This window comes from Pseudophryne corroboree, chromosome 8, assembly GCF_028390025.1.
Source record: "Pseudophryne corroboree isolate aPseCor3 chromosome 8, aPseCor3.hap2, whole genome shotgun sequence".
Lineage (NCBI taxonomy): Eukaryota > Metazoa > Chordata > Amphibia > Anura > Myobatrachidae > Pseudophryne > Pseudophryne corroboree.
The window spans coordinates 62,566,418-62,710,596 of record NC_086451.1 but is presented as its reverse complement, the minus strand read 5'-3'; the positions used below and the strand labels follow the sequence as shown (position 1 = coordinate 62,710,596).

At 48.0% G+C, this 144,179-nt stretch overlaps 1 protein-coding gene across 2 annotated transcripts; it reads left to right on the top strand.

The window, feature by feature from the left end:
* Positions 1 to 62,398: 62,398 nt before the first annotated feature.
* Positions 62,399 to 134,515, top strand: MIGA2 (mitoguardin 2). 2 transcript variants are annotated; one of them, XM_063936487.1, is made up of 16 exons: positions 62,399 to 62,622; positions 63,356 to 63,583; positions 74,155 to 74,365; positions 101,055 to 101,176; positions 103,485 to 103,602; positions 106,357 to 106,487; positions 106,665 to 106,776; positions 109,213 to 109,313; positions 110,373 to 110,488; positions 125,706 to 125,778; positions 125,874 to 125,960; positions 126,038 to 126,136; positions 127,944 to 128,078; positions 130,527 to 130,580; positions 131,295 to 131,411; positions 134,009 to 134,515. In XM_063936487.1, the coding sequence occupies exons 2-16, from the start codon at positions 63,488 to 63,490 to the stop codon at positions 134,207 to 134,209; spliced, it is 1,773 nt and encodes a 590-aa protein (XP_063792557.1). In that variant the 5' UTR covers positions 62,399 to 62,622; positions 63,356 to 63,487; the 3' UTR covers positions 134,210 to 134,515. The 2 variants fall into 2 exon arrangements, with proteins under 2 accessions (XP_063792557.1, XP_063792556.1); XM_063936486.1 differs by having other exon boundaries at positions 62,399 to 62,674.
* Positions 134,516 to 144,179: the final 9,664 nt, after the last annotated feature.

Genomic DNA, 144,179 nt, shown 5'->3' with positions numbered 1-144,179 from the left:
ATTACCTAATAAATATATTATCTACCTGTCCGGCTGCAGTACTAGTGATATTATATATACATACATATATATATATTGATTTCATCTCATTATCAATCATCCAGTCTATATTAGCAGCAGACACAGTACATTAGTCCACGGCTGTAGCTACCTCTGTGTCGGCACTCGGCAGTCCATCCATAATTGTATACCACCTACCCGTGGTTTTTTTTTTTTCTTTCTTCTTTGTACATACTACTATAGTATAGTAGCTTACTGTAGCAGTCTGCGGTGCTGCTGAGCTGACAGTGTCCAGCAGGTCCGTCATCAGTCATCATTACCTAATAAATATATTATCTACCTGTCCGGCTGCAGTACTAGTGATATTATATATACATACATATATATATATTGATTTCATCTCATTATCAATCATCCAGTCTATATTAGCAGCAGACACAGTACGTTAGTCCACGGCTGTAGCTACCTCTGTGTCGGCACTCGGCAGTCCATCCATAATTGTATACCACCTACCCGTGGTTTTTTTTTTTTCTTTCTTCTTTGTACATACTACTATAGTATAGTAGCTTACTGTAGCAGTCTGCGGTGCTGCTGAGCTGACAGTGTCCAGCAGGTCCGTCATCAGTCATCATTACCTAATAAATATATTATCTACCTGTCCGGCTGCAGTACTAGTGATATTATATATACATACATATATATATATTGATTTCATCTCATTATCATCCAGTCTATATTAGCAGCAGACACAGTAGGGTAGTCCACGGCTGTAGCTACCTCTGTGTCGGCACTCGGCAGTCCATCCATAAGTATACTAGTATCCATCCATCTCCATTGTTTACCTGAGGTGCCTTTTAGTTGTGCCTATTAAAATATGGAGAACAAAAATGTTGAGGTTCCAAAATTAGGGAAAGATCAAGATCCACTTCCACCTCGTGCTGAAGCTGCTGCCACTAGTCATGGCCGAGACGATGAAATGCCAGCAACGTCGTCTGCCAAGGCCGATGCCCAATGTCATAGTACAGAGCATGTCAAATCCAAAACACCAAATATCAGTAAAAAAAGGACTCCAAAACCTAAAATAAAATTGTCGGAGGAGAAGCGTAAACTTGCCAATATGCCATTTACCACACGGAGTGGCAAGGAACGGCTGAGGCCCTGGCCTATGTTCATGGCTAGTGGTTCAGCTTCACATGAGGATGGAAGCACTCAGCCTCTCGCTAGAAAACTGAAAAGACTCAAGCTGGCAAAAGCACCGCAAAGAACTGTGCGTTCTTCGAAATCCCAAATCCACAAGGAGAGTCCAATTGTGTCGGTTGCGATGCCTGACCTTCCCAACACTGGACGTGAAGAGCATGCGCCTTCCACCATTTGCACGCCCCCTGCAAGTGCTGGAAGGAGCACCCGCAGTCCAGTTCCTGATAGTCAGATTGAAGATGTCAGTGTTGAAGTACACCAGGATGAGGAGGATATGGGTGTTGCTGGCGCTGGGGAGGAAATTGACCAGGAGGATTCTGATGGTGAGGTGGTTTGTTTAAGTCAGGCACCCGGGGAGACACCTGTTGTCCGTGGGAGGAATAGGGCCATTGACATGCCTGGTCAAAATACAAAAAAAATCAGCTCTTCGGTGTGGAAGTATTTCACCAGAAATGCGGACAACATTTGTCAAGCCGTGTGTTGCCTTTGTCAAGCTGTAATAAGTAGGGGTAAGGACGTTAACCACCTCGGAACATCCTCCCTTATACGTCACCTGCAGCGCATTCATAATAAGTCAGTGACAAGTTCAAAAACTTTGGGTGACAGCGGAAGCAGTCCACTGACCAGTAAATCCCTTCCTCTTGTAACCAAGCTCACGCAAACCACCCCACCAACTCCCTCAGTGTCAATTTCCTCCTTACCCAGGAATGCCAATAGTCCTGCAGGCCATGTCACTGGCAATTCTGACGAGTCCTCTCCTGCCTGGGATTCCTCCGATGCATCCTTGAGTGTAATGCCTACTGCTGCTGGCGCTGCTGTTGTTGCTGCTGGGAGTCGATCGTCATCCCAGAGGGGAAGTCGGAAGACCACTTGTACTACTTCCAGTAAGCAATTGACTGTCCAACAGTCCTTTGCGAGGAAGATGAAATATCACAGCAGTCATCCTGCTGCAAAGCGGATAACTGAGGCCTTGACAACTATGTTGGTGTTAGACGTGCGTCCGGTATCCGCCGTTAGTTCACAGGGAACTAGACAATTTATTGAGGCAGTGTGCCCCCGTTACCAAATACCATCTAGGTTCCACTTCTCTAGGCAGGCGATACCGAGAATGTACACGGACGTCAGAAAAAGACTCACCAGTGTCCTAAAAAATGCAGTTGTACCCAATGTCCACTTAACCACGGACATGTGGACAAGTGGAGCAGGGCAGGGTCAGGACTATATGACTGTGACAGCCCACTGGGTAGATGTATGGACTCCCGCCGCAAGAACAGCAGCGGCGGCACCAGTAGCAGCATCTCGCAAACGCCAACTCTTTCCTAGGCAGGCTACGCTTTGTATCACCGCTTTCCAGAATACGCACACAGCTGAAAACCTCTTACGGCAACTGAGGATGATCATCGCGGAATGGCTTACCCCAATTGGACTCTCCTGTGGATTTGTGGCATCGGACAACGCCAGCAATATTGTGTGTGCATTAAATATGGGCAAATTCCAGCACGTTCCATGTTTTGCACATACCTTGAATTTGGTGGTGCAGAATTTTTTAAAAAACGACAGGGGCGTGCAAGAGATGCTGTCGGTGGCCAGAAGAATTGCGGGACACTTTCGGCGTACAGGCACCACGTACAGAAGACTGGAGCACCACCAAAAACTACTGAACCTGCCCTGCCATCATCTGAAGCAAGAAGTGGTAACGAGGTGGAATTCAACCCTCTATATGCTTCAGAGGTTGGAGGAGCAGCAAAAGGCCATTCAAGCCTATACAATTGAGCACGATATAGGAGGTGGAATGCACCTGTCTCAAGCGCAGTGGAGAATGATTTCAACGTTGTGCAAGGTTCTGATGCCCTTTGAACTTGCCACACGTGAAGTCAGTTCAGACACTGCCAGCCTGAGTCAGGTCATTCCCCTCATCAGGCTTTTGCAGAAGAAGCTGGAGACATTGAAGGAGGAGCTAACACGGAGCGATTCCGCTAGGCATGTGGGACTTGTGGATGGAGCCCTTAATTCGCTTAACAAGGATTCACGGGTGGTCAATCTGTTGAAATCAGAGCACTACATTTTGGCCACCGTGCTCGATCCTAGATTTAAAGCCTACCTTGGATCTCTCTTTCCGGCAGACACAAGTCTGCTGGGGTTCAAAGACCTGCTGGTGACAAAATTGTCAAGTCAAGCGGAACGCGACCTGTCAACATCTCCTCCTTCACATTCTCCCGCAACTGGGGGTGCGAGGAAAAGGCTCAGAATTCCGAGCCCACCCGCTGGCGGTGATGCAGGGCAGTCTGGAGCGACTGCTGATGCTGACATCTGGTCCGGACTGAAGGACCTGACAACGATTACGGACATGTCGTCTACTGTCACTGCATATGATTCTCTCACCATTGAAAGAATGGTGGAGGATTATATGAGTGACCGCATCCAAGTAGGCACGTCACACAGTCCGTACTTATACTGGCAGGAAAAAGAGGCAATTTGGAGGCCCTTGCACAAACTGGCTTTATTCTACCTAAGTTGCCCTCCCACAAGTGTGTACTCCGAAAGAGTGTTTAGTGACGCCGCTCACCTTGTCAGCAATCGGCGTACGAGGTTACATCCAGAAAATGTGGAGAAGATGATGTTCATTAAAATGAACTATAATCAATTCCTCCGTGGAGACATTGACCAGCAGCAATTGCCTCCACAAAGTACACAGGGAGCTGAGATGGTGGATTCCAGTGGGGACGAATTGATAATCTGTGAGGAGGGGGATGTACACGGTGATATATCGGAGGATGATGATGAGGTGGACATCTTGCCTCTGTAGAGCCAGTTTGTGCAAGGAGAGATTAATTGCTTCTTTTTTGGTGGGGGTCCAAACCAACCCGTCATTTCAGTCACAGTCGTGTGGCAGACCCTGTCACTGAAATTATGGGTTGGTTAAAGTGTGCATGTCCTGTTTATACAACATAAGGGTGGGTGGGTGGGAGGGCCCAAGGACAATTCCATCTTGCACCTCTTTTTTCTTTAATTTTTCTTTGCGTCATGTGCTGTTTGTGGAATGTTTTTTGGAAGGGCCATCCTGCGTGACACTGCAGTGCCACTACTAGATGGGCCCGGTGTTTGTGTCGGCCACTAGGGTCGCTTATCTTACTCACACAGCTACCTCATTGCGCCTCTTTTTTTCTTTGCGTCATGTGCTGTTTGGGGAGGGTTTTTTGGAAGGGCCATCCTGCGTGACACTGCAGTGCCACTCCTAGATGGGCACGGTGTTTGTGTCGGCCACTAGGGTCGCTTATCTTACTCACACAGCTACCTCATTGCGCCTCTTTTTTTCTTTGCGTCATGTGCTGTTTGGGGAGGGTTTTTTGGAAGGGCCATCCTGCGTGACACTGCAGTGCCACTCCTAGATGGGCCCGGTGTTTGTGTCGGCCACTAGGGTCGCTTATCTTACTCACACAGCTACCTCATTGCGCCTCTTTTTTTCTTTGCGTCATGTGCTGTTTGGGGAGGGTTTTTTGGAAGGGCCATCCTGCGTGACACTGCAGTGCCACTCCTAGATGGGCCCGGTGTTTGTGTCGGCCACTAGGGTCGCTTATCTTACTCACACAGCTACCTCATTGCGCCTCTTTTTTTCTTTGCGTCATGTGCTGTTTGGGGAGTGTTTTTTGGAAGGGCCATCCTGCGTGACACTGCAGTGCCACTCCTAGATGGGCACGGTGTTTGTGTCGGCCACTAGGGTCGCTTATCTTACTCACACAGCTACCTCATTGCGCCTCTTTTTTTCTTTGCGTCATGTGCTGTTTGGGGAGGGTTTTTTGGAAGGGCCATCCTGCGTGACACTGCAGTGCCACTCCTAGATGGGCACGGTGTTTGTGTCGGCCACTAGGGTCGCTTATCTTACTCACACAGCTACCTCATTGCGCCTCTTTTTTTCTTTGCGTCATGTGCTGTTTGGGGAGGGTTTTTTGGAAGGGCCATCCTGCGTGACACTGCAGTGCCACTCCTAGATGGGCACGGTGTTTGTGTCGGCCACTAGGGTCGCTTATCTTACTCACACAGCTACCTCATTGCGCCTCTTTTTTTCTTTGCGTCATGTGCTGTTTGGGGAGGGTTTTTTGGAAGGGCCATCCTGCGTGACACTGCAGTGCCACTCCTAGATGGGCCCGGTGTTTGTGTCGGCCACTAGGGTCGCTTATCTTACTCACACAGCTACCTCATTGCGCCTCTTTTTTTCTTTGCGTCATGTGCTGTTTGGGGAGGGTTTTTTGGAAGGGCCATCCTGCGTGACACTGCAGTGCCACTCCTAGATGGGCACGGTGTTTGTGTCGGCCACTAGGGTCGCTTATGTTACTCACACAGCTACCTCATTGCGCCTCTTTTTTTCTTTGCGTCATGTGCTGTTTGGGGAGGGTTTTTTGGAAGGGCCATCCTGCGTGACACTGCAGTGCCACTCCTAGATGGGCCCGGTGTTTGTGTCGGCCACTAGGGTCGCTTATCTTACTCACACAGCTACCTCATTGCGCCTCTTTTTTTCTTTGCGTCATGTGCTGTTTGGGGAGGGCTTTTTGGAAGGGCCATCCTGCGTGACACTGCAGTGCCACTCCTAGATGGGCACGGTGTTTGTGTCGGCCACTAGGGTCGCTTATCTTACTCACACAGCTACCTCATTGCGCCTCTTTTTTTCTTTGCGTCATGTGCTGTTTGGGGAGTGTTTTTTGGAAGGGCCATCCTGCGTGACACTGCAGTGCCACTCCTAGATGGGCCCGGTGTTTGTGTCGGCCACTAGGGTCGCTTATCTTACTCACACAGCTACCTCATTGCGCCTCTTTTTTTCTTTGCGTCATGTGCTGTTTGGGGAGGGTTTTTTGGAAGGGCCATCCTGCGTGACACTGCAGTGCCACTCCTAGATGGGCCCGGTGTTTGTGTCGGCCACTAGGGTCGCTTATCTTACTCACACAGCTACCTCATTGCGCCTCTTTTTTTCTTTGCGTCATGTGCTGTTTGGGGAGTGTTTTTTGGAAGGGCCATCCTGCGTGACACTGCAGTGCCACTCCTAGATGGGCACGGTGTTTGTGTCGGCCACTAGGGTCGCTTAGCTTAGTCATCCAGCGACCTAGGTGCAAATTTTAGGACTAAAAATAATATTGTGAGGTGTGAGGTATTCAGAATAGACTGAAAATGAGTGGAAATTATGGTTTTTGAGGTTAATAATACTTTGGGATCAAAATGACCCCCAAATTCTATGATTTAAGCTGTTTTTTAGTGTTTTTTAAAAAAAAACACCCGAATCCAAAACACACCCGAATCCGACAAAAAAAATTCGGTGAGGTTTTGCCAAAACGCGGTCGAACCCAAAACACGGCCGCGGAACCGAACCCAAAACCAAAACACAAAACCCGAAAAATTTCAAGTGCACATCTCTAGTATAAATACCTCCTACTTCCTAGTTAAGTGGGCAGGATGGGGATATAATACCAGATTCGCGGGTCCATAAGAAGGGGGTGAGTATAAATTTACCTGAACAGTGTCATTTTAGCCTTTCCCAAGAGACCCGCGATTTGCTGCATTTTGTCATGATGGGAACGGAGGCTAATGACGTGGAGAGTCCGGCACAGCTTGCACAAGCTGGGTATAAATACAATTAGGAACTTGGAAGAAGGAAGAAATGATAATAATGATATTTATATAGCACTTTTCTCCCAATAGGATACATGTGCATTTAAAAAACACAAGATACAAAATGAACCTAACAGGAAAGAGAACTAAGAAACTGGGTTGTACAGTCATTTGTTAAAGAACAAATGTATATTAGTGAAATGTGTGAGGAAACAGGAAAGTCTTGAGTATGTCTCTGAAGAATTAGAGATTAAGGGACCTTTCGCACTGTGCGGGGAAGCGAGTTCCATAGAGTCGGAGCCGCAATGCTGAAAGCTTGACCCCCAAATGACTTATGGGAGATTCTAGGTAGTCCTTCATATACAGATTGCAGTAAGTGAGCAGGGCAGTAAGGAATCAGTAGGCACTTGAAGCCTGGAATAATATATATATATATCTCCTATATATTTGCCCAAGTCTGTGACTCTGTGCCCGTAACGCTGGGCGGAGTCACAGGCACAGATCTGGCCAGGAAGAGTCCCCTCCCTCTCTCCGCCCAGTCCCCTCCCCATCTCCGCCCAGTCCCCTGTCTCCCTTCTCCTCGTACACTCTCTCTGGTGACACCGCAGCCGCTGACTGTGAGCGGAACTCACACTACCCGCCTCACAGACTAGCGGCTGCTGCAGAGTTCAGGGGGACATGCTGAGCACTGGCAGCTGCTCTCGCTCCGTCTCCCACCCGCGGCATCCACCCGTCACTTACCCGCGGTCGCGGGTGAAAAGGGGGCGTGGCTTCGCGGAAGGGGGCGTGACTTCGCGTCCCGACCCCCGTTTTCGGCACAACTCGCCCCCCCCTCCCACCCGCGGCAACCACCCGCATCTGCCTCCCACCCGCGGCTTCCACCCGTCACTTACCCGCAGTCGCGGGTGAAAAGGGGGCGTGGCTTCGCGGAAGGGGGCGTGGCTTCGCGTCCCGACCCCCCCCCCCCGTTTTCGGCACATTGTGGGTCGGGGCATACGGCCTTCACCTGGACACTGCTGAATCTGCAGTGCTGGCTTCTGCACTGTGACAGGAGCCGGCACTTTGGTGTCACCCCTCAGAGGGTAACACCCGGGTGCGGCCCGCACCCACGTTGTGGCGCCACTGCTCCCGCCCCCACCCGTAGCACAAACACCCGCCGCATCCACCCACCACCCGCGGCACTCCCGTCCCCTCCCCCACCCAAAGCACAAACACCCGCGCCACCCACCCGCGGAACTCCCGCCCCCTCCCCCACCGGTAGCACCAACACCCGAGGCAAACCAACCGCATTCGCCCCCCACCAGCGGCACTCCCACCCGCAGCACCAACACCCGCGACACCCACCGCATCCACCCACCACCCGTGGCACTCCACCCCCACCCGCAGCACCAACACCCGCACCACCCGTGGCACTCTGCCCCCTCCCCCACCCCCAGCACCAACACCCGCTGGCCCCCCCTACAGCACCCAACGCATCCCCCACATCCGCTCCCACCCGCGGCACTCACGCCCCCACCCGTAGCTCCCACACCTGCAGCACCCCCCGCCCCTCCCCCACCCGCTGCAACCCTGCCCCTCCCCCATACCCACCTCTCCCCCCTGCTGCACCCTTCACCCAACCCGCACCACCACCGCAACTGTCCCATCCTGCACCCACCCCTCCTGCACCCACCCCTCCCCCACCCGCACCACCTCCCCAACCCTCGGAACCCCAGCTGCTGCCTCCCACCACCCAACTGCACCACCACTGCTCCAGCCCCTGCCCCCCCTCCGCACCTGTCCCCCACCCACAGCACCTCCCCCACCCCCATCATCTACAGACACCTCCCCCACCCCCAGCACTTCTACAAACCATCACCCAACCTCCCCCTCTGCAACCCCAACTCCCCCTACATCGCCCCTCCCCCACACACAGCACCTCCAGACCCCCTCCTTCATCCACAGCCTCCTGCACCTGCCCCTCCACCACCAGCATCTACAGACCCCATCCACACCCCCTCCCGCCCCCCCCCCCAACCCACCCGCAGCATCCTCACACCCGCCCCTTCCCCACCGCCGCACCCCTCCCCTGCCCCTCCCCTACCCGCCGCAGCTGCACCAACCGCCCTACCCCAACTGCGGTATCCCTGCACCGGCACCCTCCCCCACCCACTGCAGCAGCACACCTGGCCCACTACAACCGCCGTAACCCCACACCCACCACTCACTCATCCACAGCGCCCACGGACCCCCTCCCCCATCCGTGCCATCCCCGCACCCGCCCCTCCCCTAGCTACCGCACATCCACATCACCTACCCCATCCAGATCACGTACCCCACCCGCAACACCCCCGCCACTCCCACAACCACAGCACCTACCCGCTCGCATTATCTACAGGCACCCTCCACATCTGCGGACCTCCCACACCTGCCCCTTCCCCACCCGCAACACCTCTGGACCACCACCCGAACCACCTCCGGACTCCCTCCCCCATCCACAGCTCCCCCGCATCCACCCCTCCCCCATCCACAACATCTACATCCCCCATCCGTGCCATCCCACACCTCCCCCACCCACAGCACTTCTGAAACCCATCACCTAAGCTCACCCCCCCTGCACCTCCAAACGCACACCCCTACATCGCCCCTCCCACACACACATCACCTCCATACCCCCTCCTTCATCCACAGTCCCCCTCCCCCACCCCTCCCCCACCAACAGCAACTACACTCCCCATCCGCGCCCCCTCTACACCTCCCCCTCCCCCACCCACAGGACCTCTGCACCCTTTACGCCATCCATGCCCCTGCACCCACCCCTCCGCCACCCACAACACCTCTGGACCCCCTCCCACACCCAACCCTCCACCACACGTAGCACCTCGAATCACCATCCACAGCCGCTACAAGTGATTCCCATGGATAGGAACCTCACTGAACCCACCCCCTTTCCAAACCCCCCAAACTTTTGTGAGTATAGTTGCTACCAATGGACATTGGATTAATTAGAAACACTAATACTGTGGCCATTATCTGTATAAGCAACACTGCTACCTGTGCCCATTGTGTATAAGTGGCGCTGCTACCTGTGCACACTATGTGTATAAGCGGCTCTGCTACCTGTGGTCACTGTGTGTATAAGCGGCTTTGCTACCTGTGGGTATTGTGTTTATACGCCGCTCTGCTACCTGTGGGTATTGTGTGTACACGTGGCTCTGCTACCTGTGCCCATTGTGTGTATAAGCACCTCTGCTACCTGTGGGCACTGTGTATAAGCGCCTCTGCTACCTGGGGGTATTGTGTGTATAAGCGGCTCAGCTAGCTGTGGGCACTGTGTGTATAAGCATCTCTGCTCCCTGTGGGTATTGTGTGTATAAGCGGTTCTGCTACCTGTGGGTAATGTGTGTACATGTGGCTCTGCTACCTGTGCCCATTGTGTGTATAAGCCCCTCTGCTACCTGTGGTCACTGTGTGTATAAGCGCCTCTGCCCCTGTGGGTATTGTGTGTATAAGCGGTTCTGCTACCTGTGGGTAATGTGTGTATAAGTGGCTCTGCTACCTGTGGGTATTGTGTGTATAAGCGGTTCTGCTACCTGTGGGTATTGTGTGTATAAGCGGCTCTGCTACCTGTGGGCATTGTGTGTATAAGCGGCTCTGCTACCTGTGGCCACTGTGTGTATAAGCGCCTCTGCTACCTGTGGGTATTGTGTGTATAAGCGGCTCTGCTACCTGTGGCCATTGTGTGTATAAGTGGCTCTGCTACCTGTGGGTATTGTGTGTATAAGCGCCTCTGCTACCTGTGGGCACTGTGTGTATAAGCCCCTCTGCTACCTGTGGGCACTGTGTGTATAAGCGCCTCTGCCCCCTGTGGGTATTGTGTGTATAAGCGGCTCTGCTACCTGTGGGCACTGTGTGTATAAGCGCCTCTGCCCCTGTGGGTATTGTGTGTATAAGCGGTTCTGCTACCTGTGGGTATTGTGTGTATAAGCGGTTCTGCTACCTGTGGGTATTGTGTGTATAAGCGGCTCTGCTATCTGTGGGCACTGTGTGTATAAGCGCCTCTGCCCCCTGTGGGTATTGTGTGTATAAGCGGTTCTGCTACCTGTGGGTATTGTGTGTATAAGCGGTTCTGCTACCTGTGAGTATTGTGTGTATAAGCGGCTCTGCTATCTGTGGGCACTGTGTGTATAAGCGCCTCTGCCCCCTGTGGGTATTGTGTGTATAAGCGGCTCTGCTACCTGTGGCCACTGTGTGTATAAGCGGCTCTGCTACCTGTGGCCATTGTGTGTATAAGCAGTTCTGCTACCTGTGGGTATTGAGTGTATAAGCGGCTCTGCTACCTGTGGCCATTGTGTGTATAAGCGGCTCTGCTACCTGTGGCCACAGCACCTTCGTATCTTATCTACAGTGCATTGCTGTTACTCATCTGGTACTTCATAATGCAGACACTAGCAATATATACTACACTCTACACTATGTTATTCATTGTGCCCTGCGGCCACTCTGCACGCCCTCACAAAGGCCTATGCCCCCTTGACAATCGCACGCCCTCCCCCCTTACAATATTTACCCACTGCCATAAAAAAAAAACAGGTAATACTCCATATAATAACAATTATAGCACAGCTGAAGCCCGTGCAGGGGATAATGAATCGTAGCCCCTTGCAACGGTATTTTCTGTCTGACACCTTCCCTCTCTTTATCCTCTCCCTACCACCCTGCCTCTCCCTATCCTTTACCGATCGCACAGCGTTTCTGTACATTCCCTTTCTCTCCCCCTACGCCTCTCTATCTTATCTCAACCGGAACCCATTTCTGTATGCCCTCTATACTGCCCTGCGTTTCTGATTCTGTTATCTACCGCCCTGCGTATGTTCAAAGGCGTGTAGAGGTTAACGGGGCGTAGCCCCTAACGACGGTGTGAAGAGCGCCCGTAGGGGCGCGATGAATCACCTAGTATATATATATATATATATATATATATATATACAGTTGTGCTCATAAGTTTACATACCCTAGCAGAATTTGTGATTTTCTGGCCATTTGTCAGAGAATATGAATGATAACTCACAAACTTTTCTTTCACTCATGGTTAGTGTGTTTACTCTTTTTAAATCATAATGACAACAGAAACTACCCAAATTACCCTGATCAAAAGTTTACATACCCTGGAGATTTTGGCCTGATAACATGCACACAAGTTGACACAAACGGGGTGTGAATGGTTACTAAAGGTAACCATCCTCACCTGTGATCTGTTTGCTTGTAATCAGTGTGTGTATAAAAGGTCAGTGAGTTCTGGACTCCTGAAAGACCCTTGCATCTTTCATCCAGTGCTGCACTGACGTGTCTGGATTCTGAGTCATGGGGAAAGTAAAAGAATTGTCAAAGGATCTGCGAGAAAAAGGTAGTTGAACTGTATAAAACAGGAAAAGGGATATAAAAATATATCCAAGCAATTGAGAATGCCAATCAGCAGTGTTCAAACTCTAATTAATAAGTGGAAAATTAGGGATTCTGTGGAAACCAAATCACGGTCAGGTAGACCAACAAAACATTCAGCCACAACTGCCAGGAAAATTGTTCGGGATGCAAAGAAAAATCCACAAATAACTTCAGCTGAAATACAGGACTCTCTGAAATAAGTGGTGTGGTTGTTTCAAGATGCACAATAAGGAGGCATTTGAAGAAAAATGGGCTGCATGGTCGATTCGCCAGAAGAAAGCCATTACTACGCAAATGCCACAAAGCATCCCGCTTACAATACTCCAAACAGCACAGAGACAAGACTCAAAACTTCTGGAACAAAGTCATTTGGAGTGATGAGACCAAAATTGAACTTTTTGGCCACAACCATAAACGTTACATTTGGAGAGGAGTCAACAAGGCCTATGATGAAAGGTACACTATTCCTACTGTGAAACACGGAGGTGGGTCGCTGATCTTTTGGGGATGTGTGAGCTACACAGGCACTGGAAACTTGGTCAAAATTGATGGCAAGATGAATGCAGCATGTTATCAGAAAATACTGGAGGAAAATTTGCACTCATCAGCCCGGAAGCTGCGCATGGGACATACTTGGACGTTACAACATGACAATGATCCAAAACACAAGGCCAAGTCGACCGGTAATTGGCTACAGCAGAATAAAGTGAAGGTTCTAGAGTGGCCACCTCAGTCTCCTGACCTCAATATCATTGAGCCACTCTGGGGTGATCTCAAACGTGCAGTTCGTGCAAGACAGCCCAAGAATTTACAGGAACTGGAGGCTTTTTGCCAAGAAGAATGGGCAGCTTTACCATCTGAGAAAATAAAGAGCCTCATCCACAACTACCACAAAAGACTTCATGCTGTCATTGATGTTAAAGGGGGCAATACACGGTATTAAGGACTGGGGTATGTAAACTTTTGATCAGGGTCATTTGGGTAGTTTCTGTTGTCATTATGATTTAAAAAGAGTAAACTTAGTTGTTTGACAATAAATGGCTACACCCAACCACTAACCATGAGTGAAAGAAAAGTTTGTGAGTTATCATTCATATTCTCTGACAAATGGACAGAAATTCACAAATTCTGCTAGGGTATGTAAACTTATGAGAACAACTGTGTATATATATATATATATATATATATATGTATCCCAAGATCCGGCACTCCACAAGATCAAATTTGTAGCTTTACCGGGTGCCCTCCAGAGAACATTTCGTATGGCGTGTCTCATATAAACTCCCAACGGCGGCACTCCGGACAGGTGAAATAATTCTATTTGAAATTATTTCACCTGTCTGGAGTGCCGCCGTTGGGAGTTTATATATATATATATATATATAAAATGGTCAGGGGGTGATATTCGGCGCGCAGAAAACCTTCCTCCAGTAGTTTATATAGTTTGTAGTATATTTGTTCTATTCAGAGCACTTCCCCTGTGTTTTCCGGGGTGGCTGCTTATTTTTCCAAACAACCCGCTGTTCAAACAGGTCTTCATAGATTCTAGAAAACAAAGTGAAAAAGGCTCCTCCTAGTGCAATATTGATAGTACAATCAACCTCCACCAATATGAAACACCCTAAAAGTTGGAGGTGTACCGTAATCAGTGGTCTTAGAACCACCTTTATGCAGCGTTTAGAGATCCGAATTCTCCCCGGTTCTGACAGTTATCTCCCGGATGTAAAAGTCACTTAGGTATCCAAAGCCTCAACTCGCATAGTCACCCAAATGCAAAAGGACCATAGTGTAATAAAATTTATAAACATTTATATGACAATACACAAAAAAGTAAATAGTTGCCCGCACCATAAAAAAAATTAAAACAGCTTATCTGATAACAAGTATCTCAGTCCATCTGTCTGTCACTCAACGCGTTTCGTCCGTTGCTTACTGCAGGACTTCCTCAGGAGTGTATACAGAATAACCCACTAGGGCAGGGGTGGCCAACCTGTGGCTCTTGAGCCTCATGTGGCTCTTTATTTCTTTAAATGTGGCTCCCCACACTTGAAGTCACATTACCACAGCAGATCTGGTAACCACTGCACTCCAGAAAGACACGCAGAAGCACTACGAGGGCTGTGGACTGAGGAAGCCAGAAACTAGAGATAAAACAACCACCGTCAAACAGAGGATCCTTAAGCCCCTTTCACATCGCCAATGCAGGATCCCCCGCGGGAATTAGAAACGGTCCTTCCCGGGTGGGATCCGGCACTGGACCCTAACAGGTGGCTTCCCGACCCGGCAATTTGCTGGGTCGGTTGCCATAGCTGCAGGGGTGGGGGCGGCAGCGGGGGTGGTGGCGGCGTTGGGAGATGAGCTCATCTCCGTGCCGCCGCTCCCTATGTAGTAAACGGGTCCCATCGACCCAGGAACCCGTTTACGCTGCCACTGACCCGGTATTCAACCCAGGAATAACACTGCTTATAACTCGGGTTGAATTATCGGGTCAGCCGACCCAGGAATATGACCATGGCCCATGCACACCGCACACCAACCCGTGTTGAACTTGCATATTGCCGTGTCGATACCGGGATATTTGTGCGGTGAGAAAGGAGTAGTAAGGAGCTGCTACAATGGCATGAGTTGGGGGGGGGGGGGGGGGGTGGCTCTGAAGTGACACATGAGGGTTCTAGCAGGAGTGACACATGGGAGAGCTGGATGAAGTGACATAGGAGGGTGCTAGCAGGAGTGACACGTGGGGGAGCTGACTGGAGTGACACAGCAGGGTGCTGGCTGAAGTGACACATGGGAGAGCTGAAGTGTACTATGTGAATCGTCTTTCATTATATTTTATATGGTTCTGGCTTTTTCAATTGTTTTATGCGGAAGTGACTTCTTCAGTGTATTTTATGTTGGATCTGACTTTTTCAATGTATTTTATACCAGGACGTGGCCTAGCGGGCACAAGGTCACACCCCATTTTTGCATGCTCGCCTTCGGCTCTTTGACGTACCTAACAAGATTTTTTGGCTCTTTGACTCTGACTGGTTGGCCACCCCTGCACTAGGGCCTCTATTTATACCCCTCTTAATGGGGAAAATTGCTTCTATTGCTCAAGAAATTACCGGAAGTGACGTCACTTCCGGTCCCGAGTGTAAACATACCAACCAATACAATATTACACTTATAATATCATTTATATATTAGATTGCCTCCACAGAAGCACATTGAGGTGCTGGCTTCTAGAATATCACATTGCTGAGTGGCGTCCCCGCTCCCGTTGCTCGCGACCGCCGGAAGTCGCAAGCAGGCCGGGCAGCACTTCCGCCCTCAGCTCATCCAGCGTCACACGTGTCCACAGAGCATGCGCAGGATTAAGCCAGTCACAGTGCCGCCCGTCCTCGCAGCTCTTGTGTGCGCCCACTGTAAGTGATGTGATAATTCTTTGTCCACGCATCACAGCGCCATTTTAAAGGAGCACTATTACTTTACTGGAACCACTTATTTTTAACAATAACACCAATATCGATTCTGGGTGAATAAGGTAAAAATAGAATTGTAACACATGAATAAGTATAATTACTATCATACTATCAAGAATTTTATGCGTAAATAAATAGAAAGAAAGACTAGGAATATCGGTAAGAATTTTTTGGGATGATGATGCAGATGCCAGTATTAAATATAAATCATAAAATCAATTATATATATATATATATATATATATATATATATATATAAAGAAAACAATAGATACAGTGCTGGTTATTTAGCATGGAACACAGGATTTTTATATGAATATGTAAGTGGAATCACAAGTCACTATGTAAGTGTTCAAAGCACTAGATCCTCCTTGGATAATTCAGGATCGCTGCTCCCCTTAATCAGTCCGAACTCCCACGAAGATAGATATCTGTCAATAAAACATATAGAGGGGGCGCTCCATAGTGCATAAACTTTTTTTATTTTAAAAACAAACACGAAGGTGCTTTAAAACAAATGTAGCTATTACACTCGTACCGGAAGGCAACCAGGGTGGGCTGGTTACCACATGATTCCACAAAAAACCCAAACGGAACTGGAACAAGGATTGAACCAAATCGTGATAGAATCCACCACCCGCCGGCGGCAATTTCCCCTGGAGCTTACGGGCAGGATTACACACGTCCGTAACAACTTGCTCAGTCAGCCGCAGGGATTTCGATGCGTCACTCGACTCCGCCTTAACGCGTTTCGTCATCGACTTCGTCAGAAGGCTGGAGTCTGTGACGCTAGGATCAGTATTTATCAATCCTCATCAAAATTACATCAATCCTTAAACCCATACACCTGTACGGCTATTTGAAAGTTCAAGCCTGAGATCCTCTATCGCATACAAACAGCAAGGATACATATAACAAAATTAGACGTGCTTACAAAAATATATATTAAAACAAAAAGAAAAGGATGTATATTAAAAAACAATTAATCTTATACCGTGGCGGCAGACCACAAGAACCATAACGGCAAACCACAAATAGCCGTGCAGTTTACAAACTCATAAGCGCTTAGCATACAATGCGTGTATACACTCTTTTAATGTGCATACAATTAAAATGGACATATTAATCACATGCATAAGTAATTGAGACAGAAATAATTAAAACTGAAAAAAGGAACAAGATATCTACAGATACAGGTGTAATAGACATTTTCAGACCTAAAGGAGGTGGCAGTAATGAACGTATTCGGAACATACTAATAGATTTTAAAGGTAACAACACTATTTCAGAAAAGGTGTGACTTCAAACCCTTCATTTAAACCATCTGGTCTTAAAGTTTTAAGGGTCAGTATCCAGAAAGTTTCCCTTCTTTCCAATTCACTGTCCCTGTCACCACCTCTTTTATTCAGAACCACATGTTCTATTCCTTTAAATCTTAATTTAGTGGGATCACTGCAATGATGTTCCTTGAAATGACGTGGTACACTGTGATTAAGTATTTGGTTTTTAATGTTTCTTGTATGTTCTAGAATACGGATCTTCAACATTCTTTTTGTTTTCCCTATGTACCTATATCCACAGGGACATAGGAGCTGTGCGTTCCAATACTCAAAGCGTTCCTTCTCTAAGCGTCTTGAAAATGAACAGTTAAAAAATCAGTTCCTGCATTGGACTGAACTTAACCATCTTCCTTTTTCTTCTCATCCTCAGGTATGTTCATATCTCCCCATGTAATCTGGCTATTGCTATCTGCACCTATGCAAAACATCCATATTCCAAATGTATGTTCATATCTCCCCATGTAATCTGGCTATTGCTATCTGCACCTATGCAAAACATCCATATTCCAAATGTATGTTCATATCTCCCCATGTAATCTGGCTATTGCTATCTGCACCTATGCAAAACATCCATATTCCAAATGTATGTTCATATCTCCCCATGTAATCTGGCTATTGCTATCTGCACCTATGCAAAACATCCATATTCCAAATGTATGTTCAAATCATTTGTTAGACAGTTTTGTGATTTTTGCTTTTGTTTGTAATGTAAAATACCTGCGTTTCAAAGCTTGGTCAGTGCTGCATATTTAATTAAGGCTCACTGGGCTGGTGTTTGTTTAGTCAATCACTGTGTAATGTAACACCTTTGATTAGTGGAACATTTGCCTCAGCTGTAGTTGGGTCAATTTCCCATAGTATATCTGTAACTTCAACCATGCACAGCTGTGCATGTCAGCTGTGCGTTCCAATACTCAAAGCGTTCCTTCTCTAAGCGTCTTGAAAATGAACAGTTAAAAAAACAGTTAAACAAAGATTAAACAGCATCAAGAAAGAAATCTGGAACATTATGTGGCCTCTCCTCACCTCTGCCATGAGAACACCAGGACCAATGCCTACTACTTATGTGTCCAAGAACATCATGACTGCCCCCGGGACTACCCCTCAAGCTCAGCAGGGAACTGAGGGACGTGCGCATCAGGACCAGACTTTGCTGGGTCAGTTCCATTGGACATTAGTGTGCACCCCACATTCTCACACCCACCCGCACTGCTCTCATGAGACCAGGACATTTATCTTTTTCACAAAATAATGTTAGTACAGTTTTTTTCCTGCAAATGTGTCTTTCTCTTCTCTTTCTTCTTACAGGGTACTTTCCCCCCACTGTGTGCTATTCCCGTAATGTGTACCTCCATTGGTTGCACACCCTGCCAGCAGTAACCTATGCAGTGCGCCCCACATGGCTGCCTCGGATGGTTCCCCTGTGGGCGGGGTGTGCTTCATTTGGATCTTTCCATGCAGGGTATAGCATACTCCTACACACGTGTCAGTTCTCCCATACATGCATTTGGCCCCTGTATGGCTCCTCTCCCACTGTGTAACCGTGTAGTGCGCCCAACATGGCTGCCTTATCTGGTGCGCTTGTGGATGGGATGAAAAATGCGTGGACCTGATGTTTTTATTGGAACCCTACTCTGAACTTAAGGACTCTGCAATCTCCCCATTTTGTGTTCTCTTCTAGGGGTGGACTATTCCACCGTGGGTAATCCTACGCAGTGCGCCTAAGATGGCTGCCGCACCTGGTGCCTTGTGATGGTGGAATACACAACCCCTGGAGGTTATTACTCAAAATGCCTACACCAATCATGCACCAATCATTCTTTCTGTGTCTTTGTCTGTGTGGTTTATCTTTTGATGTAATGCTTAAATCTTCTGTATTATGTGCATTGTGTGAGTTCTAGTTGGCGCCGCGGATGGCTGCCTCGGTGCTGCTCTGCCAAGCAGCCTTAGTTTTTAGTCTTAAATGTATAATATGTCTACTGTACAGTTGCATATGTGCAGTATGAACTCATATGTGTAATGTTTGTAATGTATGCTACGTTTTTTTCCTCCATGTTGCTGCTTGGCGATGCATTGTACCACAAAGAATTCCTAGTGTACGTGAGTACACCTGGCCAATAAAGCTGATTCTGATTCTGATTCTGATATACTACATAGGTGGAATTGCAATTAATAAAACTGTTGATCTTATATTTTCTTGTGTCATTTTTTCCCCCAAAATCAGTTTTCTCCTTATCTAACAATTTACAGACTTTACAACTTCCACAAGCAAAACACCCTTTAATATCATCCAGAAAATGCTTATCCTTTTTGTCCCTAATTGGTTCCAACCTACTACGTGACACCATAGATTTAATATTCCTTGCTTTTCTAAAGAATACCTCGGGATGTTCGGTAAATGTTCTGCTAACACTGGGTCTAGTTGTAATATATGCCAGTTCTTCTTAAGTATAGCTTTAATAGTTCCAGCCTCATTATTATAATCTGTAACAAGAGGACATATTCCCTTATTCCTTTCATGTTGGTGAATAGTCTTATGTTTGTAAACCAATAAATCCTTCCTTTCCCTATCCCTCGCCCGCATTTTTGACTGTTCAATAAGACCAACAGGGTAGCCACGTTCTCTGAACCTGTCAGTGTATATAGTGGCTTGTTCATCAAATCTATCCATACTTGCACAATTGCGCCTGAGCCTTGTAAACTGTGAAAAAGGAATTTCTGGAAATAGTGATTAAGAGTGCAGATAAGGGGGGAGGTATAGCTATATTGGATAGATCTTATTATATTGAAGAGGCTTATAACCTCTTGGGTGACACTGTCTCATATTGTAAACTTAGTGGAGATCCCACCCTAGAATTCGTGAGTGAATTAAAATCTATTTTAGATAATGGGATCAACAACAAATGTATATCACAGGAGGAATATAATTATCTATTAAATAAACACCCTAAAATTGCCACCTTCTATCATATACCCAAGCTGCATAAAAACTCCCTCAGACCCCCAGGGCGCCCGATTATAGCGGGCATAGGATCCCTCACTGCGCATGTGTCAGAATTCGTAGACGTATATATTAAGAAATATGTTCCAAATCTTCCATCCCATCTACGAGACTCCACTCATGTTCTTCAAATTCTTGAAAACGTTAAATGGGAGAATAATTACATGTGGTGTACGATAGACGTACAGTCTTTATATACCGCTATTCCACATATAAAAGGAATTGAAGCTGTACGGAAAGTACTTTTAAATGACCCTGAATTGAATGTCCCGTTAATTGAGTTCATCTGTCAGTGTTTACATTTTTTACTAGTAAGGAATTATTTCACCTTTCTTGATGACTGGTATATCCAGTCATGCGGGACGGCGATGGGCACGATTTGCGCACCCAGCCTGGCAAATATTTATATGGGTGAATGGGAAAGTACTGCTTTGGAACAATATAATGAACATATTGTCTTGTTCAAAAGATTTATCGATGATATTTTGATAATATGGAGTGGTGATTTAGAACAGCTTGAGAGGTTCATTGAGGCTATTAACATTAATGAATACAATTTAAAGTTTTCACACATTGTGGATAAACAGAGAATAGAATACCTGGACCTTGTTCTTGACAGTTCAGAAGCAGGAGAAACCGGAAAAATCAACACATATACCTTCTTTAAGAAGGTTGATTGTAATAGTTACCTTGACTTCTCCAGCTGTCACTTACCTAGTTGGAAAAGGAATATTCCTTTTTCACAGTTTACAAGGCTCAGGCGCAATTGTGCAAGTATGGATAGATTTGATGAACAAGCCACTATATACACTGACAGGTTCAGAGAACGTGGCTACCCTGTTGGTCTTATTGAACAGTCAAAAATGCGGGCGAGGGATAGGGAAAGGAAGGATTTATTGGTTTACAAAGATAAGACTATTCACCAACATGAAAGGAATAAGGGAATATATCCTCTTGTTACAGATTATAATAATGAGGCTGGAGCTATTAAAGCTATACTTAAGAAGAACTGGCATATATTACAACTAGACCCAGTGTTAGCGGAACATTTACCGAAGCATTCCGAGGTATTCTTTAGAAAAGCAAGGAATATTAAATCAATGGTGTCACGTAGTAGGTTGGAACCAATTAGGGACAAAAAGGATAAGCATTTTCTGGATGATATTAAAGGGTGTTTTGCTTGTGGAAGTTGTAAAGTCTGTAAATTGTTAATACGGAGAAAACTGATTTTGGGGGGAAAAATGACACAAGAAAATATAAGATCAACAGTTTTATTAATTGCAATTCCACCTATGTAGTATATATGCTCCTATGTCCCTGTGGATATAGGTACATAGGGAAAACAAAAAGAATGTTGAAGATCCGTATTCTAGAACATACAAGAAACATTAAAAACCAAATACTTAATCACAGTGTACCACGTCATTTCAAGGAACATCATTGCAGTGATCCCACTAAATTAAGATTTAAAGGAATAGAACATGTGGTTCTGAATAAAAGAGGTGGTGACAGGGACAGTGAATTGGAAAGAAGGGAAACTTTCTGGATACTGACCCTTAAAACTTTAAGACCAGATGGTTTAAATGAAGGGTTTGAAGTCACACCTTTTCTGAAATAGTGTTGTTACCTTTAAAATCTATTAGTATGTTCCGAATACGTTCATTACTGCCACCTCCTTTAGGTCTGAAAATGTCTATTACACCTGTATCTGTAGATATCTTGTTCCTTTTTTCAGTTTTAATTATTTCTGTCTCAATTACTTATGCATGTGATTAATATGTCCATTTTAATTGTATGCACATTAAAAGAGTGTATACACGCATTGTATGCTAAGCGCTTATGAGTTTGTAAACTGCACGGCTATTTGTGGTTTGCCGTTATGGTTCTTGTGGTCTGCCGCCACGGTATAAGATTAATTGTTTTTTTAATATACATCCTTTTCTTTTTGTTTTAATATATATTTTTGTAAGCACGTCTAATTTTGTTATATGTATCCTTGCTGTTTGTATGCGATAGAGGATCTCAGGCTTGAACTTTCAAATAGCCGTACAGGTGTATGGGTTTAAGGATTGATGTAATTTTGATGAGGATTGATAAATACTGATCCTAGCGTCACAGACTCCAGCCTTCTGACGAAGTCGATGACGAAACGCGTTAAGGCGGAGTCGAGTGACGCATCGAAATCCCTGCGGCTGACTGAGCAAGTTGTTACGGACGTGTGTAATCCTGCCCGTAAGCTCCAGGGGAAATTGCCGCCGGCGGGTGGTGGATTCTATCACGATTTGGTTCAATCCTTGTTCCAGTTCCGTTTGGGTTTTTTGTGGAATCATGTGGTAACCAGCCCACCCTGGTTGCCTTCCGGTACGAGTGTAATAGCTACATTTGTTTTAAAGCACCTTCGTGTTTGTTTTTAAAATAAAAAAAGTTTATGCACTATGGAGCGCCCCTCTATATGTTTTATTGACAGAGATATATATATATATATATATATATATATATATATATATGTTAAAGGTTGTTAAAAAAACATATATATAAATATAAGATATAATATGTATAAAAAATGTATAAAAAATATATAATATATACAACAAATATTAAAAAATATATATAAAAATATATTATAAAGGGGGCGTGGCCTGGCTGCAGAGACGGGTGGACGTGTGGAGCTGGAGCTCCTGTACTGGTCCTATATATTAGCCCCGTTTGTGCCCCCTAGGTGACTCACGGCCCTCCACTCCCCCTATTGTGGCCCCCCTGCTCTGGCCTGTGGGGTCTGCGGAGCCGGCAGACACCTCCTGTGTCTGTGCGGGTTGCGGCCTGCGGGTCAGAGTGAAGCCGGGGCCTCCGCTGCTCTCTGGATCCGGGACGCAGCTGCTACTTACAGACCCCGTGCGGCTGTGTTTACCTGGTCTGCCGGGCTGTCGCCAGCTATCCGGGTCCTTCGGGCTCCCCTGGTCCTCCCTCGACTTCCTCCCTGCCCGGAGAGACGTCTCAGCTGCCTTCTACCTCCGAGACCTCCGGCCTGCTCTACAACTGGAAGCCGGGTCCCGACGCCGCACGCCAGCTTGGAGGTGAGATCCAGGAGTGCTGTACAGCCGTGGTGCTTGCCAGCGGCCTGTACACTCCCGCCCGCTCTCCTTATCTGCCTCACCAAACGAGCCCTCAGGTGCCTCTGCCCGGCGCTAATCCCCCATTCCTCCGGCGGCCTGTGGCCCTCCAGCACTCATGCAGCCCGGGATCCCACGCAGGCGGTCCCCTTGCTGCGTCCCTCCGGAGCCCGTGTCACAACCTGGCTGAGGGCCCAGACACCTCCATTGGCCCTACATATATTTTTCCCCGCTCGCAGGCTCCTCCCTCTCCTTTTGCCCGTGAAGGCCCCCCTTGCTGCTGAGTCCTGACAGCCATTTCCTGCTGCCTGATCCTGGCACCGCCCTGGTCACTGGCTGGTCCGTGTCTGGGCCCATCTCTGCCGACTCTGGATAGGGGTGGATTGCCTGGGAGCAGTATCCCATTTCCTGCAACCTCTGCCCATGGCTGTCTGGCTCCCTCCTGGGGCCACGTGGACCCTTCTTTCTACCAAAGCTCCCCGGCCTTGTCTCACCCACGCTGCTTTGCTGACCACGTCATGACACTTCCCTAAAACTCCCGCCCTACCCCCCCTGGTCCTGAGCTATACTGCTGGAGTGCCTTCTCTACCCTCCATTTTGCCAACTGCCCCCATCTCCGTCTGTCCATGATGCCCAGAGGTGGTAAAAAATCGCAGGGATCTGACCTCACACCATTCCTTACTAAAAAAAAGCACCCCAGCCAAGAGCAGGTCCGATGCTTCTGAACGCTCCCATGGCCTCTCCGACTCCAACCCTGAAGACGACGATCTCACACTCCTTACCCGCAGTGACTTTCTCTCCCTCCTTAAGGAGGTGCGGGATGTTAAGACCTCTGTCCAGGCTCTCCACTCCCTAAAGTCCGATTTTGCGGAAATTGGCTCCGGAACTGATCAACTTGAACGGCGGGTGGAGGAGGTGGTGACGTTCCAACAATCGGTCGAGACCGACTTCCATCAGCTCCGCCAAGATGTTGCCCAATTGCGGGAGGAGCATGAAGATCAGGACAATAGGCCAAGGAGAAATAACCTGAGGATTCGGGGTATCCCTGAAGAGATTGAAGTGGCCCATCTTGATCTTTACCTTAAGCGCCTCTTTAACCACCTATCACCTGACACCCCTGAAGACCATCTTCTTCTGGACCGAGCACATCGAGATTACTTCACTGCGAAAGAGGCCATTATGAGAGAAGCCCGATGAGTGGGGTCTGTGTCCTTTCAGAATGTCTCCCTACAGATCTTCCAAGACTTATCCCTGTTTACTCTGGCCAAACGTAGGGACTTTAAACCCATCACTTCTCTGCTCTCCCAACATAATGTCAAGTATCGCTGGGGTTTCCCCTTCCACATACTGGTATGGCATCAAGGAAAGCTGCTCACGGCTAGAAACCCATCCGAGGCCCAAGCTAGGTATTCACACCGATGAACAGGACTTTTCTACTACACGCCTACCTTCGCGGACACAGCAGCAGCCATCTCCGCCTCCCCATTCGGAGTGGTTTACGGTTCCAGCTTCTGCGGCTTCTCCGGATCCACCTCCAGTTCCCTGATTGAACTTCAAGTTTTCTGATTTGTTATCTTGTATCTTTGTTTGTGTCGACCTTTACTGGTCGTACTCCCTAGCCGGGGAGCTGTTTCCCTTTAGATTTACCATGTTCTGATTTCCCGATCTCTTAGTCGGTTTTCAACTGTTGTGTTGTTACCCTTTGTTACACTGTGACAATCTGTTTTTTCCATGTTCTGTTTTTTTCTTCTTCGATTTCTCTCTGGAGCTGCTGCTCCATCTGCACTTTGTTCCTGTTTTCTCTCTAGCGCTTTCCCTCAGGTCTTTCCAGGGGAGTCTGCTTCCTACCCATTGCTACATGATCTATGATGCATCGTCTGGATGCCTTGCTGCACCCCCTTGGGGCTTATAGCCCTTTTGCTGACCTAGGTGCCTCCCCGAAACCTAGTATCCCTTCCCCCTGTCAGCAACACCGGTCCTGGCCTCTACCGCCAGATGACCAACTACCCTCCCCTCCATTCCGTTTTTTTTTTCCTTCCTCCCTTCTTCCTGACCGCGCTGTCTTACGCCTTGTTTCTCTCTTATCTACTTCTCTACCTCCTTATGCTACTTTCAGGGCTCTACACTCTTTCTATCCTGCCTACCTCTTTACTGTTTGCCCATGGGTCTCCGGGTACTTTCTTTTAATGTGAAGGGCCTGAATAGCCCCCAAAAAAGAGGTAAGCTTTTTACGTCTCTTAAACTCCATAAGGGCGATTTGGTCTTTCTCCAGGAGACTCATTTCCTACATAACTCCCACCCTACGCTGCAATGTAAACCATACCCTGATTCTTTCCATGCTTGTGATCATTCGGCCAAAAAACGGGGGGTCGCGATCTTGTTTGCCCGTCACCTCACCTTTGAGCTTCTGGATTCCCACGCCGATAAGGATGGCCGGTTTCTTGTTTTGGTGGGGAAACTTAACAATATATTATGCACTCTAGCTAACATTTACGCCCCTAACCAACATCAAGAGTTATTTTTTGCCAAACTGGATACCCTCCTTACTCAAGTCCGACAAGGGGACCTCATACTCGCAGGGGATTTTAACTCTGTTTTAAACCCAACTATAGACCGCTCTCCCTCTCTGCCCTCTGCCTCCCCGTCGGACTCTCTCCGCTCTAGGTCCCTCCTCCGTCTCATGCGATCCCAGCTACTCTATGACTCCTGGAGGATAAAAGATCCCTCCGCGCGTGACTATACCTTTTATTCCTCACCTCATAATTCCTACTCCCGCATCGATATGGTCCTGCTCAGCCATGAACTTGCCCTGAATCTCCACGCTGCCCATATTCACCCATTAATCTGGTCTGACCATGCCCATATCTCCTGCGACCTCTCGGGCCTACTCTCTCGCCCCCGTCCCATGACATGGCTTCTTAACGACTCCCTCCTTCACAACCCAGAGATACGCTCTCATCTTCGGGACAAGCTCTCCGACTATTTTGCCTTGAACGACTCCCCAGACATTTCTAGGCCCACTCTCTGGCTGGCACACAAGGCAGTTCTTTGTGGGCACATCATTAGTCTCTCACCCAGTTTAACAAACTCTCTATTAAACTCCACACCCATGAGACCCAGCATAAGGCGTCCTCTGACCAGGCTATTTTGTCTGAACTCCGTACAGTCAAAGCGGAACTCGATCTCCTTCTCTCCAGAAGGGTGGCTTAACGTCTTAAATGGCTTTGCCAGTTTCTTTTATGAGAAGGGGGATAAAGCAGACAAAATCCTGGCGGCACGACTCCGCTCTGCGAGAGCCAAAACTAATATTATCTCTATTAGGGACCCCCACAATCAGTTAGTTCATGACCCTGCCGCCATTAGGGCTGCCATCCAATCCTACTATGATGACCTGTACAACCTCTCATCCCCCTCGCCTCCTTCATCCTCTCCGTCCCACTCTGAGCTGGTCTCTCATTTCCTCTTTACTTCCAACCTGCCTAGATTGCCTCAGGACGCCATGGATCATCTTAACAGTGAGATATCGGTGGAAGAAATTGGCCAGACTATACTCATGCAAAAAAACGGTAAATCCCCTGGCCCGGATGGGTTTACAGCTCTTTACTACAAAAAAAAACCCCGATCTTCTCTCCCTTCACCTTCAGTCCCTGTTTAATAGGATTATCCATGGCAAGTCTTTTCCTCCTGAGATGTTAGAGGCTAGAATTGTGGTGATCCCTAAGGAAGGCAAGGACACCCTTAACTGTGCTAGTTACCGACCTATCTCCCTCCTGAACTTGGACTTGAAAATTTTTGCTAATATCCTGGCCAACCGCCTTAACCCATATCTCCATTCCCTTGTCCACTATGACCAAGTGGGGTTTATTCCGGGCCACCAGGCGAGGGATAACACCAGACGTGCTATCGATCTTATACATATCTCGAACTCCAGGGGGTCCCCTGCTATCATGCTCTCCTTAGATGCTGATAAAGCTTTCGATCGGATCTCCTGGAGTTTTCTGAGAGCTGCCCTGGAGGCCTATGGCTTGTCTGGTGTCTTTCTCACTGGTGTTCTGGCACTATACTCCACCCCCTCCGCCACAGTCTTAATGAACGGCGTCCCATCTTCCCCGGTCCGCATATCAAATGGTACACGTCAGGAATGCCCCCTATCACCATTAATATTCGCCCTGATTATTGAGCCGCTCGCCTCTCAAATTAGAGCTCACCAGGGTATACATGGTATACAAGTAGGCCGTACTGACCTTAAAATCTCCCACTTCGCTGATGACATTCTACTTTCCCTGACTCAGCCCCTTATCTCACTCCCAAATTTATTTTCAGTCCTGCATTCTTATAGCCTTATATCAGGCTACAAGATTAATTATTCCAAATCGGAGGCTATGCTGCTTCCTGTCCCTCACCGGGAAGCTGATTCCCTCCGCACCAACTTCAATTTTAAATGGCAGCCTACAAAGATCAAATATTTGGGGATTTATCTGACCTCCCGCTATGACTCTCTCTTCCATGAAAATTTTCCACCTCTTCTCACCAAAACACAAGCTGACCTGATGTCCTGGAACAGTCTCTTCATTTCGTGGCTGGGTAGGATCATAGCGGTTAAAATGAGCATAGTCCCCAAATGGCTCTATCTTTTTCAGACTCTCCCTGTGGCTGTCCCGGCCTCCTTCCTTTGTAATATCCAGCGAGCCCTCGTTCATTTTATCTGGAATCACAGGCCCCTCATGCATCGCTGCCAACACTCTGAAAAGACTGACCTCTGCTGGCGGTAGGGGTCTTCCTGATATCAAACGCTATTACCTAGCCTCCCATTTCTCCCATATTGTCACCTCTTTTGCTCCTCCTGGGTCCGTATCCTGGTTGGATATCGAATCAGCCTATGTCAACCTTCCGGACCTGACCCCCCTTACCCTTGACCCCTATCTGGCAGAACCCTATGTTTTCTCCTGGATTCTCGATTACGAGGTTCCATGCATGGACACTGCTGGGCTTTAAATTCCCGATTGATTTTACCGATCGAGGTCATTGGTTGCCCCTATCTGATCTCCAACTTAGGACCCCTTCGCACACACTTAATCCCTTTCAATTCCTACAAAATCGTCACTTTTTAGGTTCCTTGACCTCCCCTGCTCTGCTGCGTGACCTTACCCCCTTTGAAAGTCTATGTAAAAACTCCCACCTCTCCAAAGGCTTAATTTCCCAACTTTACTCCCTCCTATTAGATTCTTCCCTTCCCTCTTCCTGGTCCCACAAACTCACTTGGGAGCGTGATCTTGGGTCTCCCCCGGAGAGCGAGGACTGGGAGGACATGAGACTGGGGATAGCTAAGTGCTCTATTGCTACTGCTTTCAAAGAGACGGCTTACAAGATTTACTACCGTTGGTACTATACCCCTGATAGACTCAATAAACTCTTTCCATCTTCCTCCCCTAACTGCTGGAGGAACTGCGGATGTAGAGGCACTATGCTTCATATATGGTGGACCTGCCCAATCATTGTTTCCTTCTGGAATCTAGTCCATTCCCTCCTGAATTCCCTTCTGGAATCTCCCGTGCTGAAAGACCCCTGGATCTTTTTACTGTGTTACCCTCCCCCGATGCTTGATAAATTCTCCCAAAAACTGACTACACACATTCTAACTGCGGCGAAATCGCTGATTGCTCTCAATTGGAAAAATCCCTCTTCCCCCTCTCTCCCGTCCCTTAAAGCCAAAATCTGGCATATTGCATTAATGGAGAGGATTACATATTATCTCCATGATCGGGGTCACGTTTTTGAGCAGGTTTGGGCCCCCTGGCTCATTGCTGAACGTAGACCGCCACCTCCCCCCTCTTATTCTTAGCTTCATCCGCAGACCCGTGGGCATCGGCTATCACTTCTCCTCCATCTTTTCTTTTTTTTTCCTTCTCTTCTTTACCCTTCTTTCTTAAACTAACTGTTTTCGAAATACATACTGTGCTTTGATTACACCATGGTTCTCCCCTCCCCCCACCCCCCCTTCCTTCTCCCCCTACCCCCCACATTTGATACTTTGTTGCCAATGTTTAATTTTTGATTGTTCTTGTTCTTTATTCTAAAACTGTGGTTTTTGCTGGACGTTGGTTTTCTTGACCGCTTGTCCTTTTTCTTATTGTATTGTTTAGCCACTCTGTTTAAACATATGAAAATAAAGAATTTAAAAAAAATAAGATTTTACACTTACCGGTAAATCTATTTCTCGTAGTCCGTAGAGGATACTGGGACTCCGTAAGGACCATGGGGAATAGACGGGCTCCGCAGGAGACATGGGCACTTTAAGAAAGACTTTAGACTCTGGGTGTGCACTGGCTCCTCCCTCTATGCCCCTCCTCCAGACCTCAGTTAGGGAAACTGTGCCCAGAGGAGATGGACAGGATTTTTGTTAATCCAAGGGCAAGATTCATACCAGCCACACCAATCACACCGTATAACTTGTGATAAACTACCCAGTTAACAGTATGAACAAACAACATAGTCTCGGTCCAAACCGATGAACTATAATATAACCCTTATGTAAGCAATAACTATTATACAAGTCTTGCAGAAGAAGTCCGCACTTGGGACGGGCGCCCAGCATCCTCTACGGACTACGAGAAATAGATTTACCGGTAAGTGTAAAATCTTATTTTCTCTAACGTCCTAGAGGATGCTGGGACTCCGTAAGGACCGTGGGGATTATACCAAAGCTCCCAAACGGGCGGGAGAGTGCGGATGACTCTGCAGCACCGATTGAGCAAACAGGAGGTCCTCCTCAGCCAGGGTATCATACTTATAGAACTTTGCAAAAGTGTTTGACCCCGACCAAGTAGCAGCTCGGCACAGCTGTAGTGCCGAGACCCCTCGGGCAGCCGCCCAAGACGAGCCCACCTTCCTAGTAGAATGGGTCTTAACCGATTTTGGTAACGGCGATCCTGCCGTAGAATGCGCCTGCTGAATCGTGTTACAGATCCAGCGAGCAATAGTCTGCTTTGAAGCAGGGCCGCCAACCTTGTTGGCTGCATACAGGACAAACAGTGCTTCTGTTTTTCTGATCCTAGCTGTTCTGGCCACGTAAATTTTCAAATCCCTGACCACGTCAAGGGACTCGGAATCCTCCAAGTCACGTGTAGCCACAGGCACGACAATAGGTTGGTTCATATGAAAGGATGAGACCACTTTAGGTAGGAATTGAGGACGGGTCCGCAACTCCGCTCTATCCATATGGAAAACCAGATATTTCAACTCCACTGTTTTAAGTGGTTCAAACCAATGTGACTTAAGGAAACTTAACACCACGTTAAGGTCCCAAGGCGCCACCGGAGGTACAAAAGGAGGCTGAATATGCAGTACTCCCTTCACAAAAGTCTGTACTTCAGGTAAAGAGGCCAATTCCTTTTGAAAGAAAATGGATAAGGCCGAAATCTGAACTTTAATGGAGCCTAATTTTAGTCCCAAATTCACTCCAGTTTGTAGGAAGTGAAAAAAACGGCCTAGATGGAATTCTTCCGTAGGAGCATTCCTGGCCTCACACCAAGAAACATATTTTCACCATATTCGGTGATAATGTTTAGACGTCACGTCCTTCCTAGCCTTTATTAGCGTAGGAATGACCTCATCCGGAATACCTTTTTCCGCTAGGATCCAGCGTTCAACCGCCATGCCGTCAAACTCAGCCGCGGTATGTCTTGGAACAGACAGGGACCTTGTTGTAACAGGTCCTGCCTTAGAGGAAGAGGCCACGGATCTTCTGTGAGCATTTCTTGCAGATCCGGATACCAGGTCCTTCGTGGACAATATGGAACAATGAGAATTGTTCTCACTACTCTTTTGCTTATTATCCTCAACACCTTGGGTATGAGAGGAAGAGGAGGAAACACATATACCGACTGGAACACCCACGGTGTCACTAGAGCGTCCACAGCTACCGCCTGAGGGTCTCTTGACCTGGCGCAATACCTTTGTAGCTTTTTGTTGAGACGGGATGCCATCATGTCTATTTGAGGTAGTCCCCACCGACTTGCAATGTGCGCGAAGACTTCCTGATGAAGTCCCCACTCTCCCGGATGCAGATCGTGTCTGCTGAGGAAGTCTGCTTCCCAGTTGTCCACTACCGGAATGAACACTGCTGACAGAGCGCTTACATGATTCTCCGCCCAGCAAAGAATTCTGGTCGCTTCCGCCATTGCCACTCTGCTCCTTGTGCCGCCTTGGCGGTTTACATGAGCCACTGCGGTGATGTTGTCTGACTGGATCAGAACTGGTCGATTGCGAAGTAAGATCTCCGCTTGACGTAGGGCGTTTTATATGGCCCTTAGTTCCAGGATGTTGATGTGAAGACAAGTCTCTTGACCAAAGTCCTTGGAAATTTCTTCCCTGTGTGACTGCTCCCCAACCTCGGAGGCTCGCGTCCGTGGTCACCAGGATCCAGTCCTGAATGCCGAACCTGCGGCCTTCCAGGAGGTGAGCACTGTGCAGCTACCACAGGAGAGATATCCTTGCTCTGGGAGACAGGGTGATCCTTTGATGCATTTGTAAATGAGACCCGGACCACTTGTCCAGTAGGTCCCATTGAAAAGTCCTCGCATGGAACCTGCCGAAGGGGATGGCCTCGTACGATGCCACCATCTTCCCCAGGACACAGGTGCAGTGAAGCACTGAAACCTTTTTTGGCTTTAATAGGTTCCTGACCAGAGCTATGAGCTCCTGAGCCTTTTCCATCGGAAGAAAAACCTTTTTCTGTTCAGTGTCCAGAATCAGGCCCAAAAAGGTCAGACGCGTTGTTGTAGGAACCAGCTGGGACTTCGGAATATTGAGAATCCAGCCGTGCTGTTGCAACGTCCTCACTGACAGTGACACGCTGTCCAGTAACTTCTCTCGAGATCTCGCCTTTATGAGGAGATCGTCCAAGTATGGGATAATTGTGACACCCTGCTTGCGCAGGAGCACCATCATATCCGCCATTACCTTGGTGAAAATTCTCGGGGCTGTGGAAAACCCAAACGGCAACGTCTGAAATTGGTAATGACAGTCCTGTACCGCAAATCTCAGGAACGCCTGGTGAGGAAGAAAAATCGGAGCATGAAGGTAAGCATCCTTTATGTCCAGGGAAACCATCCAATCCCCCCCCCCCCCCTCCAGGCTGGCGATGACCGCTCTGAGCGATTCCATCTTGAACTTGAACTTTTTCAAGTACAGGTTCAGGGATTTCAGATTCAAAATGGGTCTGACCGAACCGTCCGGTTTCGGAACCACAAACAGGGTTGAGTAATACCCCTTTCCTTGCTGGAGAAGAGGAACCTTGACTATCACCTGTTGCAGGTACAATTTTTGAATTGCAGTTAACACTAACTCCCTTTCTGATGGAGAAGCTGGCAGAGCCGATTTGAAAAACCGGCGAGGAGGCATCTCTTCGAATTCCAGCCTGTATCCCTGACAAACAATCTCTTTTGCCCAGGGATCCACCTGTGAGTGAACCCAGACGTGGCTGAAAAATCGAAGACGTGCCCCCACTTGATCTGGCCCCCCCAGGGAAGTCCCAGCGTCATGCGGTGGATTTTGCAGACGTAGGGGGGGACTTCTGCTCCTGGGAACTAGCTGTGTGCAGCTTTTTTCCCTTGCCTTTACCTCTGGCAAGAAAGGATGATCCCCGTACCTTTTTGCTTTTATTTGAACGAAAGGACTGCATTTGGTAATGAGGTGCCTTCTTAGTATGTTGTGGGGGAACATAAGGTAAAAAATTCGATTTACCAGCCGTAGCAGTAGAGACAAGGTCCGAGAGGCCTTCTCCAAACAACTCCTCCCCCTTGTAAGGCAACGACTCCATATGCCGCTTTGAGTCGGCATCCCCCGTCCGCTGTCAGGTCCACAAGAGTCGCCTAGCAGAAATAGACATAGCATTTACTCTGGAGCTTAGTAAACAAATGTCTCTTTGAGCATCCCTCATATATAACGCAGCATCCTTGATATGCTCTAGGGTCATTAGAATGGTATCCTTATCTAGGGTCTCAATCTCCGTAGACAAGGAATCTGTCCATGCTGCGATAGCACTACAAACCCAGGCCGATGCCATAGCCGGCCTAACAATAGTACCAGAATGTGTGTAAATGTACTTCATGGTAACTTTCTGCTTACGATCCGCAGGATCCTTGAGGGTAGCAGTATCCTGGGAAGGCAGTGCCACCTTCTTGGATAAGCGTGTCAACGCCTTGTCTACTTTAGGCGAAGATTCCCATCGTATCCTGTCCTTTTGTGGGAAGGGATACGCCATAAGAATCCTTTTGGGAACTTGTAGTCTCCTGTCTGGAGATTCCCAAGCCTTTTCGCACAATTCGCTTAGCTCAAATGAGGACGGAAAGGTGATCTCAGGCTTATTCTCTTTATACATGTGTACCCTCGTGTCAGGGACAGGGGGTTCCTCAGTAATATGCAAAACCTCTTTAATAGCAATGATCATGTAACGAATACCTTTAGCCACTTTTGGCTGTAATTTTGCATCCTCATAGTCGACACTGGAATCTGAATCCGTGTCGGTATCTGTGTCAGTGATCTGGGATAATGTGCGTTTCTGAGACCAAGAAGGTCCCGGTGCCACTGGGACAGGCATGGTCTGACTACCTGACTGATCCCTAGCCTCAGCCTTGTCTAATCTCTTATACAATAAATTTACATTAGCATTCAAGACATTCCACATATCCATCCAGTCCGGTGTCGGCGTTGCCGACGGCGACCTGACAATCATGCACTCCCCTCCTCCTTAGGCGAGCCTTCATCGTCAAACATGTCGACACACGCGTACCGTCACACTCCACACACACAGGGAAACTCTTTTCTGAAGACAGGTTCCCCTTTAGGCCCTTTGGAGAGACAGAGAGAGAGTATGCCAGCACACACCCCAGCGCTATATGACCCCAGAGAAAAACACAGAATGTTTACCCAGTAGTGCTGCTGTAATGTATAATCGCCAATTATATGGCCCCCCCCCCCTCTACTTTAAAACTCTCTTTCACCGTGTGTCAAGCAGGGGAGAGTCCGGGAGCTTCCTCTCAGCGGTGCTGTGGAGAGAAAATGGCGCTGGTGAGTGCTGAGGGAGAAGCCCCGCCCCCTCGGCGGCGGGCTTCTGTCCCGCTCAAACTTAATAAAATATGGCGGGGGCTCTTTTATATGCATGTACAGTGCCCACCTGTACATGTATATAGTAATTTGCCATAGGAGAGGTATTCTATTGCTGCCCAGGGCGCCCCCCCTGCGCCCTGCACCCTTACAGTGACCGGAGTGTGTGAGGTGTATGGGAGCAATGACGCACAGCTGCAGTGCTGTGTGTTACCTCAGTGAAGCACCCGAGGGCTTCTGCCGCCTCAGTAGTCTTCTTTCTTCGTTTCTTCCGGCTCTGTGAGGAGAACGGCGGCACGGCTCTGGGATGAACGCCCAGGACGAACCTGTGTTCCACTCCCTCTGGAGCTAATCGTGTCCAGTAGCCGAGAAGCAGAGTCTATCATTTAAGTAGGTCTGCTCCTCTCTCCTCAGTCCCTCGATGCAGGGAGTCTGTTGCCAGCAGAGCTCCCTGAAAATAAGTAAAAAACCTAACAAAATGCTTTCTTAGCAGGAAACTCAGGAGAGCTCCCTGCAGTGCACCCATCTTCCTCTGGGCACAGTCTAAAACTGAGGTCTGGAGGAGGGGCATAGAGGGAGGAGCCAGTGCACACCCAGAGTCTAAAGCAGAGGTTCTCAAACTCGGTCCTCGGGAGCCCACACAGTGCATGTTTTGCAGGTAACCCAGCAGGTGCACAGGTGTATTAATTACTTGCTGACACATTTTAAAAGGTCCACAGGTGGAGCTAATTATTTCACTTGCGATTCTGTGAGGTGACCTGCAAAACATGCACTGTGTGGGCCCCCGAGGACCGAGTTTGAGAACCTCTGATCTAAAGTCTTTCTTAAAGTGTCCATGTCTCCTACGGAGCCCGTCTATTCCCCATGGTCCGTACGGAGTCCCAGCATCCTCTAGGACGTTAGAGAAATATATATATATATATATTCTAAAGATGCCATTAAACTCTCAAAAGAACGGAGCAATCTCATAATTGTCATTAAGTCCTCTAGGGGCCAATGTTTTCAGTTCATATATCCCAAACATTTCTCTTTGGGAAAGTTTTTTCTCCCTATCTCCACCTCTTGGCCCTAGTTTAACGTTCTCCAGAATCCTCACTGTTAGTTCTTTCACCTCAGAACCATGGAAAGTTTTAAAATGCCTTGGAATAATATGATGTTCCTGTTTGTTCTTTATGCTCCTAATATGTTCTTGAATCCGAATTTTTAATGGGCGTTTAGTTGTCCCTATATTTTTCAGTTTGCAGGGACACTCTATCATATAGATGACCCAAGGTGTATTGCACGTCGTTCGGTCTTTTTGTTGTATACGATTTTGATCCTTCTGAATTGGTAAAGGTTTTTGATCGGGGCTGGACAAACTGACAAACTTAACAATGTTGACATTTAAAAAGACCTTTCATGTCCCACTGGGTCTTCACCTCTGATCTTATTGATGGTATCATACTGGGTGCCAAGTGGTCTTTCAGGCTTTTGGCTTTCTTAAAAACCACATTGGGCTTTTCTGGTAAAATAGTGTTTAAAACCGTGTCCATCTTCAATATTCCCCAATGTTTATTTAAAATTACACAAATTCGTTTTTCCTGGCAATTAAACCGTGTGATGAAATTAAAACCTTGTTCCTTTGAAGTTGTATTTTTATATGTTAAAAGAAAATTCCGATCTATAGCATGCATTCTGTTATTTGCTTCTTCAACCAGATCCTTGGGATAACCTCTTTCCAGGAATCTTTCACCATATAATGTAACTTGTTCCTCACAATCCTCCATCTTGCTGTAGTTTCTTTTTATTCGACAGAATTGACAGTACGGTATATTTGTCTTCCATTTCATTGCGTGGTTACTTTTAAAATGTACGTAAGAGTTACTATCGACTTTTTTTCATATAATTCTTCGTAATAACATCATTACCTTCAGCCATTAGAACCAAGTCCAGATATTCAATCTCTATATCATCTGTTTTATGTGTAAAGGATAAGTTATAATCATTTCTTTCAATATGTGTCATAAAATCATAAAAGGTTTCCACAGTACCATTCCAGATTAAAAGTATGTCATCGATATATCTCTTATACAAAATTATATTCTCCAAATAGGGATTATTGGTGTAGACATATGTTAGGGTCTCCTGCCCTGTGCTGCCACGTCGTCATGGCAACCGGGAGACAAGTGCTAGTGGTGTAACCTGAGCGCAGCTGATACTCCGGTTCGGGTCTTTTGCTGTGCAGTGGTTATAGGCTCTGTGCACGGCAGGGGATCCGGTGCTGGTTTTTGTGCTCACAGTCTGTGAGGTCTGAGTGGGGCGTGGACAGCACCTGCTTTATAAGGCCTCTTTTCAGGGTAAGCAGATGCTGCTGAATCTTTGTTGGTTAGTCAGTTCATGAAAGTTAGCCAGTACTGTGTAGCTTTGTATTTGTTTGTTGCTTACTGCAAATAGGCCTGGGGATTTGGTATTACACTCTGCCAATCCAGACCTAGCAGTAAGACTGGAGTCAGTCGTTTAGCTTGCTGGGGTTCTGTTACTACTCTGTGAACTTAGCAAGTTTGCGGCTGTATTCTAAGACTTGCCTGTCTAATCCTGTCTCACTGTGCTAGGTGTCAGGGGTCAGTTTAGTGGCAGTAAGCTAAAACCTGTGCACTGCAAGTGAGAATTAGGATTGTGGAGATTCTCCTTGTGTCTATCATTCCATCTCTGACCAAGGAGTTTACTGCCACACCCGTTGGTAACCCTTTAGGGTTTTGCTGTTGCCCTTAGCAACAGCATTTCGGGTTCTCTACGTATTAAAACACAACATCTTGCTTTTCCATCTGAGCAGTTCTAATACAAGGGAGATACCCAGTTCCTTAGCCTCTGGGCTTCTCTGTTCACTTTGTGTGTATTTTGTTACCCTATCACCTTCTGTGTACATTATGTCATATCCCCCAGTTTGTCTGTGAGTCCATCTGTTTTGCATAACAGTTCAAACACCAGTACATTCCTGCAGACACTGGAGTGCATAACAGTTCTGACACCAGTACTTTCCTGCAGGCACTGGTGTGCATAACAACATATTTCTGTTCCCAGCTTCCCATATGCAAATTGGCGAAGCTGGGTGTGAAAACCGTACCCATCGTGGTTCCGCAAGTCTGAAGGTAAAAATCTTCTAAAAATTTAAAATAATTATGGGGGTCATTCCGAGTTGTTCGCTCTGTATTTTTCTTCGCATCGCAGCGATTTTCCGCTAACTGCGCATGCGCAATGTTCGCACTGCGACTGCGCCAAGTAAATTTGCTATGCAGTTAGGTATTTTACTCATGGCATTACGAGGTTTTTTCTTCGTTCTGGTGATCGCAGTGTGATTGACAGGAAGTGGGTGTTTCTGGGCGGAAACAGGCCGTTTTATGGGAGTGTGTGAAAAAACGCTACCGTTTCTGGGAAAAACGCAGGAGTGGCTGGAGAAACGGAGGAGTGTCTGGGCGAACGCTGGGTGTGTTTATGACGTCAAACCAGGAACGACAAGCACTGAACTGATCGCAGATGCCGAGTAAGTTTGAAGCTACTCAGAAACTGCTAAGAAGTGTCTTTTCGCAATTTTGCTAATCTTTCGTTCGCAATTTTGATAAGCTAAGATTCACTCCCAGTAGGCGGCGGCTTAGCATGTGCAAAGCTGCTAAAAGCAGCTTGCGAGCGAACAACTCGGAATGACCACCTATGTTTCAGTATAAAATTGATTACGGTGCAGAACAAATCTTTATGTTTAGCATCAAGGTCAGCATCATCATTTAAAAATTCCAAGCATGGATTAATCCCTTTTTTGTGATTTATAGATGTGTATAATGACTGAACGTCGATTGTTACCCATAGGTAACCTGGTTTCCATTCATATTCCCTTAGGGTTTGTAATAACGATGTTGTATCCTTTATGTACGATTTTAGATTAGGAACATATTTCTTTAGGAACACCTCAACATATTCTGAGATGTTTGCCGTAAGTGAATTGATTCCTGCCACAATGGGTCTTCTGGGAGGATTCACCAGGCATTTGTGTATCTTTGGCAGGAAGTAAAAGATTGGTATAGTAGGATAATTAATCATTAAAAATTGATATTCTTCTTTCAACAGGACCTCATCATATAATGCCTTTACCAAGATAGGTCTTAATTCGTCCACAAAATCCTGTGTGGGATCTTTTGGTAACTTTAGGTAAGAGGTGGTGTCACCCAGTAATCGGTATGCTTCGGTTTCATAGTCTTTACGATTTATTACTACTAGCCCTCCTCCTTTGTCCGCTTGGCGTATTACTATTTCCTTATTATCTTTTACATTTTTTAAGGCTTTCTTCTTAAAATTAGTGAGATTCTTCCCAGATCCTGGTTCAAGTTGTTCCAGGTCCTTTTTTACCAATTCATAGAATAAATCTATTTGATTGCTCTTGGATTCAAGAGGATAAAACTTTGACGGGGGTTTTAATCCTGATTTTGAGGTACTTTGTCCATTATCATTTTGTCCCAGAGTTTTTTTTGTGAAAATGTCTATTAAGAGTGAGTTTTCTCACATACTTATTTAAATCCATAAAAACCTCAAAGTCATCCATCTGGGATACAGGTGCAAAGGAGAGTCCCTTCGTTAAAAGTGTATTCTCTACCGGTGTCAATCTGTATTCAGATAAATAAAAAATTCCTTTTTCCCCCATTGCAGGTACTTTTACTGTCTCATGTTTCTTCTTCTTTTGTACTCGCTTAAGGCCCCCTCTTCTTCCTCTTTGAGTCTTCTTTTTAGAGGAGAGGTCCTCCTTACTACCTCCTGGATCTGTCGGTCTCCTCGAGTTCTCTGTCCTGAGGCTACTGGCAATAAAAAATTGTCCACATCAGTTTCGGAGTTCAATCTTCCCAGTGCCGAGTATCTGTTCTTTGTCAAATTTTGACAAATGTCTCCTCTCCTTGGTCCTCCCAGTTGTGACCTGAATACACTTTTAACGAAGGGACTCTCCTTTGCCCCTGTATCCCAGATGGATGACTTTGAGTTTTTTATGGATTTAAATAAGTATGTGAGAAAACTCACTCTTAATAGACATTTTCAGAAAACAACTCTGGGACAAAATGATAATGGACAAAGTACTTCAAAATCAGGATTAAACCCCCGTCAAAGCTTTATCCTCTTGAATCCAAGAGCGGTCAAATAGATTTATTCTATGAATTGGTAAAAAAGGACCTGGAACAACTTGAACCAGGATCTGGGAAGAATCTCAATAATTTTAAGAAGAAAGCCTATCTTGGTAGAGGCATTATATGATGAGGTCCTGTTGAAAGAAGAATATACATTTCTAATGATTAATTAGCCTACTATACCATCTTTTACTTCCTGCCAAAGATACACAAATGCCTGGTGAATCCTCCCGGAAGACCCATTGTGGCAGGAATCAATTCACTTACGGCAAACATCAGTCATTATACACATCTATAAATCATGAAAAAGTGATCAATTCTTGCTTGGAATTTTTAAATAATGATGCTGACCTTGATGCTAAACATAAAGATTTAATATGCACCTTAATCAATTTTATACTGAAACATAATTATTTTAAATTTTTAGAAGATTTTTACCTTCAGACTTGCGGAACTGCGATGGGTACGGTTTTCGCACCCAGCTTCGCCAATTTGCATATGGGAAGCTGGGAACAGAAATATGTCAACACCAATAATCCCTATTTGGAGAATATAATTTTGTATAAGAGATATATTGATGACATACTTTTAATCTGGAATGGTACTGTGGAAACCTTTTATGATTTTATGACACATATTGAGAGAAATGATTATAACTTATCTTTTACCCATAAAACGGATGATATAGAGATCGCATATCTGGACTTGGTTCTAATGGCTGAAGGTAATGATGTTATTATGAAGAATTATGTGAAAACAGTCGATAGTAACTCTTACGTATATTTTAAAAGTAACCACGCAATGAAATGGAAGACAAATATACCGTACTGTCAATTCTGTCGAATAAAAAGAAACTGTAGTTAGATGGAGGATTGTGAGGAACAAGTTACATTATATGGTGAAAGATTCCTGGAAAGAGGTTATCCCAAGGATCTGGTTGAGGAAAGCAAAAAAACAGAACGCATGCTACAGATCGGAATGTTCTTTTTACATATAAAAATCAAACTTCAAAGGAACAAGGTTTTAATTTCATCACATGGTTCAATTGCCAGGAAAAACAAATTCGTGCAATTTTAAATAAACATTGGGGAATATTGAAGATGGACACGGTTTTAAACACTGTTTTACCAGAAAAGCCCAATGTGGTTTTTAAGAAAGCCAAAAACCTGAAAGACCACTTGGCACCCAGTATGATATCATCAATAAGAACAGAGGTGAAGACCCAGTGGGACATGAAAGGTCTTTTTAAATGTCAACATTGTAATGTTTGTCAGTTTGTCCACCCCCGATCAAAAACCTTTATCAATTCAGAAGGATCAAAATCGTATACAACAAAAGACCGAACGACGTGCAATACACCTTGGGTCATCTTTATGATAGAGTTTCCCTGCAAACTGAAATATATAGGGAAAACTAAACACCCATTAAAAATTTGGATTCAAGAATATATTAGGAGCATAAAGAACAAACATGAACATCATATTATTCCAAGGCATTTTAAAACTTTCCATGGTTCTGAGGTGAAAGAACTAACAGTGAGGACTCTGGAGAACGTTAAACTAGGGCCAAGAGGTGGAGACAGGGAGAAAAAACTTTCCCAAAGAGAAATGTTTTGGATATATGAACTGAAAACATTGGCCCCTAGAGGACTTAATGACAATTATGAGATTGCGCCGTTCCTTTGAGAGTTTAATGGCATCTTTATAATATATTTTAATATATATATTTTTAAATATTTTTCGTATATATTATATATTTTTTATACTTTTTTTATACATATTATATCTTATATTTTATATATTTTTTCATGTATATGTGTATGTTTTTTAACAACCTTTAACATATATACATATGTAATTGATTTTATGATTTATATTTAATACTGGCATCTGCATCATCATCCCAAAAAATTCTTACCAATATTCCTAGTCTTTCTTTCTATTTATTTACTCATAAAATTCTTGATAGCATGATAGTAATTATACTTATTCATGTGTTACAATTCTTTTTTTAATCTTATTTACCCAGAATCGATATTGGTGTTATTGTTAAAAACAAGTGGTTCCAGTAAAGTAATTGTGCTCCTTTAAAATGGCGCCGTGATGCGTGGACAAAGAATTATCACATCACTTACAGCGGGCGCACACAAGAGCTGCGAGGACGGGCGGCACTGTGACCAGCTTGATCCTGCGCATGCTCTGTGGACGCGCCTGACGCTGGATGAGCTGAGGGCGGAAGTGCTGCCCGGCCTGCTCACGACTTCCGGCAGTCGCAGGCAACGGGAGCGGGGACGCCACTCAGCAATGTGGTATTCTAGAAGCCAGCACCTCGATGCGCTTCTGTTGGGGCAATCTAATATATAAATGATATTATAAGTGTAATATTGTGTTGGTTGGTATGTGTACACTCGGGACCGGAAGTGACGTCACTTCCGGTAATTTCTAGAGCAACAGAAGCAATTTTCCCCATTAATAGGGGTATAAATAGAAGCCCTAGTGGGTTATTCTGTATACACTCCTGAGGAAGTCCTGCAGTAAGCAACGGACGAAACAGGTTGAGTGACAGACCGATGGACTGAGATACTTGTTATCAGATAAGCTGTTTTAATTTTTTTTATGGTAAGGGCAACTATTTACTTTTTTGTGTAATGTCAAATAAATGTTTATAAATTTTATTACACTATGGTCCTTTTGCTTCTCATCTTTTGCATTTGAGTGACTATGCGAGTTGAGGCTTTGGATACCTAAGTGAATTTTACATCCTGGAGATAACTATCAGAATCGGGGAGAATTCGGATCTCTAAACGCTGTATAAAGGTAGTTCTAAGACTACTTATTACGGTACACCTCCAACTTTTAGGGTGTTTCATATTGGTGGAGGTTGATTGTACTATCAATATTGCACTAGGAGGCGCCTTTTTCACTTTGTTTTATATATATATATATATATATATAAAATGCATGTAGCCCAGCTCTCCTATACTGCAGCATATACCTTGTCCAGGTGCCCACACAGTCTGCAATACATGACCACAGCTCAATACAGAAAGTCCAAAATGCAGCACTCCAAGATCAAATAAACTCACATAGTGACACCAGTGTAAGTCAACGTTTCATGGATTGTGCTCCATTTCCTCAGGAATCCAGGATACAATATAAACAACTTGTGCTCAACTTAAAAACACTCCACCTTGTGTCACGGGCGTACCGGCTGGGTCCCGCTGCTCCCGTATCCGGTGCCGCCTGTATGACGTCAACGCTGCAGGGGATAGGACACAGTGCGTGTTCCACAGTCCGGAAGTACCACCCCCATCACCGTGAAAACAAATAATAATACAATAAAAATACTAGCAGCATAAGTGCTTGAGTACACTTGTGAATGTATGAAATGATATAACATTGCTGGGATAACAGCTATATATCAGTCACAGAATACTAATGACTATAGTCAGTATAATTCTATATATTAAATAGTGGGGCATAATAATAGTATACCAGGTGTCACAACTGAGGGCTGGTGTTGGTAGCAGGAAGCCTCAGTTGTAGGGGCTGACGGGTACCTGAACTTAGGAGGTGCGATGGGACTCCTAGACATTCGCAGAAACAGTAGTATTAAAGCCCGAAGGCGTGACCACGACAACAGGAAGTGCCTTTAAGGGTGTTTATTAAATAATAAAAGTCATAGAAAGTACAACCAAACAATAACTGTCTAAGAGAGACTCTCTGAGTTCCTACTGGTTTGAGACCAGTAACCGGAGCATTAGTTTGTAATGCCTTGTGATGCTTAGAGCGCAGGTAAAGCATTAAGTGATGCTGGGGGTCGCAGGTGAAGCATTAAGTGATGCTGGGGATCGCAGGTAAAGCACTCAAATTATGCTGGGGATCGCAGGTGAAACATTAAGTGATGCTGGGGATCGCAGGTGAAGCATTAAGTGATGCTGGGGATCACAGGAATATCACTCCACTAAAATAGAGAGATACTGATGGTAGTGGAAACAGAGAACCGCTGGAGAGTGGCTGCTGGAAGCCGGAGTACACACTCTGCTAATACTGGGTGCAGAAGCAATAGAGACAGGTTGCACCACAGAGCATAACCCCAGGAGAGTTGGAGCTGCACCGCAGAGGGTAGTCACAGGGGAGTCAGGCTGTACCGCAGAGAACTTTCACAGGAGAGTCTTTAGTGAAGCTGCAAACTGGAATCTCTGGAGAGACAATTGAAGCACCTACAATTTCCTGGGTTAACAGGGATTGGCTGACAATTATGCACAGGCAGCAGCAGCGCTGCGGATTGGTGAGGAGAGCAACATGTGATACTATCCAACATGGCTGCGCCCATGACCGAGTTTGAAGGGGAAAAGATGATCTTGAGGAACCATGTGCCAAACGGTAATGGCGGCGGAGGCCACAGCAGCAGAGGCTCCACGCACTCCCACACACGCACAGCAGTCACAGGGATGGCGGCAGCGGCCGCAGCACACGGAGGACGCCCCACTCAGCATCCATGAGGTGAGACCACGGGTGCGGTGGTGACGGCCGCGATGGGACTGAGAGCGCCATACCACAGTTAAGTGAGCACACTAAGAAGGCCGCTGAGCCAGTGCTGCGGTCAATACCAAAAGAGTTGTAAGGAAAACATAGTTATAACCCAGCCCTGGCATGCTGAGCCAATCTCAGGAGAAACCTGACTGGTAGGAAATGGCGTTCAGTTACCCGGATCGTGACACCAGGTACTTATGTTAGATATATTGAATAACATGGGACCATTAATATTCAACATCTATAAGTTAAATGAACCAATTTAAGCCTAGTTGTTCGTTAAGGCCTTTAGGGGACAATGGGATCTATTCATGAAGCAGTCAAAAGTGTAGCAAAGTGAGCCAGTGGAGAAGTTGCCCATGGCAACCAATCAACATAGAAGTAACATTTATAATTTGCATACTATACAATTGTACGGAGCAGCTTATTGGTTGCCATGGGCAACTTCTCCACTGGCTCACTTCTCCAACCTTTTCACTGCTTCATGAATAGACCCCAATGTCTCTAAACGATAGATCCATTCCGATTCCCTTCTCTGAAGTTTTAGTGATCGATTACCTCCTCTCAGGGAGGCTGGTATATGATCAATCATACGGTATCTCAAGGATACTAATGTATGTCTGGTCTTTAAGAAATGTCGGGCGATCGATTGGTAACTTTTGCCTGTGGCTTTAATTGAAGACCTATGGGCCGCCATCCTTTCTCTGAAGGTGCGCTCAGTCTTTCCTATGTGAGAAAGGCCACATGGGCACAGAATTTGATACACCACTAATTTAGGCAGGCATGTTAGTCTATGTCTTATGGTGTATTGCCTTCCAGAATGTGGGTGGTAAAATTTATCACCAGGGACCATGTAACTACAAGTTGTGCAGTTACATTTTATACAACCTTTCTTAACATGAAAGAAATTGTTTTTTTTTTAACATCATCATAACCCGTAATGTCTGTTTTAACTAATATATCACGGTAGTTCCGACTATGTATAGCATGCCATCAGCATAGGGGTATATTCAGTAAGATTCGGATCTATTTCGACATGCATTTGTCGGAATGGATCCGACAACCCCTATTCAATAGAGTGGCCAAATCCGACTGTCGGATTTGAGCCTAATCCGACTGTCGGATTTGGTCGGTGTCCGTGCGGCTGTCAGCAGCTCCCTGTGTGTGAGAACACAAGGAGCTGCTGGAGCCGCACATCACGGCCGCCCAGTGCCACGCTGCAGGGAGAGAGGTGCCTGGCCGGGGGACGGCCGTCAAGATACCTCTCATCCCCGCTCCCCGTAGCCTGCCGCACCGCTCCCCGTCTCCTCACCTCAATCCGACTTTTTTTAAAAGTCGGATTGAGATTGTCGGAAAGGGGGCCAAAACCTGTCGGATTTGGCCCCGTTTCCGACAAAGCACGCGGATCGGCGACAATTCACCCACGTGTTTTCCGACAAGTCGGGAATTCCTGAGTTGTCGGAAAAAAAATTAACTTTTTGAATAGGTCGGAACAAGACGGCAGCTTCCGACAGCTATTGAATACACCCCTTAGTCTTCTCCAATTTAAGTTCCTTATCAGTTTGTATGATGGGCCATTATTTTTTAGAAGTTTTATTAATTACCGGGCTAACCTCATTATACTCCATAACCCATGGTACTATAGGGTCAGTACTCTGTTGGTCTTTAACCTTTAGTAGTATATTTCTATCCAAATGCAGTACTTTCTCTTTGGATTGGATTAATGCTTTTAATGGGTAGCCTCTCATTTGAAATTTCAATATAAGGTCGTCCATCTGTCTGACAGCTTTAATGGGGTCTGATGTAATCAGGGGTTAAAGTGTGCGGGAACGAGGTGGAACTGAGTTCCACCACCTGTAATGGTAGGGGGAACTAGTTCCACCATGTCCATTGCCCTGCACAGTAATTCCAACAGAAAAGCCCACCCCATCATCTGCGTCAATCGATGATACAGGCGCCGGCGGCACTAGTGTTACTGATGAGCTGCAGCCACCTACTCCTTCCTCAGGTCCTGGTGCCTCCATGGTCCTCCTCCATGAGTTCCACCACCTCACCAGGACTACTTTAAGCCCTGGATGTAATCCTTCTGATGTGTAGTAGCTGGGAATAGGGTAATCCCCTTTTAAGGGGCTTAGGGTCAGGGCCGGATTGGCCATTGAAGTTACCGGGACGTTCCCCGGGAGGCCGGCCGGGCTCCGGGGCCGAATGCTGCATGTGGCCACGCCCCCAGGAGCATGTGACAGGCATAGGCAGCCCGTCGGGACCTGTCACAGGGCACAGCTAGGAAGAGGTCTGCGCTTCTGCAGCCACAAGAATAGGCTGTTCTCTTGCGACTCGAGACAGAGCTTCTCCAGTCCCCTGCTAGTAGCCGCCCAGACAGAAGAGCGCAGTGACACATGGCCATGCAGTGAGTGGCCTCTCTTTCTCTTTTTCTTGTAACTCCGATCCTGGCTCTCCCCTCTCCACCGTGGGTCTCCTCTCTTGTTCTCTTCACTCCAGTTTCCACAGCACCAAACGCTCTGCAACAGTTACTCCCTCCAGTTCCCCCCACAGCTCCAAACTTCCTCCTCATCCACGGCACACACGAACTCCTCCTCCTCTCCCACACCTGTCCACTCTCCCATCACAGCTCCCCCCGCCACCTCAATCGTGGCACATTCAACCCCCCCCCCACTACCCTCACCTGTCCTCTCCTATCACAGATCCAACCCCACCATTTGCAGCACCTGCGACCCCCCCCCCACCCCATTCGCGGCACTCGTGACCAACCCCCCGGCTCCTCCCCCCACAGGCTACCCTCACCTGTCCTCTCCTGTCACAGCTCCAACCACCCTATTTGCGGTGCCCAACCCCCTCCCTCCCACAGGCTACTCCAACCTGTCCTCTCTCTCCTGTCACAGCTCCAACCCCCCCCAATTGCAGCACCTGTGACCCCCCCCACCACATTCGCGGCACTCGTGACCACCCCCCGGCCCCTCCCCCCCACAGGCTACCCTCACCTGCCCTCTCACTCCTGTCACAGCCCAAAGCCCCCCATTTGCGGCACCCACAACCCCCCCCCCCCCGCTACCCCCCCCCCCGCCCCACAGGCTACTCTAACCTGTCCTCTCTCCCATCACAGCTCCAATCCCCCTATTTGCGAAACCTGTGACCCCCCCCCCCACCCATTAGCGGCATCTGGGACCACCCCCACACGCTTTCCCCCCCCACAGGCTACCCTCACCTGTCCTCTCCCATAACAGCTCCAACCCCCCCATTTACAGCACCTGTGACCCAACCCCACCCCATTTGTGGCACCCACGACCCCCCCTCCCCAGGCTACCATCAACTATCCTCTCTCCCATTACAGCTCCAACCCCCCCATTTGCGGCACCCGCCTCCCTCCCACCCCCCACAGGCGACCCTCACCTGTCCTCTCTCCCATCACAGTTCCAACCCCCATTTGCGGCACTCACTACCCCCCCCTCCCCCCATTTGTGGCACCTGCGATCCCTCTGCCCCCACAGGCTATCCTCACCTGTCATCTTTCCCATCACAGCTCCATACTCCCCCCATTCGCGGCACCCACGACCCCTCCTCCCCACAAGGTTACCCTCTCAAGATAAATTAATTAAATTAAAGAAATTAGTAAAAGATTATAAATTAGTAAGACCATTCATTTTAAAAAATGCTTCCCCAATATACAATCAGAGTGCAAAATAAATTTAAGATGTCATTTAATAGTGCACTGTAGATTCCAATTAATTATACCTAATGTCCATTCCTTTCTTTATCACAGATAGAGGGCCTAATTCAGAGATGATCGCTGATGTAGCACTCTGAAGCCCTTTACACTGGCCCTCATTCCGAGTTGATCGCTCGGTAATTTTCATCGCATCGCAGTGAAATTCCGCTTAGTACGCATGCGCAATATTCGCACTGCGACTGCGCCAAGTAATTTAACAATGAAGATAGTATTTTTACTCACGGCTTTTTCTTCGCTCCGGCGATCGTAGTGTGATTGACAGGAAATGGGTGTTACTGGGCGGAAACACAGCGTTTTATGGGCGTGTGGATCAAAACGCTACCGTTTCCGGAAAAAACGCAGGAGTGGCCGGAGAAACGGAGGAGTGTCTGGGCGAACGCTGGGTGTGTTTGTGACGTCAAACCAGGAACGACAAGCACTGAACTGATCGCAGATGCCGAGTAAGTCTGAAGCTACTCTGAAACTGCTACGAGGTGTGTAATCGCAATATTGCGAATACATCGTTCGCAATTTTAAGAAGCTAAGATTCACTCCCAGTAGGCGGCGGCTTAGCGTGTGTAACTCTGCTAAAATCGCCTTGCGAGCGATCAACTCAGAATGAGGGCCACAGTACGCACTGCACATGTGCAGCCAGTGAGATCATTCCTCTCACAGCTTCACCCCACCCCACCCCCAATCCACAGCACTTCCAAACCCCCCCCCCCCCTCCCCCACACACACACATACAGGTTGCTCTCCTACTCCCCCCTCATATGCATGGCACCCCAACCTCTCTCTACCCACCCACAGGTTTCCCTTCTACTGCTGTGTTCGTGTTGAATCGAATTTGGATTTAATCAACAGCCTGGTACACTTAAAAATCACAGTGTTAATTAAAAACACAAAAATTTTTTAAATGCTATTCCTTATTCCTAGAGGGAATGCATTTAGTACACGCTGGTTTATGTGATATCTGTGTGAAGGCTATGTGCAACAGGTAGAGGGAGACGGAATGGTGATGAGATTTAGCAAACCAAAAAAGCAAGCAACTGGGCAAAACCATGTGCACTGCAGGGGGGCAGATGTAACATGTGCAGAGAGAGTTAGATTTGGGTGGGGTGTGTTCTAACTGATATCTAAACTGCAGTGTAAACATAAAGCAGACAGTATTTACCCTGCACAGAAACAATATAACCCACCCAAATCTAACTCTCTCTGCACATGTTACATCTGCCACACATGGATTTGTCCAGTTGCTTGCTTTTTTGGTTTGCTAACAAACCTGAATAACCCCCTTTATGAGGTTTATGCAGTAAGGCTGAAGAAACCCACTTAGACATCAGTCAGAGGGGGTTTCTGGCATTCGGGGAAAGGGGTCCCATGTGAAAACATGGGTTCCCTTTCAGTGCGAGGTCGGGTATCCGTTTTTTTATTTTTACAAGTACGTGGATTACAAAAGGATTATCCGAGGAGCCCTCTACACTGGATTTGGTGAGTAGGATTTTTTCAACAGGTACACCATGGATTCTACTGGAGAAGAGGACCGACCCTCGTGTGAACATAGGTAAGTATGTGTATATGGTGGTGTGTATGTATGCATTAAAGTTATACTTTCAAGGTGTGTGTGTGTTGTCTTTATTGGGGTATTTTTTTAGTAGTAGTACTACAGGTACCAGCGGGCCCGGTTTTCCGCCGCATGCTGGTACTTGTGGTTCTCCAAGTACCAGCTTGCGGGGGAGGCTTGCTGGGACTTGTAGTACTGCTACTAAAAACAATATTCATTACTTTCAACAAAGGCTATCAGCCTCCCATCCGCAGCCCATTGGATGGGGGGGACAGCCTCGGGCTTCACCCCTGGCCCTTGGGTGGCTGGGGGGGGACCCCTTGATTGAAGGGGTCCCCACTCCCCCAGGGTACCCCGGCCAGGGGTGACTAGTTGGATATTTGATGCCACGGCCGCAAGGCACTGTATAAAAGTGACCCCCGGCTGTGGCATTATCTGTCCAGCTAGTGGAGCCCGGTGCTGGTTTCAAAAATACGGGGGACCCCTACGCTTTTTGTCCCCCGTATTTTTGGAACCAGGACCAGGCGCAGAGCCCGGTGCTGGTTGCTTAAATATGGGGGAACCCCTGTCAATTTTTTCCCCATATTTTTGCAACCAGGGCCGGCTCAAAGAGCCCGAGGCTGGTTTGGCTTAGGAGGGGGGACCCCACGCAATTTTTTTTTTTAAGTTTAAACATTTTTTTTTTTTTTTACAAGGTGCACAATGAAGCCCTGCACGGATCTCTCAGATCCGGCCGAGATTCATTGTATTAAAGTCGTCAGTGTTTTACAAGTCACTCACGTAAAACACTGCCAAAAAAAACGAATGACATCGACATCGGAAAACCCGAAAATGCAGAATACGGCAGCTTAGTAAATTAGTCGTAATCAATTCAAAAAGTTGCATATTTACACTTTCGATGTCATTCGTGATTGAACTTTGACCTCAAACGGAAAAATACGAATCTTAGTAAATTTACCCCTATGTGTTTTCGTCTAGGATATGTTTGACATCTGATCTCACGAGAACTCGGGAACCTTCGCGACACCTCACACCCCTCTAGTTATGGCCCCGTGTACTAATCCTGCTTACTTTGGCGTTGGTTCCGCCTACCATTGATTTGGTGCCGCCCACATGAGGCCACTTCAAGAAATTTTTCCAGGGCCACTTTTAGTTCCCAATCCGGCCCTGCTTAGGGTGATAACTGCTATTGTGTAATAAGTTATTACGATCGGATGGTTTAGAGTATAAAGAAGTTTTCAATTTTCCTTCATTAACAGAAATTTCGACATCCAGAAAAGTAATACTGGTATTACTAATATTATAAGTACATTTTACAGGGTGTGTTTTACTGTTATGCGATATCATAAGATCTATAAATGATTGCTTAGAACCTGTCCACAGTATCAGCAAATCATCTATATATTGCGTAAAATATATACTAGGTGATTCATTGCACCCTATGGGCGCTCTTCACACCATCGTAGGGGGCTATACCCCCTTAACCCTTGCACACCCTTGTGTGGCATGCAATATTTATATTATATGGAGTATTACCTCCAATCATAACTGTGTGAGTGGTTAAATATTGCATGGACAAAGGGCGTGCGATGGTTAAGGGGTCGAAGCCCCTTGCAACAACGTGAACAGCGCACGCAGGGCCTGATAAATCACCTAGTAGTTGCTGTGGTTGGCGGAGTGGCGGGTGTGGGGGAGACGCGGATGGGTTCCGGGGATGCCGCAGGTGGGGGTGGGGCAGTTGCGGGGGTGCTGCAGGTAGGGGAGGGGCTGGTGCGGTGGTGCTGTGGGTGGGGGAGGGTGCTGGAGTGCTGCGGGTGGGGGAGGGTGTCTGGAGCCACTGTGAGTGGTGGAGGAAGGGCTAAGGGCTGCTGGGAGCTGTAGTTTATTCAGTGTGTCTACTTCCCTGTAATGCAGCGCATTGAGACACCGGCGCTAACAATAGTGACTGGCTGGCAGAACTGACTGACATGCTGAATCAATGTAAAAAGTGAGAGTGCAGTGTAGTGTTAGTGACACTGCATACCCACTGCAGTGCACAGCACTGTCACCTTTTAATTCAGCGTCCAGACATTACCCTCACCCACTCTATCCGTTACATTAGCCATCTTGGGGGCTCCAGGCCGGCAGCCTAGGTGCTGTGTTGCGGAGTCAGGGCCTCTGGGGATCTGGGCATGGCTGTGGCGGGGAGGCACTTCTGTGACATCACGCGCAGAGGAGGCTTCGGGGCACAGAGAGTATGCGGCGCAGGGAGGGCTACGAAAGGCTTCCGCTGCGCCGCTTTCATATACATCTATGCTGGTGGCCGCAGCAGCTTTTGTTGCACCTGCGCCGCGGCTAGGGAGTGAGGATTGTTGATGCCAGAGGGGGTAGACGGACTGGCAGCAGGACATAGGACGCTGCAGTAAAAGGATTTTTTCCCCTATCTACAGCGCAGAGACTTGCTGCAGATGCAGTGGCATACCCTCCAGATGCAGTGGCATACCCTCCACTTTTTTTATGGTCTGTACCTGTGGCCGGAGAGACTAACCAGCCACACATGTAATGGCGGCCGCAGCACTGAAGGGTTAACCCCTAGTGCCCGGAGCCATTAGGAGGACAATGGGCGCTTTGCGACACTTTTAAACTGTGCACTGGCGCTAGTCGCCATCTTTAAATGTATTGTGGGTGCTAGGCACCGGGTATTTAAAATATGTTTAATAATGTGTCATATGTTATATCGCTGCGCAGTGCGCAGTTGGAGAATGATGAACGTATGGACAGGAGCACCCTGTGGCCTATTTGAGCAGAAAGCTGCTACCGCGGGAGGTGGGGTATGCCACAATTGAAAAGGAGTGTTTGGCTATTGTTTGGGCTGTGAAGAAGCTTCAGCCCTATTTGTATGGCCGCCATTTTACGGTAGTAACGGACCACAATCCATTACGGTGGCTCCAGCACACCACGGGGGAAAACGGCAGACTGTTGCGGTGGAGCCTTGCTCTTCAGGTTTATGACTTTCATATTATCCACAAGCAAGGCAAGGCTCATAGCAATGCAGATGGACTGTCACGTCAGGAGGAGCGTGAACCCCCAAAGAACTCCCGGTAACCCCATTAAGGACTGCGGGACCAGGGACCAAATCGTTGGGACATGGGTCCCTGGTTGACCCGCTTGAATGGGGGGGGGGGGGGGAGAGTGGCTGGAGAGACCCCCCCACGTGGACAATGGCGGCCGCAGCACTGAAGGGGTTAACCCTCAGTGCCCGGCGCCATATTAAGGGACCCTGGACGCTTGGCGCCACTTTTAAAATGTATTGGGCGCTAGGTGCCGTGTGATTTAATAATGTATTTTAATTATGTGCCGTGGTCCCGAACCTCTCCGGCGACCGCGGCAGTGAGGGAGCCCCCCGGCGCGCTGACCTGTGTGTGCGCGCCGGGGGAGAGGAGAGCCGCTGTGTGTGCGCTGAGGTCTGGGAGCTACGCTCCCGGCACCTCAGCGCTACGGAGGGAGAGCCGCTGCAGGCGGGATAGCCGCTCCCACTGCAGTGCTCTCTGTGTGTGCCGCCACTGGGGTCTGGGAGCTCTGCTCTCGGCGCCTCAGCGCATCGGAGGTGGCCAGCCGCAGCAGCCGGGACGAACGTCCCGGGCTACTGGGCGGCAAGGGGGGTGCGCCGCAGCCCGGCTCCCCGCCGGACGCTACGGCGAGGCCACAGATCTCAGCGCCGCATACAGGGGACCGGGCTAGCCGGCCCCCTGCGCGGCGAAGGCACCAGAGCGCGCTGCTCATGGGGACCGGGCTAGCTGGCTCCCTAGCGGCGGGGGTGAGCAGGATGGTGAGTGCTGGGGTCCGGGAGCTACGCTCCCGGCACCTCAGCGCTGCCAAAGACACCGAGCCACGGCGGCCGGGACAAGTGTCCCGGGCCGCCGGGCTTTAGATCAGGGGGGTGCGCCGCACCGTGCGGCGAGGCCACAAAAGCTGAGCGCTGGGCACAGTATTCAAAAACCAAAACATTGTTTTAAAATGTAATAAAATGTATATTGTGATGTGAGGCACTGCAGTGCCTAGGTATGTGGAACCTGTGCAGGGCACAGGCTCAGTGTATATTTAAAGGGGAATGTACAGTGTATTTTAAATGTGATGTATTTAAAGGTAAAATGCACTTACTTGGTTGTGGGTCCCAGGAGGGGGGAATCCATGGCTGTGCAGGCTGATGGATTCTCCCAGACCTTTTCCCCAAAAACGGAATACTTTCCCTTCTAGCCTCACAGTTGAAAGTGGCATTGGAAGAGAGAGGAGAAGCGCAGCTTTGAAACAAGCTGAGTGGTTTTCTAGAGCTCCATGGAGATCACCCGTAGTGGTCAGGAAACCCTGACCGGGGATCTAGACTGCCCAGCTCTGGAGCCCGAATCCAGGCTGCAGACAGTGGGTTCTCCCTGTCCCCCCACTACTTTTGTGGCCTCGCCGTTCTAAAGCCCGGCGGCCCGGGACACTTGTCCCGGCCGCCGTGGCTCTGTGTCTTTGGCAGCGCTGAGGTGCCGGGAGCGTAGCTCCCACCCCAGCACTCACCATTCTGCTCACCCCCACCGCTAGGGAGCCAGCTAGCCCGGTCCCCCATGAGCGGCGCGCTCTGGTGCCCTCGCTGCGCAGGGGTCCGGCTAGCCCTGAACCCCTGTATGTGGCGCTGAGATCTGTGGCCTCGCCGCAGTGTCTAGCGGGGAGCCGGGCTGCGGCGCACTCCCCTTGCTGCCCAGCAGTTCGTCCCAGCTGCTGCGGCTGGCCACCTCCGATGGGCTGAGGCGCCAGGAGCAGAGCTCCCGGACCCCAGTGGCGGCACACACAGAGAGCACTGCAGCGGGAGCGGCTCTCCCGCCTGCAGCGACTCTCCCTCCGTAGCGCTGAGGTGTCGGGAGCGTAGCTCCCAGACCTCAGCGCACACACAGCGGCTCTCCACTCCCCCGGCGCGTATACACAGATCAGCGCGCCGGGGGGCTCCCTCACTGCCGCGGTCGCCGGAGAGGTTCGGGACCACGGCACATAATTAAAATACATTATTAAATCACACGGTGCCTAGCGCCCAATACGTTTTAAAAGTGGCGCCAAGCGCCCAGGGTCCCTTAATATTGGGCCGGGCACTGAGGGTTAACCCCTTCAGTGCTGCGGCCGCCATTGTCCATGTGGGGGGGTGTCTCCGGCCACACTCCTCCCCCCCCCATTCAAGCGGGTCAACCAGGGACCCATGTCCCAACGATTTGGTCCCTAGTCCCGCAGTCCTTAATGGGGTTACCGGGAGTTCTCTGGGGGTTCACGCTCCTCCTGACGTGACAGTCCACCCGCATTGCTATGAGCCTTGCCTTGCTTGTGGATAATATGAAAGTCATAAACCTGAAGAGCAAGGCTCCACCGCAACAGTCTGCCGTTTTCCCCCGTGGTGTGCTGGAGCCACCGTAATGGATTGTGGTCCGTTACCACCGTAAAATGGTGGCCATACAAATAGGGCTGAAGCTTCTTCACAGCCCAAACAATAGCCAAACACTCCTTTTCAATTGTGGCATACCCCACCTCCCGCGGTAGCAGCTTTCTGCTCAAATAGGCCACAGGGTGCTCCTGTCCATACGTTCATCATTCTCCAACTGCGCAGCGATATAACATATGACACATTATTAAACATATTTTAAATACCCGGTGCCTAGCACCCACAATACATTTAAAGATGGCGACTAGCGCCAGTGCACAGTTTAAAAGTGGCGCCAAGCGCCCATTGTCCTCCTAATGGCGCCGGGCACTAGGGGTTAACCCCTTCAGTGCTGCGGCCGCCATTACATGTGTGGCTGGTTAGTCTCTCTGGCCACACTCCTCCCCCCCAATTCAAGCGGGAAAACCAGCGAGTCATGTTCCAACGATATGGCTCCTGGTGCCGCAGTCTGTTGGGTTGAAGGGGACGCTACCTGGGGGGCGTAGGCTCCGGCCTAGACAATTCATCCATAGTGCAGTGGGCCTCTCTTTGTGGGTGCACAATGTTCAAATAGTCCACCTGAAGTCCAAGTTCAAGGCTCCACCACAAAAGTCTGTCCAATTTCTCCAAGGTAGGTTGCAGCCACCTAACAGGTGGGTGGTAAATCACCACGGTGGGGGGCCAGTTACACACAAGTGCCACCCAAGGTGTCCCAATCGCGGCATACCCCACCTCCCACCATAGCAGTATTCTGCTCAAACAGGCCACAGGGTGCTCCTGCCCATATGGCTCTTTCTGGCTCATTACTGCTCCCAGTCCGTGCTGTGGCGTAGTAGTTCGTAAAACACAGTCCTGGTCACGAATGTGCGCCATCAGCACTGGAGCGGGTACCAGAGCCTCCTTCAATGACTGGAATGCCAACTCGCAAGCGGGTGCATAGTCCACTGACTTGGGAATGCCCTTCCTAGCCATCTCTGTAAAGGGGTTCACTACAGGACTAAAGTCATTGACAATGTGTCCGTAGGGCCTTACAGGTTCTAAGGTCAGTACCTGTCTGGGTGATGTGGGCCGCGGATAGTCTCTGGTCGCCTCTGCCTTGGGCCTACACCTGTCTCCTCCCACACGGTGCCCCAGGCACTGCACCTCTGTCTCTCCTATCTGGCAACTGTCTGTCCTAACTGTCAGACCTGCCCTCCAATCCTCCTCCGTCGACCTATGACTCGGGAAACCTACCCTGTCACCTAGGCCTGCTCCTTCCTCCTCGTCCGCTACCTGTGCCACAGTGATGGCGGCCAGACCACCAGCCTCTGGATCCTGTGTGGCATCCACTACAGGGAGGCTGCGTGACTTCCCCGATCTACTGCGCACAGGCAGGGGACCTGCTATGTCCACAGCAACTCACTGTAAAGGTTCTCCTATGGGCAGAGGCCCAGAGACAACACAACCGCTGGAGTGCCCCAGCTGCCAACGCATGGCACCAGCCTTACAATTGGTCTGGGCGTCATCCGACATTCCAGACCAGGGTAAGCTCTGTGACAGGCACTTCAGGGTACGGTCTGTCTCCGGGTTACTGTCCAAAGGGGTTTCGCTGGCAACCGACACCGGTTGCACAGGAAAGTTCCCTGAGGGGACCAGTTGGACACGTTCCCTATCCGGTCTATCCCCTCCCACTTTCCTGTCTACCCTGTACCTTAACCCTTCCCGCCAGGTCAAACTTCCTGCCCCATCCCTGTCAAGGCCGCTGCCAGAGTGGCGCCTCATGCCTTTCAGGGATGGGTCAGAGAGTTGAGCCTGCCTAAACTCCTGCCTGCGGCCCTCAATCTCTCCTAAATTGGTACACACTACAGGGGGATCTAGGTGGGGACTACTAGGGTTAGTTTGGTAGGGGTCAGTCATGGAAAAGTCAGTGTGGTTTCTCATACTCACCGCCGGAGTTGGCAAACCACATGGGTCAGGAGCATCATTGGGCACCCCCATAGGATCAAATGAGCTGGACCCAACATCCTCTGCGTTGCTAGGGGACGTAGGCATACCAGAGGCAAAAGGCATGCAGGGTCGATGTGCTGATCTAGCCGCTGTAATCTTTTCCTCTGGGCTGGTTGGTGCTGTGGTTGGCTGTGCTGGCAGTTGTCTAGCAGCTGTAGTCTTTTCCTCTGGGCTGGGTTGTGCTGGAGTAGCTGATGTCAACGATGGTTGTGGAACTTGACTCCGGGGAATGGCGCCAGCAAACGTGGTGACGATCCCACCACCCAGATCATTTCCTAGGACCACATCAGTTGGGAGACCATCCATGACGGCAACTTCTCGCAACTCTGGTCCAGCTCCCCAGTCCAGGTAGACTCTTGCCATGTGAACCTCTTTCTCCATTCCATCTGCCAGGGTGACCTTGGCAGTGCGACCCTGCAATACTGCAGCAGGATCTATAAGGTGGGGGCTCACCACAGTGATTGAGGCCCCAGAGTCTCTTAGGCCTTCCTCCTGCAGGGGTCCCACGTGGACCGGCTGAAGGTGCCTCCACATGTTGTGTAGGGGCTGTTTGGCCATGCAGGTGACTCTCTCCACAGAGTGCACCTGTCTCTCACCACACTCCATCGGACTGACTGGAGGGGGAACCGTCTCTGTAGGCTCATCTCCACTCGTCAAACAAGCGATCCGGGCTCCAGCACTCGGATTTGGGGCACGAGTCTGGGGTGCATGGGATGCAGGACAGTTCATCCTCAGATGTCCGATTTTCCCACAGCCGTAGCACTTCTTGCTTGCTTTGGGGGGCGATGAGCTGAAGAGGGGTGTCCCCCTGATGGTACAGTCTTTTGGAGCTGGCTGCTGGCTGGGCGCCCCTGTGGCCGAATTGCCACATACTTGTCGGCTAACTGGGCAGCCATCTTTAAGCTGGGTGGCTCCCGGTCTAGCACCCACTCCTTCACTTCTGGGGTGCACCTGCGGTAGAACTGCTCCCTGCAGATCAGGTCGATCAGTGCGTCCCATGTAGTGGCTTCAGAATCCTTCACCCACTTCACCACGTACTGCCGCAGCTGGGTGGCGAACTGCTCATGGGTGCTGCTAAGATTCTTGGGCAAGTCTCTGAACTTCTTCCTGTACGACTCTGGAGTGATGAAGAATCGCTGGAGGAGGGCCTTCGCGACTTCGTCGTAATCCCCACAGTCCTCCGTGGCCACTCCTCAATAGGCCTCCAAGGCCTCTCCATGCAGAGTGGGCACAAGGTGTCTCACCCACTCCGACTTGGGTAAATCGTGTAGTTTACAAGTCCTTTCAAAAACTTGTAAATGTCCATCAATGTCCCCATCACTGTCTGCAAACTTGGCAAACTGAATGCGTCCCGATCTGTGTACAGCAGCTGACAAAGGCTCCTGGGGTACCACGGCCTGTGGTGCCCACTCCGCATGCCACATCCGAATGACAAGCATGCATTCTTGCTCCGTTGCCCTTTCCCCCAATTCCGCTAGCCGATCTGCTTGGGTATCTGGGCCGCCCCCCCATGGACGTTGGAATCCTGGCCCTGCTAGGGATTGCTGGGAAACATGGCTGCTGCTAGAAGGGGCGGGGCTTGTGGGTCTCACCGGTTCCGTACGAAGGTGGTGGGCCGTCCTCTGCGATGCTGACGCCATCAGTGCTTTCCACCTCCGCCCGATGGGACTCCTCCAAGCTCATGAGCGCCGCCTTCATGACACTTCTGGACGCGTTGAAAGGGATATCCACACCCTTCTCCTGGCACATGATCTCCAGATCGCCCTTAGACGTTCCACTGAAGTCCGTCATCTTGTGCGTTCTCCTGCGCTGCAGTTACTCCTCTCCTGAGTAACTCGGCTTCTCCAATCGGGTGACCGAAAAGCCGCCTGGGATGATCCCACCGCTATGCCACCAATTTCTGTGACCGGACGATCTGGTACGAAAGCACTCACCGCTTTCGCGTCCCGTCCCCAGTGCACAGAATGGAAGGTTAGGTCACACGGGACCTGGCCACATAGGGGATTCCCGCTTACCATCAGTAACCGCCTGTTACTGACTCCACCCACTGCGACTTGGGCGGGTTTATGCTGCCACCACCAAACTCCTTACCTGCCATGGCATTTGGAACCACGGTTCTGCTCTGTATGTGCCGACACACTGCCTTACCACACCTGTGTGGTATTGACGAATCCCCACTAGTCCTCTACCTGTAGCTGGCGGAAGGCGGAACTTGGAGACGCTGATTCACCCTAGACAGCCGGTGAACGGGGCTATGTTTTGCATAGGCCTGCAGGTCACAAGATGACGCAATCTTCTTGAGGCAGATGATGTTTTAATGCCAACAAATAGTTCTAAAGAGAACTCTTCCCTATTGCTAGGGGAAACAGCATACAGCAAGATGTTCACAGCAGAAAGTAGTTGGTATAATACACTTTTCATGGGGCAACTGCCCTCCTTTTATCCTACTCCAATACACACTACCACAGGGGGTAAGCCCGCCCTGTGGTTTACAACCAATCAGTGTTTACCCATGGGCTGTGCATGCCTTGGTCACATGCACAGCTACCATTGTCCTCTATGGACAGTGGGGAGTGGTCACTCTCCTTTGACTGTCCCATCCTGGAGGATCAGGATACGCCCCGGTGCCGTTCAGTCTAGGCTGGGGGAAGTTTTCCCGCCTAAACTGACTTCCAGAAACCTGCCCGGGACCTAGCCCACTGTCTGCAGCCTGGATTCGGGCTCCAGAGCTGGGCAGCCTAGATCCCCGGTCAGGGTTTCCTGGCCACTACGGGTGATCTCCATGGAGCTCCAGAAAACCACTCAGCTTGTTTCAAAGCTGAGCTTCTCCTCTCTCTTCCAATGCCACTTTCAACTGTGAGGCTGGAAGGGAAAGTATTCCGTTTGGGGGGAAAAGGTCTGGGAGAATCCATCAGCCTGCACAGTCATGGATTCCCCCCTCCTGGGACACACAACCAAGTAAGTGCATTTTACCTTTAAATACATCACATTTAAAATACACTGAACATTCCCCTTTAAATATACACTGAGCCTGTGCCCTGCACAGGCTCCACATACCTAGGCACTGCAGTGCCTCACATCACAATATACATTTTATTACATTTTAAAACAATGTTTTGGTTTTTGAATACTGTGCCCAGCGCTCAGCGCTGGGCTCCCCTAGCCCTGCAGCCTGGCTGCTAGGGCTCTCTCAGTGCTGGAGGTATGGGGCTGGCTTCCCCCATCCTCCAACCTGCCTGCCTGCCCCTGGAGTCCAGGGAGCTGGTTCTCCCTGTCCCCCCAGTGTGGCACTACTTTTGTGGCCTCGCCGCACGGTGCGGCGCACCCCCCTGATCTAAAGCCCGGCGGCCCGGGACACTTGTCCCGGCCCCCGTGGCTCTGTGTCTTTGGCAGCGCTGAGGTGCCGAGAGCGTAGCTCCCGGACCCCAGCACTCACCATCCTGCTCACCCCCACCGCTAGGGAGCCAGCTAGCCCGGTCCCCTATGAGCGGCGCGCTCTGGTGCCCTTGCCGCGCAGGGGGCCGGCTAGCCCAGTCCCCTGTATGCGGCGCTGAGATCTGTGGCCTCGCCGTAGCGTCCGGCGGGGAGCCGGGCTGCGGCGCACCCCCCTTGCCGCCCAGCAGCCCGGGACGAGCTGGCCACCTCCGATGGGCTGAGGCGCCGGGAGCAGAGCTCCCGTACCCCAATGGCGGCACACGCAGAGAGCACTGCAGCGGGAGCGGCTCTCCCATCTGCAGCGGCTCTCCCTCCGTAGTGCTAAGGTGCTGGGAGCGTAGCTCCCGGACCTCAGCGCACACACAGTGTCTCTCCTCTCCCCCGGCGCGCACACACAGATCAGCGCGCCGGGGGGCTCCCTCACTGCCGCGGTCGCCGGAGAGGTCCGGGACCGGGGCACATAATTAAAATACATTATTAAATCACACGGCGCCTTGCGCCCAATACATTTTAAAAGTGGCGCCAAGCGCCCAGGGTCCCTTAATATGGCGCCGGGCACTGAGGGTTAACCCCTTCAGTGCTGCGGCCACCATTGTCCACATGGGGGGGTCTCTCCGGCCACAGTACCGATTTATGGCTCTCCAAACTCCCATTGACAGTATAGGAAAAGGGGCGTGGCAATGCCACTTTACTTGTGGCCACGCCGTCTTTTCAATTTTGTAGCGATTTTATGTATAAATTGTTGGAGGCTAGGATGCTGCAGATGCAGTCGGCCTATTTTGGGGTGTGGAGCTGGAGCTGCAGCTCTATCAGTCCCATTGCAAATCCTGCTCTGTGAACACACATTAGCCAAAGGGCAGAGCCTCCCATTGGATGTAAGCTGTTTGGGAAGGCGTTTCTCGCCCAATCAGCTGTGGACTGGGTGTGATAGACCTGCCACTAACCCAATGAGAGTTCCTAGACACGTCCAGCGTTAGAGATACAGGCACAGAGTCACAGATTTGGGCTATTATGTAGGAGATTTTCCGCGATATGTGGGTCAGAAAAGAAAATGTCCTTTTTAACAGTGAACATAAAAATATTAACATACGATGGGTCCACTGAGGACCCCATCGCACAACCGACTTGTATATAGAACTTGCCATTAAAAAGATTATTTCAAGTAAGGATTGTATGTAATAATTCTTTATTCTATTATAAACCTCTTAACGGCTGCAATGCCCATATCATGTGGAATAATAGTGTATAAATTACACACATCTATACTGCACAACCATATATTACTAGGGACATTCACAATAATTTGTAACTTTCCCAATAAAGAGGATGTATCAAGAAGATAATTGGGATGTTGCTGAATACAAGGTTGCAGTAACGTGTCTAAATATACATAGATGGATTGATACAACAAGTTCACTGCTGCTATGATTGGTCTTCCCGGTGGTCGGGTTATGTTCTTATGAATTTTAGGTGTGGTTTAAAATACCGGAACTACCGGGAACTCAGGGATCAATGCTTCTGCTAATTTATCTGTAATTATCTCCTCCTTAACTGCAGTTCCATTTTCAATACAAGGGTCGGATCCTTCGGGAGAACACGGTAAGTAGAGGTATCGTTCAGTTGATTGTAAGCCTCCTTTGTAGTCTACAAGATTTTGTATAACTAATGCTCCACCTTTATCTGCAGGGCGGAATATAAGCGCTTTGTTCAAGGACAAATTCTTTAAAGCCCCACGTTCTTCAAATGTAAGGTTAGAGAATGAGGTATGTAACTCATTAGAATTGTCCTTGGTTTGTTGCTAGAATTGTCCTTGGTTTGTTTGGTTACAAAAAGTTTTAACTGAAGGGTTACTGGAAGGGGGATCAAAAGTCGAATGCGGCTGTAGTTTCTTGACCACTGCAGGAATTTATTCAGTGCTTGGCTTTGTAACTCTTTTTTTTTTTAGAAAAATGTATTTGAACTTCAATTGTCTGTGCAGCCTGTGTTGTTCAATTTCCCATATCCTTCTGTAACCGGGTGTGGATCATTAGATCGACAGTGTCTAGGTCGACAATGTTTAGGTCAACCACTATAGGTCGACCTTTTGACCTGTTGACCTAGCACATGTCGACATTCCAACCCTGTCGACCTAGTAACTGTCGACCTATAGTGGTCGACCTAAACATTGTCGACCTAGACAGTGTCGATCTTCAGACCGGATCCCCTGTAACCATTCCCCAAAATCACATCACATCACAGTTCTTGAGCTTCTGTCTCTTTAAATGCGAACACGCCCCTTTTATGTGACGTTAGCCTAACAATGAGGAAGGGCAGCGACCAGGAAGCGTCTTCTGATCGCCCAGCGCAACCACCCATGTGTGAGGGACGCGGATGCCTCGCTTGCTGTACGGATTGGACATCACTGTGACAGGGGCGGGTCATTCTGCATTGGATTGGTTGTGCGAGATGTCCCTGTGACTGTAGGGTTCGGCTGCGCTGTATTGGAGGAGACGCTGCCCTTCTGGAGCCTGGAAGCACTGAGTGCGGATTGGAGCTGCTGTTTTGCTTCTATCCATCCAGCTAATGCCAGGTGCCCTGCTGCTACTCACGTCAAATGTCCAGTGCTGAGTCTCACATAAGAGGTGCACATAGAATGACATTTATATGTATTATTATAGTAGCAGGAAGAGGCTGTAAGTGTTATCTCCTCTTCTTCTCAATCTCTCTACTTTAGACCTACAGTAAGTGGTCTATTTACTAAACCTTGGCGAGAGCTAAAATACCAGCCAACCAGCTCCTGCCATTTTTTTTCCAAACAGTCTGTAACATTGCAGTTAATAGCCGATTGTCTGGTACTTTATCTCTCTCCAAGGCTTAGTAAATAGACCTCTGATTCTGTTATTGTATATTTACGGTTTGTTATTAATGATTGTGAGCTAGCTGTGTACAGATTGTTTATTTGTAGTGCTCCATAGCATGCATGCTGTCCGTGGACAAATGGTACCGGAACCCTATATTTACTGTTTACAGAATAGTGTGTATAGGCATTGATCGTGATGGTGATTAATGCACAGTGTTGCCCAAATCTGCACTAAATCTATTACTCTCAATCAGCAGGTAGCGTTCATTTGTTTTGTGTAAGTTAGTCAATTAAAACTAATAACTCTGCCATGGTGTTGTTATATATTTGCACCTTTTGAATTATTTCAGTAAAAATCTTTTAATCTGAGAGCATGTGTTCTTTCAAGAATTTGCCAACTAAGTAGCAGATTAATGTGCGGTTTGTTGTTGAAATAGTTCTGAATGCATTTACTAATTTTCAGGAGCTGATAGGTTGATGCAGGTGTCCCATCATCCAATCATGTACCTTGCGTCTGATCCGGAACAGATGGATTTGATGTCTGCACTGGAATAGATTATTTTTCTTGTGTCTGCGCTCTGCCTATCTAATCAGTATGGCATTCCAGAGAGCGGAGGGCATGTCCATTATCCAGGCTTTGGCTATGACCGTGGCAGAAATACCCGTATTCTTGTACACAACCTTTGGACAGGTAAACACAACCTGTTATCAGTATCACTGATGTATCTGTTATTGGAGCTTGCTATAGTGATCAGCTATTATGTCTGTGTCTTGTTATAGGCCCTACACACTGGCCGATTTTCTGAAAGATATGAACGATCTCGTTCATAAATGAACGAGAACTCGTTCATATCTTTCAGTGTGGAGACTCCAGCGATGAACGATGCGCGGCCCCGCGCTCGTTCATCGCTGGTCTCCCGTCGGCTGTGCATGCAGGCCAATATGGACGATCTCGTCCATATTTGCCTGCACTTCAATGCAGCCGCGTGACGGGGGGAGTGAAGAAACTTCACTCCCCCCGTCACTGCCCCCCCCGCCGCCGGGTCGCTCGTCGGCCGTATCGGCCGTCGGGCACCTCGGCGGCGCATCGTAAAATGTGTAGGGCCCTTAGAGAAAATGATAAACCTGTTTATCTTCACAAATTCCATAGCAGAGTCTCGTCCTCTGGAGAAATTGGTAACAGGACTTGTAAATATTAGGCACTTCCATAGAAAGAATGTAGCGTATGTTATGCAGTTATTACTGTCAGTCGTTGTAGATGGTTTGGAACTAGACCTTGAGTAAAATCTCAGTATGTTGACGCGAACAAATTGTGAGGATGCACTTTCCTGCAGGATAGAGCCACTGTTCTGGACAAAGGTTAGGCGATTGGGGAGTGATGGCTGCATTCTCTGTCACACTGTTGGGGTTGAGATTATTTAAGTAGTGCCTTTTCTGAACTTTAATGGCTGCCTTAGAGGCTGGTGTGCAACAAAAGGACTTGATCTCAATTGCAGAAGACTAGGGGGGTCATTCCGAGTTGATCGCTCACTAGCTATTTTTTGCAGCGCTGCGAACAGATAGTCGCCGCCTATAGGGGAGTGTATTTTTGCTTTGCAAGTGTACGATCGCATGTGCATCCGAGCACTACAAAAAAGTTTTGTGCAGTTTCTGAGTATCTCAGAACTTACTCAGCCGCTGCGATCACTTCAGCCTGTCCAGTCCCGGACGTCAGACACCCGCTCTGCAAACGCTTCGACACACCTGCGTTTTTCCAACCACTCCCAGAAAACGGTCAGTTGACACCCACAAATGCCCTCTTCCTGTCGATCTCCTTGTGATTGGCTGTGTGAATGGATTCTTCGTAAAATCCATCACCCAGCAACGATCCGCTTTGTACCCGTATGATGCACCTTCGCATTGCGGTGCATGCGCAGTTCTGACCTGATCGCAGCGCAGCGAAAAATCCTAGCGTGCGATCATGTTGGAATGACCCCTTAGGGCTTGTCCTATATAGGAGTGCTCCTAAAGTTGAACTTTGAAGTGACATCTCACTGGTTTCACCATGCATGTTTTCAGGTGCAGCTGTTCCAAGGGTCTAATAAAGGAAATGCACATTTGTAATGTGCTTAACATCCACATTGGTGCACCTATGTATAAGCAGTGTGGATCTGCATTTAATTTTTGTTCATAAACTGTATGGTCACGCCAAACCTGGACAAAGAGCCCAAGGAGGCTCGAAACGCGTTGACGTGTGGCTACCAGTGACGACCAGTGACTGCCTGGTTTTAAGGTTTGGGACCCAGCGGTGTGTAATACCACTGCAATGGTATCCGTTCAGATGGTCGACAATGTTAAGGTGTTATTCCCGAAGCATGGCGAGCGAAGCGGTGCACTAACTGGGGTCCCCCGTCACTTTACACAGAAAACGACACAAAACAACAACTCATGTCGGCATTTTCTTGTGTCGACCATTTGTCCACGTTGACCAATAGTGGTCGACCTAATGAGTGTCGACCTTAACATTGTCGACCATTCATACCGGAACCGCAATGGTATCCGTTCAGATGGTTAACAATGTTAAGGTCGACACTCATTAGGTCGACCACTATTGGTCGACATTGACATTGTCAACATGGACAAATTGTCGAAACAGGAAAGGTCGACACTTTTTGCTTTTTTGGAGCTTTTTCATACTTTACGATCCACATGGACTACGATTGGGAACGGTAACCTGTGGCGAGCGCAGCTAGGCACCTTGCCCGAAGCATGGCGAGTGAATGCGGTGCACTAATTGGGGTTACGCGTCACTTTACGCAGAAAACGACACACAAAAAACAACAACAAAGCTCATGTAGACCTTTTCATGTGTCGACCTTTCACGTGTCGACAATTGTCATGTGTCAACCATTTGTCTATGTCGACCATGTCAATGTCAACCAATAGTGGTCGACCTAATGAGTGTCAACCTTAACATTGTCGACCATTCATACCGGAACCCACTGCAATACCACCTGTGGCTCCAATACCAGTAACAGGGTAAGATCTCTTCTGGTTCCTATATTTCTGCATTCTGCAAAGGATTTTGACATATTCGCAACAGAAATCACATCCGTTTGACTTTAGATGCATGCCATGTGCTAAGGAGATCCTGAGATGCATGCCATTTAAGGATAAACCTGTTGGTTCTCAAACATCCTTTGTTTTTATCTGTTTTTTTACTGTGTTTATTACTGTGTTTTATTGTGACTCATATGTACTTTATTAAATACTCTGGGGTATATTCAATTAAAGTCGGATCCATTCCGACATGCATTGGTCAGAATGTATCCGACAAGGGCTATTCAATGAACGGCCAAATCCGACAGGATTTGGCCATTCCTGACCATCTCAATCCAACTTTAAAAAAAGTCGGATAGAGATGAGGGAGAGGAGGAGACGGGGAGACCAGCGGGGAGACAGGGGAGAGCAGCGTAGTGCCGTAGCAGGAGGATGTGGCACCGCCGCCAGACCTCACAGCTGCGTCCACCCGCTACAGCAAGCGGGACCTCGCTTGCTGGAGCCGGGTGGATGTTGCCGTGAGCGGCAGCGGTGCCCCAACCTCCTGCTACGCTGCTGTAGCCACTGCTCTCCCCGCGGCTCTCCCCGTCTCCTCCTTTCAGCTCCCTCATCTCAATCCGACTTTTTTTAAAGTTGGATTGAGATGTTTGTAAAGGGGGCCAAAACCTGTCGGATTTGGCCCCGTTTCCGACAGAAGCACATGGATCGGCTGCTATTCCGCCGAGCCACGTGCTTTCCGACAAGTCGGAATTCCGGTATAATTTTGGGGTGTATTGAATAGGTCGGAACCCCTTCCGACCTAAAAAAGTTGAAAACTGCTGTTTTTCCGACAGACGGCAGCTTTCAGCTGCAATTGGAAATACCCCTTTGTCTTTTTGGGAAACACTCAGTGTTATACATACAGCATTTCCTTCTCACTATACACTTTTTTGGTCCTGGGAAGACCAAAGAGAGAGGAGCACATCATTGAATGGAGTTATGTAGTTTTCACACAGAAAGGCAAATTCTTGGGTGAAGAAGTTCTGCCCGGTAATTTGCCAATTAACACAGGTCCTTTTTCTGTGCGAAAGGGTCAACCCGGCTTGAAATTCCCAGGACTTCGACCCAGGAATTTACCAGGGCTGGAGACCTAGGAATTGCGACCCGAGTTAACCCTTTCACACAGACAAAATACCTGTTTTGGTCCGTAAATTATGGGGTAGAAATTCTTGACCCGGTAATTTGCTTTGTTTGTGTGAAAGAGGGGTCAGTGTACAGAGGAAAAAAGTAGCAGGTGCACTATCTCACACTAGCTCAACCTGTAATAACCAGAGGCGTTTAGCATATTCCTGGCCAGGGCTATGAGCTTACCCACCGCGCCAAGGTAACCTCTCATTGGGTAAGTCCCTAGCACTAACTACAGGGGTTCAGTGTTAGGGACTTACCCAATGAGAGGCTACCTTGGTGCGGTGGGTAAGCTCATAGCCCTGGCCAGGAATATGCTAAATGCCTCTGGTTATTACAGGTTGACCTAGTGTGAGATAGTGCACCTGCTACTTTTTTCCTCCGTACACTGTATTAAGTCTCATGCAGAGTAGCACCTCATTACCTAATTATGGTGTGCAAATTAGGACCCCCTTCCCTTTGAAAGGGGGTCAGGCAGAGAGTGGCAAAACTACCTGGCACTGAAATGCCGGGTATCAGCCGGGATTTTCAGACATTTCTGCCAAAATTTGTATTATTAGTGACTGATTCAGAGGTGGATGCAAATGTCACCACGAAAATCTGCAAAAGCCGCAGGAGGAATGTTGTGTAAAAGGACGCCCACTGCCGGCTTCCCTGATCCGCTGGCTGCGTCCATAACCGCAGCATCGCATCAACATCGCGACCATCGGTCACCGCATTGGACCTCTGAGTAACCTTCACTCAGGATGTCCGGCAAAACTAGTGGCTAATGAAACTGACACAGCCACTGGCCCTGAAAATGGGGCCGATGCGCATCTGTTTTCTGGAACGCTGATTCAGCCCCGAAATGCCTACAGCCTGTCGCTAACTGCACTGTGACTGGAGCTGCAGCACAATCATTAGACATGTGCGCTGCGGCTCCGGCACATGCGCAGTCCCAAAAACATCAGTAAAATGTGACCGAATCGGGTATGTATCCAAGGTTGAACCAGTCCCTTAGTACCTTACTAACTGATTCGGTGGTTCAACTCCTTTACTATTAATAGTATTCTTATTATTATTATTATTATTATTATTATTATTATTATTGATGACTTTTTTGGTATGTAGCACCTACATGTTACAAAGTCAAAGAATATTTAATTGCTTACATAAGTCCCTGCTCCAGAGGAGCTAACTGTTTAATTTCTTTGCCAAACCAACACTCTGATTAATTTCTAAAGAAGCCAAGTACCCTACCATTGTGTATTTGTAGTATGGGTGGAAACCAGAACACCCGGAAAAGCCACGTTAACACAGGTCGTACATACAAACGTCACAGAGATAGTGCTGTGGTCAGAGTAGAACCCAAGATTGAAATTCCTCTAACGTCCTAAGTGGATGCTGGGGACTCCGTAAGGACCATGGGGAATAGCGGCTCCGCAGGAGACTGGGCACAAAAGTAAAGCTTTAGAACTACCTGGTGTGCACTGGCTCCTCCCCCTATGACCCTCCTCCAAGCCTCAGTTAGATTTTTGTGCCCGAACGAGAAGGGTGCACACTAGGTGGCTCTCCTGAGCTGCTTAGTGAAAAGTTTAGTTTTAGGTTTTTTATTTTCAGTGAGACCTGCTGGCAACAGGCTCACTGCATCGAGGGACTAAGGGGAGAAGAAGCGAACTCACCTGCGTGCAGAGTGGATTGGGCTTCTTAGGCTACTGGACATTAGCTCCAGAGGGACGATCACAGGCCCAGCCATGGATGGGTCCCAGAGCCGCGCCGCCGGCCCCCTTACAGAGCCAGAAGACAGAAGAGGTCCGGGAAATCGGCGGCAGAAGACGTCCTGTCTTCAATAAGGTAGCGCACAGCACCGCAGCTGTGCGCCATTGCTCTCAGCACACTTCACACTCCGGTCACTGAGGGTGCAGGGCGCTGGGGGGGGGCGCCCTGAGACGCAATAAAAACACCTTAGATGGCGAAAAATACATCACATATAGCTCCTGGGCTATATGGATGAATTTAACCCCTGCCAGAATACACAAAAAAACGGGAGATAAGGCCGCCGAGAAGGGGGCGGAGCCTATCTCCTCAGCACACTGGCGCCATTTTCCCTCACAGCTCCGTTGGAGGGAAGCTCCCTGGCTCTCCCCTGCAGTCACTACACTACAGAAAGGGTTAAAAAAGAGAGGGGGGCACTAATTACGCGCAGTATTAAAAAAAAAAGCAGCTATAAGGGGAAAAACACTTATATAAGGTTATCCCTGTATATATATAGCGCTCTGGTGTGTGCTGGCAAACTCTCCCTCTGTCTCCCCAAAGGGCTAGTGGGGTCCTGTCCTCTATCAGAGCATTCCCTGTGTGTGTGCTGTGTGTCGGTACGTTTGTGTCGACATGCATGAGGAGAAAAATGATGTGGAGACGGAGCAGATTGCCTGTAATAGTGATGTCACCCCCTAGGGGGTCGACACCTGAGTGGATGAACTGTTGGAAGGAATTACGTGACAGTGTCAGCTCTGTATAAAAGACAGTGGTTGACATGAGACAGCCGGCTACTCAGCTTGTGCCTGTCCAGACGTCTCATAGGCCGTCAGGGGCTCTAAAGCGCCCGTTACCTCAGATGGCAGATATAGACGCCGACACGGATACTGACTCCAGTGTCGACGGTGAAGAGACAAATGTGACTTCCAGTAGGGCCACACGTTACATGATTGAGGCAATGAAAAATGTTTTACACATTTCTGATAATACGAGTACTACCAAAAAGGGGTATTATGTTCGGTGAGGAAAAACTACCTGTAGTTTTCCTGAATCTGAGAAATTAAATGAGGTGTGTGATGATGCGTGGGTTTCCCCCGATAACAACTGATAATTTCTAAAATGTTATTGGCATTATATCCTTTCCAGCCAGAGGTTAGGGTGCGTTGGGAAACACCCCCTAGGGTGGATAAAGCGCTCACACGCTTGTAAGAACAAGGGCTCTACCTTCTCCTGAGATGGCCGCCCTTAAGGATCCTGCTGATAGAAAGCAGGAGGGTATCCTAAAATGTATTTACACACATACTGGTGTTATACTGCGACCAGCAATCGCCTCAGCCTGGATGTGCAGTGCTGGGTTGGCGTGGTCGGATTCCCTGACTGAAAATATTGATACCCTAGATAGGGACAGTATATTATTGCCTATAGAGCATTTAAAAGATGCATTTCTATATATGCGTGATGCACAGCGGAATATTTGCCGACTGGCATCAAGTATAAGTGCGTTGTCCATTTCTGCCAGTAGAGGGTTATGGACACGACAGTGGTCAGGTGATGCGGATTCCAAACGGCATTTGGAAGTATTGCCTTATTAAGGGGAGGAGTTATTTGGGGTCGGTCTTTCAGACCTGGTGGCCACGGCAACAGCTGGGAAATCCACGTTTGTACCCCAGGTCGCCTCTCAACTTAAGAAGACGCCGTATTATCAGGCGCAGTCTTTTCGTGGGCAAGCGGGCAAAAGGTTCCTCATTTCTACCCCGTGACAGAGGGAGAGGAAAAAGGCTGCAGAAATCAGCCAGTTCCCAGGAACAGAAGCCCTCTCCCGCCTCTGCCAAGCCCTCAGTATGACGCTGGGGCTTTACAAGCAGAATCAGGCACGGTGGGGGCCCGTCTCAATGAATTTCAGCGCGTAGTGGGCTCACTCGCAAGTAGACCCCTGGATCCTTCAGGTGATATCTCAGGGGTACAAATTGGAATTCGAGACGTCTCCCCCTCGCCGTTTCCTAAAGTCGGCTTTACCGATGTCTCCTTCTGACAGGGAGGCAGTTTTGGAAGCCATTCACAAGCTGTATTCCCAGCAGGTGATAATCAAGGTACCCCTCCTGCAACAGGGAACGGGGTATTATTCCACACTGTTGTGGTACCGAAGCCGGACGGCTCGGTGAGACCGATTCTAAATCTAAAATCTTGAACACTTACATACGGAGGTTCAAATTCAAGATTGAGTCACTCAGAGCAGTGATTGCGAACCTGGAAGAAGGGGACTACATGATGTCTCGGGACATCAAGGATGCTTACCTTCATGTCTCAATTTACCCTTCTCACCAAGGGTACCTCAGGTTTATGGTACAGAACTGTCACTATCAGTTTCAGACGCTGCCGTATGGATGGTCCACGGCACCCCGGGTCTTTACCAAGGTAATGGCCGAAATGATGATACTCCTTCGAAGGAAGGGAATTTTAGTTATCCCTTACTTGGACGATTCCCTGATAAGGGTAAGATCCAGGGAACAGTTGGAGGTCGGTGTAGCACTATCTCAGGTAGTGTTGCGGCAGCACGATTGGATTCTCAATATTCCAAAATCGCAGCTGATTCCGACGACTTGTCGTCTGTTCCTAGGGATGATCCTGGACACAGTCCAGAAAAAGGTGTTTCTCCCGGAGGAGAAAGTCAGGGAGTTATCCGAGCTAGTCGGGAACCTCCTATAACCGAGCCAAGTCTCAGTACATCAATGAAAGGGTTCTGGGAAAAATGGTGGCTTCCTACGAAGCAATCCCATTCGGCAGATTCCACGCAAGAACTTTCCAGTGGGACCTGCTGGACAAATGGTCCTGGTCGCATCTTCAGATGCATCAGCGGATAACCCTGTCACCAAGCACAAGGGTGTCTCTCCTGTGGTGGTTGCAGAGTGCTCATCTTCTAGAGGGCCGCACATTCAGGACTGGGTCCTGGTGACCACGGATGCCAACCTGCGAGGCTGGGGAGCAGTCACACAGGGAAGGAATTTCCAGAGCTTATGGTCAAGCCTGGAGACATCACTTCACATAAATATCCTGAAGCTAAGGGCCATTTACAATGCTCTAAGCTCAGCAAGACCTCTGCTTCAAGGTCACCCGGAGTTGATCCATTCGGACAACATCACGGCAGTCACCCACGTAAACAGACAGGGTGACACAAGAAGCAGGGGGGGCAATGGCAGAAGCTGCAAGGATTCTTCGCTGGGCGGAAAATCATGTGATAGCACTGTCAGCAGTATTCATTCCGGGAGTGGACAACTGGGAAGCAGACTTCCTCAGCAGACACGACCTCCACCCGGGAGAGTGGGGACTTCACCCAGAAGTCTTCTACATGTTTATAAAACTCGACAAGTATTGCGCCAGGTCAAGGGACCCTCAGGCAATAGCGGTGGACGCTCTGGTAACACAGTGGGTGTACCAGTCAGTGTATGTGTTCCCTCCTCTGCCTCTCATACCCAAGGTACTGAGAATTATAAGATGGAGAGGAGTAAGCACTATATTCGTGGCTCCGGATTGGCCAAGAAGGACTTGGTAACCGGAACTTCAAGAGATGCTCACGGAGGATCCGTGGCCTCTACCTCTAAGAAGGGACCTGCTCCAGCAAGGACCCTGTCTGTTCCAAGACTTACCGCGGCTGCGTTTGACAGCATGGCGGTTGAACGCCGGATCCTGAAGGAGAAAGGCATTCCGGATGAAGTCATTCCTATCCTGATCAAAGCCAGGAAAGATATAACCGCAAAACATTATCACCGCATTTGGCGAAAATATGTTGCGTGGTGCGAGGCCAGTAAGGCCCCGACGGAGGAATTTTTCAACTAGGTCGATTCCTACATTTCCTGCAAACAGGAGTGTCTATGGGCCTGAAATGGGAGTCCATTAAGGTTAAAATTTCGGCCCTGTCAATTTTCTTCCAAAAAGAACTAGCTTCAGTCCCTGAAGTTCAGACGTTTGTGAAAGGGGTACTGTATATACAGCCTCCTTTTGTGCCTCCAGTGGCACCTTGGGATCTAAATGTAGTTTTTGGGTTCCAAAAGTCACATTGGTTTGAACCACTTAAATATGTGGACTTAAAATATCTCACATGGAAAGTGGTCATGCTGTTGGCCCTGGCCTGGGCCAGGTGCGTGTCAGAATTGGCGGCTTTATCCTGTAAAAGCCCTCATCTGATTTTCCATTTGGACAGGGCGGAATTGAGGACTTGTCCTCAGTTTCTCCCTAAGGTGGTTTTCAGCGTTTCACCTGAATAAACCTATTGTGGTGCCTGCGGCTACTAGGGACTTGGAGGACTCCAAGTTGCTAGACGTTGTCAGAGCCCTGGAAATATAGGTTTCCAGGACGGCTGGAGTCAGAAAATCTGACTCGTTGTTTATTCTGTATGTACCCAACAAGCTGGGTGCTCCTGCTTCTAAGCAGACTATTGCTCGTTGGATTTGTAGTACAATTCAGCTTGCACATTCTGTGGCAGGCCTGCCACAGCCTAAATCTGTAAAAGCCCATTCCACAAGGAAGGTGGGCTCATCTTGGGCGGCTGCCCGAGGGGTCTCGGCTTTACAACTTTGCCGAGCAGCTACTTGGTCAGGGGCAAATACGTTTGCAAAATTCTACAAATTTGATACCCTGGCTGAGGAGGACCTGGAGTTCTCTCATTCGGTGCTGCAGAGTCATCCGCACTCTCCCGCCCGTTTGGGAGCTTTGGTATAATCCCCATGGTCCTTACGGAGTCCCCAGCATCCACTTAGGACGTTAGAGAAAATAAGAATTTACTTACCGATAATTCTATTTCTCGTAGTCCGTAGTGGATGCTGGGCGCCCATCCCAAGTGCGGATTGTCTGCAATACTGGTACATAGTTATTGTTACCAAAAAAATCGGGTTATTGCTGTAGTGAGCCATCTTTTCTAGAGGCTCCTCTGTTATCATGCTGTTAACTGGGTTTAGATCACAAGTTATATGGTGTGATTGGTGTGGCTGGTATGAGTCTTACCCGGGATTCAAAATCCTTCCTTATTGTGTACGCTCGTCCGGGCACAGTATCCTAACTGAGGCTTGGAGGAGGGTCATAGGGGGAGGAGCCAGTGCACACCAGGTAGTTCTAAAGCTTTACTTTTGTGCCCAGTCTCCTGCGGAGCCGCTATTCCCCATGGTCCTTACGGAGTCCCCAGCATCCACTACGGACTACGAGAAATAGAATTATCGGTAAGTAAATTCTTATTATTGCATAGATGACGAAATCAATGATTACTGTAAGGTTGATTTTATTCTGGTTTTCTAATGAAGCCTGATTTATCTGTGGGACTTCCTCTCTCTGCAGACTACCTTCTCTCAGCTCAGACTGTCACCAGGGCTGCGGAAAGTCCTGTTTGCCACCGCTCTGGGAACAGTGGCCCTGGCCCTGGCCGCTCACCAGCTAAAAAGGCGAAAGCATAAGAAAAAGCAGATAACAGCAGATAGCGGAGGCCTGAAGCCGGGCGGGGTCCCTGCAGCAGTCTTACCTGTAAGACACACCTCTTCTGTACAGAAAGGTAAGTCATGTTACTGCTGGGAGAGCTGCTATGTGAATATACCGTATACATTATTTCTAGGCAAGTTGTTTTATTCTGTTTTACAATCTGGAAATACTGAACCACATCAATACTTGAATACATTACAGATAGATGAGGTTGCATGTGTGCTGGTAATATGTAACATTTAGTGGGGGTCATTCTGACCCGATTGCTCGCTGCAGTTTGTCACAGCGATCGGGTCGGAACTGCGCATGCAGGCGGGAGGGGGCTTAACGCCGCCGATTAGGTGGAGCGGTACGGCCAACGCAGGCGTGGCCGGACCGTTGGGGGGGCAGGCCGCAGCGGCTGCGACCAGCGGCAGCGACAATTAACACCTGGCCAGCCTCAGGAGCTGCGCTGGCCGGGAGTTACTCCTCAAATACAAAGGCGATGCTTTTGTATTTGTGCGGAGGGGGCCAGACTGACATGCGGGGTGGACTAGCCCTGTGCTGGGCGTCCCCCCGCATGTCAGGGAAGATGATAGTACAGCTACGATCAACTCGGAATGACCCCCCCCCCCCCCCCCCCCCCCGTGTCCTATATGTAAGAACAGGATGGAAGATGCAGACCATCAGGGTTTGGGGGGTGCAAGAGTGTGCTGTGCAGGGAAGAATGACAACAGCCCTTTCCATAATGTGGATTCCTTCAAATTGGTGATAATTTGTTGTTAGGGGAAGATGTACTAAGCAGTGATAAAAGCGGAGAAGTTAGCCAGTGGAGAAGTTGCCCATTGCAACCAATCAGCTGCTCTGTATACTTTTATAGTATGCAAATTATAAATGTTACGTCAATGCTGATTGGTTGCCATGGGCAACTTCTCCACTGGCTCACTTCTCCACTTTTATCACTGCTTAGTACATCTCCCCCTAAAAGTTCTATTTTATATTTTACTATGCTGTAGGCCAGTGGTTCCCAACTTCAGTCCTCAAGAACCCCCACCAGGTCATGTTTTCGGGATTGATATACAGTATGTGAAAATAGGTGGGATAACTGTCCCAGCAAAATAGATTAACTCACCTGTACATGGTTAAAGAAAACCATAAAAGTCCTGTTGGGGTTCTTGAGGATTGGAGTTGAGAGCCATTGCCGTAGGCTGTAAATTCTCAGACTCTGGGGGTAATTCAGACCTGATCATAGATGTGTTAAATTTAGAACATCTACGATCATTTACTCTGACATGCGGGGGGACGCCCAGCACAGGACTAGTCCGCCCCGCATATCAGTCCCTTATCCCCCCCCCCCCCCCTCCTCCCCCGCACAGGTACAAAAGCATCGCACAACGGTGATACTTTTTATGCTTTTGTACCTGACAAGTAGCTCCCTGCTAGCTCGTCCCCGGTCGCAACTGTTGTGTGTGACGTCACGCAGCCACCGCGGCCCGCCCACCCAGCGGTCCGGACACGCCTCGCCAATGGCATTCTAACGCCGTTTATAAGCCCCTCCCGCGACCGCCTCTGCTGTCAATCAGGCAGAGGCGATCGCACCAGTGAGATGCTGATAGCATCTCACTGGCTGCACATGCGCAGTGCGCACTGCACATAGTAATTCAGACTGCGATTGCTGCCGCTGCAGCGATCCAGTCTGAATTACCTCCTCTGTCCTCTAATGCCCTATGAAGGACACTACAGAGAGCATTTGGCTGATAAGAGAAGGGCAGCCTGACGATGACATAATATAGGTAAATAAATTGCTAGTGAGGTATGGTATTGTCTGTAGGAGAAAGCCACTTACTGTATTGTACTGTATCCACTTAATGTATTTGGGGCCTAATTTAGATCTGATTGCAGAAGCAAAATTGTTCTCTAATGGGCAAAACCATGTGCAGTGCAGGGGGGGGGGCAGATATAACGTGCAGAGAGAGTTAGATTTGGGTGGGGTGTGTTCAAACTGAAATCTAAATTGCAGTGTAAAAAAAAGTATTTACCCTGCGCAGAAACAATATAACCCACCCAAATCTAACTCTCTCTCTGCACATGTTACATCTGCCCCACCTGCAGTGCACAAGGGGCCTAAAGCTGTGTACACCCGGTGCGATATTTATTTCGATTTTGACTATATAGTTAAAATCGTAAGAAAATATAGAGCATATCGCACCATGTGTATAGTCCCTGCAATGCCGATGCGCGGTCCCGCGGGATCGGCATCGCAAGGAAAAATAGACTGTGCAGGCAGCCCAACATTGACTATATCGGCGGGGCCAGGCTCCGGCCCCATCGATTAGTCAATGTCGGACTGTGCGGCGCATCGCGCCGTGTGTGCACAGCCTGATTCAGATCAGCAGCAAATTTGTTAGCTAATGGGCAAAACCATGTGCAGTGCACGGGAGGCAGATATAACAATATTACATAGAAGGCAGCCATCTTGGAACACACTAATTGTATTCACCAACTGTACAATGCTTACCTTAGGGTATATAACCAGCTTTCTCTTGTCCTGTTGCTGTTTATCCCTCCAACTCCTGTTTTCATTGCAGACCTTGCATAGATGAGAATGGCATGTGTTTGATTTTAGTAATGTGTTACTCCAGGAAACTGGAGTGAGTGGTACCCACATGAAACATGGCCTGTTCATCTAGTAATACATTATGCATTCAAATAATTCTGCCATTTAAATTGTCTGTTATGCATGGGCGTTGTAAAAAGCTATGGAGTGCATGTATACATATGTCATAAATAATAAGATTTTAAACCTACCGGTAAATCTTTTTCTCCTAGTCCGTAGAGAATGCTGGGGACTCCGTAAGGACCATGGGGAATAGACGGGCTCTGCAGGAGACATGGGCACTAAAAAGAACTTTAGATATGGGTGTGCACTGGCTCCTCCCTCTATGCCCCTCCTCCAGACCTCAGTTAGAGAAACTGTGCCCAGAGGAGACGGACAGTACGAGGAAAGGATTTTGTTAATCCAAGGGCAAGATTCACACCAGCCCACACCATCCACACCGTATAACATGGAATATACAAACCAGTTAACAGTATGAAACAAAACAGCATCAGCCCGAGACTGATCAAACTGTAACATAACCCTTATGTAAGCCAAAACTATATACAAGTCTTTCAGAATTTAGTCCGCACTGGGACGGGCGCCCAGCATCCTCTACGGACTAGGAGAAAAAGATTTACCGGTAGGTTTAAAATCTTATTTTCTCTTACGTCCTAGAGGATGCTGGGGACTCCGTAAGGACCATGGGGATTATACCAAAGCTCCAAAACAGGCGGGAGAGTGCGGATGACTCTGCAGCACCGATTGAACAAACATGAGGTCCTCCTCAGCCAGGGTATCAAACTTGTAGAACTTTGCAAAGGTGTTTGAACCCGACCAAGTCGCCGCTCGGCAAAGCTGTAACGCCGAGACACCTCGGGCAGCCGCCCAAGAAAAGCCCACCTTCCTAGTGGAATGGGCCTTTACTGAATTTGGTAACGGTAATCCAGCCGTAGAATGAGTCTGCTGAATCGTGTTACAGATCCAGCGAGCAATAGTCTGCTTAGAAGCAGGAGCGCCAACCTTGTTGGTTGCATACAGGACAAACAGTGCCTCTGTTTTCCTAACACGAGCCGTTCTGGCTACATAAATTTTCAATGCCCTGACCACATCAAGGGACTCGGAATCCCCCAAGTCCCGCGTAGCCACAGGCACCACAATAGGTTGGTTCATAGGAAAAGAGGAAACCACCTTAGGCAAAAATTGAGGACGAGTCCTCAACTCCGCTCTATCCACATGGAAGATCAGATAGGGGCTCTTGTGAGACAAAGCCGCTAACTCAGATACTCTCCTAGCAGACGCCAAGGCCAACAACATGACCACCTTCCAAGTGAGATACTTTAATTCCACCGTTTGAAGCGGCTCAAACCAGTGAGACTTAAGGAACCGTAACACCACGTTAAAGTCCCATGGTGCCACTGGAGGCACAAAAGGAGGCTGGATATGCAGCACTCCCTTCACAAAAGTCTGGACTTCTGGGAGAGAAGCCAATTCCTCCTGAAAGAAAATGGATAGGGCCGAAATCTGAACTTTAATGGAGCCTAATTTTAGGCCCAAATTCACTCCAGTCTGTAGGAAGTGAAGAAAACGGCCCAGATGAAATTCTTCCGGAGGAGCATTCTTGGACTCACACCAAGACACATACTTCCTCCATATACGGTGATAATGTTTTGCTGTCACCTCCTTCCTAGCCTTTATCAGAGTAGGAATGACCTCATCCGGAATGCCCTTTTCCGCTCGGTTCCGGCGTTTAACCGCCAAGCCGTCAAACGCAGCCGCGGTAAGTCTTGGAACAGACAGGGCCCCTGTTGCAACAGGTCCTCTCTGAGAGGAAGAGGCCACGGATCTTCTGTGAGCATTTCCTGCAGATCCGGATACCAGGCCCTTCGAGGCCAATCTGGAACAATGAGAATTGTCTGTACTCCTCTTCGTCTTATGTAATCTCTGCAAAGACTTCCTGATGAAGTCCCCTCTCTCCTGGATGTAGATCGTGTCTGCTGAGGAAGTCTGCTTCCCAGTTGTCCACTCCCGGAATGAAGACTGCTGTCAGAGCGCTTACATGATTTTCCGCCCAGCGAAGAATCCTGGTGGCTTCTGCCATTGCCACTCTGCTCTTTGTTCCACCTTGGCGGTTTACATGAGCCACTGCGGTGATGTTGTATGACTGAATCAGAACCGGTAGGTCGCAAAGCAAATTCTCCGCTTGACGAAGGCCGTTGTATATGGCCCTTAATTCCAGTACGTTGATGTGTAGACAAGCCTCCTGGCTTGACCACAGACCTTGGAAGTTTCTTCCCTGTGTGACTGCTCCCCATCCTCGGAGGCTCGCGTCCGTGGTTACCAGAACCCAGTCCTGAATGCCGAACCTGCGACCCTCTAGAAGGTGAGCACTCTGCAGCCACCACAGGAGAGATACCCTGGCCCTTGGGGACAGGCTGATCATCTGATGTATATGTAGATGTGACCCGGACCACTTGTCCAGAAGGTCCCACTGAAAAGTCCTCGCATGGAACCTGCCGAATGGAATGGCCTCGTAAGACGCCACCATCTTTCCCAGAACTCGAGTGCATAGATGTACCGACACCCTTTTCGGCTTCAACAGGTCTCTGACCAAGCTCTGGAGTTCCTGGGCCTTTTCCATCGGGAGAAAAACCCTTTTCTGTTCTGTATACAGAATCATGCCTAAGAAAGGCAATCAGTTCGTTGGAACCAACTGTGACTTTGGTAGATTGAGAATCCAGCCGTGCTGCTGCAACACCCTCAGGGAGAGTGATACGCTGTTCAACAACTGCTTTCTTGATCTCGCTTTTATTAGAAGATCGTCCAAGTACAGGATAATTGTGACTCCCTGCCTACGCAGGAGCACCATCATTTCCGCCATCACCTTGGTGAAAACCCTCGGGGCCGTGGAAAGCCCAAACGGCAACGTCTGAAATTGGTAATGACAATCCTGTACAGCAAATCTCAGGAACGCCTGATGTGGAGGATTTATGGGGACATGAAGGTAAGCATCCTTTATGTCCAGGGATACCATATAATCCCCCCCCTCCAGGCTGGCGATGACCGCTCTGAGCGATTCCATCTTGAACTTGAACCTTTTTTAAGTATAGGTTTAAGGATTTTAAATTCAGAATTTGTCTGACCGAACCGTCCGGTTTCGGGACCACAAACAGGATTGAGTAATACCCCATCCCCTGCTGAGGCAGGGGAACTTTGACTACCACTTGTTGAAGACACAATTTTTAAATTGCATTTAAAACCACCTCCCTCTCTGGGGAAGAAGCCGGTAGGGCCGATTTGAAAAACCGGCGAGGAGGCACCTCTTCGAATTCCAGCCTGTAACCCTGGGAAACAATGTCTATTGCCCAGGGATCCACCTGTGATTGAACCCAGACATGGCTGAAAAGTTGAAGACGTGCCCCCACTGGGGCGGACTCCCTCAGCGGAGACCCAGCGTCATGCGGTGGATTTTGTAGAAGCTGGGGAGAACTTCTGCTCCTGGGAACTAGCTGTAGTTGGCAGCTTTTTCCCCTTGCCCTTACCTCTGGCAAGAAAGGAAGATCCCCGTACTCTCTTGGATTTATGCGACCGAAAGGACTGCATCTGATAATGTGGCGTTTTCTTAGGCTGTGAGGAAACCTTTGGCAAAAAAGCTGATTTACCTGCCGTAGCTGTGGAAACCAGGTCCGTGAGACCTTCTCCAAACAATTCCTCACCCTTGTAAGGCAAAACCTCCATATGCCGCTTGAGTCGGCATCACCCGTTCATTATCGGGTCCATAGGGCTCGCCTAGTAGAAATCGCCATCGCGTTGGCTCTGTAACCCAGTAGGCCCACGTCTCTCTGAGCATCTCTCATATATAGGACTGCATCCTTAATATGACCCAGGGTCAATAAAATGGTTTCCTTATCCAGTGCATCAATATCAGCCGATAAGGTATCTGTCCACGCTGCTACAGCGCTACAAACCCAAGCCGACGCTATCGCCGGTCTGAGTAAAGTACCAGTATGTGTGTAAATTGACTTTAAGGTAGTCTTCTGCCTGCGATCAGCAGGATCCTTGAGGGTTGCGGTATCTTGAGATGGCAACGCTACCTTTTTGGATAAGCGTGTCAACACTTTGTCCACCCTTGTGGAGGATTCCCACCGTATCCTATCCTTAGCCGGGAAAGGATACGCCATAAGAATCCTTTTGGGAATCTGCAGTTTCTTGTTTGGAGTTTCCCAAGCCCTTTCAAACAACTCATTTAGCTCATGTGAAGGGGGAAAAGTAACCTCAGGCTTCTTTTCTTTAAACATGTGGACCCTCGTGTCCGGTACAGAGGGGTCATCAGTGATATGCAACACATCTTTTATTGCAATAATCATATAATGAATACTTTTAGCCAATTTTGGCTGCAACTTTGCATCATCGTAGTCGACACTGGAGTCAGAGTCCGTGTCAGTATCAGTGTCTACTACTTGGGATAGTGGGCGCTTTTGAGACCCAGAAGGTCCCTGCGACATAGTGAAAGGCAGGGCTAGACTCCCTGTACATTCCCTGGACTCTGCTTTGTCCAAACTTTTGTGTAATAAATTCACATTTGCATTTAAAACATTCCACATATCCAACCAGTCAGGTGTCGTCTTTGCCGACGGAGACACCACACTTATTTGCTCCACCTCCTCCCTAGAAGAGCCTTCTGCTTCAGACATGCCGACACACGCGTACCGACACCCCACACACTCAGGGAAATCTCTAATCTGGAGACAGTTCCCCCACAAGGCCCTTTGGAGAGACAGAGAGAGAGTATGCCAGCACACACCCAGTGCCAATTACCCTGGAAAAAATTCCCAGATAGATATAGCGCTTTTATTCTATATATATATTCACTGCGCCAAATTATGTGCCCCCCCCCTTCTTTAAAACCCTCTGTCACCGTGTTCAGCAGGGGAGAGTTCGGGGAGCCAGCTTCTCAGCGGTGTGCTGTGGAGAAAAATGGCGCTGGTGAGTGCTGAGGGATCAAGCTCCGCCCCCTCAGCGGCGGGCTTCGGTCCCGCTCGATATCTTTTAAAAACTGGCGGGTGATTTCCTATATACAGCGCAGAGCCTATATATATATTTTTGGCCAGTCCCAGAGGTTTAAAATTGCTGCTCAGGGCGCCCCCACTGTGCCCTGCATTCAGGGCCGGTTCAAGGGCGCTCTGCGCCCCGGGCAGGAAAAGAGGCGTGTCCTAATACAGGGGGCGTGGTCAGTTACGCCCCCTGTACATTGCTAGCGCCGCTTGAATGCTGAGCGGTGCGCAATGACGTCATCGCGCACCGCACAGCAAAAGGTCCTCTCCATGAAGGGAAACTAGACGCTATGCATCTAGTTCCCTTCGTGGAGAGGACCTTTGCTGTGCGGTGCGCAATGACGTCATCGCGCACCGCTCAGCAAAGTTACTCTCCACGAAGGGAAACTAGACGCATAGCGTCTAGTTCCCTTCACAGGAGGCGGACGGGGACGGCAGCGGGCAGCGGAGGCGGACGGGGGACACAGCGGGCAGCAGTGGCGGATCTTGCCACGGTGCGGCGCCCTCCGGATGGCGCCAGCACCCTCCAGAAGGCGGCGCCCCGGGCAAAAGTCCTGCTTGCCCGTGGCAAGATCCGCTACTGCCTGCATTCATCAGTGCCTGTCATGTGTGTTATGTGCGGGAGCAATGGCGCGCAGCGTTACCTCAAAGAAGATCTGAAGTCTTCTGCCGCCTCTGAAGTCTTATATCTTCTCATACTCACCCGGCTTCTATCTTCCGGCTCTGTGAGGAGGATGGCGGCGCGGCTCTGGGACGAACTGCGAGGGGAGACCTGCGTTCCGACTCCCTCTGGAGCTAATGGTGTCCAGTAGCCTAAGAAGCAGTGCCTATCATTTAAGTAGGTCTGCTTCTCTCTCCTCAGTCCCATGATGCAGGGAGCCTGTTGCCGGCAGTGCTCCCTAAAAAATAAAAAACCTAACAAAATTATTTATTTCAGAGAACTCAGGAGAGCTCCCTGTAGTTCACCCAGTCTCCTCTGGGCACAGTATCAAACTGAGGTCTGGAGGAGGGGCATAGAGGGAGGAGCCAGTGCACACCCATATCTAAAGTTCTTTTTAGTGCCCATGTCTCCTGCGGAGTCCGTCTATCCCCATGGTCCTTACGGAGTCCCCAGCATCCTCTAGGACGTAAGAGAAATGTATTTATATCACGTTTTATTTATTTATTTTTGTATTAAACGTAACCGTTTGTCTGCAGTACCATTGTGGGTTGCAATTTTGGATTAGGCTGTGTAATTATGCAAAGGTTATGCATAATGGTTTTTGTGATTTGAAAGCCTTTCCTCATCCTGATCGATCAGTCTTCCAAACTGCTGTAGACACAGGGGGAAGGATCTGCCAGACATGATCAAATGCATTCCCTAAAACTTTGTTAGAGATTGAACTAAGCACCAGGTCCCCACGGGTTATTAATTATGGTCTAAAACATCAAGGTGTGAGCGATGTTTACAGGGATGTAAATTAAGAAAGGCTCCTATGGGACTTCGCGCATGATAGAATCTACCTCAGTTTGAGCACACATGCAGGTTGTAAATGCTAACTGTTGCTACCAGGTCACACTCCCAATCTATTGTATTGTGGAAGGATAATTACATCTCCGCAAGATTGACAGTTGAGTTCTGGCAAAAGGCAATGAGGAAGAGAAGGCAAACAATGACAACTATGTGTGCTTGCTATGAAGTTTTGCTAGTAAATCTGCTTGCAGAGCTCAACATTCAGTAAGAACATTTTTTTTTTTTAAATTGTGTTATTTTCTATTGTGTATTTAAAGAGTTATACCCAGACATTAAACAGGCATATGACTTGTAAGGCAAACATGAGGAATAATACAGGAGGGCATGAAATGCAAATAGCAGGATATATTAAAAACCATGAAATACAGAAAACCCTACATCAGGCACAGAAAACATTAATCGCCACCTGAAGGCACCATTCAGGTGTACACATGAGAGAACCAGATTAATAATGGGGCATAGGGCTTTAAAATGTAAGCTCTCTCGAGCAGGGCCCTCTTCCCTCATGTGCTTATCCTGTTTCTTACTTTAATAATCTTCAACTGCACCAAATCCAGCAGTCTTCTGCCACTTGTTACTTATTCCAGTGTCATCTACTGATGTAGCTATGTTTATTTACCCTGTACTTGTCCTATACTGTCATCAACTGTAAGTTGCTGTTTTCCTGTTTTGATTATTTGTTTATGTACTCTGTAATTGGGCGCTGCAGAACCCTTGTGGCGCCATATAAATAAAGGATAATAATAGTAAATAGGTGACATGGAATGGGTTTGTTGGGTCGACACTCATTATGTCGACCACCATTGGTCACATTTGGAAAAGGCTGACATGGTCGGCAGATCGACATTGAAAAAGGTCGACATGAGTCTTTTTAAAAGTTTTGTTGGTGTCGTTTGCTTCGTAAAGTGACCGGGAACCCCAATTAGTGCACCGTGTCCCCATGCGCTTCTGGCAAGATGCTTCTCTCCACTACTGCTGCGCTTAGCACAGGTTGTGATTACAAATCGTAGTCCATGTAGATCGTACAGTATGAAAAAGTAAAAAAAAAAAAAGTCAAATGCATGTCGACGTTTGCACGTGTCGACATAATGATCATGTCGGCCTTTTCTAGTTGTCAACCTAATGCATGTCGACCTATTGAGTGTAGACCTAAGTGAGGTCGATCTAAGAACCGTATCTCGCTGATCTACCATAAATATATAAAAATACTCACATCCATCACAATATCAACACAAAAAGACTCACATAGCCCCCCCACCCCATATACCCTATCCCAGTGATGGCTAACCTTGACACTCCAGCTGTTGTTGAACTACATATCCCAGCATGCCCTGCTACAGTTTTGTTATTTGGCCATGCTAGAACTGATGCAGGGCATGCTGGGATTTGTAGTTCAACAACAGCTGGAGTGTCAAGGTTAACCATTACTGCCCTATCCCTAACCTACAAACCAAACAGACCAGATAAAGAACCCCCCACCCTGTATAACCTAACTCCAACCCAGACATACCTGGATCCCCATAATAACCCCGTCCCTAACTACACTACACCTAAATGTCTACCCCAAAACGCAGCATAAGTACTGTATACCGTATAATTGACAGGGCCAACTAAAATAAATGGCCATAAACTAAATGGAGCAGGTTACACAGGCAGAATAGTAAAGTAGTATGCAAATATTGAGATACAGTAGCTGAGCTTAAAGACAGAATATAAATAGAAATGGCTGTGGAACTAAAACAAGCGACCACAGACTAAATATGGCAAACTTCTCCCACAAAATAGTAAAACGTGCACATATTCATAGATGTAAGGAGCCGGAAAACAGACATAGGGCCTAATTCAGACCTGCTCGCACGCTAGTTTTTTTTTGCGGCACTGCGATCAGGTCAGAACTGCGCATGCGTATGCACGGCAATGCACAGGCGCGTCGTGCGGGTGCAAAGCGGATCGTTGCTGAGCGATGGATTTAATGAAGAATCCATTCGCACAGGCGATCGCAAGGAGATTGACAGGAAGAAGGCGTTTGTGGGTGTCAACTGACCGATTTCTGCTAGTGGTTGGAAAAACACAGGCGTGTCCAGGCGTTTGCAGGGCGGGTGTCTGATGTCAATTCCGGGCCAGAACAGGCTGAAGTGATCGCAACTGCACAAAACTGTTTTTGTACTGCTCGGCTGCACAAGCGTTCGCACAATTGCAAAACGAAAATACACTCCCCCAGCAGCATTGAAAAAAATAGCTAGCGAGCAGTCAAGTCTGAAATAGGCCCATAGGGCGGTATCCTATTAGCCGCGGTAAATTACCGCTGCTAAAAGTCTCGCCCAGGGCTATATTATTAGGCCAGTAAGGCGGTGCAAGCCGCAGCCTCTCAGGGATTTGGCTTTGCCTGCCTCAGACGGGCTGTTTCTAACGAAAACGCGCAGATTTCACTGAACCTGTGTGTTTTCAGGAGAGGGCATTTTTTTTTACAAATGATCTAATAGGATAGACTGTAAAATGATAAAAATAAAAAAAAAATCTGTTAAACATTGATAAAAATCGCAGAAAACGTCCATTTTTTGCGCCCAATGTTTTACCGCAGCTAATAGGATAACGCCCATAATATCAATGTAACACCAAATAAAGGGCCATACACCAATTAGAACAGAATTCGCTCGGAAAGTATGTGTTTAATACAAATATTTCCAGTAAGAACATTTTATACATTTTATACCTCTTAACATTTACATTTCGAGACATATCAAAAGAAACTAAGATAAAAATGGGGTTTCATTTATAATTTCTGTGTGGGAGTTGTAGGCAGCATACACTGTTTTCCACACGATGATGTAGTTAGTGCTAATGGCTAGCAAGCTACCTGTGATGCTTAGGCATGGCTGTCTCATGAGTACAGGAATTCTACATAAAAAGGTGACCTTTCTCTATAACAATTTTTGTACAAAGAGACCAAAGCTTAAAATGTTAAATCTGTTCGTTCTCCAGTAAATCGATTTCCGATTGTCTTTCCCGGCCGGCTGTCTCCTGTGAGCCCGGCTTTCACATGCTTGAGAGTTCGATGATCAGAACTTGTGTTTCGTCCAAGCTAGAATGAGCACTTCAGTGTGCTGGAGCTTTGGCTGACACCCCAAACCGCTGACAGAGGGGCGGGGAGCGGCTGCTGTTATTATGCAGTAATTAGCGGCATTAGCGAGCCTTCTCTGTGATCTAGGCTGGAATCATTTTAAGGGTGGTTCTAGTGGAGAATAATAACTGGGGTGTTTTGGACAATAACCCAGGGGCCAATGTCTTTTCCTTTTCAAAGTCCTTGTTATGCCCTTGACAAAACACAAAGGGGCTTCTGCAAAATGGGCCTAAATGACTAGGGGTGGTGGGGGGGGGGAGAATCAAAACCCCCTGCAAATATTGTGTATTTCCAGCCCTATGCAGTGCCACAATGCACTGTGGTCAGCGACAGTAGCCTATGTGTCTGGCCTATGCCATCCACCCACCCTAGACACTGAAACCCCTCTGAGGCGCATAGTGCAGTGTATACCATTTATGAGCATGTTTGTGTCAATTAAACTATAAAAAAAAAAAAAAAAAAAGCAAAAACAATCCTGGTCTGGTATGCATGAAAAAAAAGAGAAAATAGTCTTCAACACACTCCCAAAGCATAATGTATACCAGACGGACGATGCAAGCACCAGCATCAGCGGAGCACTCCCAAGCAGTTCTCTAGTGCTGGTGACTGCCATCATCCTCATTCTGGATTTGCCCTGCAAGTAATTTAGCTGTCTCTGGTGTATGTGCCTCTTGTTTCCAGTCTGCGTCTGTTCTCCCTTCCTGTACTTGACCTCTAGTTTTGGGTGGAAGCGTTTAAACGTGATCAGTATGATTTGCCGACGGGCGGGATGCCGGCAGTCAGTATACCAACAGCAGCATCCCATCCATCAAAATCCTGACAGCCCCCCAGGAAGCCCCCTAACAGTCACCTTCTGCCTACTCTAACACTAACGCTCCCTTGTGGGTGCCTAACCCTAACGCTCCCTTGTGGGTGCCTATCCCTAACGCTCCCTTGTGGGTGCCTATCCCTAACGCTCCCTTGTGGGTGCCTAACCCTAACGCTCCCTTGTGGGTGCTTAACCCTAACGCTCCCTTGTGGGTGCCTATCCCTAACGCTCCCTTGTGGGTGCCTATCCCTAACGCTCCCTTGTGGGTGGCTAACCCTAACGCTCCCTTGTGGGTGGCTAACCCTAACGCTCCCTTGTGGGTGGCTAACCCTAACGCTCCCTTGTGGGTGCCTAACCCTAACGCTCCCTTGTGGGTGCCTAACCCTAACGCTCCCTTGTGGGTGCCTAACCCTAACGCTCCCTTGTGGGTGCCTATCCCTAACGCTCCCTTGTGGGTGCCTATCCCTAACGCTCCCTTGTGGGCGCCTAACCCTAAATGTGGGTGCCTATCCCTAACGCTCCCTTGTGGGTGCCTATCCCTAACGCTCCCTTGTGGGTGCCTATCCCTAACGCTCCCTTGTGGGTGCCTATCCCTAACGCTCCCTTGTGGGTGCCTATCCCTAACGCTCCCTTGTGGGTGCCTATCCGTAACGCTCCCTTGTGGGTGCCTAACCCTAAATGTGGGTGCCTATCCCTAACGCTCCCTTGTGGGTGCCTAACCCTAACGCTCCCTTGTGGGTGCCTAACCCTAACGCTCCCTTGTGGGTGCCTATCCCTAACGCTCCCTTGTGGGTGCCTATCCCTAACGCTCCCTTGTGGGTGCCTATCCCTAACGCTCCCTTGTGGGTGCCTAACCCTAACGCTCCCTTGTGGGTGCCTAACCCTAACGCTCCCTTGTGGGTGCCTATCCCTAACGCTCCCTTGTGGGTGCCTATCCCTAACGCTCCCTTGTGGGTGCCTAACACTAACGCTCCCTTGTGGGTGCCTGTCCCTAACGCTCCCTTGTGGGTGCCTGTCCCTAACGCTCCCTTGTGGGTGCCTGTCCCTAACGCTCCCTTGTGGTTGCCTGTCCCTAACGCTCCCATGTGGTTGCCTGTCCCTAACGCTCCCATGTGGTTGCCTGTCCCTAACGCTCCCTTGTGGTTGCCTGTCCCTAACGCTCCCTTGTGGTTGCCTGTCCCTAACGCTCCCTTGTGGGTGCCTGTCCCTAACGCTCCCTTGTAGGTGCCTAATCCTCTCCGGTGGTGCCTAACCCTCCCCACTTAGTGCCTAACCCTAACCCTCTCACCCCGGTGCCTAACCCCCCCTTCTGCAGCCTAAACCTAAACTCCCCCCCTTCCCCTCCCGCACAGCAGGACGGCAGTGTGTCCCACTCTCAGGACGGTTGGGATGCCGGCTGTCGGTATTTTGACGCCAGCGTCCTGTTTAGTGTCGGTATAGTGACGCCAGGTTTCTGTCCTCCCTCAGGATCCCGGCTTTGGTATGTTGACCGCTGGGATCCCGTTCATTAGGAAGCTAACTGCTTCCCATTTAAACATAGTTTGTGTAGTCTACTGTAATAACTACAGGAAAAAGGGGAGAAAATCGCTGCACCTGTGTCTACCAATTAGGCTGATATCATATCCTAAACCTGGAATTAATAATGTCAAACGTACGTTCGCCTCTATAAGGAGTTGTGTGATACTCCTATAACTAGATAATCAGAAAAAAGAATTAATAGAGGCGCTCATTTCATTTTGATATCATGAAGTCCTGAATTCTTTCACAACCAAGGAGTCAGATGAAAATAGAATAAATATTTATTATCAAAATAAATCAATAAAAAACACTATTTATAACAAGCTCAAAACTAAATTGCAATTCATAATCCCTGTCAGAGGCGGAACTACCGCCAGTGCGTTGCACTGGGGCCCGCCTCTGTCCAGGAGCCCAAAGCATGTAATGAGTCAAACTGACTCATTACATGCCGCTGTGCGCTGCGGGCAACCGCTGCCCGCAGTGCACAGCCGCCCAGAGAGGAGAGGAGCAGCAGTACGGGGGGAAGGAGGAGGAGGGAGGTGGAGGAGGGAGCCGCAGCAGCGCTTTGTTACTGGTGGAGGCGCTGCTGCCCCTCTGCTTCACTATAGGCTGTCTTCCGAGAACAGCCTATAGTGAAGCAGAGGGGCAGCAGCGCCTCCACCAATAACACAGCGCTGCTGCGTCTCCCTCCTTCACCTCCCTCCTTCTCCTTCTCTCCTGCCCGGAAATCATCAAGCTGCACCGAGGAGCCTGAGCCAGCGGAGAGGGTAAGTATAATTCTTCTTTCTTTCTTTCCTTCTTTCTTTCCTTCTTCTCTTTCTTTCTTTCTTTCTTTCTTTCTTTCTTTCTTTCTTTCTTTCTTTCTTTCTTTCTTTCTTTCTTTCTTTCTTTCTTTCTTTCTTTCTTTCTTTCTTTCTTTCTTTCTTTCTTTCTTTCTTTCTGTGTAAAAAGGGGGAATCTGCCTGCCGTAATGTGTAACAAGGGCACGCTGTCTGCCGTAATGTGTAACAAGGGCACGCTGTCTGCCATTATGTGTAAAAAGGGCACGCTGTCTGCCGTTATGTGTAAAAAGTGTACGCTGTCTGCCGTAATATGTAACAAGGGCACGCTGTCTGCCATAATGTGTAACAAGGGGACGCTGTCTGCCATTATGTGTAACAAGGGCACGTTGTCTGCCGTTATGTGAAAAAAGTGTACGCTTTCTGCCGCTATGTGTAACAAGGGCACGCTGTCTGCCGTTATGTGTAAAAAGGGTACGCTGTCTGCCGCTATGTTTAACAAGGGCACGCTGTCTGCCGTTATTTGTAAAAAGGGCACGCTGTCTGCCGTTATTTGTAAAAAGTGCACGCTGTCTGCCGTTATGTGTAAAAAGGGCACGCTGTCTGCTGCTATGTGTAAAAAGGGCACGCTGTCTGCCGTAATGTGTAAAAAGGGGATGCTGTAATGTGTAAAAAGGGGACGCTGTCTGCTGTAATGTGTAAAAATGGGACGCTGTCTGCTGTAATGTGTAAAAAGAGGAATCTGTCCGCCGTAAGGTGTAAAAGGGTCTCTACCTGGTGTAGTGGTGCTACTGTGCGGCGTAATTTGAATAATGGAGACTACTGTGCACCGTTTTATGAATTGGTATTATTTTGTGGCCACACCCCTTCCCCACGAAGCCACGCCACTGTATTTTTGCGCGCGCCTACGGCGCGCACTGCCCCTGTTTTGCATGCAGGGGCGGGGCTCCGATGCCGTTTCTTGCACACAGTGCTAAATACGGCACTGTTGCTAGGTATCCATTTCTCTGGCCCTGAGCAGGTCCCCCCTCACCAGATCCTCTCCGGGGGTGGACTTGGATGGGATGGGGGGGCCCCAAGGCATTTTGTCGCACATGGGCCCACCGCTCGCTAGTTCCGCCACTGATCCCTGTCCTCACTAGATTGCCGCTTATGTAAAGATTTGAAGCTCGCATAAATTGCATATATTATTTCAACAGCACTGAGAGCAATAAAACAAACTGAATAGCTGGCGGCAGTCCAAATGTAACAAGTTGTTACAATGCTTATAAAACACTGTTGCCAAAATTGCTGTATGAAGATGTGTAGCTGTTAAAGGAAACACAGTTACTAAATGTAAAGGAGAATGCTGAAGGCAATTGTGTGCTTTAAATTATTCGGCTATAGTGTGAGTCGCCTTAGAGTTCAGGAAGCCGGTATATAGGTAGCAATGGAATGTTAAGTTACCTCTCCAATAGGGCTAGAGGACCCGAGCGTCCTCGGGTGAATCCAAAAAGCCCAATAAGTTGTAGAATGGGAGAGTTCGTAGCGGTTTGTCCGTGCTGATCAGGATCCCACTGCTGTTAATCAGTTTCCCTGGGCGTGCACCGCCCGCTGCAATTTTGGGGAAAAGGCAGATGTGCGGATGATTGAATGAAAGCCGCCACGAGGATCCGGCTGTATGTGGGTCTCCTCCGATGCTCCCTGGACGTGCGCCGTCCGTTGATGATCAGAGGGAGAGAGGCTGAAGTGTCAACCACAGCAGCCGCACGGAACTCACACATCGGCTAAGTCCTGTTAGGACGCGTTCCGCTCGCTCCTATAGCCGGTGGAACAGGGCTGTGAGATGTATCCCAGAGCTTGCGGTCAATCAGTGAGAAGGAGGGGAGGAGTCCTGACGCATTTCGTCACGCAACCCGTGACTTTTTCAAAGCTGACTCCTGTGGCAATGTGTGCTCTATTTAAGGAGCTCGCAATGGAGCGCTCACATGTTTAATCAATAAAATTAATGACATACCAATTATTTAATGTAATAACTATACTATATGGGGCAATTGCTGGGGGCAAAATGGGTTAAATCGTGTAAAACCCGATGTTCGATTTAGATGCGGTTTAACAATGGGGTTTTTTTTTTGTTTTTTTTTATACCGTGTCCAAGGCCATTGTACTAATACTAGTAACGCATGGAAATATGCTGAGCCGCACTCTGTTATTTTAAACTCTTTAAAAAATAAATCTAGAACACTGCACTGGAAACTGCACCATTGACCCATTTCTAATTCGCTTTTGTTGCGCTTACTAACAGCAGATAGGTGTGAACAAACCCTTTATGTACTATCTGAGATCTCTATACTGTTACATTTTCAAGCAGTTTTGAGGTTGTGTTTTTTTTTTCAATAACATGTAACTATTAAGGGCCCTACAGACTGGGCGACCCACCACCGAGCTGCCCGACCGCCGATACGACCCAGCGGCGGGGGGGAGGTGAAGTTTCTTCACTCCACCCAGCGCCATAGCAATGCATACTAATATGGACAATCTACTAAAGGCCAGTACTCACTGACCGATGCGGGAGAGATGTGTGCTGAGCGAACCGCTCAGCACACATCTCTCCCGCCGTTGAGTACAGCGCGATGTGTGCTGAGCGTGCGGGGGGGCGCTCATTTCACCCAGCGGGAGAAACGAGCGACCTGCTAGATTGGCCTGCATGCAGGCCAATCTAGCACCAGCGATAGCGATGCGTGGGGCTGCGCATCGCTATCGCTGTGGAGGGTACACACGGAGCGATCATGCTTAAAATCTAAGCAATCTAGTCAGATTGCTTAGATTTTAAGCAGCGATCGTTCCGTGAGTACCCCCCTTAAGACTCTTATCCACTCACTGGTCATCTCCAGACTGGACTACTGTAATCTCCTCCTGACTGGCATTCCTGACAGATACCTCTCTCCACTCCAATCTATCCTCAATGCTGCTGCCCGGCTCATTTTCCTCACCAAACGCACTACGTCCACCTCCCCTCTCCTACAAGACCTTCACTGGCTTCCCTTCCCTTTTCAGAATCCATTTCAAGCTTCTCACACTTCACACACACAAAGTCCTCACCCACTCCTCTCCCATCTACATCTCTGACCTTATCTCCCTTTACACTCCCACCCGTCCTCTTCGCTCTGCTAATGCACGCCAAGTTACTCTCCTGCCTACGGATTACTTCCTCCCACTCCTACCTCCAAGATTTCTCTAACGTCCTAGTGGATGCTGGGAACTCCGTAAGGACCATGGGGAATAGCGGGCTCCGAAGGAGGCTGGGCACTCTAGAAAAAATTATGACTACCTGGTGTGCACTGGCTCCTCCCACTATGACCCTCCTCCAAGCCTCAGTTAGATTTCGTGCCCGGCCGAGGTTGGATGCACACTAGGGGCTCTCCTGAGCCCTTAGAAAGAAAGTATAGAATTAGGTTTTTTATTTTCAGTGAGACCTGCTGGCAACAGGCTCACTGCAGCGAGGGACGAAGGGGAGAAGAAGCGAACTCGCCTGCTTACAGCCGGATTGGGCTTCTTAGGCTACTGGACACCATTAGCTCCAGAGGGATCGACCGCAGGCCCAGTCCTTGGTGTTCGGTCCCGGAGCCGCGCCGCCGTCCCCCTTACAGAGCCAGAAGCAAGAAGAGGTCCGGAAAAACGGCGGCAGAAGACATCAGTCTTCACCAAGGTAGCGCACAGCACTGCAGCTGTGCGCCATTGCTCCTCATGCACACTTCACACTCCGGTCACTGAGGGTGCAGGGCGCTGGGGGGGGGGCGCCCTGAGCAGCAATAAAAACACCTTGGCTGGCAAAAATACCACAATATATAGCCCCAGAGGCTATATATGTGGTAAATACCCCTGCCAGAATCCAGGAAAAAGCGGGAGAATAGGCCGCGGAAAAGGGGCGGAGCTATCTCCCTCAGACACACTGGCGCCATTTCTCCTTCACAGATCCGCTGGAAGGAAGCTCCCTGGCTCTCCCCTGCAGTCTACACTTCAGAACAGGGTAAAAACAGAGAGGGGGGGCACTAAATTTAGGCGCAATATATATATATAATATAAAAAGCAGCTATAGGGGACATAACTCAGTTAGTCCCTGCATTATATAGCGCTCTGGTGTGTGCTGGCATACTCTCACTCTGTCCCCCCAAAGGGCTTTTGTGGGTCCTGTCCTCATTCGGAGCATTCCTTGTGTGTGTGCGGTGTGTCGGTACGGCTGTGTCGACATGTTTGATGAGGATAATGATGTGGAGGCGGAGCAGATGCCTTTAGAAGGGATGTCACCCCCTGCGGGGCAGACACCTGAGTGGATGGGCTTATGGAAAGTAATGAGTGCACGTATAGACTCCTTATATAAGAAAATTGACGACATGCCTAATGTGGGACAGCCGACTTCTCAGCTCGTGCCTGCCCAGGCGTCGCATGGGTCGTCAGGGGCTCTAAAACGCCCGCTACCACAAGCAGACCCAGATGTTGACACTGATACTGACACCAGTGTCGACGACGATGAGTCTAACCTAATGCCTACTAAGGCCATTCACTGCATGATTGAGGCAATGAAAGAGGTGTTACACATTTCTGATATAAGTACAGGTACCACTAAAAAGGGTATTATGTTTGGAGAGAAAAAACTACCCGTAGTTTTTCCCCCATCAGATGAATTAAATGAAGTGTGTGAAGAAGCGTGGGCTTTCCCTGATAAAAAATTGGTAATTCCTAAGAAGGTACTAATGGCGTTCCCTTTCCCGCCAGAGGATAGGTCACGTTGGGAAACACCCCCTAGAGTGGATAAAGCGCTCACACGTTTGTCTAAAAAGGTGGCACTACCGTCTCCGGATACGGCCGCCCTCAAGGAACCTGCTGATAGAAAGCAGGAGGCGATCCTGAAGTCTGTGTATACACACACAGGCATTATACTTAGGCCAGCTATTGCGTCAGCTTGGATGTGCAGTGCTGCCGCTGCGTGGTCAGATAAACTGTCAGAAAATATTGACACATTAGACAGAGACACGATCCTGTTAACCATAGACCATATAAAAGACTCAGTCTTATATATGAGAGATGCACAAAGGGAAATCTGCCGACTGGCATCTAAAGTAAGTGCATTGTCCATTTCTGCTAGGAGAGGCTTATGGACTCGCCAGTGGACAGGAGATGCAGATTCAAAAAAGCACATGGAAGTGTTACCATATAAGGGTGAGGAATTATTTGGGGATGGTCTCTCGGACCTAGTTTCCACAGCAACGTCTGGGAAGTCAGCATTTTTACCCCATGTCCCCTCACAGCCTAAGAAGGCGCCGTTTTATCAGGTTCAGTCCTTTCGGACCCAGAAAAACAGGCGTGGAAAAGGCGGGTCCTTTCTGTCCAGAGGCAGAGGTAGGGGAAAAAGGCTGCAACAAACAGCAGGTTCCCAGGAGCAAAAGTCCTCCCCCGCTTCTTCTTCCAAGTCCGCCGCATGACGGTGGGGCTCCCCAGGCGGAGCCAGGTACAGTGGGGGGCCGCCTCAAGAATTTCAGCGATCAGTGGGCTCGCTCACAGGTGGATCCCTGGATCCTTCAAATAGTATCTCAGGGGTACAAACTGGAATTCGAGGCGTCTCCACCCCACCGGTTCCTAAAATCTGCCTTGCCGATTGCTCCCTCAGACAGGGAGGCGGTGCTAGCGGCAATTCACAAGCTGTATTCTCAGCAGGTGATAATCAAGGTACCCCTACTTCAACAAGGCCGGGGTTACTATTCCACACTATTTGTGGTACCGAAACCGGACGGTTCGGTGAGACCCATTTTAAATTTGAAATCCTTGAACACATACATAAAAAAATTCAAGTTCAAGATGGAATCGCTCAGGGCGGTTATTGCGAGCCTGGACGAGGGGGATTACATGGTATCCCTGGACATCAAGGATGCTTACTTGCATGTCCCCATTTACCATCCTCACCAGGAGTACCTCAGATTTGTGGTACAGGATTGCCATTACCAATTCCAAACGCTGCCGTTTGGACTGTCCACGGCACCGAGGGTATTTACCAAGGTTATGGCGGAAATGATGATACTCCTTCGAAAAAAGGGAGTTTTAATTATCCCGTACTTGGACGATCTCCTAATAAAAGCGAGGTCCAAGGAACAGTTGTTGGTGGGAGTAGCACTATCTCAGGAGGTGCTGCACCAGCACGGCTGGATTCTGAATATCCCAAAGTCACAGCTGGTTCCGACAACACGGCTACTGTTCCTGGGTATGATTCTGGATACAGTCCAGAAAAAAGGTGTTTCTCCCGGAGGAAAAAGCCAGGGAGTTGTCATCTCTAGTCAGAGACCTCCTGAAACCAAAACAGATATCAGTGCATCGCTGCACGAGGGTCCTGGGAAAGATGGTGGCTTCTTACGAAGCAATTCCCTTCGGCAGGTTCCATGCCAGAATCTTTCAGTGGGACCTGTTGGACCAGTGGTCCGGATCGCATCTTCAGATGCATCGCTTGATAACCCTGTCTCCGAGAACCAGGGTGTCGTTACTGTGGTGGCTGCAGAGTGCCCATCTTCTAGAGGGCCGCAGTTTCGGCATACAGGACTGGGTCCTGGTGACCACGGATGCCAGCCTTCGAGGCTGGGGGGCAGTCACACAGGGAAGAAACTTCCAAGGACTATGGTCGAGTCAGGAGACTTCCCTTCACATAAATATTCTGGAACTAAGGGCCATCTACAATGCCCTAAGTCAAGCAAAATCCCTGCTCCTACACCAGCCGGTGCTGATCCAGTCAGACAACATCACGGCAGTCGCCCATGTAAATCGACAGGGCGGCACAAGAAGCAGGATGGCGATGGCGGAAGCCACAAGAATTCTCCGATGGGCGGAAAATCATATACTAGCACTGTCAGCAGTGTTCATTCCGGGAGTGGACAACTGGGAAGAAGACTTCCTCAGCAGACACGACCTCCACCCGGGAGAGTGGGGACTTCATCCAGAAGTCTTCCAGATGCTGGTAAACCGTTGGGAAAAACCACAGGTGGACATGATGGCGTCCCGCCTCAACAAAAAGTTAAAAAGATATTGCGCCAGGTCAAGGGACCCTCAGGCAATAGCTGTGGACGCTCTAGTGACACCGTGGGTGTACCAGTCGGTTTATGTGTTCCCTCCTCTGCCTCTCACATCAAAGGTATTGAGAATAATAAGAAAGCGAGGAGTAAACACCATTCTCGTGGTTCCGGATTGGCCAAGACGAGCGTGGTACCCGGAACTTCAAGAGATGCTCTCAGAGGACCCGTGGCCTCTACCGCTCAGACAGGACCTGCTACAACAGGGGCCCTGTCTGTTCCAAGACTTACCGCGGCTGCGTTTGACGGCATGGCGGTTGAACACCGGATCCTAAAGGAAAAGGGTATTCCGGAAGAAGTCATTCCTACGCTTATTAAGGCCAGGAAAGATGTTACGGCAAAGCATTATCACCGCATATGGCGGAAATATGTTGCATGGTGCGAGGCCAAAAAGGCCCCAACAGAGGAATTTCAACTAGGTCGATTTCTGCATTTCCTGCAAGCAGGAGTGAATATGGGCCTAAAATTAGGCTCCATTAAAGTACAGATCTCGGCTCTGTCGATTTTCTTTCAAAAAGAACTAGCTTCAGTACCTGAAGTTCAGACATTTGTGAAAGGAGTGCTGCATATTCAGCCCCCATTTGTGCCTCCTGTGGCACCTTGGGATCTCAACGTGATGTTGAGCTTCTTAAAATCACATTGGTTTGAGCCACTAAAAACCGTGGATCTGAAATATCTCACGTGGAAAGTGGTTATGCTATTGGCCCTGGCTTCAGCCAGGCGAGTATCAGAATTGGCGGCTTTATCATGTAAAAGCCCTTATCTGATTTTCCATATGGATAGGGCAGAATTGAGGACTCGTCCCCAGTTTCTCCCTAAGGTGGTGTCAGCGTTTCACCTGAACCAGCCTATTGTGGTGCCTGCGGCTACTAAGGATTTGGAGGACTCCAAGTTGCTAGACGTTGTCAGGGCCCTGAAAATATGTTTCCAGGACGGCTGGAGTCAGAAAATCTGACTCGCTGTTTATCCTGTATGCACCCAACAAGCTGGGTGCTCCTGCTTCTAAGCAGTCTATTGCTCGCTGGATTTGTAGTACAATTCAGCTTGCACATTCTGTGGCAGGCATGCCACAGCCAAAATCTGTAAATGCCCATTCCACAAGGAAGGTGGGCTCATCTTGGGCGGCTGCCCGAGGGATCTCGGCTTTACAACTTTGCCGAGCAGCTACTTGGTCAGGGGCAAACACATTTGCAAAATTCTACAAATTTGATACCCTGGCTGAGGAGGACCTGGAGTTCTCTCATTCGGTGCTACAGAGTCATCCGCACTCTCCCGCCCGTTTGGGAGCTTTGGTATAATCCCCATGATCCTTTCGGAGTTCCCAGCATCCACTAGGACGTTAGAGAAAATAAGAATTTACTCACCGGTAATTCTATTTCTCGTAGTCCGTAGTGGATGCTGGGCGCCCATCCCAAGTGCGGATTGTCTGCAATACTTGTAAATAGTTATTGTTAACTAAAGGGTTATTGTTGAGCCATCTGTTGAGAGGCTCAGTTGTTTTCATACTGTCAAACTGGATATAGTATCACGAGTTGTACGGTGTGATTGGTGTGGCTGGTAAGAGTCTTACCCGGGATTCTAAATCCTTCCTTATTATGTCTGCTCGTCCGGGCACGGTGTCCTAACTGAGGCTTGGAGGAGGGTCATAGTGGGAGGAGCCAGTGCACACCAGGTAGTCATAAATCTTTCTAGAGTGCCCAGCCTCCTTCGGAGCCCGCTATTCCCCATGGTCCTTACGGAGTTCCCAGCATCCACTACGGACTACGAGAAATAGAATTACCGGTGAGTAAATTCTTATTTTTTCACGTGCTGCACCACTTCTCTGGAATTCCCTACCTCTCCCCCTCAGACTCTCCACCTCTCTACAAAACGTCAAACGGGCTCTCAAGACCCACTTCTTCACCAAACCCAGCCAAATCTCATCCTAACCCTCTGTTCCCCGCTCTCTATGTACCCCATCTGTGTCACCCCTGTCTGTCTACCACTCCCCTTTAGAATGTAAGCTCTCACGAGCAGGGCCCTCTTCCCTCATGTGCTTATCCTTTTCTTACTTAAATAATCTTCAACTGCACCAAATCCAGCAGTCTTCTGCCACCTGATACTTATTCCAGTGTCATCTGCTGATGTAGCTATGTGTATTTACCCTGTACTTGTCCTATATTATCGTCAACTGTAAGTTGCTGTTTTCCTGTTTGATTATTTGTTTATGTACTCTGTAATTGGGCGCTGCGGAACCCTTGTGGCGCCATATAAATAAAGGATAATAATAATAATAATATTGGCCTGCATGCATAAGCGACGGGGCACCAACGATGAATGAGCACAGGGCCGTGCATCGTTCATCGTTGGTGCCTACACACTGCACGATATGAATGAGTTCATTAGTGAACGAGAACGTTCATATCGTGCAGTGTTATCTGCCAGTGTGTAGGGCCCTTTAGACCAATTTCAGCACTTTTTTTTTTTTTTTTTTTAAACATTTCTGTTTGTAAAAACAATATAAACTTTTATTTGCATAAAATCTGTCACAGCAAACTTCGTTGCAGCACACCAAAATATATACATTATGCATACATTTTATCACCATATGTAACAATCTCTAGACAATATAAAAGCATAACCTAATCTATATTTCTTGGAATGTGTGGTTGACATTATAGGTTTACCTTTGTCACCATCTGCCAGGTATCCCCAGCCCTGTCCTTTTCTACCTCTGATCTGATCTACTTGCAAAGTCAGGGATTGTATACACAAGGCTAGATAAGCATCCTGATGGGAAAAGGATCTTTCTGTCTCTGTGTTCAAATACTTTAGTGTGTACCCAGGAGGGTTTAAAACTGACAAACTGTTTCAAACACTCCTGACAATATAGAATGTGCTCACAGTGTATGGATGCGCACAGATTTGATAATCACTCTGGCGGATCGGAGCGTTTACCGCAGTGGCATACTTTGGGTTATATTCAATTAGCAGTGGTAATTTACCGCACTGGGAAAAGGGTGGTAGCCTCAGTCTTTTACTCCCCAAGGCTATTCATATACAGACCCTTTTTCTTGCGTGTTAAATTACCACCTAACATGCGTTAACTCATAGGGGTATATGCAATTGTGGTCGAATTCCCGAAAATGTCAAAAAACAGGACATTTTCGCCCCCCAAAAAAATTCGACAATGCAATACAGTACTTTTTGCCCAAAAAACGACCATTCCAAATTCGACTTTTTGAAATTCGACTTGTGGTTCTCCAAGTACCGGCTTGCGGGGGAGGCTTGCTGGGACTTGTAGTTCTTCTGCAAAAAAAACAATATTTTTACACATGGCTATCAGCCCCCCATCCGCAGCCCTTGGATGGGGGGGGGGGGGGGGGGGCAGCCTCGGGCTTCACCCCTGGCCCTTGGGTGGCTGGGGGGGGACCCCTTGATTGAAGGGTACCCCGGCCAGGGGTGACTAGTTGGGTATTTAATGCCACGGCCGCAGGGCGCTGTATAAAAGTGACCCCCGGCTGTGGCATTATCTGTCCAGCTAGTGGAGCCCGGTGCTGGTACAAAAAATATGGGGGACCCCTACTCTTTTTGTTCCCCGTATTTTTTGCACCAGCACCAGGCGCAGAGCCCGGTGCTGGTTGTTAAAATACGGGGGATCCCCTGTCATTTTTTCCCCCCGTATTTTGGCAACCAGGACCGGCTCAAAGAGCCAGAGGCTGGTTATGCTTAGGAGGGGGGACCCCACGCAATTTTTTTCCGTTTTTTTTTTCCATTTCTTAAACATTTTTAAAAATCTAATCAAAATCCGTCAAATCGGCCGTTTTTCGACAGCGGGACTGTCGAATTCGTTTTTTATTGAATATGTCGAATTCCGGCACCCACCTGCCGGAATTCGACGGTCGAATTGTGTCGAATTTAAAAACGGGCGAAAAAGTGCCGCAATTCGCCCGGAATTGCATATACCCCATAGAATCCAGGATAAGTTCTTGGAGCTTTGGGTTAACAGGTTCACGGCACCCGCGATCATGGCATTTAACGTGGATTTTTCCAGGTCGAACAGAAATCCGTTATAACTGCAGCCTGCGGGCTATAATTTAAAAGCTCCAATCAGATCAGTATATTATTAACTGTGGCTAATTAAATTCAACACTGTATCGGGTAGTCTGTACCCAGCTGTTCTGCTTATGGATGGAATCTCTTTTGTCAGCAAGTAAAGCTTTCCAAAAAACATGTAACTGAAATAACACTGACGCAGCTCCATTAATTGCATATATATCATGATCTGTTTGACTGGTCGTTATTTTTTTTTTATTTTTTTTAGGATACACTCGTAGGGTGCAGAGCCCAAGCTGTAAGAGCAATGACACACTCAGTGGCATTTCATCTATTGAGCCAAGCAAGTACTCAAGCAAGCACTCAAGTTCCACTCACAGTCTGGCTTCAGTAAGTTCTGCTCTCATAGAAGATATGGTTCTGAATGAGTGAGGTGCGTTAATGTATTGGAGATGCACAGTGGTTGTTGCTGGTGGTTTGCAGTGCTGGAGCCCTGGGTTGGATTTCCGACCAGGGTCCCATCTGTACGGGGCTGTTACCTGTATGTGTGGGTTCCATTATGGCGCCCCCTGTAGTTCCGATCTACTGCTAGGTAATGAATTTCCATTAAATGTGCACGGAACACTAGAGATATATAGCAGCACTCTAGTGCAGCGTCCAGTTTAAGCACAGAGTACAATAAAAGGGTGGGGGGTGGTAAATATTTTCAACATGAAAATGATGACATTTACTCTTCCACCCGTCCTCTTCGCTCTGCTAATGCACGCCGACTCTCCTGTCTTCTGATTACTTCCTCCCACTCCTACCTCCAAGATTCTTCACGTGCTGCTCCATTTCCCTTGAATTCTCTACCTCTCCACCTCTCTACAAAACTTCAAACAGGTTCTTAAGACCCACTTCTTTACCAAACCCAGCCGAATCTCATCCTAACCCTCTGTCCCCTGCTCGGTCTACCCCGTCTGTGTCACCCCTGTCTGTCTGCCCCTCCCCTTTAGAATGTAAGCTCTCACGAGCAGGGCCCTCTTCCCTCATGTGCTTATCCTTTTCTTAATTTAATAATCCTCAACTGCACCAAATCCTGCAGTTTTCGGCCACCTTGATACTTATCTCTATGTTGTCTACTGATGTAGTTATGTTTAGTTACCCTGTACTTGTCCTATATTTTCTTTAACTGTAAGTCACTGTTTTCCTGTTTTGATTCTGTGCATATGTACTCTGTAATTGGGCGCTGCGGAACCCTTGTGGCGCCATATAAATAAAGGATAATAATAATAATTGACCAGGGCAACCGTCATCATGTCGACATTGTCGACAAAACATTCCTAGTTGTCTATTGGTGACTTACCTGGTACAACGGGTTTGGCATCTCCAACGGTGTCTTCCGGGAGCAGTCAACTTATGGTGACTTCTGGCTGATCCTGTGGCACTTTCAATGGTGTCGCTAACCCCCAACCCTGACCCCAGTAACTAACCCTGACCCGCCCTCCCACAGCCTAATCCTAACCCTCACCCTAGTGCCGAATCATAACCTCCCCCTCCTGCAACCTAAAACCCCCTCCACCCACCTAGTGCCTAACCCTCAGCTGCCACAGTCTACCCCTACCTTCTGGTCCATGCGGAATGTTGACATTCTGCAGAATCTGTTGTGTGAAATATAGGGGTTCATTCCGACCCGTTCCTACGCTGCTTTTTTTCCAAACTGCGCGTGTGCGCGGGCGCCAATGCTCAGTCGCGTCGTTGCCCGGCACAGCGGCGAACGCAAGAAGATAGACATCAGGAAGGCATTCCTGGGTGGCAACTGACCGTTTTCTGGGATTGATGAGGAAGACGCAGGCGTGTCCAGGCGTTTGCAGGTCGGGTGTCTGATGTCAATTCCGGGACCTGACAGGCTGAAGTGATCGCAGTGGCTGAGTAAGTTGAGAGCTACTCAGAAACTACACAAACCTCTTTTGCCCAGCTCCCCTGCACAAGCCTTCGCACACTTGCTAAGCTAAAATACACTCCCCCATAGGCGGCGACTATCTGATTGCACGGGCTGCAAAAAGTTGCAGCGTGCGATCAACTCGGAATGACCCCCATAGACGTAATGAATGCGTGCCCTACAAAGGTACTATACATCAATGGTGTAAGATCAAGCGAAACTTTGGCAACACAATTCTCTGTAGTCAGAATCCTTTATCGCTTAATCTGCACGGATCAGTGTGCATGAAAAATCCAATTCCGGAACACCGTATGAAGTCATTAGCCTACAGCAACATGCTACATCCATTCTTACTGACGAGTGCGAATGAATACATTAGGGCTAGTGATTACGGTGTAATACAGCGGGCATTGAGCAAGATTGGAATTTGCATGATATTTTAAGCTAATGACTGTATCCAATCAGTATACAGAAATTTGGATTTTAATGCAAACTCTGATATATATGGATAAAGTAATTTGAAGCAATGTGAATAGTTTTGCCACCAAAATTCCTCTTCTGACTGAATTGCCGTGGTAGGAAAATAAGATTGTCAGCTCTATCAGTGCAGGGTCTTATCTGCCTAATTCAGTATTGTACAGCACTGTGGACCATGTGGGTGCTATATACATAAAGGGTAACAATAATAGATCAGTGGATCCAGGCTGTAAGCTGTCCAAGTATTTCCTCCGCTCCGTGGCACGTTTCAGCGCTCTCTTTTGTCTCCCTGGTGGCCAGGTGGTGGCTGTGAACTCCTCCAGTCTGAATGCTACATCCCCAGGACCGTGGCAGTCTGAGGAGCTGGATGAACAGTTAGGGGCAGATGACTCCAATGCAGAAAACCTTTACATACAAGGTATGATTTACAATGCTGAACTGTGGTCAGTAGAACATCACGTTACCATGGGGAAAGATGTATCAAACCGTCTAGAGGATGAGTAAATCAGCTTCTAGTTATCCATTATCCTGTGCAATCTATAAATGATGCATACAATCTGATTGGTTGCTATGGGCAGCTCCTCCCCTTGTCCCCTTTAGAAGGTATGCTAGATGTCCCACCATGTCTCATGTTGCATGCTGCATTTGGGGAGTAATGAGGATAGAGGGCTTGTTTGCGTATAGCCGATTACTATTGGCACCGGTGTATTGTGTATCATTTATCGCCATACACTTAGAACACTGAAAACGAGTACATAATAAATGGTACTGCAGCCCGACGGCAACAAGTTATCTTCTGTCGTTTCTTTAGCTATCTACAAAAGGAAAGTAACTATTTGGTGGAGAGATCAATATTTATGATGCACATAAACCATTATATAAGTTGTTGAATAAAATTTGTTTTGTGCTGCTCCCATTTTTTTGTTCCAGTCCATAAAATAATTATTGCTGACTGGTGGGTTTCTTATCTTAGAGAGAGGTAAAGCAATAGGCAGCCCACCAAGAGTGCATCTTAGGCCCCCAGCTGGCTGCTTCTGTTCTGCGGAGAATAAGACTGACCGTGAACAGCTGGATTCAGTGTCCTGTGACCTCCACAGCACAACACAGGGAGATTGCGCAATCAGAGGAGGGGGGAGTGCAGTGTGTACTAAACAATGTTCTCTTCCTCCTTTCTCTGCGGGCTACAGTGGGGCTTGTGGAGAATTAGAATGTGGGAGACGTGGTTAGGTCTGAGTAGAATGTGGGAGACGTGGTTAGGTCTGAGTAGATTGCGGGAGACGTGGTTAGGTATGAGTAGAATGTGGGAGACGTGGTTAAGTCTGAGTAGAATGTGGGAGACGTGGTTAGGTCAGAGTAGAATGTGGGAGACGTGGTTAGGTCTGAGTAGAATGTGGGAGACGTGGTTAGGTCTGAGTAGAATGTGGGAGACGTGGTTAGGTCAGAGTAGAATGTGGGAGACGTGGTTAGGTCTGAGTAGAATGCGGGAGACGTGGTTAAGTCTGAGTAGAATGCGGCAGACATGGTTAGGTCTGAGTAGAATGTGGGAGACGTGGTTAGGTCTGAGTAGAATGTGGGAGACGTGGTTAGGTCTGAGTAGAATGCGGCAGACGTGGTTAGGTCTGAGTAGAATGCGGGAGACGTGGTTAGGTCTGAGTAGAATACGGAGACGTGGTTAGGTCTGAGTAGAATACGGAGACGTGGTTAGGTCTGAGTAGAATACGGAGACGTGGTTAGGTCTGAGTAGAATGCCGGAGACGTGGTTAGGTCTGCATAGAATGCGGGAGACGTGGTTAGGTCTGAGTAGAATGCGGCAGATGTGGTTAGGTCTGAGTAGAATGTGGGAGACGAGGTTAGGTCTGAGTAGAATGCGGGAGACGTGGTTAGGTCTGAGTAGAATACGGAGACGTGGTTCGGTCTGAGTAGAATGCCGGAGACGTGGTTAGGTCTGCATAGAATGCGGGAGACGTGGTTAGGTCTAAGAAGAATGCGGGAGACGTGGTTAGGTCTGAGTAGAATGCGGGAGACGTGGTTAGGTCTGAGTAGAATGTGGGAGACGTGGTTAGGTCTGAGTAGAATGCGGGAGATGTAAGGTCTGAGTAGAATGCCGCAGACATGGTTCGGTCTGCGTAGAATGCCGAAGACGTGGTTAGGTCTGCGTAGAATGCGGGAGACGTGGTTAGGTCTGAGTAGAATGCCGGAGACGTGGTTAGGTCAGAGTAGAATGCGGGAGACGTGGTTAGGTTGGAGTAGATGTGAAAAGGTTTGAGTAGAGTGACGGAGACGTAGTTAGGTCTGAGTAGAATCCCAGAGACATGGGGAGGTCTGAGTAGAATGTGGGAAGGTCTGATTAGAATGCAGGAGATGTGAAGAGGTCTGAAGAGAGTGGCGGAGACGTGGTTAGGTCTGAATAGAGTGCCAGAGACGTGGTTAGGTCTAAGTTGAATGCTGGAGACATGGGGAGGTCTGAGTAGAATACCAGAGACGCAGGGAGGTCCAGTCTGAGGGAATGTGGTGGCATTTTATGGGGGTCTGACTGTATGTGGAGGGGCATTTTGTGTTTGCTGGTAGTTTGAGGGCATGTGGAGCTATTTTTTAGCAAGTTGTGGAGCTATTTTTTAGCAAGTTGAGAGGTCTTAATTTATTATTAGTTTTATTTATTTATTACCAGTTATTTATATAGCGCACACATATTCCGCAGCGCTTTATAGAGAATATTTTGGCCATTCACATCAGTCCCTGCCCCAGTGGAGCTTACAATCTATATACCCTAGCAAATTTATATGCACACACAGTCATACTAGGGTTAATTTTTGTTGGAAGCCAATTAACCTACCAGTATATTTTTGGATTGTGGGAGGAAACCGGAGTACCCGGAGGAAACCCACGCAAGTACGGGGAGAATATACAAACACCACATAGTTAGGGCCATGGTGGGAATTGAACCCATGACCTTAGTGCTGTGAGGCAGTAATGCTAACCATTACACCATCCGTACTCCCTTAATGGCATATGATGCAATTTTGTAACTTAATTTCTGAAATGAACAATAACGTGCAGCCCTTTTGAAGGTAGGGTGGCCACATATATTGGTATATCACGCTACCATCACTGTCTTACAGGTTTGCAAACACTTGTAATTTCCATAAAATGACTGTTATTGCTTGGTGCCTAGGAATTGAGCTGTTTGAAGAAGCTCTGCACAAATTCGAGCAGGCTCTTAACGTTGGACAACGGTGCAGCTCAAATACCCCAACTGCTCAGAATAATGAGCTCAGTGATCGTCTCTCCGAGGGCCTACCTGAGGTGAGTAACCAGTAAGTAATGGAAAGAGTGCCTTCTTTTGGACACAATAAGACCCATCAGGGGGACAGTTTGGGTCATGATTGGTATGTAGGTGATATGTCGATATTTTTTTAATAAACAGAAATATTTGATATTGGAATTGAGTAACAGAATCTGTTGCTCTTCTCGTTATCACAGGGCTCTCAAAATAAGGATTTTTCAGGTAAACTAGAGGCCTTGCTGAATCGTGCCTACAACTTGCAGGAAGGATTTGGCAGCATTCCTCCCGATAACATGCTGCTGGATCTGGGTGAGTCATACGTGTTGTGTAACCGGAGGGATTTTAGTATACAGGCTGTGGCGTCTGTCTGATCTATTAGGGAAATGCACCCCTGATGCCTCCCTTGTGCTTTGGAGAGCTACATATACAGATCACTCCAACAGAGTATGTTCTTTACAATAGAATTTGGCAGATTATGAGTTGGGAACAAAGCAGAAACAATATCTGGAACATTTGCTTTGCAATGAGTGCAGATACATTTATTTTTATTGTTTTGTATGCAGGATAAATACTGGCTGCTTTTGCATGCAGCCCACAGGTACTGGGCAGATTTATTTTTACACTGTAAGTTAGATCTGTGTTTGGACACGCCCCTTTCACATCTAAATTTCTCTGCACGTGTTACATTTGCCCCACCTGCAGTGCAGCATGGTGTTACCAAGGTGCATAGTGACTTAGATGAGTAAAATTAATATTTATCAAGCACTCTTGTTTCCTATCTGCTTATGGTTTCTGGAGGAACTGGTATAAGATTACCTGGAAATACATTTTTAATCTCTATGACATAAGAATTAGGTGTAGTTTTCTTTATAAGTTTTGAAGTTGTTTCAAGCCTATCTACTTGTGATGATCGCGAGATTACAGTATACATTTATCCCATCCCTTATTCAGTGTGATAGAATTGTGCTACAACAGTTTGCTGCGCTCTGTAATACGTATACCCATATATACTGCAGAGCAATCTCAATGTTTTCTGCCATAAAACAGAAGAAACGGAGTGGCAGTGTCTAGAACGCCAAACTTTAACAATTACATATATTATTTAAAACAACAAAATGCGTAGTGTTTGGCTACTGGATGAGAGGGTTTGGGTTAGGTTTAGCAGATGGGAGGGTTAGGTTTACCAGATGGGAGGGTTAGTGTTAGGCTACAGGAGGGGAAGGTTAGGTTTAGGCTAGAGGAGCGGGTGGTTAGGATTATACACTAGGAGGAGGCATAGGGTTAGGCTACAGGAGGGGGGGGGCGTATGGTTAGGCTGCAGGAGGGGAGGGTTAGGGTTAATCTACAGGAGGGGTGGTTAGGGTTATACACTAGGAGGAGGCATAGGGTTAGGCTACAAGAGGGGCTGGTTAAGGTTATACACTAGAGGGAGGCGTAGGGTTAGGGTTATACACTTGAGGGAGACATAGGGTTAGACTACAGGAGGGGAGGGTTAGGGTATAGAAAGGGAGGTGTTAGGGTACAGGAGGGGGAGGGGTTAGGGTTATACACTAGGGGGAGGGTTAGGGTTATACACTAGGGAGAGGCGTAGGGTTGGGGTATAGAAAGGGAGGGTTAGGGTACAGGAGGGGGAAGGGTTAGGGTTATACACTAGGGGGAGGGTTAGGGTTATACACTAGGCTAGGGGGAGGTTTAGGGTTATACACTAGGGGAGGTGTAGGGTCAGTCTACAGTAGGGGAGGGTTAGGGTTATACACTAGGGGGAGGTGTAGGGTTAGGCTACAGGAGGGGAGGGTTAGGGTTATACACTAGGGGGAGGTGTAGGGTTAGGCTACAGGAGGGGAGGGTTAGGGTTATACACTAGGGGGAGGTGTACGGTTAGGGTTATACACTTGGGGGAGGTGTAGGGTTAGGCTATAGGAGCGGAGGATTAGGGTTATACACTAGGGAGAGGTGTAGGGTTAGGCTACAGGAGGGGAGGTTCAGGGTTATACTACAGGAGGGGAGGTTTAGGGTTATACACTAGGGTGAGGTGTAGAGTTAGACTACAGGAGGGGAGGTTCAGTAAGCAGTGAGGGCAATATTGGTCCCTGTGCAGCTGGCCTTAGACAATGTGCAGCAGACCTTCAGCTGTGCAAAGCTCAGAGATCAGCCATATACGGGGCATTTTGTATGCTTAAGTTAGTTAAGGTAGGTGCTTGTTCCTGCGAAGACATCGTAAGTGGGTGTAATGAAGACAGAGTTGGCCGGAGGTGTAGGTTCCTGACCAATCAGACGTTTTTTTTTAAAGCGGCAATCATTTACAAGGCAAAACCATTGCCGCTTTAAAAAAACGTCCGAGTTTGGCCGGGAACCCGCACCTCTGTCCAACTCGGACTTCATTACATCCTGCCCCTAACATGATTCTGCAGCCATCCAATCAGAAACCTTATTCAAGGTTGAATCCCTACTAGGATGGTTCTGTCTGTTACACAGTGTTAACCAGCTGCTGTGATAAAGTGCTACACACGTGACGCCAATGTGAGTGCGTATATACAACATATCTGTTTATCTGTCATTTGAATAGTACACTCTGTAACAACTTGCAGTAAATGACTATTTGCACAAGGGAATCCTGGGTATGTTTGTGTAGATGATTTGTAGTTATATCTGGAAATAGTCGCTAGTGAAACACTTATTTACTCCTGCCCATATCATGGTCTCTCTATCATTCTTTTTCTGCTTTTCATCTCTCCTCCTCCCCAGAAGGAGCGCTGCAGTTCCCACTGGGGGAAGGCAGGAGAATGCTGCGCATGGATGACGACCTAAGTACAATATCAGAGGACTCCTTTTTCTCTGCAGTGGAGGTAAAACTTCAATCCTATTATAAATGATAGGGGAGGGAGGTTTGCACTGCTATACCTCTACTTGGAGATCAAACCTGCTCAGAATTTCTCATATGCAGGTTGCCATATTTCTGTGAAAGTCCATCCCACATCCTAAGTCACTGACCTGGATCAACCGTAAACTCCTCTAACCTCCTTTTGCATGTTTACATACCCCGCAGCGATGGTCGCAGGGATACCTTTCCGCTATTAGGGTGTTCCTTACTCTAGGTATACACCAGAAGTAGGCAAACTGTGGTACTCCGGCTGCTGTGGAACTACACATGCCCTGACACAGTTTTAGCATGTCCTAACTGTAGAACTATGGCAGAGTATGCTGGGATGTGTAGTTCCACAGCAGCTGGAGTGCCGCAGGTTGCATATCCCTGGTAAATTCTGCCCATTCTCTGCAAAATCTACATGGATGTTTCCATCGGCAAATAAGTAATGAAATGGCGAGTAAACCGCCCTAATCACATTCATATGGGGAATAGGTGCATCTTACTTCACGGTGTAACGTGTTATTCCTTCCTGAGCTGCAAGCAGTATGTCCACTGATGGGTTGGTATCGGGTGACCAGCGGTTGGGAGAATGCCGGTCACCATACCGACACCAGGATCCTGTCTGTCAGATGGTCAGCATGGGGGGGTGAGCACAACGAAGCCCTTGCAGGCGCGTTACGCTCACCGCGGGTTCTTTCCCACTCTATGGGAAGTGGGAATAGTCCCTGTTGTTCAGCATACCGACCAGCAAGCTAGTCAGTGTTCGGGATGCCGGCGCTGGTTTTGTACCCGGTAGTCTCCTGACCGCCGGTCACATAACCGTATCCGCCACTGATGACTAGCAGCACATTGGCGGTCTTGTTATGTAGATATGCCACCTAGGCATGGCATATTAGGAAGCCCAGTAAATTATTTTCTACCATTGAATTCTATGCTGGCATGACCAGCAAGAGACCTACAATTGCACTGTTTGGTTTGGCTGACCAGGGATTGGATAGGCCTGGTTTAATCATCCACAACCATATGTTTTATGTTTCAGCTTTTTGATGCTTTATCGATGAACGAAGGCTCGTTTATTCCCCCCAAGCCGGCAGCGGCATATGAAGAGGCAATGAGGCTGGTACAGGGTGGAGAAGTGGCTTGCCGGACAGTGAGGTCAGTATTCAACCGAGCTAGCCTGCATCCATTCTTTTCTGCAGGCTCTTTAGTTCCTGTAGTGCTACAAGTCCCAGCGGTAAGTGTGAAAGGCATGCTGGAACTTGTAGCTCAGCAGCTGCTGCAGAGTCACAGATTGCGTATATGTGGCACGGAGTAAGAATCTGATTGGAAATGCAGGCTACTTTATATGAACAAGCTAACGGTAGTACTCTCATTTCTTTTTCATCCACTAGGGGTCACTGGAGTACTCTTTTGGAATATGGACGGCTTTAGCAGAACAAGGCACTAAATATTTAAATTTAGTAACTCTCCTCCCCTCCATATTCCCAGAGTACCTCAGTGTTTTTTCTGTGCTCACAGCACTAACAGGCTTGTGTGGATCTCCACACTTACTGAATATTTTATTTTTAATTTTTATTTTTACACTTAGGCACATCCCTTCCCAGTTCATAAAAAAACGTGGGTCCGGGATAGTGCCCGCTGCACGGAGGCAGCGCATGGCGTGTCGGTCCTCACAAAGAGCACCCTCACAGCCACACGCAGCTCACTCACTGACCTGCAGGAAGAGCTGGACGGAGCTTACAGACAGAAGCCCCGTCATAGCCCTCACTACAGGACAAGGTATGCTGGGGGGGGACGGGACGGTCAGCATGCTGCCGCCCCGCTGTGTGGGGTCCGTGTTTCCTGTCACTGCCGCCCGCACCCGCCGCTGTTTGTAGCCGCCCGACCCAGCCGCTCCGTCCGCCGCTGTACGGGGCTCAGCGCCCGCCACAGCCGCTTCCAATAAGCGCCCGCCATGAGCCGCTCCTCCGCCGCTCAGACCCGCCGCTCAGACCCGCCGGCCGCACAGCAGGACCGCTCTCCGCTACAGCGCTCCCCGGCTCCCTGCACCTGATCTCCGGCTTCCGGATACCCGCTCCCCGGTAACTGCTCCCCGCTAAGACAGCGGTACACGGGGCACATGGGGGAGGGGAAAAAAATCTCCTCACAGGCAGCGCAGCTGCAAGGGGGGGGGGGGGGGGGGGGCGGCATGCATAACAGCAGCAGCAATATAGAGGCTGCGTGGGTTATAGCAATAATTACATAGGTTGTTAAGCCTATATTAACAGGGTTACTTTTGATGAAATAGTTACAGGTTATAAGGATTATACCCTGAACTGTGATTATAACTGTAAGCATGGCATGGGGGCCATTTTAACCATGCTTCCTGTTTCTTCCTGTTTGTGATTCCAGAACGTTCCTGTCCTACATCTCTACTCCACCATATGGCGCAGGGGTGTTAGTGGGAATTTGGGATCAGGTTTCATACAGTTTGGCCACGTGCACTGCACTTCGGCTATATATATATATATATATATATATATATATATATATATATATATATATATATATATATATATATATATATATATATATATATATAGACACACCTTAGTAACATTTAACTGAGTCGTGCAAGTTGTCTGTCTTTGTCTATTGTATTGTCTGTCTGCATAATGAGTAAGGCAACAGCAAAAACTAAAAAGCAGTTTCACTGCAATGTCTGTAAGAGTGTGTTACCGGATGGATCTACCACATGTACAGTATGTTTTGTTAATTCAGCTACAAATACAATTTCCGCTCCGGTTTTGAAGCCGGTTTCATCCCCGGATCCTCCATGGGCAATGCTAGCAGATGTAAAGTGTTAAACATGTTGGTCCAGAGGTGGGTTTACCCTCAAGTGGACCTGATGGCATCTCGCCACAATCACCAAACGCCCCAGTATGTATCCAGAACGCGAGATCCACGGGCAGTGGCGGTGGATGCTCTCACAATCGCGTGGCCGTACAGCCTCGTGTATCTGTTTCCACCGTTTCCGCTACTCCCTCTGTTGCTAAAATGGATCAAAAGAGAATCCGCCACAGTCATACTAGTGGCGCCTCATTGGCCTCAGAGAGCTTGGTTCTCGGATCTCCGCGAACTACTTGCAGACGATCCTTGGCCGCTCCTGCTACGTCCGGACCTGTTACAACAGGGTCCGTTCCATTACCCCGATTTAGCGCGGCTGCGTTTGACGGGGTGGGTGTTGAGACCGGTTATACCAGAATCGGTTATACCAACCATGTTACGTGCTAGGAAGCCAGTTACGGCAGCTCATTATTACAGAATTTGGCATGCCTATATAGGTTGGTGTGAAGCTCGGAAGTTTCCGACGTCATCTTTCAAGTTATCCCGTCTTTTGTTATTTCTACAGACGGGGTTAGATGGAGGACTGCGTTTATCTACACTAAAGGTGCAGGTATCTGCTTTGTCAATTTACTTTCAAAGACGATTGGCTCTATTGCCGTCTGTACACACCTTTCTGCAAGGTGTCCTCAGAGTACAGCCTCCATTCATTCCACCTACAGCGCCATGGGACTTGAATCTGGTTTTAGATTTTTTACAGTCTTCATATTTTGAACCCTTACATCAAGTGGATATAAAGTTTCTCACTTGGAAAACAATTTTTCTCCTAGCCTTAGCTTCGGCAAGGCGTGTTTCAGATTTGGGTGCCTTGTCATGCAAGCCACCGTATTTGGTGTTTCATGATGACAGAGCGGAACTTCGGACGAATCCCGCTTTCTTGCCAAAGGTAGTGTCATCTTTTCACATCAATCAACCAATAGTAGTTCATGTGTTAACAGAAGATTCTGGATCTTTGGATGTGGTACGCGCACTACGCGTTTATGTATCCGGAACGTCTACAGTTCGTAAGACGGATATGTTGTTTGTTCTCTATGATGCTGCCAAGATGGGTTGGCCAGCTTCTAAGCAGACCTTATCCAGTTGGATTAAACTGACCATACGTCAGGCTTACCTTCATGCTAGGTTACAGCCGCCTACATCAGTAACAGCTCATTCCACACGTTCTGTGGGAACTTCATGGGCAGCTGGTCGTGGGGCTTCTACGACGCAGCTTTGCTGTGCGGTTACATGGTCATCAGTGCACACGTTTGTGCGCTTTTACAAGTTTGATACGTTTGCGGCATCAGCATCTAGCTTTGGCCGCCTAGTGTTACAGGTGCCAAACAGCTCTCCCGCCCACGGGGGAAGCTTTGGTACGTCCCAAGAGTACTCCAGTGACCCCTAGTGGATGAAAAAGAAAATAGGATTTTGGTACTTACCGGGTAAATCCTTTTCTTTGAATCCATAGGGGGCACTGGACGCCCACCCATAGCAGTTTCACCTGGTTTGTGGTAAGTTCTGTGGATCTTATGGTAACACATTCTCACCGATTTGTTCAAATTTTTAAGTTCTATCGGTTATGGTGTCAACTGTTTAGTTGTCAGTAACGTTATGTGTCAACTTTATTGTTGTCCGTTATGTTATATGTAATTCTCCATTGTCATCCTCTCTATCTCTCCTGTTCGGCTCAGTAAAAAACACTGAGGTACTCTGGGAATATGGAGGGGAGGAGAGTTACTAAATTTATTCAGTGCCTTGTTCTGCTAAAGCCGTCCATATTCCAAAAGAGTACTCCAGTGCCCCCTATGGATTCAAAGAAAAGGATTTACCTGGTAAGTACCAAAATCCTATTTTATATGCGCGCAAATATTTTGCGATACCGGTGATGATGCACATGATACAGCGGTGCTTGTGTATGAATATTATTTTATTTATTAACAGCTTCTTATATAGCGCAACATATTCCATTGCGCTTTACAATTGGAACAACAGTGATAACACAAAACTGGGTAATAACAGACAGTCATAGAGGTAGAAGGGCCCTGCTCGCAAGCTTACACTCTATAGGGAAATAGGCATTGGTACACAAGGATAGGCGCTATCAATTGCATAGTTATCCACCAGATTGTAGAGTTTCTTATTTATTGTGCTTTGTGCTCCTGCCTGCAGATGTACTGCACGGGGCAATGGCTGATAACAGAGAACTCCAGCTTTCACTCTTAAATAGCAATTCAAAGTGCATTACATTCAATTATGACGTTGGGGTTTTAATTTAATTTAATTTAAATGATATATCACCAAGCTGGTGAAATACCTGAAATAACTGCTGTGTTTATTGTGTTTGCACCTCATTAAGGGGGTGATTCAGACCTGATCGCAGATGTGCTAAATTTAGCACATCTACGATCAGTTTCTCTAGCATGCGGGGATAAGCCCAGCACAGGGCTTATCCCCGCATGCTTAGTCCACCCTACATGTCTGGACCTACACCCCCCCTTCCCCCCGCGTATGGATGCCAAAGCATCGCACGGCGGCGATGCTTTCGCACCCGCCAAGTATCTCCCTAGTTGTGCTGGCAGGTGGCTACCCATCGCATTCCTGGTCGCAACGCCTGCCCGCCCCCGCAAAGTCCGGATACGCCTGAGTTGTCCGGACTGCGCCTCACCAACGGCGTTCTAACGCCGTTGCCACACCCCCTCCTGCCCCGTGACCACCTCTGCCTGTCAATCGGGCAGAGGCGATCGCATCTCACTGGGTCTCAGGGTTGCGCACGCGGCTACGCGCTGCGTTCCGGGTCACAATGGCTGCGTGTGATATCACGCCGTGGCCTGCCCTGCAACGTCCGGACACGCCTGCGTTGTCCAGACTGCGCCCCACCAATGGCGTTCTAATGCCGTTGCCACGCCCCCTCCCCAAAGTCGCACTCCCCAAAGGGCTTCAGACTGCGATCACCGGCAGGCAGCTACCTGCCGCGTTTCGGGTCGCATCGGCTATGTGTGACATCACACAGCCACCGCTAGCCGCCCCCGCAATGGTCCGGACACGCCTGCGTTGTCCAAACTGCGTCCCACCAACGGCGTTCTAACGGGCGACAGACTGCGATAGCTGCCGTTGCGGTGATCGGGTCTGAATTAGACCCAAAGTATGTCCTTCATGCTGCATTTTACCTACAGCAAATTAGGGTAAAGCTGCTTGGTTGTCTTACATGATTGGGTGAGAGCAGTGTGAGTGACAAGCTTACAGTCTTGCTCTATAGAAACACTGCAGGTCTGCTGCAGAGCTGAATGAAGCCCACAATAGCTCCTACTTGCCATGCATGGAATTAAATGCGTATACTCGCCCATATGCAGATTTGTTAGCATCTCTGCGGCTGCACCGACTGTGGGCGGTATTCGATTAGCCGCGAAAATGGGTGGTTTTCGCAGTTTTTTTTTTTTTTTGTTATTTTTTTTTCACCGATATAATTTTTTTTATTATTATTATTTCCCCCCATCCAAATACTTGACGCAAAAACACCAGTTTTTCTAATGAAAATGCATAGGGGTATATGCAATTGTGGTCGAATTCCCGAAATTGTCGAATTTCGGGTCATTTTCGACCAAAAAAAAAAATTCCCCTATGCAATCCAGTGCTTTCCGACCAAAAAACGGACTTTCAAAATTCGACTTTTTGAAATTCGAATTTTTGCAAATTCGACTTTTCTGCAATGATACAAGTGCTGCAATTCGACCAAAGCATATTCAATTCAAGTTTGGAAATTCGACAGCAGTGCTTTTAGACAGCAAATTCGTCATTTTCAATCCGCCACACTTTGGAGGGTGAAAACAAATAAAAAAATTTTAAACATGTTTTTTTTGGTGTTTTTTTTTTGGGAATAGCAGATCTATTTATATTAGAAGGGATTAGGTACTTTTTTTTTTTTTTTGGGAGGCACAAATATTATTTATATATTTTTTAAAATATTATTTTTTTTTTTTATGCTGGAAGGGTAAAATCATAAAAAAAAATGGCGTGGGGTCCCCCCTCCAAAGCATAACCAGCCTCGGGCTCATTGAGCTGGTCCTGGTTCTAAAAATGCGGGGGAAAAATTGACAGGGGATCCCCCGTATTTTTAAAACCAGCACCGGGCTCTGCGCCTGATGCTGGTGCCAAAAATACGGGGGACAAAAAGACTAGGGGTCCCCCGTATTTTTAACACCAGCATCGGGCTCCACTAGCTGGACAGATAATGCCACAGCCGGGGGTCACTTTTATGCCGTGCCCTGCGGCCGTGGCATTAAATATCCAACTAGTCACCCCTGGCCGGGGTACCCTAGGGGAGTGGGGACCCCTTCAATCAAGGGGTCCCCCCCCCCCCAGCCACCCAAGGGCCAGGGGTGAAGCCCGAGGCTGTCCCCCCCCCATCCAATGGGCTGCGGATGGGAGGGCTGATAGCCTTTTGTGATAGAAAGATATTGTTTTTTCCATTAGTACTACAAGTCCCAGCAAGCCTCCCCCGCAAGCTGGTACTTGGAGAACCACAAGTACCAGCATGCGGGAGAAAAACGGGCCCGCTGGTACCTGTAGTACTACTGGGAAAAAAATACCCAAATAAAAACAGGACACACACACCGTCGACAGTAAAACTTTATTACACACTACCGACACACACATACTTACCTATGTTCACACGCCGACATCGGTCCTCTTCTCCATGTAGAATCCACGGATACCTGAAAAGAAAAGTTCAATATACTCACCTCAACCAGGGTCCAGAGATAAATCCACGTACTTGGCAAAAAAATAAATCGCAAATACCCGCTCCATAACGGACTGAAAGGGGTCCCATGCTGACACATGGGACACCTTTCCACGAATGAGACCTGTCAGTGACAGCTGTCACTGACAGGTCTCTAAGCCAACCAGGAAGCGCAACTTCGTTGCGCTCACCTGATTGGCTGATCGCTGTCTGAACTCAGACAGCGCATCGCATAGCTCCCTCCATTATATTCAATGGTGGGAACTTAGCGGCTAGCGGTGAGGTCACCCGCCGGTCAGCGGCTGACCGGCGGGTGACCCCACCGCTACCCGCAAAGTTCCCACCATTGAAAGTAATGGAGCGGCTTTGCGAGGCGCTGTCAGAGTCCAGACGGCGCACAGCCAATCAGGTGAGCGCCACGGAAGTAGCGCTTCCTGATTGGCTGAAGGGACATCAGTGACAGGAGTCACGTGATGTCCCGGCATTCGGGGAAAGGAGTCTAATGTGAAAACATTGGACCCCTTTCATTAGTCCGGTGGATCGTGTTCGTTTTTTTTTTTTACCAAGTACGTGGATTATACCCTGGACCTGGATGTACCTCTGGACGCTGGAAGGTGAGTACCATTTTTTCACAGGTACCCTCGGATCGTCGGAGACCGTGGCAGTCGGCGTGTCAACATAGGTAAGTATGTGTGTGTCGGTGTATGAAATAAAGTTTTACTATCAAGGTGTGTGTGTCCTGTTTTTATTTGGGTATTTTTTTCCCAGTAGTACTACAGGTACCAGCGGGCCCGTTTTTCTCCCGCATGCTGGTACTTGTGGTTCTCCAAGTACCAGCTTGCGGGGGAGGCTTGCTGGGACTTGTAGTACTAATGGAAAAAACAATATCTTTTAATTTTCACAAAGGCTATCAGCCCTCCCATCCGCAGCCCATTGGATGGGGGGGGACAGCCTCGGGCTTCACCCCTGGCCCTTGGGTGGCTGGGGGGGGGGGACCCCTTGATTGAAGGGGTCCCCACTCCCCCAGGGTACCCCGGCCAGGGGTGACTAGTTGGATTTTTGATGCCACGGCCGCAGGGCACGGCATAAAAGTGACCCCCGGCTGTGGCATTATCTGTCCAGCTAGTGGAGCCCGATGCTGGTGTGAAAAATACGGGGGACACCTACTCTTTTTGTCCCCCGTATTTTTGGCACCAGCATCAGGCGCAGAGCCCGGTGCTGGTTTTAAAAATACGGGGGATCCCTGGCCAATTTTTCCCCTGCATTTTTAGAACCAGGACCAGCTCAAAGAGCCCGAGGCTGGTTATGCTTTGGAGGGGGGACCCCACGCCATTTTTTTTTACGGGTTTTTCACGTTTTTTCCCGTTTTTTTAAATCGCGGCAAAATCCGCCAAATCGGCCGATTTTCGCCCGCGATTCTGGCGAATCCGTTTTTCATTGAATATGGTGAATCCCGGCAGGCACCTGCCGGGATTCACCTGGCGAATTTGGTCGAATTAAAAAACGGCGATAATTGCCGCGAATTCGACCGCAATTGCATATACCCCACAGTGTCCAAGAAAATCAGTGGACCTATGTATTTTTGCAGCACTTTTCACGTAAAAAAATCACTTACCGGGGATTTGGCTTCGCTTGTCTGATTTATTATTGGTGTGCACTTCCTCGGCCTCTATCCTCTATATAAAAAGATCTATCTGAAAACATGGTCATTTACATAAATGCAGAACACTGTACATCCTACTCTGAATTTAGCCTACATGAGAGCTCCGCTTGTTCAAGGCAGAGACGGATTGTGTACCCCTTGGTTCAGGACCACGTACAGTGCGAAAAAAACCCGCTGCATACAGATGGAACCATGTTTATCTTGGCCTTTAATAGGATTAATTGAGCCAGGACAGTCAGACTAAATCCCCTGCTGTATTGACTTAATCCCCTGCTGTATTGTTCTCTGTATTATATTGCAGCTGAGGACAATAGATGAAGGGTTTATGTTAAACCATGGCGTGCTTAGGCGCAGCAAAGAAGCCAAGATAACCGTGGCTCTATCTGTATGCTCAGCAATTGGACTTGCCTTCAACTCTGCATTGGTCTTTCTGTGTTTTGCTGGATTCATACTCCCGTCAGGCTATACCTATTTCTCTAACGTCCTAGTGGATGCTGGGAACTCCGAAAGGACCATGGGGAATAGCGGGCTCCGAAGGAGGCTGGGCACTCTAGAAAGATTTAGGACTACCTGGTGTGCACTGGCTCCTCCCACTATGACCCTCCTCCAAGCCTCAGTTAGATTTTGTGCCCGGCCGAGGTTGGATGCACACTAGGGGCTCTCCTGAGCTCTTAGAAGAAAGATAGTCTTAGGTTTATTATTTTCAGTGAGACCTGCTGGCAACAGGCTCACTGCAGCGAGGGACTAAGGGGAGAAGAAGCGAACTCGCCTGCTTGCAGCCGGATTGGGCTTCTTAGGCTACTGGACACCATTAGCTCCAGAGGGATCGACCGCAGGCCCAGCCTTGATGTTCGGTCCCGGAGCCGCGCCGCCGTCCCCCTTACAGAGCCAGAAGCAAGAAGATGGTCCGGAAAATCGGCGGCATGAAGACATCAGTCTTCACCAAGGTAGCGCACAGCACTGCAGCTGTGCGCCATTGCTCCTCTCACACTTCACACTCCGGTCACTGAGGGTGCAGGGCGCTGGGGGGGGCGCCCTGAGGCAGCAATAAAAACACCTTGGCTGGCAAAAATCCCTCAATATATAGCCCCAGGGGCTATATATGAGGTAAATACCCCTGCCAGATTCCATACAAAAGCGGGAGAATAGGCCGCGGAAAAGGGGCGGAGCTATCTCCCTCAGCACACTGGGCGCCATTTTTCCCTCACAGTTCCGCTGGAAGGAAGCTCCCTGGCTCTCCCCTGCAGACTACTCTACAGAAAAGGGTAAAAAAGAGAGAGGGGGGGCATTTAATTTGGCGCAGTATATAGTTTATATTAAAAAGCAGCTATAAGGGACATAACTCAGTTAGTCCCTGCCTTATATAGCGCTCTGGTGTGTGCTGGCATACTCTCACTCTGTCCCCCCAAAGGGCTTTTGTGGGTCCTGTCCTCTATATTGAGCATTCCCTGTGTGTGTGGAGTGTGTCGGTACGGCTGTGTCGACATGTTTGATGAGGATAATGAGGTGGAGGCGGAGCAGATGCCTTTAGAAGGGATGTCACCCCCTGGGGGGCAGACACCTGAGTGGATGTGCTTATGGAAGGAAATGAGTGCACGTATAGACTCATTACATAAGAAATTTGACGACATGCCGACTGCGGGACAGCCGAGTTCTCAGCTCGTGCCTGTCCAGGTGTCTCAAAAGTCTTCAGGGGCTCTGAAACGCCCGCTATCTCAGATGGCACAAGTAGATGTCGACACGGATACTGACACCAGTGTCGACGACGAGGAGTCAAATTTAATGCCCATTAAGGCCATTCACTGCATGATTGAGGCAATGAAAGAGGTGTTAAATATCTCTGATTTACATCCAGGTACCACAAAAAAGGGTATTATGTTTGGGGAGAAAAAACTACCTGTAGTTTTTCCCCCGTCAGATGAATTAAATGAAGTGTGTGAAGAAGCGTGGGCTTCCCCTGATAAGAAATTGGTAATTCCTAAGAAGGTACTAATGGCGTTCCCTTTCCCGCCAGAGGATAGGTTACGTTGGGAAACACCTCCTAGAGTGGATAAAGCGCTCACACGTTTGTCTAAAAAGGTGGCACTACCGTCTCAGGATACGGCCGCCCTTAAGGAACCTGCTGATAGAAAGCAGGAGGCGATCCTGAAGTCTGTATATACACACTCAGGCATTATACTTAGACCAGCTATTGCGTCAGCATGGATGTGCAGTGCTGCCGCTGCGTGGTCGGATAAACTGTCAGAAAATATTGACACACTAGACAGAGACACGATTCTGCTAACAATTGACCATATCAAAGACTCAGTCTTATATATGAGAGATGCACAGAGGGAGGTCTGCCGGCTGGCATCTAAAATAAGTGCATTGTCCATCTCTGCTAGGAGATGCTTATGGACTCGCCAGTGGACTGGAGATGCAGATTCCAAAAGGCACATGGAAGTTTTGCCTTATAAGGGGGAGGAATTATTTGGGGATGGTCTCTCCGACCTAGTTTCCACAGCAACGTCTGGGAAGTCAGCATTTTTACCCCATGTCCCCTCACAGCCTAAGAAGGCGCCATTTTATCAGGTTCAGTCCTTTCGGACCCAGAAAAACAAGCGGGGGAAAAGGAGGGTCTTTTCTCTCTAGAGGCAGAGGTAGGGGAAAAAGGCTGCAACAAACAGCAGGTTCCCAGGAGCAAAAGTCCTCCCCCGCTTCCTCTTCCAAGTCCGCCGTATGACGGTGGGGCTCCACAGGCGGAGCCAGGTACGGTGGGGGCCCGCCTCATGAATTTCAGCGATCAGTGGGCTCGCTCACAGGTGGATCCCTGGATCCTTCAAATAGTATCTCAGGGGTACAAGCTAGAATTCGAGGCGGCTCCACCCCACCGGTTCCTAAAATCTGCCTTGCCGATTGCTCCCTCAGACAGGGAGGCCGTGCTAGCAGCGATTCACAAGCTGTATTCCCAGCAGGTGATAATCAAGGTACCCCTACTTCAACAAGGCCGGGGTTACTATTCCACACTATTTGTGGTGCCGAAACCGGACGGTTCGGTGAGACCCATTTTAAATTTGAAATCCTTGAACATATACATAACAAAATTCAAGTTCAAGATGGAATCGCTCAGGGCGGTTATTGCAAGCCTGGAGGAGGGGGATTACATGGTATCCCTGGACATCAAGGATGCTTACCTGCATGTCCCCATTTACCATCCTCACCAGGAGTACCTCAGATTTGTGGTACAGGATTGCCCTTACCAATTCCAGACGCTGCCGTTTGGACTCTCCACGGCACCGAGGGTATTTACCAAGGTTATGGCGGAAATGATGATACTCCTTCGAAAAAAGGGAGTTTTAATTATCCCATACTTGGAAGATCTCCTAATAAAGGCACGATCCAAGGAACAGTTGTTAGTGGGAGTAGCACTATCTCAGGAAGTGCTGCGCCAGCACGGCTGGATTCTGAATATCCCAAAGTCACAGCTGGTCCCGACGACACGTCTAATGTTCCTGGGAATGATTCTGGACACAGTCCAGAAAAAAGTGTTTCTCCCGGAGGAGAAAGCCAGGGAGTTGTCTTCTCTAGTCAGAGACCTCCTAAAACCAAAACAGGTATCGGTGCATCACTGCACGCGGGTCCTGGGAAAGATGGTAGCTTCTTACGAAGCAATTCCATTCGGCAGGTTCCATGCCAGGATTTTTCAGTGGGACCTGTTGGACAAGTGGTCCGGATCGCATCTTCAGATGCATCGCCTGATAACCCTGTCCCCAAGAACCAGGGTGTCTCTTCTGTGGTGGCTGCAGAGTGCTCATCTTTTGCAGGGCCGCAGATTCGGCATATAGGACTGGGTCCTGGTGACCACGGATGCCAGCCTACGAGGCTGGGGGGCAGTCACAAAGGGAAGAAACTTCCAAGGACTATGGTCAAGTCAGGAGACTTCCCTTCACATAAATATTCTGGAACTAAGGGCCATTTACAATGCCCTAAGTCAAGCAAAATCCCTGCTCCTACACCAGCCGGTGCTGATCCAGTCAGAAAACATCACGGCAGTCGCCCATGTGAATCGACAGGGCGGCACAAGAAGCAGGATGGCAATGGCAGAAGCCACAAGGATTCTCCGATGGGCGGAAAATCATGTACTAGCACTGTCAGCAGTGTTCATCCCGGGAGTGGACAACTGGGAAGCAGACTTTCTCAGCAGGCACGACCTCCACCCGGGAGAGTGGGGACTTCATCCAGAAGTCTTCCAAATGATTGTAAATCAGTGGGGTCGTCCACAGGTGGACATGATGGCGTCCCGCCTAAACAAAAAACTAGAGAGGTATTGCGCCAGGTCAAGAGACCCTCAGGCGATAGCTGTGGACGCTCTAGTGACACCGTGGGTGTACCAGTCAGTTTATGTGTTCCCTCCTCTACCTCTCATACCAAAGGTATTGAGAATAATAAGAAAGCGAGGTATAAACACAATTCTCGTGGTTCCGGATTGGCCAAGAAGAGCGTGGTACCCGGAACTTCAAGAGATGATCTCAGAGGACCCGTGGTCTCTGCCGCTCAGACAAGACCTGCTACAGCAGGGGCCCTGTCTGTTCCAAGACTTACAGCGGCTGCGTTTGACGGCATGGCGGCTGAACGCCGGATCCTGAAGGAAAAGGGCATTCCGGAGGAAGTCATTCCTACGCTTATTAAAGCTAGAAAAGAGGTTACAGCAAATCATTATCACCGCATATGGCGGAAGTATGTTGCATGGTGTGAGGCCGAAAAGGCCCCAACAGAGGAATTTCAACTAGGTCGATTTCTGCATTTCCTGCAAGCAGGAGTTAATATGGGCCTAAAACTAGGCTCCATTAAAGTACAGATCTCGGCTCTGTCGATTTTCTTTCAATTGGCGGCTTTATCATGTAAAAGCCCTTATCTGATTTTCCATATGGATAGGGCAGAATTGAGGACTCGTCCCCAATTTCTCCCAAAGGTGGTGTCAGCGTTTCACCTGAACCAGCCTATTGTGGTGCCTGCGGCTACTAGGGACTTGGAGGACTCCAAGTTGCTAGACGTTGTCAGGGCCCTGAAAATATATGTTTCCAGGACGGCTGGGGTCAGAAAATCTGACTCGCTGTTTATCCTGTATGCACCCAACAAGCTGGGTGCTCCTGCTTCTAAGCAGACTATTGCTCGCTGGATTTGTAGTACAATTCAGCTTGCTCATTCTGTGGCAGGCCTGCCACAGCCAAAATCTGTAAATGCCCATTCCACTAGGAAGGTGGGCTCATCTTGGGCGGCTGCCCGAGGGGTCTCGGCTTTACAACTTTGCCGAGCAGCTACTTGGTCAGGGGCAAACACGTTTGCAAAATTCTACAAATTTGATACCCTGGCTGAGGAGGACCTGGAGTTCTCTCATTCGGTGCTGCAGAGTCATCCGCACTCTCCCGCCCGTTTGGGAGCTTTGGTATAATCCCCATGGTCCTTTCGGAGTTCCCAGCATCCACTAGGACGTTAGAGAAAATAAGAATTTACTCACCGGTAATTCTATTTCTCGTAGTCCGTAGTGGATGCTGGGCGCCCATCCCAAGTGCGGTTTATCTGCAATACTTGTACATAGTTATTGTTAACTAAATCGGGTTATTGTTGAGCCATCTGTTGAGAGGCTCAGTTGTTTCATACTGTTAACTGGGATTCATATCACGAGTTGTACGGTGTGATTGGTGTGGCTGGTATGAGTCTTACCTGGGATTCAAAATCCTTCCTTATTGTGTACGCTCGTCCGGGCACAGTGTCCTAACTGAGGCTTGGAGGAGGGTCATAGTGGGAGGAGCCAGTGCACACCAGGTAGTCCTAAATCTTTCTAGAGTGCCCAGCCTCCTTCGGAGCCCGCTATTCCCCATGGTCCTTTCGGAGTTCCCAGCATCCACTACGGACTACGAGAAATAGAATTACCGGTGAGTAAATTCTTATTTTTCCACTGCCGCTAAAACCCGGGTAATTTGCGTGATAACCAGGGTTGCGGCTCAGTGGAAACGGCTCCCTCAAAATAATAAACTCTGGTCCAGTGACCAGGAATCCTACCTGGGTAGCGACCAGGGTTGGACCCAGGTAGGCTACAGTGTAAACGGGTAACCCAGGTCATCTGACCCGGGTGCTGTTTAAAGCATGGGGAGAGCTGGATTTCCCGGTATTGGGAGATGTCCTCTCCAAGCGCTGGCAGAAGAGAGACTGCACTAAGGTACAATGTAAATGCTGATGACCCAGGAATAGCCCGGGGCGGAGCTGCAATGGGAATGAGGTCTGACCCGGATTGGAACCATGGGGGTCATTCCGAGTTGATCGCTAGCTGAAAATGTTCGCTGCGCTGCGATTAAGTAAAAAATCTGCACTTCTGCACATACGTATGCGGCGCAGTGCGCACGCGTGACGTACTTTTACAACGGCCGATGTATTTTCACACAAGGTCTAGCGAAGCTTTTCAGTCGCACTGCTGACCGCAGAGCGATTGACATGAAGTGGGCGTTTCTAGGTGTCAACTGACCGTTTTCAGGGAGTGCTCGAAAAAACGCAGGCGTGGCAGGAAAAACGCAGGCGTGGCAGGAAAAACGCAGGCGTGGCTGGGCGAATGCAGGGCGTGTTTGTGACGTCAAATCCGGAACTGAATGGTCTGAAGTGATCGTAAGCGCTGAGTAGGTCTGAAGCTACTCAGAAACTGCACAATATTTTTTTGTAGCCGTTCTGCGATGCAATCGTTCGCACTTCTGCTAAGCTAAGATACACTCCCAGAGGGCAGCGGCATAGCGTTTGCACGGCTGCTAAAAACTGCTAGCGATCGATCAACTCGGAATGACCCCCCATGTTCCAAATCCTGGGTCTGACCTGGGACTTTGGTGGTGGTAATAGCACTGTCTGTTTAACTGACTGAAATTTCAGCTTTTTGACTTGTGCCACATGTAACTCAATTGTAACACTATCACATTGATGTTTTAACAGAGCTGCAATGGAATTTCAAGGTAACACTGGGTAATATGTTTGGCCTTTATGCGTCATATCCTAACATTTCATGTTTAGTGTTAGGTGGCAACCTATAAACAGTGAATGCTGATAACCATGATTATACAATGGTGCACTTTGCATTTTAATTTCAGAACGACGTTGCTGGGATGTTATAATGACCAGGACTTTCTGGCCAAGCTGCACTGTGTCCGTCAGGCCTTCCAGGTAATTAGAACTTTGTTGTTGTTTCCTTACCCACAGTATCTTGTTTTAGAAGTCGAAGGAAAAGAAAAACAACGTTTATTGTTTTTCTTTTGTAGTTGTTACTTCAGGAAGAAGGGAACCAGTTGTTTTTTGGCGAAGTTGGGAAGCAGATGGTGACGGGACTTATGGTGAAAGCTGAAAAGGTATTGGATGGACTTTATAATGGAAAGTGATATACGGACTTGTTTATTGAGTTTTAATGTATATGTTATTTTCTCAGAACCCTAAAGGATTCATTGAGAATTATGAAGAGATGGTGCGTTATTCTCTAAAGGAAGAGACGTGGCCCACCACACAGAGAGAGCTCGAAGGACGAGGGGTAAGGAAACTTTTCTTTCCAGAGTCTAAATGACCTGTGGTTCAGTCACAAGGGTTTATTTTGCAAACAAACATGGCACCACCTCAAGTGTTGTAAACACCGGGCATGAATGGGTGAAAGGCCAATCAGTGAATTAAGCAACCAAGGAATACAATTGCCTATTTCTTCCAGTGGATCTAGGATCCCATCCTGTCATTCTGTCTAATGTACATTTCCCACAGTGACAATACATATTTGAAGGGTTGTAGAACACTGTGTAACTTTCCCTCCCATTGTTGGCTAGATGCCACAAAATGGCTGCCCCTGCCTGTCAACCTTTATTTACTGGCAATGTATGCCTGACCGTAATTTTGGTGAGAAAAGTCTGAGCAGCAGCAAGCATACTCCTTTCCTTACTGTAAATGTCTTATGGGACAGTAGGATGATAGGCCCTACTAACCCCTTCCCAGCAAATCATACTCCATGGGCCTGTGCTAGATTAACCCATTTTAGCATAGTGTTTCTAGACATGTCTTCATTTATGTCCAATTGATGCTCCTTTCAGTTACAAACTCCTCTATTCGGGATGCGGTCAGTTTACCTACAATTAAAATCCCGACAATCATTAACCTACTGTCAAAATCGTGACATGGTCAAAATACTGACATTTAAAATACAGACAAGGTAAAAATACCGACATTTAAAATGTCGACAGGTCAAAAAGTTGACATGAGTTTTTCATGATTTTTTTTATTTTATTGAAACCAACTTGTTCATACTTTACCATCCTAGTGGACCTGGAGGGGGAATATAATAGTGTGTCGAGCGCAGCGAGGCACCGTGCCCGAAGCATGGCGAGCGTAGCGTTATACTTAAACAGTGTCTATGTCAACCTATGTCGACATACACACACAAAAAAATTATGAAAAACTTGTGTCGACTTGTTAACCTGTTGACATTTTAAATGTCGGTATTCTGACCTTGTCGGTATTTTAAATACCGGTATTTTGACCTTGTCGGGATTTTGACCGTCGATCTATTGTTGTCGGGATTTAGACAGTCAGGATTTTGATTGTAGGTATTTCATACTGATCCCCTTTATTCAGATGGCATCCTGGACTTAAAAAGTCTGGGGCACTCCCTAAAGAAGTCAGTCCATGGATAGAGTCTGCAGGCTGAAAGGAGTAAGTATCCTCTTAGCCTTTTCTCTACCCTACTACTGCACCTAAATTCAGGTGACTGGTGTTTGGGATCCCGCCAGTCACCATACCGACGCAGCGATCCCGAGCTTTAGTTTGCCGGTGGGGGATGAGCGCAATGAAGCCCCTTGCAGGACACCCACGAGTGGGAATAGTCCCTCTTAGTCGACATACAGTACACCAGTTACCACCAACTCCCAGGGCTCTCTGAAACACCTGGAGCCTGTCCTCTTTCCTTGGGTAAAATAAGCCCTTTTATTTGTATGTATTAATGTAAGTGGGAAGCTAGATTCAGTATTTTTAGAGGGCTGTTTTGTAAATGCAGATTAGTTCTGAACGTATTCTGTAGAGACCCAGGTAGAGTCTCCAAGGAGGAGAGAGCAATAAAAACATTTTATGATTACAAGAGCGCTTCTCCCAGGGGGGTTTTCTGGTGGATAAAGCCAACATTAAGTACATGTTTATAGTGTACTTCCTTATCGAATCATAAGGAACATTAACAAGGAGTAATGACTTCTGCTGCGTTGCTAGATAATGGGTATTGAGGGCAGTCCTGGCAGGAGGTCCAGTGCTGTGAGGTTATTATCACTGTATCCCGGTGCTTAGTAAATACTGTCTGTTCTGCGCAGGTGGTCTGCATGAACTTCTTTGACATAGCACTGGATTTTATCCTAATGGACGCCTTCGAGGACCTAGAAGACCCACCGATGTCTGTGATTGCTGTACTGCGTAATCGCTGGCTGTCCGACAGCTTCAAGGAAACTGTAAGCTAAGTGGAATACATGAAATACCATTCAGGCTTTGGGAAAACTGGTACATAGGTTGTAAAGTAAAGTTTTGTAACCCATAGCAACCGGTAACACTATGTCACTTTACCAGTACAGTGCAGGACAGTGATAGGCAACAGGTGGCCCTCAGAGCCGACACTTGCAAGCCCCAGCTCTTTCCTGGGCAAGGGAAGCAAAGAGCAACGATCAGACAGATGTTCATTCCAAGCTCAGCTTGTTTATCAGCTGCAGTGCTAAAAAGGTTACACTTGTAGAATACCACACTGACTACAGTGTTAGGGGGTCATTCTGACCCGATCGCTCGCTGCAGTTTTTCGCAGCGCAGCGATCGGGTCAGAACTGCGCATGCGCCGGCGCATGCCAGGCGGCCGAAGGCCATCGTTGCCTAGTGATCGCCTCTGAAGTGGTCGCTGTGCGGGAGGGGTCTGGATGCCGGCGTTAAGCCGCCATTTAGGGGGCGCGGTCCGGCCAACGCAGTCGTGGTCGGACCGTTGGTGGGGGAGGCCGCGGCGGCTGCGTGCCGTCACACGCAGCCGCTGTGACCCGGGGCTGCGAAGAGGTTCTCCCGGCCAGCCGCAGGGGCTGCGCTGGCCGGGAGTAACTCCTGAGATGCAGAAGCATTGCCGCTGTGCGATGCTTTTGCATTTCTGCGAAGTGGGGGGTGGGGGTTCGGGGGCGGCACTGACATGCGGGGTGGACTAGCCCTGTGCTGGGCATCCCCCCGCATGTCTGAGTGCTACGATCTATTCGGAATGACCCCCTTAGGACCTTATTCAGAGATGGACGCAGATCGCATCCATCTCACATGCAGAGGGCCGCCCAGCATATGTGGCGCCACCTCACGATGCGGATGCATCAAACTAAGATCGCGCTGTCAGGCGATGCGCCGCCATTTTTAAAATTTGAGCGGCTGCTTATGACATCACATAGCCGCACCGAAAATGTTCTCGGCCACGCCCCTGTTTGGCCCGTCATACCCAACCAACGGCGCGCCACCATCCTGTTAACGTCCGCCGTAATGTTTGAGTCTGCGCAGGCGCAATGGAGCTGTTGCGTGTGCGCCATTTGCTGATATAGGCTAACTGTGCTGCGGTACGCATCAGCGTCCATCTCTGAATGAGGCCCTTCGGGGGTGTATTTACTAAGCCTTGGGTGGAGATAATGTAGATGGAGATAAAGTACCAGCCAATCAGCTCTTAACTGTCATGTGTCAGGCTGGGTTTGAAAAATGTCAGTTAGGAGCCGATTGGCTGGTACTTTACCTACGTCCACCTTATCTCCATCCAAGGCTTTAGTAAATAATCCCCTGAGTTCTAAATTACCTCAAATGTTTCAATATAGGATGGTGAATACTGCTGATTTATTGGTTTCATTTTTGTTGTCAAAACAGCTCTGTTTACCAAGGAATATAATTCAGTGGTTGCTCTGTGCACGCTGTCCTATTCCTGTGAGAGGCTATCCTAGGTTCTAAGGGCCTAATTCAGACCTGATCGCAGCAGCAAGTTTGTTCTCTAATGGGCAAAACCATGTGCACTGCGGGGGGGGGGGGGGGGGGCAGATATATTGGGGGTAATTCAGACCTGATCGCTGCTGTGCGTTTTCGCACAGCGGGTGATCAGGCCCAAACTTCACGTGCACCACAGTGCGCAGGCCCGTCGCACAGCTGCAGTGCGGATCGCCGGTCAGCGACGGGTTTGTGCGAAGGATCCATTCTCACAGGCGATCGCAAGGAGATTTACAGGAAGAGGGCGTTTGTGGGTGTCAACTGACCGTTTTCAGGGAGTGTTTGGAAAAACGCAGGCGAGTCCATGCGTTTGCAGGGCGGGTGTCTGACGTCAAATCCAGCCCCAAACAGCCTGATGTGATCGCAGCGGCTGAGTAAGTCCTGGGCTGCGCAGAGACTGCACAAAATCAGTTTGTGCAGCTCTGCTTCACACCAGCACAGCGAAAATACACTCCCCCTGTAGGCGGCGACTATACGATTGCAGGTCTGAATTACCCCCAACATGTGCAGAGTTAGATTTGGGGAGTGTTCAATCTAAATTGCAGTGTAAAAGTAAAGCAGCCAGTATTTATCCTGCACAGAAACAAAATAACCCAGCCAAATCTAACTCTCTCTGCACATGTTACATCTGCCCCCCCCCCCCGCAGTGCACATGGTTTTGCCCATCAGAGAACACATTTGCTGCTGCGATCAGGTCTGAATTAGGCCCTAAGTCCCTTGCATCTAATAAAACACATGTTGGCATAATTGTATGCAGTATTTCATTTACATGATGAACCTACCTAAACCAGTAGCCATCTGTGTTTAGACAAAAGCCTAGTTGTTTATTTTTAATAGGTGTTCACGTTCTAGTCCTTATTTTGCTTAGTTGATATGTTACTTTTTTTTGTACCACCTAACACTAATCATTTATGTTTCAGGCACTGGCAACGGCTTGCTGGTCCGTTTTAAAAGCAAAACGGAGACTTCTCATGGTAAATACTGATGCACTCTACTGGAAATAAAATTAAAAAGACAAGTTTAACAATATTATTATTATTTATTATTAATAATAATAATAATAATAATTATTATTATTGTGTTTAACTAGGAGCTCTTTTATTATCATTCATCTCCTGCTTATCTGTTTGACCCCAGTTTTGTGGGCAGGTTTGATTAATCAGATAAACAGAATTCTTAAAGCAGCACAGACTACTTAAGGAGTGTACTGGGCCACTGGTGTATTTATATTGGCGTGGACAGGGCTACATGTGACACTGGTGGTTTCTTGACTAAGGTGTATATTTACTAAAGGGCGGGTTCACAAAAGTGGAGGAGTTGCCGGTAGAAACCAATCAGATTCTGGCTGTTATCTTCAAGAAGGCGCTAGGTAAATGATAATTAGAATCTGATTGGTTGCTATGGGAGACAGCTCCACATTTGAAAGCCTCCACTTTAGTAAATATACCCCTAAGTGTTAGCAGGCGTGGAACATGTTGGGTTCCTCAGCAGCATAAAGTATTACTGCAAGTCTCTTCTCCAATATTGATTATTGCGTCAAATGTTTGTGAAACAAAGTCCGTATCACAAACTTCCTTACTATGAGATGCTGACTGGTATCTGCCATATGCAGGGATGGATTAGGGTTTGTGTGACTGTGTGTATACAGTATGTGTGCCCATGTTTACAAGCACATGCTATCTTATCAGGTTCCAGATGGCTTCATATCACATTTCTACTCCGTATCGGAGCATGTCAGCCCAATATTAGCATATGGATTTCTCGGTCCGAAAGAGAATTTAACAGAAATCTGTAATTTTTTTAAGGTAAGCTATTTATTTCCTGTTTTTCTGATAGTATTTCATTTATCTATCTATCTATCTATCTATCTATCTATCTATCTATCTATCTATCTATCTATCTATCTATCTATCTATCGCATAATGACAGAACACTCACTAACATGGTTGGACATACAGTATTAGATCACATGCATTATTTCCCAATGACCAGACACTTCCCAGCATAACTGTACGTGCTGGGTATGTGATGCTGGTCAGCATACTGACGCCGGGATCCCGGGCGCTAGAATGCCGGCAGGGGGGCGAGCGCAAGGAAGCCCCTTGTGGGTTCGTCAGAGGTTCTGTTTCCATTCTATGGATGTTGTGGACACGCAGGAGTGGGAATAGCCCCTGTCAGCCGGGATTCCGGCAGGCGGCATTGTCAGTGGTCGGGATTCCAGTGTCTGTATCCTTACTGCCAGGATTCCTAACTGAACTACTTAGATTCCTGGGTAAGTATGCCTGGTAACCTCTAACCTCCCCCCCCCCAATCGCGGCTAAAATGTTGGAGACCCCGGCGTACTTGCGTTCGGTATGCCGGCGGTCCGTATTCCAATTGATGTTGGAGTTCCGGCGCTGGTATTTCATTCACTGGCATCCTGACCAGATCCCTACATAATATGCCATTGCTGTAGTACAAAAAAATGTGCTGAAGGTGACTTATATTTGTCTTTGTTTTCATGCCCACCGTACCGCCAGAGAGCGTTAGCTGCTGTTACCTTCCGTTAATACTGCCCTGCAACTCCGTTTGTTGGGAGCAGACACACTGCTCCTGGTATAATCCTCCCTCCCCATCTTCTTACATGTGAAAGGACTGCTTGCATGTCCTAAATGCCATAGGCACATATAAGATCTGCTCCTGTTGCTTCTTGGGAATCTGTGTAGTAACCTATTTCCTATCTTAACCCTACAATATTCAGTTGCTGCCTGCCTTAATCTTTTATCCTGTGAGCCTGGACAGGGTCGGTCATAGTGCAAGTTGTTTGTTTTATTTTTTCTGCCACAAAGGGGCAGATACCGTTACCCTCAAGTTGAGTTGAGCAGCCCCGAGGCAGCAGTTACCGCTCATATTTACTTGCACCCTTCAGGAGGTGTGAGCAAATATTACTGTGGGTTGATCACTGGTCTTTAACTGCATAGCTCCAGGAACTTTACCCAGGGGAACAGACCACACGACTCAACCTGCGGCTAATTGGATCTACCTTTAAAAAGTGGCCACACACACTTAGACCTGATCATCTGGCCTCAGTGCCAAACATCTGGATCTGTATAGAGTTATGAGTTATGTTGTGTACACTTTGGACGATAGCTCTTCCATTCTATCGAATCGACAAAGTAACGACGTTGTTCAGACACATCACGTCGGCCATGCAGCATAGCCGATGCCCAATATATTGGCACATGTAACTGTCTGTATGGTGACCCGCCGACCGCCCATACACTTGCTGCAAGGACTACCAGTGACTGACATCTCAGCTGTACGGCAAATTCAAATGTCTCATTTGTGATGTCAGCGCAGACACATCGAGGTGACGATCGGTAAGTGTGTATGCTTACCTAAATTGGTCAGCAGGTAGATCTGGCCTTAAGGCTACCATACACCTATGGGGCGATCTGCCGACCAGATCCACCAGCCAGCGATGATTGGCAATCCATTGGTGAAATTAACATGTTAAAAATGCCAGATTTGCACATTGCGACCATTTTCTATCGGGATCAGGTAATCAGGATTATTATTTTTTTTTTTAATATTCCCAATTTCCCGAGCTGGCCGTCCTGGGATCGAGACATTGCCACAGTATATATGTCATGTATGGGGGACTTTAGACATCCAGATTGGACAAATTCAAGTGTTTGGCAATCCTACAGGGCTTCATTGATGTGTGTTGGCCAGTAGCTCTCTGGCATTCAGACATGTCTGGTCATATGTCCTGATTAACCCAACTCGCGTAGCAATTCCTGGCCTAGTTAGTTGCCAAAATTGACATGTCACCTAAATGTGCAGAATTCTGCATCTAAATACATAATGAAGTAAATATCCAATGCAACAGTTTTGAATTGTTTATTAATGTCTATTCAAGTGTCTGTGTGCTATTATTCTAGAGCCCAAGTGTCAATGTGCCATTGTTCTAGAGCCCCAAGTCTTAGTGCGTCATTGTTCTAGAGCCCCAAGTCTTAGTGCGTCATTGTTCTAGAGCCCCAAGTCTTACTGTGCCATTGTTCTAGAGCTCCAAGTCTTACTGTGCCATTGTTCTAGAGCCCCAAGTGTCAGTGTGCCATTGTTCTAGAGCCCCAAGTCTTACTGTGTCATTGTTCTAGAGCCCCAAGTCTTAGTGCGTCATTGTTCTAGAGCCCCAAGTCTTACTGTGCCATTGTTCTAGAGCCCCAAGTGTCAGTGGGCCATTGTTCTAGAGCCCCAAGTGTCAATACTGTATGCCATTGTTCTAGAATCTCAAGTCTCAGTGAGGTATACCTGTAGTTCTAGAGTCCCAAGTGTCACTGTCCCATTGTTCTTAACGCATTTGAATAGGTTGAAATAAATTGTTGTTCTAATGTCAAATTCTGATCGTATTCCAAAACAGTTCCAGATAGTGCAGTATTTAAAGGACATGTTTGACCTGGATAAGGTGAGATACACTACAGTCCAATCCCTGGCAGAAGACATCCAGCATCTTTCACGCAGACGCAGCGACATCCTCCTGGGATACCTTGGTGTGGACACAGTGCGTGAGATGAATGGGGATGTCCCTGCTGGAGACAGAGCCCAGGATCTCCACCTCTAACTGCAGTGATGGAAGCCACGCTGAAGGACTTTAGGCTGCACTGATGTACAGATAACCGGAATCTAGGGCAGCGGGAGGAGATGGAAAAAAATCCCTGCTGCTGGTTTTACTATTTTAATTTAAATTATTACTTGCACAATTTTTACGCCCATTATCTGTCGGCGGACACGAATGGAGATCACGGATTTTAATTCATTATTTGTATTATAAACTATTTACAAAGCAAACTATGAAGGTAAAAGACAAAAGGTTGTAACTTGATTTTTTATTTTAATTTGTGGTTTTTGTTTATGAATGTTGTTTAGTCCACAGTAGATTTTACTTTCTGTAGCTAATGTACCCAGAATGTGAAGAGACTGTATAGAGAATGTAAAAAGCAGGACATTGTACGGTTATGAATTTATCAGAACAACTAACCCCCTCAGAAACCTGTATTGCCTCATGGACTGACGCGCTCTCTAGTCTGTGGTTGCCGGGTATTGTTGAGACTTGTATTTACTAACAAAGTTGGGGCAGATGTATTAACCTGGAGAAGGCATAAGGAAGTGATAAACCAGTGATAAGTGCAAGGTGATAAATGCACCAGCCAATCAGCTCCAATATGTAAATGAACAGTCAGGAGTTGATTGGCTGGTGCATTTATCACCTTGCACATATCACTGGTTTATCACTTCCTTATGCCTTCTCCAGGTTAATACATCTGCCCCAAAATGATTTATGTACTTGCACATTTAACCTACAAATCAAAGCATATTCTATTCTACTGTTGATAGTAGAATCCAAGTGCAGTGTTATCCCGTCTTCCTCCCCTAGGTCCTATTTAGTCCAATGAAGAGAGTTTGTGGGAAATCTTGGGGCCACAAAATGCCTGTATGAGTTTTATCAGTCAACTCACTGTACAGTATCTTATATGTGTTTTAGAAGGTATTTGTATGATTATTTTTCCATATTATGGGGAAACGTATCAAGCCATGTAGAGAGATAAAGTAGACAAGTTCTATCATTTATCTGGCAGTCTATGAAATTAGTGCTTTGGGCACCTTCTCGCCTTCATGGGGCAGATTTATAAAGCTTCTAAATCAGACAAGCAGAGGTGTTGCACATAGCAACCAATCAGAATCCGGCTATCATTTTATAGGATGTATTAGAGAAATGATATCTAGAATCTAATAGAAGCAATGGTAAATCTACCCCCCAGAGTTTGATAAATCTCCCCTCCTGTCTGAAAAAGGAATCCTACACGGAGAACGATGATTATCACAGAAGCGGGCAGTGGTGATGGGATTGAGCCGCTGGCTAGTGCGGGAGAGGATCATAAAGGAAGAGGACGGAGTGCGATTTGTAATCGGATGTTCTGCAAACTTTGTTGGTCATGTCTTGCTGTCTTCTCGTTGGAGAACATGGCCAAGTTCTCTGCCAGATGAAAACACTCTAGTAGCAAAACTTAATCTGGCTGTGCATGCTGCAGTTCTGATGGCTAGAGAGGCAGGTGTTGTTAGGTGAAAATAAATTGCAGTGATGATCCAGCATATGTGTTCCATTGGCTCTCCTGGCTGCACATCTTTCCCCATCACTATGTGTAGGCAATAGCCCAATGTAGTATAAATAACTGTATATCGTTTTAGGTAGTGGTACCCTAGTCTCAGGATTAGATTGTGGAGGAAGTGTCCTGTAAATTTCAAAAGTTTTGCTATGATGTTAAAAATATTCTGCATTTTATGACATTTGTAGCGACGGCAGATATTACACTAGCAACCTTACCTTTAGTCCTTTTTTTTTTATCCCCTTATGTCATGTAGAGCTATTTGTACATAGAAAAACCCAGTGAAGCCCAGCAGGAGCCTCCGGCCATAGGTGTGGCATTACATCCAGTCAGTTTGGTTTTATTTACATTTTGTGTTTAAAAGTCCCAGATTGGGATGACAGCCAGAGTGGAGGAACTACAAATCCTATCATGCCCATCTAATTATTATTTCAACTGGTGAATTCTAGAAACTGCAATACCACCTAGAATAGCAGTTATTACAAGGTGTTATATTGCTACAAAATCCGTATTATGATAGAGCAATAACATATCCTAAACATAGAGTTGGTCTCTGTATTATATCTGACTCAAAGAAACGGAAATTTACCATTATCATATTCCAGCCATAAGAAAAAATATAATAAAAAAAATATATGTGTGTGTGTGTGTGTGTGTGTGTGTGTGTGTGTGTGTGTGTGTGTATATATATATATATATTTCTCTAACGTCCTAGAGGATGCTGGGACTCCGTAAGGACCATGGGGATAGACGGGCTCCGCAGGAGACATGGGCACTTTAAGAAAGACTTTGGATCTGGGTGTGCACTGGCTTCTCCCTCTATGCCCCTCCTCCAGACCTCAGTTTGATACTGTGCCCAGTGGAGACTGGGTGCTTTCAGGGAGCTCTCCTGAGTTTCCTGTAAAAGAAAGTATTTTAGTTAGGTTTTTTATTTTCAGGGAGCCTGCTGGCAACAGACTCCCTGCATCGAGGGACTGAGGAGAGAGAAACAGACTTACTTCTCTGAGTTTCAGGGCTCTGTTTCTTAGGCTACTGTACACCATTAGCTCCAGAGGGATCGGTACGCAGGTCTCACCCTCGCCGTCCGTCCCAGAGCCGCGCCGCCGTCCTCCTCGCAGAGCCGGAAGAAAGAAACCGGGTGAGTATATGAGGAAAAGACTTCAGAGGCGGCAGAAGACATGATCTTCATAAGAGGTAACGCACAGCAGTGCAGCGGTGCGCCATTGCTCCATTCACCTCACACACTCCGGTCACTGTAAGGGTGCAGGGTGCAGGGCGCAGGGGGGGGCGCCCTGGGCAGCAATAAACACCTCAGGTGGCAAATACACATATATATACATGTACAGCTGGGCACTGTACATGTATAAAAAGAGCCCCGCCATGTTATTAGTAAATTTGAGCGGGACAGAAGCCCGCTGCCGAGGAGGCGGGGCTCCTCCCTTAGCACTCACCAGCGCAATTTTTTCTCCACAGCACTGCTGAGAGGAAGCTCCCCGGACTCTCCCCTGCTTGACACACGGTGAAAGAGGGTTTTAAAGTAGAGGGGGGGCACATAATTGGCGCATATACATTATACATAAGCGCTACTGGGTAAACATTGTGTTTTTTCCTGGGTCATATAGCGCTGGGGTGTGTGCTGGTATACTCTCTCTCTGTCTCTCCAAGGGGCCTGGTGGGGAACCTGTCTTCAGAAAAGAGCTTCCCTGTGTGTGTGTGGTGTGTCGGTACGCGTGTGTCGACATGTCTGAGGTTGAAGGCTCACCTAAGGAGGAGGGGGAGTGTATGAATATTAGGTCTCTGTCGGCAGCGCCGACACCTGACTGGATGGATATGTGGAATGTTTTAAGTGCTAATGTTAATTTATTGCACAAAAGATTAGACAAAGCTGAAGCTAGGGTACAGTCAGGGAGTCAACCCATGTCTGTCCCTATGTCGCCGGGACCTTCGGGGTCTCAGAAGCGCCCACTATCCCAAATAGTTGACACAGATACCGACACGGATTCAGACTCCAGTGTCGACTACGATGATGCAAAATTGCAGCCAAGGGTGGCTAAATGTATTCGATATATGATTATCGCAATTAAAGATGTTTTGCATATTACTGAGGAACCCCCTGTCCCTGACACGAGGGTACACATGTATAAGGGAAAGAAACCTGAGGTCACCTTTCCCTCCTCACATGAGCTGAACGAATTATGCGAAAAAGCGTGGGAAACTCCAGACAAAAAACTGCAGATTCCCAAAAGGATTCTAACAGCGTATCCTTTCCCGTCACAGGACAGAATACGGTGGGAATCCTCCCCTAGGGTAGACAAAGCTTTGACACGCTTATCAAAAAAGATAGCTCTCCCGTCCCAAGATACGGCTACCCTCAAGGATCCTGCTGACCGCAAGCAGGAGGTTACCTTGAAGTCCATTTACACTCATTCTGGTACGTTGCTCAGGCCGGCAATTGCGTCGGCCTGGGTTTGTAGTGCTGTAGCAGCATGGACAGATTCTTTATCAGCGGATATTGAGACCCTTGATAAGGATACCATTTTAATGACCCTAGGGCATATCAAAGATGCTGTCTTATATATGAGGGATGCTTAAAGAGACATTAGTTTACTGGGTTCCAGAATAAACGCTATGTCCATTTCTGCTAGGCGAGTCTTATGGACCCGACAGTGGACGAGGGATGCCGACTCAAAGAGGCATATGGAGTTTTTGCCGTACAAGGGTGAGGAATTGTTTGGAGAGGGCCTCTCGGACCTCGTATCCACAGCTACGGCAGGTAAATCAAATTTTTTGCCTTATGTTCCCTCACAATCTAAGAAAGCGCCTCATTATCAAATGCAGTCCTTTCGTTCAAATAAAAGCAAAAGAGTACGTGGATCGTTCTTTCTTGCCAGGGGTAAGGGCAGAGGAAAAAAGCTGCACAACACAGTTAGTTCCCAGGAACAGAAGTCCTCCCCGGCCTCTGCAAAATCCACTGCATGACGCTGGGGCTCCCCTGAGGGAGTCCGCTCCAGTGGGGGCACGTCTTCGACTTTTCAGCCACATCTGGGTTCAATCACAGGTGGATCCCTGGGCAATGGAAATTGTTTCCCAGGGATACAGGCTGGAATTCGAAGAGGTGCCTCCTCGCCGGTTTTTCAAATCGGCGCTACCAACTTCTCCCCGGAAAGGGAGATAGTGTTACAGGCGATTCAAAAATTGTGTCTTCAACAAGTGGTGGCCGAGGTTCCCCTGCTTCAGAGGGGGAAGGGGTACTACTCAACCCTGTTTGTGGTCCCAAAACCGGACGGTTCGGTCAGACCCATTTTGAATTTAAAATCCCTGAACCTTTACTTAAAACGGTTCAAGTTCAAGATGGAATCGCTCAGAGCGGTCATCGCTAGCCTGGAAGGGGGGGATTTTATGGTATCGCTGGACATAAAAGATGCATACCTGCATGTTCCCATATATCCTCCTCATCAGGCGTACCTGAGATTTGCGATAAAGGATTGTCATTACCAATTTCAGACGTTGCCGTTTGGGCTTTCCACGGCCCCGAGAATTTTCACCAAGGTAATGGCGGAAATGATGGTGCTCCTGCGAAAGCAGGGTGTCACAATTATCCCGTACTTGGACGATCTCCTCATAAAAGCGAGATCACGGGAGAAGTTGAAGAACAGCGTATCCCTTTCACTGAAGGTGTTACAGCGACACGGCTGGATTCTCAATATTCCAAAGTCGCAGCTGGATCCTACGACTCGCCTGTCCTTCTTGGGCATGATTGTGGACACAGACCAGAAAAGGGTTTTTCTTCCGGAAGAAAAAGCGCAGGAACTCATGACTCTAGTCAAGAACCTGTTGAAGCCGAAACAAGTGTCAGTGCATCATTGTACTCAAGTCCTGGGAAAAATGGTGGCGACATACGAAGCCATTCCCTTCGGCAGGTTCCATGCAAGGACTTTCCAGTGGGACCTATTGGACAAATGGTCCGGGTCACATCTGCACATGCATCAGCGGATCACCCTGTCCCCCAGGGCCAGGGTTTCTCTCCTGTGGTGGCTGCAGAGTGCTCACCTTCTAGAGGGCCGCAGGTTCGGCATTCAGGATTGGATCCTGGTGACCACGGACGCGAGCCTCCGCGGTTGGGGAGCAGTCACACAGGGATTGATTCAGTCGGACAACGTCACCGCAGTAGCTCATGTAAACCGCAAAGGCGGCACAAGGAGCAGAGTGGCGATGGCGGAAGCCACCAGAATTCTTCGCTGGGCGGAGAATCATGTAAGTGCACTGTCAGCAGTGTTCATTCCGGGAGTGGACAACTGGGAAGCAGACTTCCTCAGCCAACACGACCTGCATCCCGGAGAGTGGGGACTTCATCAGGAAGTCTTCGCACAGATTGCAAGTCGGTGGGGATTGCCCCAAATAGACATGATGACATCCCGTCTCAACAAAAAGCTACAAAGGTATTGCGCCAGGTCAAGAGATCCTCAGGCGGTAGCTGTGGACGCCCTAGTGACGCCGTGGGTGTTCCAGTCGGTCTATGTATTCCCTCCTCTTCCTCTCATACCCAAGGTGTTGAGAATAATAAGAAAAAGAGGAGTGAGAACAATACTCATTGTTCCGGATTGGCCACGAAGGACCTGGTATCCGGATCTGCAGGAAATGCTCACAGAAGATCCGTGGCCTCTTCCTCTAAGACAGGACCTGTTGCAACAGGGTCCCTGTCTGTTCCAAGACTTACCGCGGCTGCGTTTGACGGCATGGCGGTTGAACGCCGGATCCTAGCGGAAAAAGGTATTCCGGATGAGGTCATTCCTACGCTAATACAGGCTAGGAAGGGCGTGACATCTAAACATTATCACCGGTTATGGCGAAAATATGTTTCTTGGTGCGAGGCCAGGAATGCTCCTACGGAAGAATTCCATCTAGGCCGTTTTCTTCACTTCCTACAGACTGGAGTGAATTTGGGCCTAAAGTTAGGCTCCATTAAAGTTCAGATTTCGGCCTTATCCATTTTCTTTCAAAGGGAATTGGCCTCTCTGCCTGAAGTACAGACTTTTGTGAAGGGAGTACTGCATATTCAGCCTCCTTTTGTGCCTCCGGTTGCGCCTTGGGACCTTAACGTGGTGTTAAGTTTTCTTAAGTCACATTGGTTTGAACCACTTCAAACAGTGGAGTTGAAATATCTCACTTGGAAGGTGCTCATGTTGTTAGCCTTGGCTTCGGCTAAGCGAGTTTCGGAATTGGCGGCTTTATCACATAAAAGCCCCTATCTGGTTTTCCATATGGATAGAGCGGAATTGCGGACCCGTCCTCAATTCCTACCTAAGGTGGTCTCATCCTTTCATATGAACCAACCTATTGTCGTGCCTGTGGCTACACGGGACTTGGAGGATTCCGAGTCCCTTGATGTGGTCAGGGCTTTGAAGATTTACGTGGCCAGAATGGCTAGGATCAGAAAAACAGAAGCACTGTTTGTCCTATATGCAGCCAACAAGGTTGGCGGCCCTGCTTCAAAGCAGACTATTGCTCGCTGGATCTTTAACACGATTCAGCAGGCGTATTCTATGGCAGGTTTGCCGTTACCAAAATAGGTTAAGGCCCATTCCACTAGGAAGGTGGGCTCGTCTTGGGTGGCTGCCCGAGGGGTCTTGGCACTACAGCTGTGCCGAGCTGCTACTTGGTCGTGGGGCAAACACCTTTGCAAAGTTCTATAAGTTTGATACCCTGGCTGAGGAGGACCTCCTGTTTGCTCATTCGGTGCTGCAGAGTCATCCGCACTCTCCCGCCCGTTTGGGAGCTTTGGTATAATCCCCATGGTCCTTACGGAGTCCCAGCATCCCCTAGGACGTTAGAGAAAATAAGATTTTAAACCTACCGGTAAATCTTTTTCTCGTAGTCCGTAGAGGATGCTGGGCGCCCGTCCCAAGTGCGGACTATTTCTGCAAGGCTTGTATATAGTTGTTGCTTTCATAAGGGTTATGTTATAGTTTCGTTGGTTATGGACCGATGATATGTTGTTGTTCATACTGTTAACTAGATTGTATATCACAGGTTATACGGTGTGATTGGTGTGGCTGGTATGAATCTTGCTCTTAGATTAACTAAAATCCTTTCCTCGTACTGTCCGTCTCCTCTGGGCACAGTTTCTCTAACTGAGGTCTGGAGGAGGGACATAGAGGGAGGAGCCAGTGCACACCCAGATCCAAAGTCTTTCTTAAAGTGCCCATGTCTCCTGCGGAGCCCGTCTATTCCCCATGGTCCTTACGGAGTCCCAGCATCCTCTACGGACTACGAGAAAAAGATTTACCGGTAGGTTTAAAATCTTATTATATATTAGTGTGTGTAAATAATATAGGACTAAGTACTTATCAAAGGACTTATTGTGGGGATTCCAGGTGCTGCTTAATTTGATCTGCGCAACTTGACAGTAAAAACTATTATTTTGTGACAAAGCAACTAGACATTCGCACTTTAGGGCTCATTGTTAAATGCTGCAATGTAACCCATCGCAACCAATGAAAAGTCTCCTTTTGCTTTCTAAACTGCACTAGACTGAGTTTGTCGTAGATTATAGGACCTTTGGGTTCATAGCACCATAATGTTTAATCTACTACTATGTATGTAAATGATTTTACACTTGTGAGTTTTATACAGTCATTTTCGTATCTTATCTGTAGATGTGGGTCCTACGTGTGCTGGTGGGAACTGACATCAGACACTGGTGGGAGGGGTCAGGATTTATGTCTGCTGTATTGTACCTGTTACTAAGTAAACAGATTCATTATTATGTATTGCTCCCTCACATTTTCCCGTTCTTGAATAGCACTACTCTACAGTATTCACTTTATTTTGCCTTTTTTTTTTTTTTTAATAACCAATAAATGTAAAAATAAAAGTTGATTCCAAATTGGACAATTCTCCAATTGTGCCTGTAATCAGAAATTTATCCAAAATATTTTCAGTTCCTGGGAAAAGTAATAATATATAAATACATATATAGAGCAGCGGTGGGGAACGTCTGGCCCGCAGGTCGTATAAGGTCCGCATAGCCACTTTGCCTGACCCAGCCAGAGTACCAGGGGAAACCGCAGGAGAGGAGGGGGATGGCATCGGACGGAGGACGACAGCATCAGGGACTAGGAGGGGGACTATTGATGACGTGGGTTACCTGGCAACCGCAGGCAGGACTATGAGTGGGTCGGCGGCAGGTGGGATGGAGGAGGACTTGGGTGACGTGGGTTACCTGGCAACCTCAGGCGGCAGACGGGACTAGCAGGGGGACGGCATCCAACGTGGGTTATCAAGGCATTCGAGTGTGTGTGGGGTGTGGGGGAGACTAAGAGGGCGCATGGCCTGGTAGCCGAGGACACGGGTTACAAGGTGACTAAGGGGTCTATTCAAGAAGCAGTGAAAAGAGTGGAGAAGTGAGTCTGTGGAGAAGATGCCCATGGAAACCAATCAGCTGTCCCATACAGTTGTATTGTATGCAAATTATAAATGTTACTTCAATGCTGATTGGTTGCCATGGGCAACTTCTCCACTGACTCACTTCTCCACCCTTTTCACTGCTTCATGAATAGAATTCCAAGTGTGTCTCCCGCATGTCTTGTGAGCTCCTGCTGTGCCCAGTTTATATCATATCACCGGGGGCTGCTGCTGATAAAAAGAGGTGGTGGTGAGATATTGTGGATTATTTATTAGGTCATCACTATCTGTCGACGTTTCTGCCCCGAAGGGTCTTTGTGAAGACCAGCACAGAGAGAATGTCAGTACACCAGGCGAACAGGAAGCATACTGACACTGCCTCCAGATTTCATTTAAATAGCACCAAAATCCCAATTGAATAATTAGTAAATGAGGAAATCATCACAACCACTTATGCAACAGTGGCATGCATCACTTCTGGTGTTGGATTATCAATATAGACATCAATACGGACATATAAGGGTCACATATATAAAAAACTGTCCATCATAAATATTCTAACCGTTGATTATATACAGTATGTATTAGAAATAGTATATAATATAATGGGTCTATCTGATCACATTTACAACCTTATACTCACGGAGACACTGGGCTGGAACATTAATGTATAAAAATCACACGGCCTCACAGTGTCCCATCACGGACCAGACAGCCACAGGTCAACCAATGGGAACATGAGAGGCATGAATGCATCCAGGCCACTACACATTACATACAAGCCAATATAATACCATGTGCCATCCAGAATCCAGATCCAACAGAGGCTTGGGGGACCAGGGTGCACCCAAAACACTGGCCAAAGCTAATGTCAATAGAGCATCAGGATATAGCCGAACACAGCGATGCATTAACCCCTGGTGTTATGTCATACTGGAAGTCTATCCATATGCGTTACATGGCATTGCACGGCAGTCATCCCAGAAGTGTATGCATTCCCTTATAGAAGAAACATGCGTTCCA

Excerpts from the sequence above, each read along its gene's own strand:
- MIGA2 (XM_063936487.1), top strand. The coding sequence starts at position 63,488 with ATGGCATTCCAGAGAGCGGAGGGCATGTCCATTATCCAGGCTTTGGCT. Across the intron at positions 74,366-101,054 it reads CACCTCTTCTGTACAGAAAG|GATACACTCGTAGGGTGCAG; the intron begins GTAAGTCATGTT and ends TATTTTTTTTAG. Across the intron at positions 103,603-106,356 it reads AGAAAACCTTTACATACAAG|GAATTGAGCTGTTTGAAGAA; the intron begins GTATGATTTACA and ends CTTGGTGCCTAG.